This window comes from Stegodyphus dumicola, chromosome 8, assembly GCF_044657685.1.
Source record: "Stegodyphus dumicola isolate Sdum_Otavi_A_Nest chromosome 8, ASM4465768v1".
In the NCBI taxonomy this organism is placed as follows: domain Eukaryota; kingdom Metazoa; phylum Arthropoda; class Arachnida; order Araneae; family Eresidae; genus Stegodyphus; species Stegodyphus dumicola.
In genome coordinates this window covers 1,882,474-2,026,652 of record NC_140775.1, presented here as the reverse complement: position 1 = coordinate 2,026,652, position 144,179 = coordinate 1,882,474, and the positions used below count along the sequence as shown (strand labels likewise).

The 144,179-nt window shown below is 32.3% G+C and overlaps 1 long non-coding RNA gene across 14 annotated transcripts; it reads left to right on the top strand.

Moving 5' to 3' along the window:
- Positions 1-49,754: 49,754 nt before the first annotated feature.
- Positions 49,755-135,185, top strand: LOC118203571 (uncharacterized). 14 transcript variants are annotated; one of them, XR_015042450.1, is made up of 8 exons: positions 57,166-57,433; positions 57,537-57,636; positions 63,564-63,716; positions 74,182-74,350; positions 77,893-78,015; positions 96,024-96,251; positions 109,719-109,832; positions 134,787-135,185. It is a non-coding gene; the product is annotated as an uncharacterized LOC118203571 (long non-coding RNA). The 14 variants fall into 14 exon arrangements; XR_015042457.1 differs by lacking the exons at positions 57,166-57,433; positions 57,537-57,636; positions 96,024-96,251 and adding exons at positions 49,756-49,910; positions 51,036-51,212; XR_015042455.1 differs by lacking the exons at positions 57,166-57,433; positions 57,537-57,636; positions 96,024-96,251 and adding exons at positions 49,759-50,038; positions 51,036-51,212.
- Positions 135,186-144,179: the final 8,994 nt, after the last annotated feature.

The window sequence follows — 144,179 nt, the reverse complement described above, 5'->3', positions numbered from 1 at the left end:
TAATATCATATTAATTTATTTACTCCTTACATTTAGATTACCTTACATTACATCATCAAATGATTAAAAATACTAACTTACCTAATCTTCAGAATCTTCATTACGTGGCACGCACACTTCCACTATTTCACACAACACACAATGAAGCTTAATACAAAATAATATAGTACTACAGTTTTCCAATTTCCCCCTCTTTTCCGATTAAAGAACTGTAATTCGTCCATTAATGCCACATGACATATCAGTAGTAAGTGCAGGTACTCAGCCGACGGAAGTGACGTCACAGAAAAGGGGTCGTGGCCTCCGCCATTTTGAACTTCTCCGGAAGTGGAGACACCAGCGCCGTCTTGTATCACGTGATGGAATGACATCATCAAAGTTTCGTTTTTATTCTGTGGCAACGATTTTATGTTTCAAAGTTTTTATTTTTTGTGGCATCGAATATATATTTTTAGGTTTTGTGGCAACGAACTCTTGAACCACATGTTTGGAATGACATCTCTTTTAATTTATTATTTTTACTTTTTTGACACGTGATTATTATTAGTTTGATATTTGATTAATATTAATATTATTTTGTATGTCATTAATTTTACTTATTTACTCTTTTTATTAAGTATCTTAATTATTTAGTACGTCATTATTTATTTAATTATTACCTTTCATTAAATTTTATTGAATTTAGTATCATTTTCCCTGTATTTTAAAAATAACTCCATGGCTGAGATTTGAACTCGCTATCTCTGTTATTTTTCCGTTTGGAGCGAAAATCACCATGACGTCAATAGGCTGGGGAAAACAGGCAAACGTCATCTCTTTCACGTTGCAGCATGCCAAAACCGCTTCACGCTTTCTACATCTGGCCTGGCGAACGTATACAATCTTATCTTAACAACCAATCAGCATTTCGCTAACAATATCTATCTTATTTCAGCCAATGTTTTCATTTTTCATCTTATTCTTACTATTTTTTTAAGTTATTAGTTAATTTATTAATTTTTGATTTAATATGTCTTTCCTTTCCCAAACATAAATTTTATTTTTAACTTCCGCAAATTGACGCTTATTTCTACAAAAGTGAATTTACATTTTCTTTTTACTTTACAAAGGTTTTTTTTTTTTTTTTTTTTTTTTTTTTTTTTTTTTTTTCAAATTTATTCCTTATCGTATTTTTACTTTATTTTTTTTTATATTTAATTTCCTTTTTTTGGTTTTACAAAAGTAATATTTTATTTTTACGAATTTATTTTTTTCCTTTTCACTTTTTCATTTTGCAATTTTTTTTTTCAAATTTATTCCTTTTTTGTATTTTTATTTTATTTTTTTATTTACATTTAACTTTTTTACTTTAAAAAGGTTTTTTTTTATTGAAACTTTTTTTTTTTTTACAAAAGTAATATCTATTTTTACAAATTTAATTTTTCTTCCCGCTTTTTATTTTCAAAAAAGGTGTTACTACATTTTTAACTTTATTTTTTTACAAAAGTAATATTTAGTTTCATAAGTTTAATTTTTTTTTTGAGTTTTTTTGTTTACACAAATGCAGTTTTTTGTTTTTCCCTTATGCATTTTACTTCCAAAAATAAATTTTATTATTTTTTTTCCCTTTCCTTTAATTTTTTTTGTTACATTTTTATTTTACCCTTAACGTTTTTCCCTTGTTTTAAATACAACATCATACTACACTTTCATTTCTCCAAAAGTAAACTTACCTATATTTCTCCGTCTTTGAAATTTTAAGCTGGAATTTACATGCATATAACTTCAATAGATAATATTTTCTGTAACTTTAAACCAATATGCACAATGTTCATTCTATATAGTTTAACTGGAATGCTACATTTCTTACTTTTTTACTACTAAGTTGGAGATACTCAGAACTTTTCCTTCTACTGTATTGTACTAACTATTAATGAGTGTATTAACTTTTTGGCCAAGTATACAAAACTTTGTTGATTCCCTTTTACACGTCTTACTTTTATTCAAAGGATTCACCAAACTATGTCTGACAAATGTAATTTTTACACTTTCCATTTACACATTTACCCTTATATTTAACTTATAAAACATATTCATGCTGTATTTCTGATTCCTTTTCCCCATAATAAATACAGACTTACACATATTTCTTTATTGTAAGACCTACTGACTTTAAACAAATCTTATAAGGAGGAATAAATTTCCGTGGCATGAAGCCCACTCAAACCAATGCATGGAGCATTTCTACCCAGTTAAGTTTAGATACGCACCAATAGTAGTTCATTTCTTCTTATTTTACTCTACAGACATTTATACATATATATTCAGAACACTCCCTTTTATTCAGTAAGATTCATTTATACTACTAACACACATTTTGCTAACTCTTTGAAATATTTTACAAAAATATCTTGTATTTTCTTGCACACATCCTACTTAAATCACCAAACATACACTGAACCTTGACTTTTCCTTCATGTGAAAACGTCACTCGGATTCTTAATATGATTCCACCATTTACCGCAGAACTTTATAAACACTACTCTATTTGAACTTATTACAGTCGTACTCTCTTAACAAGGTACAGAAGATTGAATTATATTTTAACTACAGAGAAGAATATCCACATTGTAACGTATTATTTTAAATTTGAATTATAGTCACATTTTGTGAAGGAGAACTTAAAGTCTATAATACACATGGAATTAATATTCAGCCATGGCAATGAAACCTTATTGCCTTTTCCCCAACTTGGAATATTTTTAACGTATTCATTGAACCCTAACTGAAAAATACCCATATTTCACTTTGTCAATAATATTTAGCACTGAACTCTTACAGCCTTTCGAGAACGAAATTTAATTTACCATACCTGACAAATGACTCCTGGACAGTTGTGATACATTACACGAAATATTGAGCAGAGTTTCAAATAATGATCTAAATAGTAATTAACATAAAAGACCTAACACAAATAATTTTAAGATAGAAATTTCAAACTGACATTGCTTAATAATGAACTTTTACAGCTTTTTTGACATATAACTTCTCATAGATAGTAAATAAAATTACACACAAATAGTTATACAAAATAGGTAATAATGACAGAAAGTACATAAAAGGATCTACTATAGTCACCAACTTTAAAAATTTTAACGCATTTTTAATATGTCATTAAGAAAGACCACACATTTTTGAAAAGCATTATTTTAACTAAACATTGGAACCACACAGTCCTGCGCACATGTATAACATTTTTATTTATCATGAGCATGACACATAATAAGTAAATAAAATGTTCACAAAGTACGAAACACATTTCTCTTTTAACTGACTGTGTTCCTAAGAAAAAGGCAGTATGGAAAGCTTAGAACACTCAGTGCGACAGTTCCTCTTTTCCCCACGCATTGACCAAAATATACACGTACTTTAAAATCAGTTAAACAAATTCAAATGTTAGTATTCAAACAGGAATACTTCGCAAATTAGATAAAAGAGAGGTACACAATGAACTTGGGTGATAAATACAGAAAAGCATGTAAGGACCGAGAAAAAGATGTATTCGTGGAGAACTTTTTAAGATAAACTTGCTCTATTTTTGCATATGGGTTACATTTTGCATTTCAGATTAAGGAAACATTCAAAATAATTCCTGTATAACTAGGGATTTTATTCACACTTGTTAGTAATGTAATTTATTAGAACAGTCGCAGATATAGAGGACAAGGATGCCATTTCCAAGGAAAACAATTTTTCCAAGCCAGACTTGAACAGTGAAATATAAAATGGAATAAGAAAATCCCATATTTCCAACAAAATTAGTATCTGAGTATGCAAAAACATGAACGAGAAACGAATATTTTTTCTGGAAATGTTCCGAATGGGATAAGTCAGGACTAGTTTCATGAACAGAGCATGAAAAATAATGATGAATTTTTAATTTTATTTTGTCTGTAGTACATTTACTTATGCTAAAATCTTCCATTTGGTTGACTGTACTTTACATTTAGACGCAAGTTGATAAATCAGAGTGATCTTGTGTTTTAAAGCTTCAAATTCAGAAATATTACAACTTCAGAAATAATACAACTCAAAAGCAAAAAGATTAAAACGACAAGAAAATATACTGCAAGCAAGCGAAAGTGATAAATGACTTTATGGCTGATTTTCATGAATTCATAGATCGGGTGCAAAATTTTAATGCACTGTATATGAACTATTTTTCAAATGTATTAGTATCACTGTTTTTCAACTTTACATAGACTTGAAGTAAACATTTCATGTTAATTTACCATTTTTCTTGAGATTTATCTACGTATTTACTTAATTTTCGCATTTTGTTTATAATTTTAATACCAAAAGGACATAAGAGAACATTTGTTTCTTGAAAATGTCCATTACTAGTTCATTACTAACCTAGGAGCCTTTAACTATTTTTTTAATTCGGAAAAAACACACTCAGAAATTATCATCAAGATTTTCCATACAGATATATTGTACTACTTTTCATGCCATTACAATTAGAATGAAATTTGATTCATTGTCACATAGTTAAATGTTTGTTATTTTTTCGCATACGAATGCATTTCGTGTCTCACATACGCTCATTACATATTATTTAACAAAACTGCAAACAAGTTAAATGAATATTTCCTGAAATACTGTACATTTCATTCCGGAAAGTTAACATGAGTACCTTCATTTGAAACCCCTAATGTTTCTTTTCCTGCATTCAACAGTCAATTTTGAGTATAGAATTTTCAGTTTTGACAGAAGTTATTTGTGGGTGGCTGTGATGTGTTCGTGATTTCATAAACAGTTTTTTTGTGGAGTACCTTTGTAAGGATCTTAAGTTTTACTAACGTTTATTTTATTTTAAATCTTTACTATCACTTCTTATTTTCTACTTCCGGCCAGAATTAAAAGCTTTAACTTATTTATGCAAATTTGTCTTGCGAACGCCAAGTACTTAAGTTGTGGCTTTTTGCCAAACAAGAGAGAGGAAGGAGTGATTAGGAGCAGGCCGCTTGCCATAGCAGTTTTACTCGGTTGCTGGTTGCCTTCAAGGCCAGAGGTTTAATCCTCTTGATAATTTTAAACGTATCGTAGTGTTAACAGTTCTCTGTACTACATACGGCCTTTCTGTTAATATACGGCCAATCTTCAAGTAGACATTTGTTTATTAATCCAAAGTTAGTTTAGTTAGAATTAAGTTAATATTTTTATATTCTTACGTTCAGACCACAAGTGGTTGGTCTCTGTATTCCGAAGTCCGGAAATCATTGTAAAGAGAGAAAAATAAAGGGTTTCATATACCCTTCCTGTGTATCTTGTCTACTTCCCACATTTATTGAACATAGCTTTAGTAAGCTCCCTGTTCCGAGTCAGGTCATTTAATGTTCCCAAAGCAAGTAAGGAGGAACACTGAACCTGATACCTTTTCGATAACCTTTTAACACTTTGAAGGTTACCACTTTTACATTACTGCCACTGCAAATCATTGAGTTTTCAAATATTTTCCTATTTATCGTTTACAACGCTTCGTAAAGACTTCGGAACAAAGTTTTACTAAATAGTTATATTATTTGATTTAATAATTGTGTTATACATTCAGAAGATTTAACAACACTACCATGCTGAACCAGAAATTAAGAAAAGAAATGGAATTTTATCTTAGTATACTATAGGAATAGATTAATTTTCTCTGACTTGGATGTATTCGAATGTAGATAATGGAGACTTTTAACTCAGCTCATACAGACTTCGAATATTTTCTTTAAGTCACCCCGATCACTGACTTGCATTGTCTTAGATTTTTCTCGTAAAGACTATTTTTTAAAAGAAGTTTATATACTAATTTCATTAGAAACATGTCAAAAAATATCTCATTTTCTTAAGAAACATCAACGCTTTGATTTAAATTACTAGGAAAACAAGAACCATTGTTTTGTAAACATGGTTTCTCTCTGACTCGAAAAGTTTCTGCTTTGTCATATTCGAAATAAACAATTAACCGTACATACCTAATATATTGCATTGATGAGTTATATTTTAACTTACTGCATTACATTTCAAGCGAATATGTTTATTGCATCTTTTAATAAAATCTTAAAGGCTGAAATGAGTGTTTCATTACCAAATTTGTACTTTCTAACTTCATTCTACTGAAACGAAAACATTCATAACTTATTGCGAAGAAAAATGTTTACGTGTTATACTTTTTGATTAATTTTCATACCACAGTATCATCTTTGAAAATTTGTTTCCTAGTCCACTGCTAATATAATACTAATTTTCGCTATTTCAATACATTTCGTACGTGACAAAAAAACCTCAGTTTAGAATTTTTTTTTTATTTAACAACTTCTATTGCATTGCTGAACCGGAGCCATGCTTTCATTTTTATTACATATCATGTGAATATTTTAAAAAAGGGATTTTTTTCCCTTCTGTTAGCACAATTTTAACCCGCATTTTACTATTACAGAGACTTCTTTAGTAAAATCTCAAGGGTTAAATTGAACGTTTCATTACTAATTTTGAAGATTCTGGATATATCCTACATAAAAGTTCATAACCGATTAGCAAAATAATTTATATATGTACTTCGTTGTGCTCTTTGTTAATTTTTAAATAGTTGTTCATTTATAACACTTGATTTCTAGAGAAGTATCGAAATGATTATTTACTTTTCGCTTTTTCCAAAGAATTTCGTAGACACATATGTTCAGTATAGAAAATGTTCCTAACTTAAAAGTATTATTACCCAAATAGAAAACATGCAAAATTTTCCTAAAAATTTATATATATATATATATATATATATATATATATATATATTTACAAACATTTACACGAATACCCACATTTTATTATTTAATGTGTATTTTCCTATATATCAGAACTAAAATTTCGAACAAAAATTTTTAAATAATGTTATGTTCCGTAAAACTTTTGTATTTGTGATGTTGTCTTTTTTTTTTCGCAAACGTTTTGAGAGTGTGCTCTCGGTATTCTTTTAGACATTTTGAAACTGTTTTTTCTCTTTGCTATTGGAAACTATTTTATCTTTGCTGTTGGTATATGCCTATGAATTCTCGATACTTTCTCGGTTAATCTTCAACTTATGAAATATTTAAATACTTAAAAATATATTTGTAGATCGTCTATGTTGACACTTGTGATAGATTTCCTGGATAATTTTTTTTTTTTTTTTTTTTTTTTTGTAAAATGTATTTTATTTTATTCACGTGAATGAAACTGATGTTTTCTTAAAATTTTATTATTCAGAGTATTAGTCAATTATCACAAAATGCCTGATTTGTTCTCTTTTTAGTCAACATTCATATGAACTTCAGTATTCCAAATCTCTCACGTAACTGTAATTTTTCCTATCGGTAGTAGGAAGACGAATGGAATACATGCAGGTTATGCAGACATCTTCGCTCTTACGTTTGATCTTCGCTCTTACGTAGAATTTACAATTCTACTTAACTTTTGTAAGAGCAAAGATCGGGTGCTCACTTGGGGTTTCAGGAGATTGTGGGCATATTCCTTTCGCTGGAACCGCTTTTTGTGAAAAACTGCCATATAACTAGTTTTGCATAATTATCGTTCAGATTTTGCATAGTATTTGATTTTCATTATATCTCTTTTTATTAAATTTACACTTTATTTGCTATGTAATTCCAAAAATAAGCTTTAAATAGGATGAATATTTGCACATGCTACTGAATTGCCTAGATCTGAAGAATTTCTTTTACTTCCAGATTTTTACCTTATGTCTGCATAACCTGCATGTATTCCATTCGTCTTCCTACTACCGATAGGAAAAATTACAGTTACGTGAGAGATTTGGAATACTGAAGTTCATATGAATGTTGACTAAAAAGAGAACAAATCAGGCATTTTGTGATAATTGACTAATACTCTGAATAATAAAATTTTAAGAAAACATCAGTTTCATTCACGTGAATAAAATAAAATACATTTTACAAAAAAAAAAAAAAAAAAAAAAAATTCTCCAGGAAATCTATCACAAGTGTCAACATAGACGATCTACAAATATATTTTTAAGTATTTAAATATTTCATAAGTTGTAGATAAACCGAGAAAGTATCGAGAATTCATAGGCATATACCAACAGCAAAGATTAAATAGTTTCCAATAGCAAAGAGAAAACAGTTTCAAAATGTCTAAAAGACTACCGAGAGCACACTCTCAAAACGTTTGGGAAAAAAAAAGACGACATCACAAATACAAACATTTTACGGAACATAACATTATTTAAAAATATTTGTTCGAAATTTTAGTTCTTATATAGGAAAATACACATTAAATAATAAAATGTGGGTATTCGTGTAAATGTTTGTAAATATATATATATATATATATATATATATATATATATATAAATTTTTAGGAAAATTTTGCATGTTTTCTATTTGGGTAATAATACTTTTAAGTTAGGAACATTTTCTATACTGAACATATGTGTCTACGAAATTCTTTGGAAAAAGCGAAAAGTAAATAATCATTTCGATACTTTTCTAGAAATCAAGTGTTATAAATGAACAACGATTTAAAAATTAACCAAGACCACAACGAAGTACATATATAAAATATTTTGCAATCGATTATGAACTTTTAAGTAGGATATATCCAGAATTTTCAAAATTAGTAATGAAACGTTCAATTTAACCCTTGAGATTTTACTAAAGAAGTCTCTGTAATAGTAAAATGCTGGTTAAAATTGTGCTAACAGAAGGGAAAAAATCCCTTTTTTAAAATATTCAAATGATATGTAATAAAAATGAAAGCATGGTTCCGGTTCAGCAATGCAATACAAGTTGTTAAATAAAAAAAAAAATTTCTAAACTGAGGTTTTTTGTTACGTACGAAATGTATTGAAATAGCGAAAATTAGCATTATATTAGCAGTGGACTAGGAAACAAATTTTCAAAGATGATACTGTGGTATGAAATTAATCAAAAAGTATAACACGTAAACATTTTTCTTCGCAATAAGTTATGAATGTTTTCGTTTCAGTAGAATGAAGTTAGAAAGTACAAATTTGGTAATGAAACACTCATTTCAGCCTTTAAGATTTTATTAAAAGATGCAATAAACACATTCGCTTGAAATGTAATGCAGTAAGGTCAAATATAACTCATCAATGCAATATATTAGGTATGTACGGTTAATTGTTTATTTCGAATATGACAAAGCAGAAACTTTTTGAGTCAGAGAGAAACCATGTTTACAAAACAATGGTTCTTGTTTTCCTAGTAATTTAAATCAAAGCGTTGATGTTTCTTAAGAAAATGAGATATATTTTAGACATGTTTCTAATGAAATTAGTGTATAAACTTCTTTTAAGAAATAGTCTTTACGAGAAAAATCTAAGACAATGCAAGTCAGTGATCAGGGTGACTTAGAGAAAATATTCGAAGTCTGTATGAGCTGAGTTAAAAGTCTCCATTATCTACATTCGAATACATCCAAGTCAGAGAAAATTAATCTATTCTTATAGTATACTAAGATAAAAATTCCATTTCTTTTCTTAATTTCTGGTTCAGCATGGTAGTGTTGTTAAATCTTCTAAATGTGTAACACAATTATTAAATCAAATAACATAACTATTTAGTAAATTTTTGTTCTGAAGTGATTACGAAGCGTTGTAAACGATAAATAGGAAAATATTTGAAAACTCAATGATTTGCAGTGGCAGTAATGTAAAAGTGGTAACCTTCAAAGTGTTCAAAAAGTTATCGAAAAGGTACTCCACAAAAAAACTGTTTATGAAAACACGAACACATCACAGCCACCCACAAATAACTTCTGTCAAAACTGAAAATTCTATACTCAAAATTGACTGTTGAATGCAGGAAAAGAAACATTAGGGGTTTGAAATGAAGGTAGTCATGTAAACTTTCCGGAATGAAATGTACAGTATTTCAGGAAATATTCATTTAACTTGTTTGCAGTTTTGTTAAATAATATGTAATGAGCGTATGTGAGACACGAAATGCATTCGTGTGCGAAAAAATAACAAACATTTAACTATGTGACAATGAATCAAATTTCGTTGGAAATGTAATGGCATGAAAAGTAGTACAATATATCTGTATGAAAAATCTTGATGATAATTTCTGAGTGTGTTTTTTTCCGAATTAAAAAAATAGTTAAAGGCTCCTAGGTTAGTAATGAACTACTAAATTCGGTAAATTTTCATCAAAAACGCCGTAAGAAGTTCTCCGTACTGGTAAAATATTACTTAAATTCTCTAGCTTTGTGACTTCCCTCAAACATTAGCAAGACCAACGGTTGTCTGGTCAATACAAGATAACTATGTGTTTAATAGGTTACTTCAAAGCTATGAAAGAAATAACAGTTGGGTAAAAATATGGACATTTTCAAGAAACAAATGTTCTCTTATGTCCTTTTGGTTTTAAAATTATAAACAAAATGCAAAATTAAGTAAATACGTAGATAAATCTCAAGAAAAATGGTAAATTAACATGAAATGTTTACTTAAAGTCTATGTAAAGTTGAAAAACAGTGATACTAATACATTTGAAAAATAGCTCATATACAGTGCATTAAAATTTTGCACCCGATCTATGAATTCATGAAAATCAGCCCCAAAAGTCATTTATCACGTTCGCTTGCTTGCAGTATATTTTCGTGTCGTTTTAATCTTTTTGCTTTTGAGTTGTATTATTTCTGAAGTTGTAATATTTCTGAATCTGAAGCTTTAAAACACAAAATCACTCTGATTTATCAACTTGCGTCTAAATGTAAAGTACAGTCAACCAAATGGAAGATTTTAGCATAAGTAAATGTACTACAGACAAAATAAAATTAAAAATTCATCATTATTTTTCATGCTCAGTTCATGAAACTAGTTCTGACTTATCCCATTCGGAACATTTTCAGAAAAAATATTCGTTTCTTGTTCATGTTTTTGCATACTCAGATACTAATTTTGTTGGAAATATGGGATTTTCTTATTCCATTTTATATTTCACTGTTCAAGTCTGGCTTGGGAAAATTGTTTTCCTTGGAAATGGCTTCCTTGTCTTATATATCTGCGACTGTTCTAATAAATTACATTACTAACAAGTGTGAATAAAATCCCTAGTTATACAGGAATTATTTTGAATGTTTCCTTAATCTGAAATGCAAAATGTAACCCATATGCAAAAATAGAGCAAGTTTATCTTAAAAAGTTCTCCACGAATACATCTTTTTCTCGGTCCTTACATGCTTTTCTGTATTTATCACCCAAGTTCATTGTGTACCTCTCTTTTATCTAATTTGCGAAGTATTCCTGTTTTAATACTAACATTTGAATTTGTTTAACTGATTTTAATGTACGTGTATATTTTGGTCAATGCGTGGGGAAAAGAGGAACTGTCGCACTGAGTGTTCTAAGCATTCCATACTGCATTTTTCTTAGGTGTACAGTCAGTTAAAAGAGAAATGTGTTTCGTACTTTGTGAACATTTTATTTACTTATTATGTGTCATGCTCATGATAAATAAAAATGTTATACATGTGCGCAGGACTGTGTGGTTCCAATGTTTAGTTAAAATAATGCTTTTCATAAATGTGTGGTCTTTCTTAATGACATATTAAAATGCGTTAAAATTTTTTAAAGTTGGTGACTATAGTAGATCCTTTTAAGTACTTTCTGTCATTATTACCTATTTTGTATAACTATTTGTGTGTAATTTTATTTACTATCTATGAGAAGTTAAATGTCAAAAAAGCTGTAAAAGTTCATTATTAAGCAATGTCAGTTTGAAATTTCTATCTTAAAATTATTTGTGTTAGGTCTTTTATGTTAATTACTATTTAGATCATTATTTGGAACTCTGCTCAATATTTCGTGTAATGTATCACAACTATCTAGGAGTCATTTGTCAGGTATGATAAATTAAATTTCATTCTCAAAAGGCTGTAAGTGTTCAGTGCTAAATATATTATTGACAAAGTGAAATATGGGTATTTTTCAGTTAGGTTACAATGAATACGTTAAAAATATTCCAAGTTAACAAATTTTTATATTCCAATTAGGGCAAAAAGCGATAAAGTTTCATTTCCATGGCTGAATATTAATTTCATGTGTATTATGGACTCTAAGTTCTCCTACACAAAATGTGACTATAATTCAAATTTAAAATAATACGTTACAATGTGGATATTCTTCTCTGTAGTTAAAATATAATTCAATCTTCTGTACCTTGTTAAGAGAGTACAACTGTGATAAGTTCAAATAGAGTAGTGTTTATAAAGTTCTGCAGTAAATGGTGGAATCATATTAAGAATCCGAGTGACGTTTTCACATGAAGGAAAAGTCAAGGTTTAGTGTATGTTTGGTGATTTAAGTAGGATGTGTGCAAGAAAATACAAGATATTTTTATAAAATATTTCAAAGAGTTAGGAAAATGTGTGTTAGTAGTATAAATGAATCTTACTGTATGAAAGGGAGTGTTCTGAATATATATGTATAAATGTCTGTAGAACAAAATAAGAAGAAATGAACTACTATTGGTACGTATCTAAACTTAACTGGGTAGTAATGCTCCATGCATTGGTTTTTGGAAGATTTATTTTTGGAAGTAAAATGCATAAGGGAAAAACAAAAAACTGCATTTGTGTAAACAAAAAACTCAAAAAAAAAATTAAACTTATGAAACTAAATATTACTTTTGTAAAAAAATAAAGTTAAAAATGTAGTAACACCTTTTTTGAAAATAAAAAGCGGGAAGAAAAATTAAATTTGTAAAAATAGATATTACTTTTGTAAAAAAAAAAAAAGTTTCAATAAAAAAAAACCTTTTTAAAGTAAAAAAGTTAAATGTAAATAAAAAAATAAAATAAAAATACAAAAAAGGAATAAATTTGAAAAAAAAAATTGCAAAATGAAAAAGTGAAAAGGAAAAAAATAAATTCGTAAAAATAAAATATTACTTTTGTAAAACCAAAAAAAGGAAATTAAATATAAAAAAAAATAAAGTAAAAATACGATAAGGAATAAATTTGAAAAAAAAAAAAAAAAAAAAAAAAAACCTTTGTAAAGTAAAAAGAAAATGTAAATTCACTTTTGTAGAAATAAGCGTCAATTTGCGGAAGTTAAAAATAAAATTTATGTTTGGGAAAGGAAAGACATATTAAATCAAAAATTAATAAATTAACTAATAACTTAAAAAAATAGTAAGAATAAGATGAAAAATGAAAACATTGGCTGAAATAAGATAGATATTGTTAGCGAAATGCTGATTGGTTGTTAAGATAAGATTGTATACGTTCGCCAGGCCAGATGTAGAAAGCGGAAGCGGTTTTTGCATGCTGCAACGTGAAAGAGATGACGTTTGCCTGTTTCCCACAGCCTATTGACGTCATGGTGATTTTCGCTCCAAACGGGAAAATAACAGGTTTGGTAACTTGAAGGACTTAGCCGAGCGGTAAAGCACTAGACTCCCGACCCAGAGATAGCGAGTTCAAATCTCAGCCGTGGAGTTATTTTTAAAATACAGGGAAAATGATACTAAATTCAATAAAATTTAATGAAAGGTAATAATTAAATAATGACGTACTAAATACTTAAGATACTTAATAAAAAGAGTAAATAAGTAAAATTAATGACATACAAAATAATATTAATATTAATCAAATATCATATTAATAATAATCACGTGTCAAATAATTAAAAATAATAAATTAAAAGAGATGTCATTCCAAACACGTGGTTCAAGAGTTCGTTGCCACAAAACCTAAAAACATATATTTGATGCCACAAAAAATAAAAACTTTGAAACATAAAATCGTTGCCACAGAATAAAAACGAAACTTTGATGATGTCATTCCATCACGTGATACAAGATGGCGCTGGTGTCGCCACTTCCGGAGAAGTTCAAAATGGCGGAGGCCACGCCCCCTTTTCTGTGACGTCACTTCCGTCGGCTGAGTACCTGCACTTACTACTCATATCTCATGATCTCTCATTTCCCTCACACAAAATACTGCGTAATCGGAACTGAGTACTTCTCACATTATTACCAAACTCCTAGGTAGTAACCTTTATCGCCTCCAAAATGTCGCCAAACTACCAGTTACCATATTCCAAAGATCAGCCCAAAAACTCAACCCCAGGGCAGGATGAGTTCATAAGAAATGCCATTATGGTTTTAGATGAGGATAGAAAAAGGGGCCTTAATGGTAACTCGTGGTTCTCGGGACAGTTTCCTAAGAAATGGAAAGAGGCAGTTATGATTCCTTTTTTAAAACCTTGAAGTGACCGCTCCGAGATCTCAGCCTACAGGCCAATCTCTCTGACACAAGTTACTGCCAAGGTAATGAAAAAAATGGTACTAAACAGGATGCTCTCAAGGATTCAGGAAAGCCGACTCTCAGAGAAGCATTACGGGTTCCTCCCTAGAAGAAGTTGCATGATTTTGATAAACAAAACCTTTAGGATTATTTTGCATCACAAGAGACAAGGTAAAGTTATTCAACTGATAGCACTATCAATGCTCCATTCGACTCTGTCTGCTTTATAAAATCATGCAGTTCGGAGTTAAAAGGAACAGTATCTTATGGATTAAAAAATTCTTAAATCAGAAAACTGTGAGAGTGAAGTGGGTAGGATTTCTCTAGAAAAGTTATGAGACATCGTGCGAAGTCACACAGGATATAGTTATTTTATCTCCGATATTTTTCAGTATTTTTAAGCATGACTTATGTGATCTCATTCCAAATGATGTTCATTGCTTTGTATGTGCAGACGATATCTTTCTCTATTCTGCAGATAGCTCTCACTTCAGGGTATTTAGTAAATTGCAGCGTGCCTTGATCAAGGTGCAATTCTGGGTTAAAGTATAGATTTTTATGCTTGTCGTCAGATACAAGAAAATCCATCTTCTTCGGAGAAAGAAAGGTAAGAGAACCAGGTACTTTGAAGCTAAACGGTATCGATATCACAGGGCAAAATGATGTCAAAATCTTAGAAGCTGGGTCTAAGCTTGTCAGGACTTGTGTTTTTATTGATTTGCTTTGGAACATGGAATGCCCTGAATAAGAACAGGGAGCTTACTCAAGCTATGTTCAAGATTTGTGTATAACAGACGACACAAGCAGGAAGGGTATACGAAACCCTTTATTTTCAATACTTTACAGGCACTTCCGAACTTCGGAATACAGAGACAAACCACATGTGTTCTGAACGTAAGAATATAAAACTACTAACTAAAACTCTAACTAAAAGCTAACTTTGAATTAGTATACAAATGCCTAGCACTAAAACTGGCCTTTATTTAAAAAGGGTACGTATATAGTACGCCGAGCTGCTGAAACTACAATACGTTTGCAAATATCAACCGGGCTAAACCTCTGGCCTTACAGGCAACCAGCAACAGATTGAAAACTCGTAAAACTGCAGTGGCAAGCGGCTTGCTTCCTAAAACTCCTTCTGCCTCCCGTTTGGCAAAAAGCCACAACTTAAGTACTTGGGCGTTAGCAAGACAATTTGCATAAACAAGTTAAAGCATTTAATTCTGGCCGGAAGTAGAAAATAAGAAGTGATGGTACAGTTTTAAAATAAAATAAATAGTAAAACTTAGGATCCTTACAAGCTGAGCTGGAATATTTACGTAAATAAAATTGTTCCAAAATTAGTAAGGATGCTAAATGCATTTAAGTTCATTGCTTTTCCAAAGTTGGTGCGCGAGGAAAACGGATCTAATCAAAATCGCGAATGCTCCTACAAGAGGGAAGAATAAATCCGGCAGTTCTCTCATCATTTCCACTTCACAAAGCAACGTAAAAGAACTGAGCACAGTCTATGATCATGCTTTAAGGTTTGCTATTGCGGCTCCGATCAACACCCTCCTCTCACACATTTACTTAGAAGTTGGACTGTTCACACTACAAACTAGGATGCGGATAGCTGCTACAAAGTTCCTTATCAAGAATATTATGCTCTCCCTAAGGTTACACGCTCCTATAGCCAGTGCTTAAATTGCACCGGAGCCCACCGAAGCCGTTCTCAATTTTTAAGATAATTTACAATTCTAACCGGAACACATGGGAGCCCTAAAAATATAAGCTCCGGTGCTTCGTTTTATAAAACTGAACTACAGTTTCAAGGGAAAAGAATTTTTAATTCTTAACGTTTTAGTTTAACAATAAGCAGACCTTCCAATACTCTATTTCCCTAGAAATACGAACTCATGAGAACATGAGACCTTCAAGTAAAGTCCCCTCACTCACACGCGGAAACCTTTCCCTTTAAGAAGGGCAATAAATTTGGGGGAGTTTGTTTAGGAACGCGCAAATTTCTCGCCATGCCATCGTATTTAGTGTATTGTTATCGATGGTTAATTATCCTCGCAGGAAGGAAACTTTGTGTTCTTAAATGTGCGTTAAGTAACAGCGAGTACAATGTGAGTGAAATGCTGAGGTAAACTGCTGAAGCACATCCTATATATACATCGTCTTCCCACAGTATCCACTAATGTAAACAAATACGGGGGGCGAAAAATATAACCAGCAACTTTACATTCATTCTTAGGAGTCAGATTCAGTACTCATTTTACCTCTGACACACATCCGCTTGATGGCTATATAATTAGACCAGCAGAGAGCCGTAGTCAAAGAAAATGTTCTCTCTCACCAAGATTTCCTTCATTTTTTGTTTCCACCCACTCATACCCTCACGCCCTCATTCTGTTTCGCCCTGTTTTAGCATTATCCTAATTTTCATCAACTATACTTTAAGTATATTTAATTTTTGTGATAATTTTCCCCTACGATCAGAGTTTAAATTGGGCCGGAGCTCACCTCATCCAGGCTCCTATGCTCCTTAGTTTTTGGTAAGAAATCATAATTCTAGTCGAAGCGCACCGCAGCCCTAAATACGAAGGCTGCGGCACTTCATTTATATAACTGAATAACAAAATCAGTAGAAATTGTACCTCGAAAATTTTATTTTTAGCAGTAAAATTATATTTAAAATCGCTTATTAAATTTTAATTTATCTCTTTACATTTAATTTAATTTTAATTATTTAATTATTTCAATAAATAATAGTTAATTAATTATCTAATAATTATCAATTAAATTCGAATTAATTAATTTGATAATAAATCAACTATTTAATTTTAAAATTATTAATCAGTTTAATAGTCATTTGATTGATTTATTTACTCTTTGCTGACGGTCTTCCATAGGGCTCTGGTACTTCTAATTTTAGAAATTAAGCCCTGCCTATAGCTACCAGCTTGCAAAATTTTCTACAAAATTGGAAATATAAGATGGGCAGCTTACGGAAGCTCATTAGCCAGAATGTCAAAGACGAGCTCATCAAACTTAATTTGGATATCAACAGTATTATCACTTTCACTAATGAGCAGGACTTTTCTGATACTGATAATTTCAGTTTAAAAATAAATGAGTTCCAGAACAAATACATTACAAAGAGAGAGGTACAACAGTGTTTAAGTCTTATAATAGATGATTATATGAAGCGAGGTTGCAAATCATTCGCGGCAGACGCTTCCAAATCCAGAACCGGAATCGAAATAGCAGCAGTAGGTGAGGAGGCTGTGATTGCTAATCAGCGTATCGACAGCAGAAACTCTATTTTTTCCCGCCGAGGCTTCGGCCATCTGGGAGCTCTTGGATAACGGATGTCGGTAGCTAATGCTATTGACTGTGCTCATAGAAAGTAAAATTCTTTCATTCTTAAGCTTTATGGCTTGGTGAGAGGTTTTTTACTTTCTTGATATAATCTGGCCACAACGGTGTGGGGGCTGAACGAAAAAGTTGACAAGATGGCAAGAGGAAAACGTCCAAAAGGTTAATGATCTTAATTAATGGTAATTAATTAATGGATCTTAATTAATTGATAATTAATTGGGATTTCAAATACAATGGGGTTGCCATAAAAATGTTGCATCAGGTTCTTCTATTTACAATAAAATTAATGTAAAATTCCTTACCTGCTGCATCTTCAGTGTTCTCGACGCCAGGCTTCTAATAATCACGTTTTCAGTAAGAGTTGTAATAACTTACTTACATCTTCTTTATCGGTGGTTCTTGTGTTCTATTGGCCAAACAAAGACACTTTCCTTTAATTAAATCTATTTAATGAAGAGAAGACTATGTACAAATATTATATACAGATTACAGAGTATCTAGTTTATGTCACTCTCAACCACTCTCATCAACTTCTCAACCCTCTCTCCCGAAACTCTTGATTAGCTAAACATACGGGCGGCGCAGCGTCCTCTATCTCTTTTTTTCTACATCACTCCCCACCTGTACTCTTTAATAAGAGTACACAAACTTACATAACAATATCAACATTAATTAATAATGGATTAATACTAAATGGTATGACATATATAAATGAATAATATAAAAGAATAATCTATACTAGTATATCAAAGCCACAAATGAACATAATAATTAATAATATAATAAAACTCAATAATATCAAAAGTTCTAAATTAAATTTCGAAAGGATATAACATCTGGATCGATCTCCTGAATTGTCCTTTGGGCGTGCGAACAAAGCACGCTCGAACATGTCCATCTCTTCCTATAATCACGTTTTCAATTACACCCATGTCCCAAAGTAGTTTGGATTGTTTTGGTCCTTCTACCAACACAATGTCTCCAGTTTTAAGGTTCCGCTCAGTTTTAGGATTAGCAAAGTTATCCGCATTTCTAAGATGGAGTAAATATTGCTCTTTCCACTTGATCCATGTTAATTTTAAGAGCTTAGATTGGTAAAGCTTCCTCCTGGTTAAAGTCTCTTTGTCGGATACCTTGTTAAAAATTTCCAAGAAATGCTCGGGAAAGTTAAATGTACCACGTCCTGGTAATAAAAACTGTGAAGGTGTGAGCGGGCGAGGTTCACCCAGCTCGTTGCTCTCGTATGTTAGAGGTCTATTATTTAGCACACACTCGAGTTCAGTTAATATTGTAGAGAGCTCTTCGAAAGTCAGTAATGCTCTCCCTAAGATTTTCTTCAGAGGTTCCTTGATGCTTCTCATCAAACGCTCCCAGAACCCTTCCCACCATGGGGAACGCTCAGGTATGAATTTCCAGGTTACCTCTTTGGATGTCAAGAAATCACTCACACTTGGATCTGCTTTGATTCTTTTAAATCCTTTAATTATTTCACATGTGCTGCGGAAATTCTTGGCATTATCTGAATAAATCACTTTGCAGCTCCCTCTTCTTGCTAAAAAACGTCGTAATGAAAAAATGAAACTTTTTGCTGACATATCTGAAACCACTTCAATGTGTACAGCACGAGTGACGGCGCATGTAAATAAGGCTATGTACACCTTTTTGTGGTTATCCGCTTTTTCTCTAATAGTAACTGCTCCCGTTAAGTCGATGCCTACAACTGTGAAAGGATTACTTTGGACTACACGATCTCTGGGTAACTGACCCGTTAACTGTTTGGCGGGCTTCACTGCGAACGTTTTACACACCAGACAAGTGTTAATAACTTTCTTTACTACTTGTCTTCCTTTAGGTATCCAAAATTTATTCCTGACTTTATGGATAATGTTGCCATGACTCCTGAATGGAATACTTTTATGTGTTCACTAAATATCACTAGTTCGGTGAACTTCGTTTTGGGCAGAATAATGGGATGTTTTTCGTCATCTATTAATTCTGCTTGTTCCAAACGACCTCTGACACGCAAAATACCTCTACTGTCCAGATATGGTGCTAAACTGTAAAGCTTAGAATCTGGTGTTATTAGATTATTCCTCTCTAGTTGTTGAATATCCGAAAAGTAATTCGCTCTCTGTACTTGTTTTATCCAGTACTCCTCAGCTTCTTGGATCTCCAATACAGTAAGAGGACCTTCTTCACAGGCACGTTTTCTTAGCTTGGCGACAAACTGCTTTACCCAAGCTGTAACTCTCAACAATTTTTCGAGACTGCTGAATTTGGTAATGTCTAACGCATTTTCTTCTTCTGGAATAGTCACCTGAACATAAGTGCTTAAACGTTCCAAATTTTGAGTATCAGTTTCTACTTTAAACTTCTGCTCAGGCCATTGATCTTCAGAATCTTTCAACCATGATGGACCATGCCACCAGTTATTATCTTTCACCAATGCATTTGCTGTTTCACCACGAGTTAATTTATCTGCTGAGTTTTCCGACCCTGGATAATATTTCCACTTATCAGGCGATGTACAGTATTGTATTTCTGCAACTCTATTCGACACGAACTGCTTCTACTCACGCGCTGACCCCTTTATCCACCACAAGCAAATTTCGGAGTCCGTCCACAGAACTAACCTACCTACCAAATCCTGAAATATTTTCAATAAATATTTTCCTAACCTAGCTGCAACTACAGCCCCCATCAATTCCAACCTAGGGAGGGACAACTTTTTTAACGGAGCTATCCTACTCTTCGACATTATAAACGACGTACATACCTCTCCTCTCTCATTCTTATATCTAAAATATGCCACCGCTCCATATGCCACTACTGACGCATCACTGAAAATATGAATTTCAACCGACTGACCTTTACTTAGAACTTCTGTAAAGTAGTACCTCTCTATTTTCAACGCGTTTAATTCCTCAATTTCAGCGCACCACTTTATCCATTTGCACCGTAACTCCTTTGGCAACTCTGCATCCCACTCCAAACCTCTCTCCCATATTTCCTGCATCAGTCTCTTAACTCGCACCACAAATGGAGAAATAAATCCGACTGGGTCAAACACCTTAACTGCTGTGCTTAACACCGATCTTTTACTATTTCTCAACGATTCCAAACTACTCAACAATGATGTAACGTCTAATTTCAAACCATCCTCTTCTAAGTTCCATACCAAGCCTAACACTTTCAACTTACTATCTCTCTCAGACCTACTTTCTTCACACAACCCTTCCTGAACCCACAAGTCATACAGCTCTTTAGAATTAGTGTTTAGCTTTCTCAAATTAAAACTCGCGTCTCTCAAAATAGATACCGCCTCTGATGAAAGACTGAAAGCTGATTCTACACTTTCCCCTCCATAACACAAATCGTCTGCATACAGTGAGCTATTTAGCATCTCGACACAGTTTTTGTTTGTTTCCGTATATTTCTTTAAATGATGTTTGATCGTTGCACTCAATAAAAACGGTGAACAATTACATCCAAATAATACTCTGTTCATTTGCATAATTTTAAAGTCCTCACTGTCATTATCAGGATACCAGAGAAATTTTAAATATTGCCTATCTTCCCTTGCTATCCCAATCATCAAAAACGCCTTTTCTATGTCACCGCAGAATCCAATTTTAAATTTTCGAAAGGAAAGAATGATATCCAAAATATTCGGATTTAGGTTTGGGCCCTTTTCTAAGCAATCGTTTAACGATAGCTTTCCTCTTTCGCAACTGCTGCAATTAAATACCATTCGAACTTGAGTGCTTTTTTTATCTTTACGGACCACTGCTCGGAATGGCATAAAGTATCCCTCTCTCGTATCCTCACACTCTTGAATAATGTTGTTTTGTGTCTGAAATTTAATTATTTCCATAAACTGTTCCCTCACAAAGCTGTTACTTTTTAACTCTCGCTGCACCCTTTCGAACTGCCTTTTCGCTAAACCAAAATTATTTTCCAAATGCTCTGGACTCCTATTCCACAACAAGCGAGCCTCATACCTCCCGTCTACATATTTCAAATCCTCTTCAAATTGTTTAATTATTCGCTTATCGCCAGAACCCTTTCCGACGCGCAATCAGAGATTCCTAGACTTTCAATCTCCCAAAGCTGACGAATCTGATCCGATATTTTTAATTCCTCTTCCGAATCGATGTGTATAAACAAGCCGGTGGAGTCTGACCCTGAACTTAACTTCTTACTCTCTCCCCCCACTCTACCACTCTATGTCCAACCGAATATGCTTTCATGCAGTACTAAATATTCTGTTAACCGATGTGTTTTCCCCGTTAAGATGCAGTTCAAGTAATCATTCCCAATTAAAATCTGTACCTCTGCCACTTCACTATCGCAGCTGTCAGATAAGTGAAATCCTTGTTGGCGAAGATTGTTTATAATTTCTGCAGATGGCGTGGGTAATGCACTAGAACATATGGTTTTTACTTCGAGTGCTTCGATGATTAGAGTGAACCCTGTCTTAATTTTCAGAGAAAGTCTTTTTCTTTTAAATTCTTGCACTGGCGGATTCAAAGATGCAAATGTATGAATTCTTAATCTTTCTTTACCAATAGTTGGTAAACTTGCTTTTCTGGAAATAGACTGACAAACATAAGATCTTTCGGAAGCAGAATCGCATAACAACCTAACGTTAAATGTGGAATTATTTCCTACCAGTTGACCTCTCAATGTTTGATAATAAATCACGTCATTAGGAATTTGCTTGCTCAGTGTTTCGAGGAATAGTGAACTAACGTTTGTCTCTTTTGCTGCGCTCGCAGTATTTTTAATGGATTTATTTTCTTGCCCTTCTGCATCACACAGGCTCTCTAAATGCGACAAAGATTTGCAAATATTACATTTAACCCATTTTGCCTTACAAAATGGTTTTTTGTGACCCTTTTTTAAACAGCGCTTGCACTTAAATTGATCGTATAATGCTTTGTGCTTCTCTGAAATGCTTAAGTCGCAGTCTTTAGAAAGGTGAGATTTAAGACAAAAGTCGCACATATAATTTTCGACTGATGTATTAAGCGTCGCCGCTGATACCATTTTCTTTTTAATTGGAGCAACACTCTTACGATAGTTGTCGGTATTTCTTTCACTGGTTATCGAAAGTGTTTGTTGTTTAAGACCCAGAGTTAGTGACTTTTCGCGCGCTTCTACTTCTCTCTTTAGAAACAACAATAAATCTGACACTGTTGACTCTGTGTCGACCTTTTGTTCCCTAGGAATAGGGAAAATAGGAAGTAATAGATTGCCGTAAGAATTAAAATTAATATCTAATGTCTCTAAACTTCTTGTTTGAACTGTTATTTCATCATATAGTTTTCTTAAACTGGATACATCACTTGATCGGCGTACTGGCTCTAAAGCTAGGAGAACGTTCATATGCGCGCTAACTAATATTTCTTTTTTCCCAAATCTGTCAGTTAAGATTTCGATGGCCTTTATATAGTTTTCTCCTATTAATGGCAATCCGCTTATAGCTTTTGCAGCTGAACCGGTGAGTAAAGATCTTAAATAGTTAAACTTCTCAACATTTTGAAGCGTATTGTTTTCGTGAATGGCAGCTTTATACTGAGCCCAAAATTCAGTAAATTTACATAAATCGCCGCTGAAAGTTTCTAAGGTAATGCGAGGCAATTTAGTATTATAATTAGTTTTGATTTCCGAAACTTGTGAAGTTGTTCCGGTTTTACCCACATTTTGAATATATCTATTGACTTTAGATTTACATCTAATGATGGATTCGCTGTATTCTAAACAATGTTCTACTTCTGTCTCTAATTCCTGAACAGTGCTTTGAGCATTAATAACTTCATCATATTTTAACAAGCTACTTTCTCTCTCGATTAACACTGAAAGCGATTCCTGCAACACTTCTAGGTTCGGGTTCTCGCTTTGCAATTCCTCATCTAATTTCCTTATTAATTTTGTTACACTGGTACGAACCGAACCTCTAATTTTTCTATTTCTCTCGACAGTTTCTTCAAAACTCAAAGATAAATTGCATGCAGATAAAATGAAATGACTCACCTTCCCGGCCGATGCACCAAAAACTTAATGTATGTAATAACTTACTTACATCTTCTTTATCGGTGGTTCTTGTGTTCTATTGGCCAAACAAAGACACTTTCCTTTAACTAAATCTATTTAATGAAGAGAAGACTATGTACAAATATTATATACAGATTACAGAGTATCTAGTTTATGTCACTCTCAACCACTCTCATCAACTTCTCAACCCTCTCTCCCGAAACTCTTAATTAGCTAAACATACGGGCGGCGCAGCGCCCTCTATCTCTTTTTTTCTACAGAGTTTCTATTAGAATTAACAGGCCATCTTGTCTTTTTCTTATTTATTGAAATAAAACACTATTATACACTATTTACAAGGTAGGTGATAATTATTTTAAGACAGTACATTTTAATTTTCCGAAGTTTCTTCTTTACGCTCCTCAGAGCGGTTCCAATCTAGTCTTGTTCCCGGAACTCAATTACAGAAAAAGTAAAGGAAGAGATGCCCGCCATCTAGTGGCAAGAATGTGACAGGAGTTGTGGTCGGAAGACAGGGCTGAAATTACAGAGATATTGCATCTGTTAGTAATGTTATTTGAGATGAAGAAGTCAATTCTGGTGGCGCTATTGTACCCGTAATGGGTGGGCTCGTCTGGAGCATGAATGTTGTAATTATTTGATTGAATGAGTTTAAATATGTCATTTCCTTTTTTGTTAGCAGGTCCTCGGTTCCAACAGGGGTGTTTGGCGTTGAAGTTCCCTCCGACAATGGTAGAAGTATTAGAATTAAGGAGGTGAATCAATTCTTGTGCGCTGGGATAATTATTTGGTGGGATGTATATATTCGAAATGTTGAATTTTTTATGTTCTATTACAATTTCTATTGTGTTACTTTCGAAAGTGGTGCTGGGATTAGGAATTTGAGCGTGTTTTATGCTCCTTTTAACAAATGTGATGATGCCACCGCCTCTTCCTGTCTCATGATCCGTACGGTAGGTGTTATAATTAGCATAAAGTACTTTGAGTGCTGGTTTAAGGTGAGTCTCTTGTATGAGTATTACGTCAAGTTCAATTTCAATAATGAGGTTGGATAATTCATCTTTTTTATGGTAAAGACCGTTAGCGTTCCAAGAGAGGATTTTTATGTTGCATCTGTTCTTGAATTTATTAGCATTAAAGATGATTTCCTTTTTTTCAATGATTTCGACTACTGCGATTATTTTATCAAAAGGTGATTTCTTGGTTTTAATGTTTTTGAGTCCTTGTATCACTATTGTCCAGATTGTTTTTAGCGAAGAGAAGTCAAAGAGGTCTGACAGGGAGGATTCTGCGGTGCTGGTAGTTTCTTCTGTTAGAATTTCGTTTTGAATGGAGGTTTGAGCGATATTTTCGTTACTGTTTGATGTCAGCGGAGGAAAGTCTTGTCTTCTGTTAATCTAGGGATTGGTTGCTGGTGGAGGACTGGGTTGGAACTGAACTTGTTTGTTTTTTGGTCTGGCCGGGCAATTTGAGAAGTTGGCTGGGTGAGGACCTTTGCAGTGATAACATATGGCTGGTTGGTAGCGACTGCGGGTGCATTCTATAGGTTTGTGATTGCCTCCGGAACGGACGCATACCCAGTCTCTGGTGCAGAGCAGGGAGCTGTGAAAAAATCCCTGGCATCTATAGCATTGTGGAGGGCCAGGTTTCTTGCGCAATGATTCTATTGTTACGTTCATATAACCTATGCGTTTGATTTTGAATACTTCCTTTTTTTCTTCTGATTTTGGTATATGTACTAAGAAAAGCGGCATTGGTTTATTTTCTTTTCTGTTTCTTAATAGTGTAATAAAGTTAACCTTAAATCCCTTGTCAAGAAGTTCTTGAGTGATGGTTTGGGGATCTGTGGTGATGGGTAAGCCTCTTATTATGACTTTTAAAACTTTATCTTCGGGCAATAAGTAGGTGTAGGCTTTAAGCTTAGTTTCTTCGACTATTTTGCGAATGAATCGATGTGAGTCAGAGTCTGCAGGCTGTATTTCAAGGCGGCGTCCTTTTAAGGTGCCAGTTATCTCTTTTCCGGTTTGCTTGTCTAAGTTTTTTAAGAATTCATACGCTTTTGGTACGTCATCTACGACAATAATTGGCCCTTTATCAATTCTGCTTGTTTTGGGGCTGGAGTTTGGTTTTCTATTTGCGGGAATGGTGTCACTTTTGTTTGGTTGGTCTTTTGGGGTGGTAGTGAGCTGAGTGGCTGATTCATCTTCGTTGTTCAAATGCATGTCGTCTATTTGGTTCTCTAATTGTTTATATCGATTGCTGGTTTTGAGGGAAGGCTCCTCATCGGAGTCAGAATCCGTTTGTCTATGGCGCAATTTTCTTTTTCTTTGTTCTTTGAAACCACTAATGGATTGAAGTATGTCGCAGAAGTTTTTAATCTCTTCAAATTGTTTAGCGAGCTTTTCGTTAGAGGTTAGTAATTCGTTTATTTTTGCATTGGCCATCTCGTTTTCCTGCATACGCAGTTGATTAATGGCTTTTACAAGGAGAAAGTTTAGTTCTTTTTGATCACTAGCGGACATAATCACATTTGGGTCGTTACGGATATCTTGGATATCTTCCACCAAGGATCTAGTAGTTTCGACGTCAATGGATAAATAATTTTGTGACTTAATATTTGGAGAACGTTGGGTTCATCATTGAGATGTCCCATGTGAGGATTTTCTGAGTTTGGAGGTGAATTTTCCATGTTTATGTTATTATTAGTTACAGTTGTGTTTGTTGTGTCATATTGATTAATCATGTGAGGCAAATAAGTTGGAAAAAAGCCTAACTAGAGGCCGTACCCGAAGGTACCCTTATCAGCACGGTGAATAAAGAAAATCAGAAGAAAGAATAAAATACGACCTGTTTTATCCAGCGAAGGGTGCAGCAGTGGAGTTATGGCGACGCTTTTGCGAGGCGAAAACCAAGAAACAACCCAGTGCCCGTGAGGCGAGGTCGATGAACTCGGTACAGTAGAGGGGGTGGTAGCAACGCAAGGAAACGGAGAGTGAAGCGATAAGAGGTCTATCTCGAACGCTGTCCCACCTCGGAATGACGTCCATTTTCGAAACTCCTCCCTCAGTGGCTACGCTGTGTACTTGTGAAGTATGCCTCCGGTATAGATATCAAAGGTTGGACTCACCTTACTGCGTTAAGTGCTTTGCGACTGACAGCGCTGCACATGCAATAATTCTTTGTAAAAACTAAGATAAGTTTAGAGGCAAAATGCTAAAGAAGATGGAACTGGTAGATACTAATCTAACGGCTGATGTATTGGCTCACTGCAAAAAGAACCCCTGGAGGTACCAAATCCTGGGGAATATTATCACCAATTGCATTCAGTGTTTTTAAGAACTTAATTCACGAGATAGGGATTATTACAGGACTCACGTCCTCACTTTTATTTTTTGAGAGTTCACTAAGGCTACTATCACACATCGTTTGTTTCGGAAGGACAACTGTTTGGAAAAACTTGACAAAGCAGAAAAAGAAACTCATTTTCTGCTTTGTCACAACAGCCAATCACCACAGATCACGTAACTGGTTCTCCATTACAAAGTAGAAGAAGAAGAATTGAAGTTCTGTCCCTCTGAATTTGCTATATAATAGATTAAAGACTTCGCCAAAGTGTAAAAGCTTGGTTGCCATGCTCACCATTTATCGCTCATTTGGCTCAACATACACATTTTTTCCATTGGCTCACGTTTTCCCAAATTTGAATTAGCATTGGTTTACAGAAGCAACGAAAAGAGAAATTTATTAGTAAGAGTAGATTTAAAGTAGAACATCACAGTTTTGTACTGTGTGTTTAAAATCTTTGAAGAGTTTTTTTTTTTTCTAACTAGATATTCATATTTTCAGTTTTACAAATATATGAATTTTATTTAAATAATACAATTGCAAATTTCTAATAAGAAAAATATTAATTTATTTGTTTTTAAATAGTAGACATAAGAAGCACATTCTTAATTATTAAACAGCTGGTATTAAGCTTGTTTTTCTAAGCAAATCATGTAAATTAAATGTATATTTTATTTATAAATCCTATAGTCAATATACAATTAAAGGTATTTAAATGAGAAAAACTTACTTTTTGGTGTGAGAAATGCAGTATTTATAAAAGTGGTTTAGCAAAAAAGAAACTCATTTTTCCATTATTCTTGCACTTTTGCATGAACCTAATGTAATCTAGCAAAGAGAGTTAATGAGGGCTTTTGTTTCTGCCATATAGAAATAACTTTAGGAGAAATAAAAAAGTCAGGAATTAAATGGGGGAAAAAAGTAAAGAAATAAATTATTCAGGACATAGTGTACTAATTCAATTACTTTAAATGTATAATGTTTCAGAAATATTCTGCTTTTCTATGTCTTATAGATAGAATTATAGTCAGTAACAGAGTGCAGATTTCATAATATTTAGTATGTAAATCTAGATTTTGTTTTTAGCAACATAGGTCAATGTCATTTTTTTTTTTTTTTTTTTTTCTTGAAATGTATTTTTTTCCTGTAAAAGGAAGAAAAAGCTGTTGGAACCAAGCTTTTAATTTGGCTAAGACCAAATTAAGAATGCTTAAGTTTTGTGTGCTTTACTTTCATTTCACTTTTGTATGATTACCAGAATCTACTTTAACATTAGATTTAATTGTAAGATGTGTTTGCATAATCAAGCATATTTTGAGATCCTTTATATTCATTATGCACTGTCTGAGTTGAACAATTCTTATTTTTTATTGAAGTATAAAAGAAGTTATGAAAATTTCTGTAAGAACAATTTTTCAGCACATTTTTTTTATGTTAAAGTCTACACTACTATTTCTTTTGCATACTTATTAGATTTCACTGTTGTGCACTTGAATTTACAAAAAGGTAATTAAAATATTAAAGAAGAGGAAGCTATGGTATATGGTTAAGAAAACAGTGATAAAAATCAAAATTGCAAACTTAAATATCTATATGGATATGAAAATCCAATTTTGAATTTTGTATGGCTAGTAAATCTCTGAAAACAAATGAGAAGTCATATTAAAAAATGGATTTTACTATTCATTTAAATTACATTTTTAATCATAATTCATAAAATTCTTTTAAAAATTGAAAAAAAAACAATGAAAATACATTACAAATTATGCATTAGAATTTAAAATTTGCTTTAAACAGTTAAACTGCCCCAAAATATACTACTAATAAAAATATTTAAGTATATATATATATATATATATAAATATATATAAATAAATATTTTTAAGTATAGTACATTTAAAATTAAGTCCATGCTTTAAATACATAAAGAATTTCAGTGCATGCATTTTCACATTATCATACAGTACTAAATCAGAAGCACAATAATATACAATAAAAGACTGATCAGAAAGTAATGCATAGAAGTACACTAATATAAATTCTAGAAATTTTGCAGATTAATATTATTTTGATGTAAAGCACTTCTTATTTATTCTGATAAACTGTTTCAGTTCACAGATGGGAAAGAGATCTCATAGAAAGTATATAAAATGAAAATATTTAAATTAGTAATATAAGAATGCTACATATGAATAAAATATGCATATAATAACATAAATATGATCAGGGATTAGTTTCTCCCAATTTAGTAGACGAAATCTATTTCGTTCACCCAGCTTTTTTCTATGATCTATTCTACTGTGAAAGAGACTTGTACACTCTGACTATCAAATGTCCTTGATGGCATATTGAGAATCTATTATTTAAATCATTAGGTTGTATATTTTTATCACCTGCCAAACATTCTTCTTCTAAGAAATTGTACATACATCTTCTAAACTCAAAAGTATTCAGATTGCATGCTATATCAAGATTATTTCTAATTTTATAAGCATGAAAGCATACAAACAAACCACAGCTCCTATTGTCATTTTGGTTTACATGTAGTGGACTTGACATTATCCAGTCTTCTGTCATCTTAAAAAGATTCTTTAGCTCTTTTTCCCACAAACTGAGTATGTGTTTGTAATGTTTATTATTCTGTACATTTGTGACAACCTGAGGATCATAAAATTCAAGTTTTCTCTTTTTCACCTTTGCAACTATCGAGATCCAATGATCTTCAACATTAATAGGTATGAAAATTATTTCCACTGTAGTTAGCTGAACTTCACTCCATATATTCATTACTGAATTGCTCATCAATACATATTGTGTATGGTAACATTTAAAAGCCGATGATTTTGAATGTAAAATAATACCGAAAAAGGCATCTGTATTGTTATAATAAAGCCAGCCAGTTCTAAAATTGCAAGATATGGCACTTAAAATTTCAACTATTTCGGGTGGTCTCATACGATCGAAAGATTTTACTTCTAATAAATTTAAAGATATATCAACAAAATGTAGTATGCAACTCCTAACATAAAAAGCATAACATAGATTCGGAGTAAAGGAAAATGGATTGTTGTATGCACCAACTAGCCCCTTTTTGTATGAAGTTTTTCGTTTATATCTTCAGCATCAGAACTAGAGTCTTAACAAATTTTCGCTGTTGGAAATCGGGATAATTCAGTTCCTTACATTTAAGATTTTTACTTTTAGGTGGAGTATAGGCATTTGGCATTTAATATGTAACATCTTCAAGGTGAGTGGATTGCTTTACACCTTTGCAATCTGCTACCAGTTTCTATAATATTCTGGTAATATGTGGCAATAAAACTTTTTGAACTGTAGAATCTTTTATTAAAATCAGTATTTCTGACGTGTAATTTTTACACACTTCAAATTCATTATTGATAGAAGACAAAATATTTTGAATTTTAGCAAATCTGAGTGTAGAAGTTTGTGGAGTAGTCATCATATATGAAGAAGGATTCTAATTTTCTACATTTCATTGAATTAATTTTGTTTATATGTTTCCATAATAGATTTATATTTGGGCCATTGCAGTAATAGAGATGACTGCACATATTAAAACAAGATATTTCCATATATTTTGAAGAACAAAAATTATCTCAGCATTCATATTTAACTGTGCGACTGAATACAGATACAGCTGTGCAACTATATCTGTATTCGACTGACATGCTACCAATCATTTTCAAGCTCCAATTTGATTCTTATCATCTGGAATTTTCATCTGAAATGGGCTTTAACTGTCTGAATCACAAGAAGTATATAGAAAATAATGAGAACTAGCAAGTCTGCCCTAGGAACAGAATTAAAAACTTTTAAATGCTACTCTACAAGACATCCCAGCTAGCTGTTCAAAACAATAAAAGGAAAGCTGGTTTTTTTCGTGAATAAAACTCCAATTCAAAGAGAATATTTGAGAAAGAGATTACACATCATAGAACAGCCATAAAAATAACTCATTTAAATTTCTCATAAGCAAGATAAGACAATGAAGAAAGTAATGCAAAATTTAGGTGTTGTTGAAATGCCTAAAACAAGTTGGTGTAATAAGTGAATTAACGTGTGAGAAATGCCTATAACAGGCCTATTCTCACACGTTAATTCACTTATTACATCAATAAAAAATTGTAGGGAGATAAAAAGATTAAAACTTACGATCGGGTACTTCATAAAAACAATTAAAAAAATTCGAAACGAAATACAAATAATAGAAAAAGGTAAAACAAATTAAATATCAACTATATTTTGATAATAATAGATTAATTTTTACATAGTCAGTAAAACAAATACGCAATCGCAAAGAAACAGAGTAAAGAAACACAACTAAATATTTCACTAAGAAAAGGAAAAATTTGAATAATTCAACGAATTTTTATTGAATAAATTATATACAGATATGACGAAGATGAATTGAAAGAAATCAATAATCATCATTATATTGATTTATTATACTAAAAAATAAATCGAAAGAGTACAAAATTGAGTAAATTTAATTAATATAAAACAAAAGGCAATGGAATAGATAATCATGCGGTAAAGCGCAGAATAGGCTGCATCAACAAAGTTCAGTAGGAGGAGCTGCGTGACGTCCATAAATGGGTGGGACTAAGCTTATGACGTCACAATGCAGTCTCGCATTTACACTAGGTGTACTTTCTATGTTCTCTTAAAAATAACAATAATAAATTGTTTATTATTGTAAATTAATATCAAATTCTTTACTTTTAATTTACATTTATAACATTTAACCTTAGGCGTTACTGATAATAAGTATAATAAATTGTTTATGTTTAAAATTACCATGATACAGTGAGCGAATTCTACCAATTATTAAAACGATAAACAACGTCGCAGTCTCTAATACTTGTAGAGCTTCAATATTTTCAAAGATTTTTATTAAATTATTATTATTTTTTTTTATTAATTTTTTTATTTATACAAATAAAATATTTTTTTTAATTTAAATTTATATTGCGGAACGTTTCAATTTTATCATTTTTACAAATTACCTTCTTGCTACGTAACGACATAATTCCTTACATACCAATAATTAGACAGTTTTCATTATTTCTAAAAATTTTAAACTTTACATTAATAAAAAAGGAAGAATATTTTTTATTGCATATGAACATCATTACACAGCTTTCATATCAGTTTCTAAAATTCCTAAATCACGCCATATTCTGTATAGGCATGCTAGAAACCTACGCATTAATAAATAAAAAAATCTAATTTCTCAGAATGAAAGAAAATAATATAATAAAATAAATACTACAAACTTGGAACACTAAGCAATGCTTCACATACGCACGCGCACACATATTATCAATGAACTCATATTATCAAGTGCAATTACGATACCAAACACTACGTATTAAAATATGAGGTAAACGTTACTTCAAGAGTTAAAGTTAACAATTTTGCTACTGTTGAGTAGATCGTCGGGCTATCGATATATGTCGTAAGTCGGAAAGCGTTATAAACATATCAAAGCCAAAAAATTAAAAATACAATTTAAATGAAAAATGACGTCTTAAATATAATTCACAATTAAAACAACAATACAAATTTAAAATACATTAACGATATGTTAAACATTGCACATAAATAAAGTTACATTACTGCTCGGCATCACACACAACCTCGTTTTCTCTTCTACACAACGATCAGTATTCGCTCGAAAAACATCAAAGAATTCCACAAACTCGGTGTCCATGTGTTCATCCATCTATTTTCACTTAAAGAAAAATCAGAGAATTGCTCAAACTCAGCATTGCGCAACACATTGACTTTGACCATGTGCACATCGATCTGTTTTCACTTAAAAAAAACATCCCAGAATTGTACAACCTCGGCATTGCGCACCACACTGGCTTTGCCTATGTGCACATCGATCTATTTTCACTTAAAAAAACATCCCAGAATTGCACAAACTCGGGATCGCGCACCGCATTGGCTTTGCCCATGTGCACATCGATCTATTTTCACTTAAAAAACATCCCAGAATTGCACAAACTCAGCATTGTGCACCACTCAAAATCGCCTATACGTCTCAAAACCGTCTCTCTACTAGTTTCATATTTGTTCCACAAATTGGGCACTTATATGATATTGCAATCAAACTTTTCTCCATACACCACTCAATAGCACTCTTTTTGCCTCTTCGCTCCAACTGATTAAAAAAATCCAGATTCAGATACTCGTCCATTCTGCAGTAGGCACCGATTTAGACACACTCATCAATAACCAAAACATTCTTTAAGCAAAAAAGACAGACAGACCAAGGCCAACTTATACTCAAGGCCTGCCAGTGTGAAAATATTCTTTTGTGTTTTCGGTTGCCTGCGTGATATTCCTACTGACCGCAAGATGGCGCTACGATTCTGCTACACTTTGCCATGTTTACAAAAATCGGAAAAGTACCAAAAACGAATTCTGTCTTGTTATATGCAAAGTTTAAAAACGATTAATCCATAGTAGTCAAAAGTTGTTGATTTCTTATTAGTAAAAATATTTTAATTAGAAGGAAAACATGAAATTTTAAGCTATCTCACCTTTTTTTTTTTTTTTCACACATAAACAACAGCCATTTGATCTCGATTTTAATTCCTGCTTTCATCTAGACATGCGCTATTCTGAATTGTACGCATTACAACTATTTATTCTAATTTAAAGGTAATTCAAAGTATACACGTTATTTTTTAATTATTTATATAGTAAGAAGTTAACAGATAGCTTCAGATCATGTACTATTTCAGTGAAAATTTTTCAAAATATTTCTATCGGCTGTACTGGGCCAAAAAATAATTTAGTATCCCCTATCAATGATGTAATTAACATATTAATACACCTTGATCTAAAATTTGTATATCTGTTTCCACGGCATTGGAGAAAAAATATTACTTAAAGTGATTAAATTTTACATACTGAAGAATTTTTTTATTATTAAATAACTGTTTTTAGGAAATCTTAAACAATAAAAGTTTAAATAAAGCAGATTTTGATCTCTGTGCAGTATTTGCATTGCAGATATTCAAAGACATTTTAAAATTATTAAGAAAAAAAAAAAAAAAAGTCTTACTGTGGCATAGATTTTGAATGAAACTCAAACCCAAAGTTGCTTTTTTGACTAATTTTAATATTACACAGGTGTGTTTCTCTTCACTCTCATTTGTATTCTAAATTTCATTGATGTTAACATTAAGAAACTAGTATATGAATTAAGTGCATTGCAGCAATTTACATTTTCAGTGTTAGAGAAACTTCAATTTTTCAAATGAAAATAATGAAATTTTTTATAAAGCTTTTGATCAAATAAATCTGTTTGTTATAAATAAAAGAGACACAGACATCATAAAATATATTTTAACAGCACACAAAAAATAATAACTCTCATAATCACAATATATACTTAAGAAAACGTTCAGTTCTGTATCCGCGATTCAATTCACCTATAGATGGCGCTTTCACACATTAGTATGGCGGATAAAGCTCGGTATTTTGATTTGTGATCTGACTTCGTACATTCAAAAATGGAGTTACTTAGCTCTTCCGAAATGTTTGATTTTGTTCAAGGAGGCGTAAATTCTCGCTGTATTACTGAAGCAGAGAGCATTTTAAAAAGCTGATCATTTGGTAATGCACGGAATTTTACTTGAAATCCAATGTACAAGTTTTGGCTTTCTATTTAAGGATAAGTTCTATAGCATCCTGATCGCATGAAATCGAAGGACATTTCATTGTTCAAAAAGGACAAATAAAAATTAAAAAAAAAAAAAAAAAAAAAAACTCTTGTTCATGTAAAGGATGAACTGCTGGCTGTTGTAGGAAATTGTGTCGCTGTTTTATTGTATTGTGACAGGTAGCTGATTTTAACGTTCGCTGATTGTAAACAAGTGATTTCATATGTGTTTTACTTGGGATTTCTAGAAAATCTATGCAGTCAAAAGTGTCTTTTTTTCCCCATAAAAATGATATTGAATCATTATATGTATACTAAAAATATATTGGTCTATTATATGCATCTATTGTATTTATTATACACATGATAGCACTAATCATCAAATGCAATTTTGAGAATATCAACAAGCAAAGCACTTAAAAATGAAAAAAAGACACTTGTTATAGAACTATTAATATTCTGTATGTATTATAGAAAATACATGCAATGAATAATACCATGACCAAACATTTCAAAAGAAAAAAAAAAAAAAGCAGATTAAGTATTACCTACCTCAGTACTTGAGAAAGCAATTGTGGCATATAACATGCAGTTAACTTTTGATTACATGATATTACAAGCATTTTCTTTAGTTTTGTCCTACAAGTGGTTTAAACAACTCAATACTGGTAGTTTAATCTCAGCTCAAATCCTGGTGAACAAGCTGGCTGTGCAGTTTTTATTTTTTTGCATGTGTTTTGTGAATACGAACCAGTTTTCCCTATAAAGTTCTTCATAAAAGCATTCTTCTTCAGGCTGATAACCAATGTGCTTAGCCATATTCAAATAGCCTAATCTAATCTTACCTTTTTTTTTAGATTCTATATTCACATGTTATATCTTTATCTGTTAAGATTTGTTCATAACAGGATCACCAGGCTTCTACCAATCTGGCAGGAGCATACTCAAAATCTAACGTGTCAAAACCATGTGATTTATAACAAAATCGATCATGTTATCCTTGCAAACCTTTATAAATGTTCCAAATTTTCTTAATAATCTTATTATTTAGAAATGTGTTTATTGTTGTTTTTATATGAACAAAAGCATTTAAATATATCAATTTTAAAAATAATGGAAGTGTTCTTTTAATCAGTTTTGCTTTTCTAATGCTGTTTTTAATTAATAACTTTATATCTGAGCCAAAAATTCAAGAATAAGTCTATTAATTAATTACATTGTATGAACTTCAACATCTTTGAATATGAAACACCGAACTAACACTTTGAATGTCAAGCATTCTATATGAAAACACCGAGTCCATTCCAATCTAATAGAAGAATAAATTATACTTACGAATTCACAGTACGAGCTTCTCTGTATTATATTACACAAAGATTAGAAACCAAGTCTCCACATGGGAAATCTTACACTGATATGATGGTCTTGTATTGAAACAGAATTGTAGCAACATAGATGATATGAATTACATTATGCCAAAGAATTATTTCATCCTAAATAAATTATAACATTTAGTTTAACCAAAGACTCACAAAACAAAATTTCAGATTTGGGTTAATCTTTTGATTATGGTAACTTGGCGATTTTTTGGCTAAAATTTGGCGACCAATCCTGCTACAGCAACCTGCTAGTTTTTGTTCGGACGCCATTTTGTTTTCAAGAAGTAAAGGCATGTTTTTTTTTTACTCAACATTTCCAACAATCTTGTAGCCGAATTATGCTTATGCTAGAACTTTTATGGAATAAAAGTGCTTAATCATGACGAAGATTAGGTGCGAAATTGGGACAAAGGGCAGAATCGCCCACTGCTTGCCGCGTTTTTACGAATTGCACATACACGGTATCATCCATGTACACGTCGACCTATTTTCACTTAAAAAACATCCTAGAATTGCACAAAAATGGCATTGTGCACACTCTTGACTGTATCCATGTACACTGCTAAAGTCCTAGCTAGTAACCTTTATCGCCTTACCAAAATATCGCAAAACTACCTGTTACCATATTCCAAAGATTAGCCCACATTTGTTGTAAAATTGGTGTCATGTTTTTCCCTATGCTATAATAACTCCACACATTATCTACATATTTTCTTGTCAGTCAAGAAGATTGATGGAAATATAGTCCTTTCAAAAATTATTGTAACAGATATTTTAGTTACATGATCAACAGAAACTATAGAGATATAGCATATAAAAAAACCTTGAAAAATTATTTGTGGAAATTTGGGAGGAACAGATGCTATTTATTTGGTTAGATAATCAACAGATAAAAGTGGTTTATTAAGGATTTCTCAGTGTTATATGAAACCACCGAGAATTTATGAGTACGTTTTGATATCATGCTTATCCATTATTGGGGCTAATGTACATTGCTATCAGTTTTTGTTAGCCAAAAATGGCCGAAAGTAGAGTAAAAATATTAGGAGTTTGACGATAATCATCAATATACCATAATGTATTTGCATAGAAATATAATACCCAACAGCCAAAAATAAATTAAACTTATCAAATGAATTTTAGTATGCCATAATGGTTTCATGGGAAAAACAACTACAATCATTATATACAACAGCCATTTCATTATAAAAAAGGCATAAATTATATTAATCAGATAAAATTTTTTGTAAGAGCTTCACTATCTGGTTATAATTCTTAAGCAAACAAGAAGCCATTTCCAGTACCATAATATAATTTTCATAAGAACTATCCCATTCCATCGCAGAATATTAAAAGCGTTTTGGTAGAAACAAGAAATTTTATGGTAATTTTCCAACCATATTCTAATATTCAGATTGTAGATTTTAAAATTTTATCATTTAAAAAGTACAATTTCATAGAATGCAAATTTTGGTACTTTTCCGTTTCACCAGCGCAAATCTCGCCAAGCAGACTTTATTAGCGACAACACACAGTATACACATAAAAATATAGACAAATATTAGTTCTAAGAATTTTTTATTTTAAAGGTATAAACATTTAAATGTCATTTAAAATTTTGTAAAAAAGCCAATAAATTTTCAAAAAGACATTAAGAATTTACTATGCTTTCATGGTAAAACATCCTGATTCGCTGGTTCACATCACATGACCCAAAGTGATCTCATTTCACGTAAAGTACGCTACAAAAATTCAATTCTCTCAGTAATTATCTACATTAATTTCAAGTTAAATCTTAATTTGGAATACAAGTTTAAATGCAAGAATTATTTCAGTTTGTACGATTTCAATAGCTTAATCAGAAATTATGTAAAACCACAGTGCTTTACTTTGCTAGTGCATACTGATTAGAATTAATGAATTTAACCTTTGACTTTGCCTTTTCTATATTTTTGCCATCGGGTGAGCGGTATGATAGCATCCTAATTCACATAATTACCGCCAGCGAAGACCACCAGCGGCCGAGCGGTAACGCCGCTGAACACTGGTAGTTCGGTCCGAGGTTCGAATCCTGCAAACAGGCTGGCTGCATGGGTGTTTTCGTGGTTTTCCCCATGTGTAACTTGTATACGAGCCAGTTTCCCTTATAAAGTCCTCCACAAAGGCATCCCTCCCTTAAGGCATATAGTCTCCAATTAAGTTCTTAGAATGAAGATCTTCATTTTTTTGAGATAAAATGTTTGTCATTTTTTGATTATTAATTTCTTAAAAATAAAGTTTCACTACATTTAAAAAATATTTTATATAATTTTGTTACAAATAGATTATAGATCTTATTATTAAAGTCTCATTCAGAAAGTTTACTTTTAATTAATGGATAAGAGCCCTATTTCAATGAAAATCGTAAGTGTACGAACCCTTTGAGAAGCACTGTAGTTCTATTATTCACTGTAGCAACTCGAAATATATATTGTGATATATTCTAAAAGCAAAATCATGTAAAACATAATGATATAAATTAAATGTATATAACAAACATATAAAGCTCTATAATGAATAATGATCATAACCATATAATAAATGTGAACACACGTTATATCACGGTAAATAACACTGCTGTGAAATGAAGAATATTTCATTAGAAATTTACCTTTTATATATATTTGATAACAAAATGTTATGAAAACAGGTTATACAACTTAAGAAACAAGTTATATGAAATGCCTGTTAAGTTACTGCAATATCATGACACCGTAAATAAGCATATCATAAGACATATTACCAAGATAATATAATTAATTAATGATACCTTCTTTTACATCAATAATAAGTTTTTCTTTAAAAATTTTAGCACTAAATGCCAAAACAAATTTATTATCGGTGCCTTTGATGCAAGGTCACACGAAGATAAACTTGATTTAGCAAATTTCTGAAAACATTAAAATCAAAAGTGTTAAATTACAGCAACATCTATTAAACTATTTTTTTTAAGCAAGTGCCTGGTAAATTTTAACTTTTATATAAAAACTGAATTAAATTACAAATAAGTGACTAAGCTTGTACAGTATTCATGTTCATACATTGGAAATAAATTGCACTTAAATGAAAGAGCTGGAAATATAGTCTGCATGATGCATAAAATATGATCAAATCTATTTGTTAAATATTTGAATAAATGCTTACTTTCAGGGATGTAGCTAGAGAGGGACAGTTTTATATATCACTAGCGGGCAAGCCCGCTACATGAGGGAAGGGATGCTTTCGTGGAGCGCCCGCTTTATTCACGTTAGGTCACTTGATTTACGTATGCAATCACAAGATATACGCTAGCTAGCATGATTGCTAGCGGGTAAGCCCACCATTTGAGCGGCCTGAAGCCTGCTTTCATTGGCCTTTATTCGAAAGTTGGACCGAACTACCAGTGAAGCCCGCTTTCATTCGACGGGATTTAAAATTTGAAGCAAACTACCAGTGTTCAGCGAATTTTTCCTGGGCTGCGCCCGCTGTATTCACATATGCATCCACAATTTCTGGACAGTACACCGGGATTCGAAAGTTGGACCGAACTACCAGTATTCAGCGATTTTACCCGGGCTGCACCCGCTTTATTGACATTATGCATTCACAAGATACTGCCAACATGTTACACATGCGGAAAATCATGAAAACACCTATGCAGTCAGCCCGCTTGCTGGGATTCGAAAATGGACCGAACTACCAGAGTTAGCGCTTTATTCACGTATGCATACAGAAGATAGTGCTTAAACGATACACATGTGTAAAATCAAGAAAACACCCATGGAGTCAGCCTGTTCGCCGGGATCGAAAGTTGGACCGAACTACCAGTGTTCATCAGTTTTGCACGAATATGCATCCAGAAGACACTGCATACACGATTCACGATTATATATCATTCTAAAAAATAACTTAAGATTGATTTGCAACATTTTGTATAAATAAAGATATTTTTACCAAAGAATTAATATTATTATATTTCATCTAGCCTCTTCATTTAATGTATTTTTACTCCTCCGAAATATTTTAATGACAAATTTATTCATTCATTTACAATGTTTATCAGATAATATCAAATCAATATGTATATCTGGTGTCACCAAAGGTTTTATTATCTTAAGCATTTTTTATATATACTATAATTTTCTTAGTAAAAGTGCTGTATGCAAACAATTACATACTGGCAATGAAAATTTTGAGATTGTGCTAGTAAAAAAGAAAAAAAAAAATCACTAAATCTTCTTAGCATTGATGAGGCATCCAATATGCATATATTTTCGATGAGGCTTATAGTTACAGATATCAACACTGCATAGAATCGACACCAATTCTAGTTACGAACATATAAGCAACACGATGAAATCAAATTTTTATAATGACAAGAGGTAAGAGAATTAATGCATATTTGCCCCAGAAATACAATTAAGATAGAATATGTTTGAGATAATAAATATGGTTGCATCTTTAAATAACTATGCAAAATCTTATTTCTTGCAACTAAAAGGCTGTGTATTCATGTATTATTCTTATTCTACTAAATGTTCTACACATTCTTATTCTACTAAATAAAAGCTTGTTATAAATAAAACAATCTAATAAATTACTGAACTGATCCAAATCCACTGTCCTTGCTTTTATTTGCTAACCTGTATATCTGTATACACATGTCTGTGTACGCTGTTTAATTTACTCCAAAGTTATTTAGTTATATGCAATCATATTTTGAATAATGGCTGAGAAATGAAATTACTCTCCCCCTATCAATATTTATCACTGAACAAATACTTGGGTTTTTACATTACAGAACAACAGATTTTTCTCGAAAAAGATACATGTGGCCGTTTGATACTTCAAGTGAGAAAAAATACTTTCATCATTAGCTAATTTTCACCATGGATAAATTTTTTCAAGCTACTTTAAAAACTTTTTATTACTAATACTTACTTCAAAACGAACACTGTTATAAAAGATAAGAAAAAACATTTAACTGTGCTCAGCGAGTAACAATGGTATGTATATCATTTTATAAGAAATTGTTTGGTGCATGCTATTCTATAGTGGAAAAGATTTGATATCTGTAATACTTTTTATACTATTACTCATACTAGATCATCATACCTATTTTCTGAACAGGAAATTTTTTATGCTAACTATCCTGAACCACTGTAAACAGTTCTAAATAGTTTAACAGGAAATGACTCACACACAGAAATTTCAACATTACTAGAATATGAAATTCAAAGTTCATCATTAACGTTAAAATAATTAACTTTTACTTTTACATGTGTCATTCTATAAATTTTCATTTAAATCATTGCTAACATAAACTGAAACACAATTTAAATTTCTGCAAGTAAAATATGCATGAAAGCATAATTGTATATGTATATGTATATTAATAATATTTAAGAGATTAATGAGCTATAATGATTTATACTTCAATACACTAATATGCATGTTTACTTTCGAAGAATACACATACACGTTTATATGTATGATACACGAGAAAGAAATTTTGCATATATAAAAAAAACTTTTCTTACAAGAAAAAATGCAATCAGTTTTTTTTTTTTTAAAGGCTTAGGACGCACGTTCATATAATGTCCCACTTTCTTTCCAATTCGAAATACGCGAATCCACCCTCTTCGTTTTGCTATCTCGTTCGATATTTTTCGAACCAAGAATGCGATTGAAGCATAACTCAGGTTCCTTGCAAGATCGTGATTTACACTGATGTACACAACAAAACATGTGGTCTGTACTTCTTTTTAAGTTATACATATGCCCACAACAATAAAAAATAAAACGTTTAATTACTTTTCGATCACAACACGCTTCACAAACTAGGTAGCATTGTCAAACGTAAATACCGAGCTTTAATGTTTCCACCTTTTAGCCACTAGATGGCGTATCAGAGCGCTGGAATCGCGGATAGCAAGGATAAAATTTGAATACTTGCAATGGCTGAATATAAATAATATATCCATGCCCACAATGCTAAGTAGAATGAGGTATATACGCAATTTTAGATATATATGCATTTAAAGTTAGGCAAAAAAACAAACTTATTAAATGCATCACTTAAATATACAGCATGTATACACTTTTACGCACATACAACATTTATCAGAATGACATGTGTACAAAATTTTGTGGCTGGCAGCGTAAGATACTGATATCGTTCATTATCAAGAATAATGTATACATGAAATAAAATTACTGAATTTTACAAAACAATATTATCACTATTAAGCACACATACACATGAGTGCCATCTTGATACATTACCTACATGACATAAATCCATATGTAGCATTCCTATTCCAGATTAATCAGAAGAAAGTTCCACACAAAGTTTTGAAAGTAACAGCATTAGATGCACAAAGATTTCAGAAGTAAATAAGCAGAATGAAGAATTTCAGAACTGAGTTCAATGAGGTATATACACAATTTTAAACCTATATGCATATAAAGTTACGCAAAAAAACCAAGTTTGATAAGTATATCCCTTAAATATACAGCAGCTAGACATAAAATACACTTTTTGTTAATAACGAGCCACGTTACAAATAATGAGCGTATAGCAAAATTGTAGCAGAATGCGAGCGCCACCTAGTGATGAATTTCGCGAAAGCCACTGAAAAGTGGGAACCGGAATTTCGTTCAGTCTGGCAGGCCTTAAGTATAAGTTGGCCTTGGACAGACAGACAAAGTAGACAGATGTCTTGTTTTGCACCCGCTAAGTCTTTCTGCACCGATGGGCGAAAAATCAAGCATAGGTGTGAAGGAAAGGTATATAGAAAGGGGGCAATTTCGTATTTGAGGAGAGTAAAAAGGGAACTTCGTACATCTTGCACGAGTTCAAAAGGTCAGGAAGAAAAGATGGGACAAAATAAAATTTAAAATAAATGGCCCAAAAATAATAGAGAGGGGGAAAAAAAGGGAGCCTATAGAAAGAAAAGGAAAAGATGTAGAAAATATCCTAAAATACGATTGTGTCCATGAGTGTAGTTAAAAGGAGGAAAATTTGTCTTCATTTACAATAAATAGTGTCTCACAAGTGTGTGTGTGTGTGTGAGTGTGTGTGTGTGTGGTGAGTGTGTTTGGTAATGATGAATAGATGTGTTACTGGGGGAGAAAAAAAATATTGACGGTGTTAAATTGCTTCGTATCAAGGTATTTAGAATGAAATACAAAGTAATATGTATGCTGAGTATATGCAAAGTAATATGTATTGCATCCTGAGATATCAACAAAAGTCATCATACAAAGTATATATTAATTTAACTAAAGTAACTTGTGCTATTTTTGTTCCCAACATTTTCATACATTTTTCAAAAAACAGCAGCAGACAAACAAGATAGAACCATATACAATACAAGACCACAACCGTACACACACACACACACACACACAAAAAAAAAAAAAAGATATATACGTATATATATATATGTGTGTGTATATGTAAATTACTGAGTATATGTATTAAAAACACAACTTAAACATAGTATTTATTAATTTATATATCATAATTTATTACAAGATTTATTATTTTGCTATCATAATTTATTACAAGATTTATTATTTTGCTATCATAATTTATTACAAGATTTATTATTTTGCTATCATAATTTATTACTACTTAATTAATTAATTACACAATTAATTACTTAATTAATTACACAATGAGGGACACTGTTGTTTATATAAGCTCATAGTTCTAAGAATTTATTTAAGGCAGTGACGAATTTTCCATCCGTTACATATGGACATTTAACAGATAGCAAGGAACAGTATGAGAAAAAATCGGTGAGGTATAATATTATTTAAAGGCAAAAAATATTTAAGCGATCTAAAAAAAAAAAAGAATCCAGAGGATCCGAGAGGAAATAGCTCGATGCCGTGAGTCCCCTATTTTCCTTCTCACGAGATTCCTCAAAGCAAGATAAGGGGGCTTTGTAAGTGACGACAGACGTGAACTGATAACGTTGGCGTCTGTTCTGCTTAACAAAGGAAGCCACAGGCAATGAGCAATTTCAAGTATTTTTAATGCTAAAAACTGATTAAAATTTAAAATTTATTGATTTAAAGGCACATATTTATAGAAATTTGATTGAGTTTATATGAAAGAAGGGTACTTATCTTAAAATTCCAGCCTTTCGTAGTACTTCCTCACATTGTCCGCTGTTTCATTCTCATCAACATTGCAACTGAAAAACTTTTGAAAACGTGTAGGTATTGTAGAAAAATCAGTATTTCAAAGTAATTTAGTTAATAATCCCCAAGGGGAAAGGAATTTTTTTTCACTTTTTTTACGGAGCGATGCGAAAGTCCAGCCGCTTGCCTCGGTGATCGCAGCGCCCTCCCTCTTTAAGCAAAAGAATGCTTTACTGTATTTTCAGAAGTTACGGTTATAATTTTTAATTCATGCATTCAATATTTTTAATCGTTTGCTAAGGATCGTTTGGTAAATAATACATTTGTGAGAGATAATTCGTTGCATAAATGCTAACACTACCACACAACACACAAAAGTAGATTTATAATTTAAAAAATCTCGCGCAGAACATTATAAACCTACCATTTCAACTCAGTTAAAATATAATTTAAGTTTTCTTTAAATACGAAGCTATAGCATACTTATAACTTGTTTTTAAGAGAAAATCTCTCTGGTTTACCCGAGGAGATATGCGCGTTTGCAGACAAGGTGTTAGGAAAAGGTTGGAGTCAGCTATTAAACAAGGATTGTTACGATGCGGAGGATTATCAACTCGCGCTTCAGCAAGTTCTGCTTCTGAATGTTGCAGTTCATGTAAATGAGCAGTTAACGGAAGATGATCTCAATACATTATCCAGTGAGGAGGATAAGCAAAAACGTCTGCATGTACACCAAAAAAGGAGTGGAATAGCCAAAAGACTGGCTTTGTTATTTCAGGGTAAGTGCGACGTTTTTAGTGCCCAAAATCCTAGTATTGTAAATTTATCTTGTGATAAGTTGAATGTGAATGTTGTTAAGCATGTCCCTAAGATGCAGGTTATATCTACTGTTAATTCTGTTAACTGTAATGATACTATATCAAGTGTAAAAAATGTTAGTGATAAATCTGGTGCAATTGCACAAATTCCTAGCGGAGAAAAAACAAAAATTTTGCTTAAACGGCCTTCGAAAAAAGGAAAAAGATGCGTGAGCGAAATTCAGGATTCAGAAGGCTTTACACAGCCGCGTAATACGGCTCGGCCTGCTAAATTAGTCAAAGCTAATGCAGAAATTAATGTTAGCAATAAATTTGATAAGCTAGGTGAAAATGCTAATGCAGATAATACTGCCACTAATAATGATATGGAAGTTAGTGAAGAGAATGAGGTTATTGAAATGCAACAACCGAAGGTGAAACCGATAATGGTGAAGCCTCCAATTAAATTTTCGGATTTCTCTAAAAAACTGAGGGCTGAAACTAATTTAGACTTTGCAGCTAAAGTTACTGGTGAGTTTTTAAAAGTTTTTCCGAAAACGGAAAATGATCACCGTCAGATAACAAAATATTTGGATGAAAAAAGTGTAGATCATTATTTAATTACCAGAAAGATGGATAGGCCCATCAAAATAGTTATAAGAGGTTTACCTATCGATTGCCCCTTAGATGACATTTTTGAGGAGCTGGTTAATTTAAAGTATAAACCTCGAAAAGTTACCCAAATGCACAGAACCAAATCTAAGGCTCCTATGCCTTTGTTTCAGGTTCATTTAGAGAATGTACCAGGGGTGCAATCTATTTATGATGTTAAAAAACTGCTATGTTTCTTTGTTGAAATACATCCTTATAAAGTGCGTGGAAATGTTGTGCAGTGTCACAACTGCCAACACTTCCATCACAGTAGTGAAAATTGCAAACTACAACCAAGATGTGTGAAATGTGCAGGTGCACATCGTACTGATAAATGTAATGTTAAAAAATTAGACTCTCCTATTTGTTGTAATTGTCTGCAAGAAGGACACACCGCCAATTATCGCGGATGTCCGAAATTCCCCCGACGCATAGTCGGAAATAAAACTGTGAATAAGAGTGCAAACTCAGAAAATGTAAATAATGGTGTTAAAATGCCTAGTACTTCTAATGCAAATTTGAGTTATTCTGCTGTTGCCTCCGGGCGCAGTTATGCTAGTGTAGCCAAGGGTGACGTTCAAAGATCTGTAAATACTGTTAATAATTTTAATGTTGATATGCATAAACAGACTGTCAGCAGTGGTAATGCTGCTAGTGCTACTGTTGGTTCGGGTATGTTTATGGACTTTCTCAAAATAATCAAAGAGGTGTGTGATGTTTTTAAAGGCACCACAGTTATGAATGTTTTTCAAAAAATCTCGGCAGCCATGCCTGAACTGCGGGCTGCGGAGCATTCAATCGATAAGTTGTTTATATTATTTAATGTTTTTGACAGTGTGTTTTCCAATGTTGAATAATTATGTATAGTGTAAACAATAGGTACGTAAGTATTATTACTTGGAACGCAAATGGTTTGTTCCGTAAGATTAATGAATTGCGGGATTTTGCAAGTGAGCACAGTCCCGACTTATTTTTCCTACAAGAACACAAGCTTGACCCTAAAATACCATTGTGTGTGGCAAATTACTATACCTACAAGTCGCACAGAAGTACTACCGCTCCTCGCCCACGTGGAGGTGGCACTGCACTTCTTGTCAAACGCTGCATTCCCCATTATCACGTGAACATTCCACAGCTCTCAGCCGTAGAGGCCACAGCTATCTGCATCACAACAGACACTAACACTCCATACATTTTTGTCTCCACCTACATTCCTCCCATGAGACCTGTGGCTGTCGTTCAGACAGACCTTGAAATTCTACTCACACTTGGTACACATGTTATTATTGGTGGAGACTTGAACGCAAGACACCGCGCATGGAACTGCTACACTTCTAATGCAACAGGCAGACTGATTTATTCCTTGGCCGCGTCGGCACGGTTTAAATTGGCAGTTCCAAGTACCCCAACACGGTATGCTGCTGGGTCCACCGCAATTATTGATTTTTTCTTGTTGCGGAACACCAGTTCTCCACTGGATATTTCCGTACTGGACGAACTTTCAAGTGATCACAATCCTGTTAGGATTATTCTGGACCTCAGCAGATATACTACATCAGACACCAGGGCCTTTCGTACAGACTGGCAGGTCTTTGCCAAAGCCCTCTCCAACACCCAGTACACTTTACCCACGATACACAAGGGGAGTGAAATTGATAGTTTGGTCAAGGACCTCACTGAAAATATACAAAATGCTTATGCGAAAGCACAAGTTGAAGTTAAACCTGGTATGAAACACAAGCCTCAAGAGCTCAGATTATTGATTAAAGAGAGAAATGCTGCAAGACGAGCGTATCAACGCACCAGACACCGTGATGATAAAAGGAACTTCAATCGCCTGTGCGAAGCGGTCAAGTTTCTCACAAATAAACTCTCACAAGATCGCTGGACTAACTACCTCAGATCTCTTTCTGCAGAGGATAACTCCTTATGGAAAGCAGTGAAGAGGTACAAAAAATGCTATAACGCCATTCCGCCCCTTCACGGCCCTCAACGGATCCATTACACCGGAACTGAGAAAGCAGAACTTTTAGCTCAGCATCTGGAATCTCAGTTCTGCATTAACAACATTTCAGACTCAGACACTGAACAGCTTATTGCTGACTTCCACTCCAATTTTACAACACAGCCATGCACAGACAACATTATCTCAGCCATGCCATCGGAGGTCTGTCTCTATATCATGCGAATTGCGAAAAGGAAGAGCCCTGGAGTAGACGGTGTCACAAATGAGATGATCAAGCACTTCCCTGTCAAGATAATACTCTACTTCCCCAAGTTAGTGAATATCATACTACGATGGCAATACTTCCCAACTTGTTGGAAAACTGCCAAGATTGTCCCTCTGCTAAAGCCCAACAAGCCTGCGACTGCTCCTGAGAGTTACCGACCAATCAGTTTGCTAAGCTCAATTAGCAAAATCGTGGAAGCAGTTATTCTACATAGACTAAACATCTTCCTGGATGAGCAGAAGATCCTCATACCCTATCAGTTTGGGTTCAGGCGTAAGCACTCGACAACGCATCAACTCTACAGAGTTGTTGAGTTAATAAGCAGTGGGATGCAACAACATCGTGTCACTGGTGGACTTTTCTTAGATGTCGCCAAAGCCTTCGATAGAGTATGGCTGGATGCCCTCATATACAAATTACACAACCTGGGACTCCCAGGCTACATCACAAACATAATTAAATCCTACCTAACCGGTAGACACTTTGTCGTTCATGTTTCTGGTTCATTATCCACAAACCGGCCTATACGGGATGGTGTTCCACAGGGATCCCTTCTGGGCCCTACCCTATTCAATATTTACGTGAACGACATCCCCACTACACACAACACAACACTAGCCATGTATGCAGACGACACAGCGATCCTTACGCAAAGTGCATTTGTTAGTTCAGCAATACAACAGCTACAACACCACATCCACTCGCTAGAGACTTGGCTGACCAAATGGAAAGTCAAAGTGAATGTCGACAAGACACATGCCATACTGTTTACTACTAAGAAGAATTTCCCGACTCACCTGCAAATGTATGGTGTGGACATTCCCTGGGTCAAGCAGGTCCCTTATCTTGGGGTGATCCTCAGTAAATCTCTTACATGGAATCCACACATTACACATATTCTCAGGAAGTTTCGAGCTAGTAAAGCTTCACTCTTCCCCTTAATTGCTCGAAACAGTGTTCTATCTATTGATAATAAGTTGCTCATTTACAAAACCATGTTGCGTCCAATTCTTAGTTATGCATGCCCCGTCTGGGCATACTCGTGCAAAAGTTTGAGAAGGCAGTTACAAGCTGCCCAAAACGGGGTATTGCGTATGATATGTAATGCCCCCTGGTACATTCGGAATAGCCAAATTCGTAAAGAGTTAAGAATAGAGGATCTTTGTGATTTTTATTGCCGCCTATCTAGGGCATTTTATGATAAACAGGAACTTCTGGACAATCCTGTGGTTGTTAACTATTGTTATGATACTAGGGACCCCAATTTCAGTAAGCGCCCAAAGGCGATCCTAAATGTTAGTAATGTGTAATTTTGTATATGTGTTATGCAAATTGTTGCTCAAATTCTTTATTGTATATTGTTCTTTTTTCCTCCTGATTGCTTTTTGTTTTTACTAGTGGCACTGAGGCGTCGCACTTCGTATTTTGTTTCTCTTGTGTGTACATGTATTCTTCTGTGAAATTGTTGTTTAAAAATAGTTAATTATGTATGGATTAGTAATTAGGTACTTAAGGAAAAAATATGTATTTAACTATTAGAAATTATGAATTTAAACTCTTGCTCATTTAATTATTTAGCACATTCAGTTACATTTCTCATAATTCGAAACTTTTATTATGTTATTCGATGAGGGGTAGGGCTATGGCGCCCAGGCACCCTGGTGGTTAAGCACCGCAGTTCAACAAGTATAAGAAGAGGCGTAACCAATATTACGTCATAAAAAGGCGCGTCCAAGCATAAGAGAAGTAAACACAGCATCGACTGATGCAGCCTATTCTGCGATTTAGCCAATCAGGCCAATATGACTTTCAGTTTTTTATATCAAACAATATTTGAGTAAAAAATTAGAAATATAATTAAATTCTCGAAACTGACACTGACGCTCTAACGCAACAGGTAGAACTTTGCAAACAGCTATGGAACTTTGTTGTTAAGCAATTGATTCAAACGACGCCAAATTTGGCTAAGTAACAGGGTTGCCATTCACATTTCCTTTATCTATTGTGTGCAAAGCTAATTTCGCGGTAAATTTAATAAAAGTACTTTTCTTATTCTTGTTATTTATCGCGAAAGTTTTTATCATGCGTATTTATTGGGGTGATTTTTGGTAGTGGTAGTAAACGATTTAGCATCTTTTGTGAACAGAACGTGTTGTTTCGTTAATATGTTTTCAGAATTCTGATAATTTTGTGTTACATTTTACGCTTATGAAATATTTTACACGATATTCGAAAGTTGATTTTAGGTATCGTTAATTAAAATCGTAGTTTTGATATGAGCGATTCTGTTTTGTGACATTGTTAACAAAGGTAGTTTGAAATATATAATGTTGCTGTTTTGAAATAACCCTTGTTCAGTTTTTTGAGACTTTTTTTTTTTTTTTTTTTTTTTTTATGAATGGCTGTAAAAGTTCTTCCGTTCTTCTAAAAAATTCTTGCAATAAATAGGCTGACAGTCAATATGTGCTTTAATTCATCCATTAAAGGGAAAATCATACTTTCTTATTGCAAAGCAAACTTTTCATATTTCAAGGGTACTTAGTAGAATTTGTTGGCAAGGAATGGTTAACAGTTTTATACAAAATATTAAAATAAAAAATATTTATGCAAAAATTTCCATGAATGATAACTTTAGATTTATGAAGCCTTGGAGACAATGCAATAGAAGTTAATGTAAATTAATACATTACTTGAAGCATTAACTGTGAGGCAAGTACACTTGCCTCAAGTCTCAGGTGAAAAGCGAGGCAGAGAGGGAACCTGCAAAATTTTAGAAATTAAACTATGAAATAATACTGAGAAGCATGATTTAAAAATATTGCATTTAAAGTACTAAAAATAGTGCTATGTTCTTGAGCACGCCCACGTGCTTTTCTTTAATTAATCAAAATCAAATTGAAAAATTAGTGTTAAAGATTTTATATTTTACATGAGATAGAAAAATCAGTATTACTTTATATTCTCTACAATCTAAACACAAAATTGTTGCTTTATATTTATATTTAGTTTTATTTAATTGCAGCAAAGGTCTCCAGGGCTATCTGCCTAAGGTGAAAATGCCTTCGTGAAGCAATTTCTAAGGGAAATTGGGTGGAATTGGAAAACAACAAAACTCCCTGCTGCCAGCCCATTCTCTAGAACTGAATTATCAGCGTTAAGTAACTTCACTGCTCTGCCACTGGTGGTCTGTTATATTTAGGTAAGTACATTGGATTTATACACATCCTATTAGTAAATCACTTATAGGATATATTCAGTTTTTTATGCATGTATGTTTGTAGAGTTTAATAATGCAAGAAAAGAGAAAAGAAATTTTATTTATCTTTCTTGCATTATTAAAGTTTAATAATGCAAGAAAGATAAATAAAGCACTGCAGTCAGAAAACTTTTTAAGCTGCATTCTTAATAGAGTGATTAATTTAATCTTGAATCCTAGCAAATGGGTTTGTTGTAGGGGGGTTTTCATGGTTTTCCCGAAGTGCAATGTCAATTTACTCCAAAAATTTCTTCACAAAGAAATCCCTTTTCTTAAATAGCCCTGGTATTTTCCATATTGAATTAACCAAAAGAGTAATTGGTGGATTTTCTCAATTCTCTCAGAAAATATTCTTGAAAAACGTGAAAATTTAGCTTTAAAGTTGAGTAAATCCATAGGAAGAAAAGTGAAAAAAAGGTTTGTAAGTCAGATTGCTAAGCATCAACTAATAATAGAACTAATTTTTCAAAAGAAAACTTTTTTATAATGGGAGTGATAGATGGATGTTTCAGTCTCGTAACTAAAATGGAGATAATTGAAAATTATACAAGATAGTTTTTGATTTAAAATTTCTAATCTGTGAAAAATTAATGTCATTGAACTCAGGCCTGATGAATGGAACAGTTTAGCACCTAAAAATGATATTATTTTAATAATTCTAGTAGCTACAGCAGAATTATTTTTTTGAAGATAATTTAGAAGTAATATTTAATGCAGTCAAAATTCAGTTGTGGAATTATGAAAACATTTTGATGCTGCAATTGTTATTGTGTAATAAAGCTTATAAAAACTTTCATAATAATAAAAGTTATGCAAAATTTTCTCAGTGTTATTAAAAAAAAAAAGAAAAAAAACTTTGTCAAATATTACTATTTTCTCTACTGAGCATAATTTAAATAATCAAGTAGATTTTACAAGAAATTATTGTAGATTTTACTCCAGCTTAAAGGCATTTAAAAGAGCTTTAAAATTAATTCAATATTTTTATATCAATTATATTGCTGCTTATATTACTTCAGAGATATTTATTTGCTATTTATCAAAATGGTACTTTTTAATTTCAAAATTATAAATAATTTAAATGGATTAGATTTCTGAATATTTAAATTTACATAAAAATATTATAAAAGAAAAGCATGATTTAGTGTAATTACCTTTATTGAATATGAAAGTGTCACTTAATTTGATTACACGGTGGTGCACATTGGCCTCTGTGGCTCAGGCGAAAAAACGTGGGCAGGGCTTTTCATTGAAGAAATGTTGCAACCTTCTTTTTTAAATTTTTTTTTTATTGTTTTACTTTAGTATTATTTAGCATATTGCAACTTTAACAAAGCACACACATGCAAAAAAAAAAAAAAAAAAAAATATATATATATATAAAAATATTATAAAAAATATAATAAAAAGCGAGAGAGAGAAAAAGAAAAAAATTCTGTGCCTTTTTGTTAATCATAAGTAATTTGATTTTTAGAACCAGTTTTAAGGATGCAAAGTTATGTTCCTTCTTAAATGATTAAATAAAGCTTTAATTTTAATTTTATCAAGTTTCTGCACAAGATTTTGTGATGAATATTGCATTTTATATTAAAAGCAAGTATAGATCCTTCTGTTTTAAAGTGTATTTCCGTATTATTTACATTTCTGCTTAAAATATTTTTATTTAATTTCATTACTCATACATCGGCACTTTTTTGGTATTTGTGTAGAACTGACTTAACCCCTTTGTGACGGGCATCTCAGTCACCAAACTGCTTTCTTGGGACGGCATGCTAAAAGGTCTTGTTGGGAGGAGCAATCTGCACTGCTAAGCCTAACTTTGGAAAACAAATTTGCATAAATTTAATTTATGGCTCAGTTGTTCCAATTTTTGCCACATTATCAGAGGGACACCCAGGTAGTTGTCAATGTTGAATGTTCAAATTTGGTGAGGATGGGCGATTTTTGGCGGTACATGGACACCGAGTTTGTGCAATTCTTTGACTTGTTATTTTGGTTTTGTGTAGCAGTGATTTTTGCACCAAAAATTTTTGCTATTCAAATCCAAAATCCAACCCATAAATAAGCCCTTACAAATATTTTCCCATCAGGCAAATTCACTGCAATCAAGCAACCAATCATGTCATAATAGGGTTTCCATAACATTCAACTACTCAGGTTACTATAAATGAAACAACAACTTGGTGATAATCCAAGGGGTATGCTAAAATATAAATTAACCCCGCTTCGTTTCTGAAAGAAAATAATAAAAATTAAAAAAATACTGCAACGAATGAAGGTTAAGAGTCTCCAGTCTCGATAAACCCCACTACACTGGTGTGCAAAAATTAAGGACGAGACGGTTTTTTCAATATAACTTTGTACAAAAGCTTTCCAAATCAACACATTTAATACCGTAAGATCCCCAATACGCAAGGACATGAGTAATGTAAGCAACACTTACTAAAAGAGAAATCAGAGGGATAAAAAGAAGCTTTATTGAAAAAGTAGCATGGAGCGCAATGCGACTGAAGGCCGAAACATCCCTGTGATGGGTGTCTAGCAAGAAACATCCGGTCTTTAACAGGGGATATGATCTCCCCTGACTGCTAGGCAGGTTTCACAGCGTCTGCCCGTGCTGAGAATGAGGGTGTCAATGAGTTGTTGAGGCATTGCTGCCCATTCGTCTTGCAGCGCCAATCGAAGCTCTGGAATCGTTACTGGTGGTAAGGTACGAGTTCCCAAGCGTCTGCCTAGAAAATCCTATACATGCTCGATGGGATTGCGATCTGGAGATCGTGCCGGCCAATCCATGCGTTCAATATCCTCACTCTGTAAGAGCTGTTCGGCAGCTACTGTGCGATGACATGGTGCATTGTCGTCCATGAAAAGGAACTGCGGACCCATAGCGCCTCTAAAAAGACGCACATATGGAAGAAGAATCTCGTTACAATAATGGGTCCCGTTGACTGAACCTGCGTCGAAGATGTGAAGATCTGTACGACTACCAAGCATATGCCTCCCCAAACGAGAACACTGCCTCCTCCATACCTGTCCCCTTCAATGATGTTCGAGGGATGATTGCGGCTTCCCCGCTCTCTCCAGATGAGTATGCGATGAGAATTGCTACTCAGACTGAATCTGCTCTCGTCTGTAAAGAGGACTCGTCCCCATTCATTGTCTCTCCAATTCCGGTTTCCCGGCACCACAGAGAACGCCTTCTCCGATGGGCAGGCGTTAGAGGTACTCACCGTACAGGGTGTCGTGCAAACAGACCACCACCGTGCAGTCTTCTGGCCACGGTAAAACGCGATATCAGTCGTCCAGTCGCCTGTCTTGTGTGTCTAGCGATTTCTCCCACTGTCTGCTGCCTGTTTCTTCTGGCCTGTAAGGCAATATACCGGTCATCTGCGGGTGTGGTTCCTCGTGGGCGACCACTACTAAACCCTCGGGTAGCTGTTCCTGTAGTTTGAAATTGTTTCCAAAGTCGTGAAACGATGCTGTGAGCAATTCCGAACTCTGCAGCCACACTTGTCACACTGCGACCTTCCTCCAACTTCCCAATGATTCGACCTCAGGTAAAAGCATCCAGATGTCATCTAACAGATTGATTATTTGCCATTTCTCGCTGAGGCAGCAACTCGGTGTGATTTTAACTGCTATACGGCGTGCAATCTCTTTGCCAGAAATACTGATCTTACACTGATAATATGCTTTATACTACTCAGACACTCCCCCATCACGTCTACCTGCATATCTGCGCATGTGCTACCGTACATCACCTTACTTAATCTCCTGATTGGTCTTTCTGTCCGCTCTGCCTCTTCGTTCAGCTGACATGCTAATTTTTCGACTTCATCCTTAATTTTTGCACACCAGTGTATAACAGACATATGGCTACATCTAGTGTCAAAAACTAATAATTAAATGTTCTGTATAAAAATTCATATGTTGTACACCCATCCTAAGAGTAAGTTTAAACAATTCATATATGAACACCTGGCTCTTAGATACAGTTGCTGCCAACACATATGTGACACACTCATCCTGGAAGGGCTAAAACAAGGCTAAAATTCAGCTACAGCTTGCCAAAGTCCACTTCTTGCATTTTCCCATTCTTCGACCGTAAAACCTTTACAAATCATTAATGTTGACATCCTTCTTTTAAGCAGACAAAAGTAAAGTACTTTTGCTTAATAATTCAATCCAAAAACATTGAAACTGACATGCTTTTGGGTACACATGAGTGACAGCCAATACAAACATATGCATACCACATTTGTGAGTTTACTTATTTAAAAAGAGAGACTGTTTTGAAGAAATTTTAAAAGTCATGGCTGAATAGTATCCACCAGTTGTAAAATATATAAATATCAGCAGTATAGACATTTGATTTTATTTATGAACAGAGCAATATTTATGAGTCATAAAGATAGCCAAATAAATTATTTGGGCTAATTTACATAATCAGTAATAAAGTAGAGATTTACTGAGAGGGAGAGATGTGGATTATCAGGATGTACCCAAAACTGTCTTATCACTCCTCCTTCAAATCATTCATCACTGCTGTAATGTAGATTACGCAAATGTTGTTCCAGTGTTTGGGGGGGGGAATCGGTTGATCTTTGGATTGTGGTAACTTGGTGATTTTTTTGGCGAAAATTTGGCAACCAACTCTGCTACAGCAACCCTCTATTTTTTTTTCGCCGCCAAGACATGTTTCTTTTATTTTTATTTACTCAACACTTTTTCCAACAATCTACTAGCCGAATTACACTTATGCTAGAAATTTTATGTAACAAAACTGCTTAATTATGACAAATATTAACTGCAAAATTGGGAAAAAATGCAGAATCGCAAACTCCTTGCGCGTTTTTTAGAATAGCACATACACATAAACCATTTACACGTCGACTTATTTTTACTTAAAAAAACATCCCAGAATTGCACAAAAATGGCATTGCACACACTCTTAACTTTATCCATCTACACTGCTATTTTCTCATAAATTACAAAAATTTGCACGAAAATGCAGGAAAATTTTGGGAGTCTTTAAACTCGGTAAAAAGCACATATATGAAATTACCTGATCGCAAAATGTATATACTCTTTCCAAGAATGAACATTTACACGTATAAAATAAATAAAATATTCAAAAAATTTACCTCTAAATTATCTATTATATTATAAACATCACCAACCAATTTATACCGCAAACATTAAAAATGGTTACAAATACTTAGTGTCAAATATTTAAATTATTTCCATGCACGTTTACTTCAACTGAAACGTATAGCAAATTGCTACAAACATAAAATTCACAAAATAATTATTATTTAATTAAAATATAACTAAACCATGTACACGTCGACTTATTTTTACTTAAAAAAACATCCCAGAATTGCACAAAAATGGCATTGCACACACTCTTAACTTTATCCATCTACACTGCTATTTTCTCATAAATTACAAAAATTTGCACGAAAATGCAGGAAAATTTTGGGAGTCTTTAAACTCGGTAAAAAGCACATATATGAAATTACCTGATCGCAAAATGTATATACTCTTTCCAAGAATGAACATTTACACGTATAAAATAAATAAAATATCCAAAAAATTTACCTCTAAATTATCTATTATGTTATAAACGTCACCAACCAATTTATACCGCAAACATTAAAAATGGTTACAAATACTTAGTGTCAAATATTTAAATTATTTCCATGCACGTTTACTTCAACTGAAACGTATAGCAAATTGCTACGAACATAAAATTCACAAAATAACTATCATTTAATTAAAATATAACTAAACCATGTACACGTCGACTTATTTTTACTTAAAAAAACATCCCAGAATTGCACAAAAATGGCATTGCACACACTCTTCACTATATCCATGTACACTGCTTTTTTCGGTACAACTCTGATATACGGCCTAATTTCACCAAATGTAGCATATGTGTTCTGCGCTGGTTTTTAGCGCGATTGCGTGTTGTATGGCAACCCTGTTGACATTGAAAAGTCTTTCGCTGGAGTTCGTTGGTGCCCATCATTCTTTGTGTCTGAGAAGCTAGGGGGGAAAGATTTAATGGTGAATGTTGTTGAATTGAAGTTCGGCATAAGGAAATATCGTCGTGGTCGTCCTGTTGAGGGGCAATGGGTATTTGGAGGTGTGGAAAGAAGGTATGGGAGATTATTTTTAGTGGTTGTGCGTGATAGAAGTAGGGATTTGTGATTATTTGTTATTTTATTTATTTGTGAACCATAGTATGAATTTTCTGGATAGTGTGTCTGGCTGTCATATAAATACGATACTAGTGATTACGTGGCGGCATGTTAAAGGCGGTATGAAATTGGTATATCTGCTCTTCGAAAAAGCATTAATGGTAAGTGCATTTTATTTTATTCTTGTTCTTATTTTGTAGAATGTAATGTTCATTGTTTTTTTTTTTAGTATGAATTTCTGTCATTATTGTTGTTTTTTTGAATTGTTTGAAATTTATTTTAGTTATTTTGTTGATTAGTGCATACCATCTGAATTCTGCAATTCGTAGATGTTTTTAAAGTTGAAACAGAACGCTGTGTACATGGTATTCTTTGAAATTTATTGTTGTTATGTTAATTTATTAAAGTGAGGTGCGCATAGTTCGTAAATTCGATTGTTGCCTAAATTGTGCAATTCGCAGATGTTTTTTTAAGTTGAAACAGGATGCTGTGTACATGGTATTCTTTGAAATTTATTGTTATGTTAATTTATTAAAGCGAGGTGTGCGTAGTTCGTAAATTCGTTCGTTGCCTAGATTGTGCCATTCGTAGATGTTTTTTTAAATTAAAACATATCACTGTGTACATGGACTCTTGTAAAATAATTTTGGTTAGAAACTTCACGGTTTTGCTATCTAAATTTTTTGTTTTTGTTTCGGATTTTTAGCTTAAATTGTGTGTTCAAAACGTGGTTTTTGCATTCGCGAAAACCATGTTTTTGGAGACATTTTAGGCTTAAAGTTCGAAATGTAGACAAAAAATTTAGATAGCAATATGGCAGCGTGGAAGAAATTTGGCGCCTTGAGGGCGCATATCAGAGTAGTTCCTTTTTTTCTCATAAATTAGAAAAATTTCACGAAAATGCATGAAAATTTTGTGAATCTTTAAATCCGGTAAAAAGAACATATATATGAAATTACCTCATAGCGAAAAAGTATATACCCTTTCCAAGAATAAACATTTCCACGTATAAAATAAATAAAATATCCGAAAACTTTTACCTCTAAATTATCTATTATATTATACATGTCACCAACGAATTTATACCGCAAACATTAAAAATGGTTACAAATACTTAGTGTCAAATATTTAAATTATTTCCATGCACGTTTACTTCAACTGAAACGTATACCAAATTGCGACAAATATAAAATTCACAAAATAACTATCATTTAATTAAAATATAATTAAATTAAAAAACACTACTTAAAATATAAATAAGCACATACATTAAATTAATAAAAATTAGCTTACAATCCTAATTACTTTAAACTAAATCATTGCTAATAACAATTTTCCAATAATACCATATTACTTTATTTACTCCTTACATTTAGAACAATACATAAAAATAATATCCTGAAATAATTAAAAATACTAACTTACCTAATCTTCTACAGAATCTTGAGTGCATGGTGGATCACAAAAGTTCCATTTTCACCAGATTTCTTGCACCGCCATTCAAACTCATCTGTAATATCCTTCCTTTCACACAATCTCATTTCATTCCCACATGTTGGACATTCATACTTATCCGCAATTAAACCTACACTCATACACCATTCAACCAATTCTTTTGAATTATCAGATAAACGCATTAAAAATTTAGAATTGACTTTAGATAGCGCCATGCAATCCAAAAATTAATCAACACTATTTCATACAACACACAATGAAGCTTAATACAAAATAATATAGTACTACAGATATTTTTCCAAATTTACCCCCTTTTCCGATTAAAGAACTGTAATTCATCCACTAATGTCACATGACATATCTCATGATCTCTCATTTCCCTCACACAAAATAATGCGTAATCGGAACTGAGTACTTCTCACATTATTACCAAAGTCCTAGGTTACCATATTCCAAAGATCAGCCAAAAAATCAATTAATACCATGTCTGGTGAATACTGTGGATGAAGAATAGGCTAAAAATCTACATTCCTTAATAGCAGTCTGAAAAATCTGAATCTTTTGTTCTGGAGCATTGTCACCGGTGAAACAACATTTTTCTGTATCTTTTATAGTTTCCTGGAGTTGAGTCAACAAGTTAACATAATGAAGATGTGTTATTGTTATATTATATAACTTATAAGCAATTGTCACCTCCAACTGTAAACTGAACATAATTTTTTATGATCTGTTGATGATTGATAGAGGTGTAACACGGTCTTAACTAATGTTATGGTTATATTAGGGGAAAAAAAAAAAAATTCCCATAAAGAAAATGCTCCCCTCTCCACAAAAAAATGTTATACCAAGGGAAAACAATTTTTTGTACTTTCCGATTATTGGCACACCCGCCGTAAAGTCAAATATATTTATGAGGTAAAGCAGTATGTTGCCAAAATAGTTAATGTGGCAACATGCGATGTCGTCATAAAGTATTTATGTGACAACACAACAATGCATATAGCACATGTCTGTTTTCGCCAGTGTGCAATGCAGAAGTTGTGTGGAACAGAGTTTTGCTATGCTCTGATATTTTTTTAAAGTGATGTCATATCACTGTGTTTATGGAGAACAACAGCACCAACACCCCCCCCTCAAAAAAAAAAATCTCGAAAAAGGAAAAAAAAATTGATTTTTTTTGCGCGGGGAGGGGTTATTTTAGTAATTTATTGCTCTCGTGGGGTATTGTTAGTGCACCATCATGCTGAAAATAGCTGTTGCTTTTTGCACGTTAGCTTGGCAAAAAATTAGTTGCTGACAAGTTTGCGAATGAATACTCCCCAAAATGAACAAAAATTTCATGACTTTTGGGTGGAGGATGTGAATAATTGGAAAGTACCCAATTTCCTAATTTGCATTCTCTATCAAATTCTCATAAATGTTCTCTTCAGTGACTGCTCTGCAAGTGGTTCTATACTGTAAAAAAAAAAAAAAAAAAAAAAAAAAAAAAAATGTTATTTAGCAAACGAAGGCATTTATAATATTCTTCCATTCAAAGAAATGCCACACTACATGCTTTTCAGCAAACTGAAACAACAAATAATAGATTGAAATTCATATAATGTTGATTATACTTATTAAAACCTTAACTACCATGAAAAACTTACAAGATTCACTCCCCAGTGCCACCGTTTTTACACATGCACGCGTAGTTATGCATTGTATTAGGGGGAAAATAAGTGTAAGTTTTGTTGTCTAAAACCTGTATACTTTCACAAGATAAAGATTAAAAGAAAAAATGAAAATACAAAATCTAAAATCTCATGTTTGCAGTAAAAATATAGTAAAAAAGATGTAAATATAATAAGAATGATGTTTGTATAATAAAAAAGATCCCCAAAAATGGAGTTTCGATCAATTTATTTTTGGACCAGTAAAGTGTTATAGCAGGTTTCAGTGTTATACCTTGTATAATCAGTATACCTAAATGGAAAGTGTGGAGGTGGCAGAAGCAAGTTCTTCATTTCAAGTCATACCCAACGTTGAGCATCTTTCGGAGAATAGTTGCAATTCTCTTCATCTGATGTAATATTGTATTCTGAGGTGTTCGATCCTGAAGATGATGGAAAGTAATAATCTATTTCACTGTCATACATATTTGTAAAGAATGCACCTACTACAAGCAGTAAACGAAAATGGAAGACACAGAACAAAAAAAGTATGTTTTACTCAAACAGAAACACAAGCAATAACTGCACAGTCATTAGTCATCACTGTCAGACATATTCCTAAAAAAATCACCTACTACAAACAGTAGTAATGAAGTAAACGAAACAGAAGACACAGAATTAAAAAAAAATCCGTTTTGCTCAAACAAAAACATTGCCTCGGCAATTAAGGGGTTAAGGTACAAATTATGATATGTCTCAATAAAAGTTAGTGACTGATATTACAGTTTTTACTTTTTCATTTTGTTTTCATTGCTGTAATTACCTTACAATGCATAAAAAAAGTGCTTAAATAGGCACACACTTTTCAGTGGTTTCCTGTGAGTATGTGTTTGGAGGACAGAGACTAGTAAACATCGAAGGGAGAAGAAATCAGGCTTCTGAAGAGTGACTGTATTTTTAAAGCAGTATCAAAGAATTTGCTGACCTCCAGTCTTTGTCCTAATTCATAGCACCACTGCAATGTTTTAACATAGGTGTACTGAGGTCACATGTGGGAAAGTTTACATTCAATTATTAGATGCTGTTATATTTATGTAAAATTAACATATACAGTTAGTAATGAAGTAAACGGTCCAGACATCCATAATCCGAATCTCAAAGCTATAAACTTTCTGCGCACGTGCGTAATACCTTTACGCATGTGCATAATACATTTATGCATGCGCGTTTAATGTATAATGGACGGTATAAGCTAAGCTAAAATTATCTAATTATCTATTTCAGTTAATGTTGCAGATTGCGTTGTTCCTCAATCTTCTAATTGAATCTGGCTCATTATATTTTCCAGACTGTTAGAGCAATTTTATAAAATTAAGCTTGAACTTTCGATTATGTAAAAAAGATATTCCGATTCTGGAGCTGCCAAAGGATCTACAAAGCGAAAGCATGTTTCGATGTCCATCAAACAAAAAGTGAAATTGCTGCAAAAAATGAATAAAGGCATATCCGTTGTTTCTCTAACCATTCCGAAATCTGTTTATCAATTTCACGCTGCTCTGTGGGGGTGAGGACGTCACAGTGCACAATGAACAGGAAGTTGGTCTGTCAGCACTATCCTCATCTTCAGGGCAGATGTTTTAATTTATTCGGCTTATAATTCCTTACTAAATGTACTACAGTCAAAAGTCGTTAATCCGGACTCGTCGGGACTTCGGCGATTCCGGATTATCGATTTTTCCAGATTATAGATCATCACTTTAAATCTCGTAAGATGGCATGCAGAAATTCTAAAATTAAAAATATGAAACCGTAATTTATGAAATAAAGAACAATTATGATCTAAAGGGTATCAAAATTTACAAAAAAAAAGCTTAATATTTATTTGTTTACTTTATTAAACATTTCTCTCAATGTAAGTTGTTTAAGTTGCTTCATTTTATGTGATATTACTTTCTCTTTAATTCTATAAAAAGACATAATTTCTTGTTCAGTTACAAAGTTCCTCTGTTCAAGTCCCGTTAATTGCTGTGCCGAGAATACCGACTAACTTGTCAATCGAAATTTTTTCGTTTTCACTAACCTCTATGTCACATTCTTCACGTCTTTATCCATTTTTTGCAGCAATTCCACTTTTTGTTTGTTGGACATCGAAACATACTTTCGTTTTGTAGATCCTTTGGAAGTTCCAGCATCGGAAATTCTATTTGACATAATCGAAAGTTAAAGTTTACTTTTATAAAATTGCTCTTACAGTCTGCAAAAAATAATAAGCGGGATCCAATTCGAAGATTAAGGAACAACGCAATCATTAACATTAACTGAAATAGATAATTAGATAATGTTAGCTTACACCGTCCGTTATACATTAAATGCGCAGGCGAAAACGTATTCTGCACTTCCGCACACGCATATGCGCAGTAGTCAAGGTCTTACGCGCACGCGTAAAACGCCTGTGCGCATGTGCCAACGCGGCGCATGCGCAGAAAGTTTTTAGCTTTGAGTTCCGGATTATAGATCATTCCGGATTATGGGTGTCCGAATTAATGACTTTTGACTGTATTTCATCTTGATGTACTCCATCTTTGATATGATTTAAATCTAATTCCTCGTCATTATAACTATCACAAATACACATCAAGCAGTTTTTTGGTTGCAATTTTCTAATTTCGACTATGCGTAATGTATGCTTTATGCATGCGTGCGTTGAAAGAAATGTTTAATAAAGTAAACAAATAAATATTAAACTTTTTTTTTTGTGAATTTTGATACTCTTTAGATCATAATTGCTCTTTATTTCATAAATTACGGTTTCTTATTTTTAATTTTATAATTTCTGCATGCCATCTTACCAGATTTAAATTGATTATCTATAATCCGGAAAAACCGATAATCCAGAATCGCCGAAGTCCCAACGAGTCCGGATTAAAGACTTTTGACTGTATTTGTGTGTGTGTGTGGAGTTTAACTGTTTTATTATCTTCCAGGACTGAAATGGATTAGTTAGAAGGGAGTAATAAGTAATTTTCTTCAATGTATGGCTGAAAGATATAACTTCTGGTTTGAGCAGACAATTTACAATCAAAGTCTTCACATTATGTGTTAGAGAGCAAATTACTTTAAAAATGCATCCTATGCTGGTAAGAAATTTTAGAAATGATTATACAAGTTTAGCATTTCCTAAGCCTAGCTATAATATTATTTCAATTTTTAGTGCTACTGTATGAAAAATTCTTGGAACAATTCTATCTAAAGTCAATTTAACATTATTGAACTATTTGCATTAATAATGCAATATTATTAATTTATATTATTTAAAAAATATATTACTACTTAATCAATTACTGTTATATGTGTTAAAATTGCTCTTCAGAATGATTTTCTTATTTATTTGAGTGATGTGGTACTACTTTTAAATCTTTCTTTTTTTAACCTGGATTATATTGCAATTAAAACAGATGGTATAATATCCACCATCTCTCACAGTGTTGCATTCTTAGTGATTAAATAGTTAAATGACCAATGAATTAAATATTAACTTCCTGCAGAGACCTAATCCTAACTTGCCTGCTAGTTGAAAATTTGTGTTAATATTTTAGTTCCTGAATGAATTTTTTTATTAATTCTTTTACTGAATATTGAATCATTCAATTGTAAATGGACATTCCACAATATTTATCAATATTAAGTAAGTAAATGTGTATGCTTAAACTATTAATGGCATATTGTAAAGAAAAATGACCTAATATGAAATGGCATGCATATTTTAGAATTTTAATTCAGAAAATATTTCTTTCTCGTGACCATTTTGTGCACAAACCCTTGACTAGTTGGAGGATGTCAAGTCAACGTTTTCTGTTGCTTAAAAAACTACTGCAAAATATTTTAAAGTTTGCAAACAGAAACATGAGTTTCTGTTTGTAAGTCAAAAATAAGAATAGAATACCCTAATTATTAATTTAGTGCATTGTATTTTTTGTATATAAAATAAAGAGACAGGTAAGGTAAAATAATAACTTTAATTGGAAACTGTCCTTTAATTCTCCATTTTAATTTATTTCTCCTTTTCATCTTAAAATTATCAACTGCTTGTAATAAATCGCTCTAATTGCATCATGAGAGTTATGCAAGAATCATGCGATATGGATTATATTTTAGTAAATGTGATCATTTATAAATTGATGGTATGAACAAAAAGTAACATTGATGCATAGAGATAATAGCAATCATTGAGGTTAATTATATTTTATTTCTTCAGAATCACATTCTTTGAATTCCAGAATGTAATGGATGCAATCTGCTTCTTTTTGATTACATTTAGGCCTTTTTACTTCCTTGTACGAAGTAAAAAGAAAGTATCGTAATCGTGAAAAGTTTCAGGCAGCATATTTCAATGAAGACCGCTATCAAATGAAATTTAACTATGTTTTTGCGTGATATCTGTACGTAAGGACAGAATAAAAGACTCGTTTCCTCCAAAAAAATTATAAAACTGCTTTAAAATTAATTCTGAATAGAATTTTTCGTGGTGTCTGTGCGAACGTATGTACATACGTACGTACGTATCTCGCATAACTCAAAAACGAGTAGCCTCAGAACTTTGAAATTTTGTATATAGACTGCTATAACATAGATGTAGATGTGCACCTCGTATTTTGGTTGCAATCGGCCGCACCAAACATATATAAATATATTTATATATATATCCACTCTGTTACCCGGCTCAGTGATCTGAGTCTCTACTCTTATATGTTTGTAAATTGTACATTTTTTGCTTTAAAAATGATTGAATTATGTTGTTTTTATCTTCCGGTTAAGGTTTTTATGCCTTTAATAAATCTGTATGCAATATTTTTAGAATTATCAACAATTTTAAAGTTGTTTAAGTGTTGCTAAGTCTTTTTTTTTTGACGGCGGCCATTGATTGTTTACATTTGAAACAGCAGACTAGTGGATTTGATACTAATGTAGAGAAACTTAGCTTCGCAACAACAAAGATAACGCCTTCATTTATTATTGCCAATTAAATCATGCGTAATCCTTTCTGAAATTTTTTCAAGGAAATACGTGTTTAAGATTTACTTCGTAATTTTTAATATAGATATTTTGAGTTTTTATGTATTTTTGCCTTCTCGCGAAGTGAGAACTGAATTAATTGAATGAGAAATACTCAATCATCTGTGAAAAACTGTTTCTTTTTTGTTTTGGTTGCTTAATTTCTTTTATACATCATTCTAGCTTTATTATAGTATTTGAAAGGAACCTGTGGCAACGATTAGATAATTCTATTCTTTAAATGATATAAATTTTGTGCATTATGAGTTATAATATGAACAAAATATAATACTGTTAAGTGAATTTAGCGCCAGAGTGTCGCTATGGTAAGCAAATACTAGAGTGAATTTTAAAGAATGCATTTATTCTATTGTGGTTTATGCGCTGTCGGCGAAGTAGATTTAATTCAATCCAATAAGTTTAAATGAAATGCAAGTAAAAATGCGTATAATTTAATATTCCATACAAGGAAGTCATGTGGTGTACACATCAGATTTTTTTATATCATTATGATGTGGTGTTAGTAGTGTCCAGCATTTATGATGACTTGTGCCTGCCGTTTGGAGGGGGAAAAATCATAATTATGCACTTTATGAAAGAGATGTAAGCGGCAGCGTGTTATCAAGGGCAGTAAGGAATATCTGTGGATCTGTTGTTCAAGGTTCGTACGGTCCTTAAAAGTCCTTAAAAGTCCTTAAAAGTCCTTAATTTTTTTAAAAATGATTTTTGGTCCTTAAAAATCCTTAATTTTGGCCAAAATGAATAAATGGTCCTTAATTTTGCTCATTTGACATTTCTTATCATTTCTAATGATTGCCATTCTAAGTGTGAATTACGATTTCTCGTGAATATGGAATTAAAATTATACGGCTCTTAACCAATCTGTTGGTGGATTTGCGTTGCAAACGATAAAAAAAAAAACAATTAGCTACCCGAACGAAAGTATCGGTGTCTGATTGGCTATTCACCCAATCTTTCGAAACAGGTGTTATCCATAAATTTAGGCAGATTGTGACGAAAGCATGAAGCCGGAAGTTCTTTAAGAGGCGAAAGTGATGATGAAGGTGCTCGAGAAAAAAAAAGGGGAGGATTCTGAAAATAGTTGCCAAAATTAGAGCAATCCCAACCTGGAAGCCCACAACCCTTCCGATGCCAATAGGAAAGAGATGCCTGGAAAGTGCATTTTCGATAAACTGTGGCTTCATCAAGCTGACTACAAAGACTGGATATTGATGGATGGCAATCCTTAAATGTGGTCTTTGTCTGAAACAAATTGAAATTTCTAGAATGGGAGAGCCAGCGCTGAAAATTCACATGAAAATTAAGTTTCGTTTTATCATTTCAATTGTTTTTACATGGTTTTGCTTAGCTCAATTTCTGTGTTTGTTTCAGTTAAGCCATAAATTAATTTTTTATCACCTTTTACGGAGTTTATTCTCTTTTGCACATACTATATGTATGGGATATCGGGATTATGAGTTTATTTCTGCAGAGGGTCTGTTATCGATTTCGCGGGAAATCTGTTGGCTCCATTTTGATTTTAGGTCGCAAAGGGCAAATTCGGTAACGCTAGCCGAGAAAAAGTGAAGTTCGGAAATACGTTTTGAAGCTTCAATAGACAATTAAGTATTTGGTTTAAACCTATGTTGTTGATAGTAATGCATAATTTTTGCTAATGGCGATACAATTATTAGTTGAAAATAACTAACTAATTAAAAATATTTTAATAAAGCTGAAAACAACTAATTGAAACTAATTTTTCTGAATTAACTAGACGCAAAATTAACTTTCATGAATTACTAAAGTTATTGGGTAGAAGTTTAACTGAAAATATACATTCCGTAATATATATATATATATATATGTAAGATAAAAATATATGAATCAAAATTATAGATTAAACTATAAACATTAATTCTTCCTCTCTATTCTAAAATCGTAATAACTTATCTGCATTGCGTCATTCAAATTAATCATGCGATCTTACGTAACCGTTAATATCAGATGCCTCTTGACAACCAATCACCGAATTGTAAACCAAAACTTTTCTCTTCGCGTGCTTCCATCTTTCATAACTACGCACTTCAGCTTTTGCTCTGTTAACAGCATTCTTTGAGGCTCAGGCAGTCCTTCCGTAAGTGCTGTTGGGATAGAAAGCAAGCCAGCGAAATTACATCTTAGCACAGCACAGAGCAAAAGCTGAAGTGCGTAGTTATGAAAGATGGAAGCACGCGAAGAGAAAAGTTTTGGTTTACAATTCGGTGATTGGTTGTCAAGAGGCATCTGGTATTAACAGTTACGTAAGTTCGCATGATTAATTTGAATGACGCAATGCAGATAAGTTATTACGATTTTAGAATAGAGAGGAAGAATTAATGTTTATAGTTTAATCTATAATTTTGATTCATATATTTTTATCTTACATATATATATGAGAATAGTAGTACGTAGGAACATTGCAGCTACCTTGCTCAAAAGTTACCAGGAGCTGTAGCTGCACAAAATGTTGTAACATAGTACTACATAAACAATAAGAAATTTGCCTGGTAAAACTGGAAAAACGGTATAAGTGCGATAAAACTGCCAAATTTTTTTGAGACCAGATAGGTCTTTCGTCTAATTACCAGTTCACTGTACATTTTTTTTTTCAATTATATATATATATATATATATATACAGTACAAAGTCCGAGGTCTGGACTCGTCGGGACTTCGGCGATGCCAGATTTGAGATTTTTTCGGATATTAGATCATTTTAAATCTACTAAGATGGTACATAGAAATTATAAAATTGAAAATATGAAATCGTGATTTATGAAATAATGTAGCATTTATGATTTAAAGGGTATCAAAATTTACAAAAGAAAAGAGCTTAATATTTATATGTTTACTTTATTAAACATTTCTTTCAATGTGATTTGTTTGATTTGTTTTCTCTGCTAATACTTTAGACTAATACTATAGACATAATTTCTTGTTCAGTTATTAAGTTCCATTGTTCAAGACCTGTAATTGCTGTGTCGAGAATTCCGAATAACTTGTCAATCAAATTTTTTTCTCGTTCAGTAACCTCTCTGTTACTTTTTTCACTATCGGTAGCTGTATTTTCTGGATTTAGAACCATACTACAGATTTCGCCCTCCGTTAATTGATTGATGATTGGGCATTGTCATTGCAATGAAAAACTTCTGTTTAACTTCGCTAAATTCTGCCGCCTGGTGCAGCCATGTGAGCTCTGGTGCTGGTTCTGGCTTTATGTGAATAACAAATTAGTTATTCTTAATTCAAATAGCACTAAATATAATGGTTTGTCCTATGAGTATCATTAACAAAATCTATTTTTAGCATAAAGAAATTTCTGCTGAATCTCCCCTTGTCAACATTTTAGTGCATTAAACTTAAATCTGTAATTGGATAATACTCTGTTATTTGGCGTCGCTGCATGATTCATCACTCAAGTTGTCATCCGTTGATAAACATGCAGTGATGAAAGCAAAATACAATAAATAATGATTCGTGATTTTGGCATCAAGGATATAAAATATTTAGCGCCAAACTGAGATTAAGAATCAGGATTTCTGGCATGTTTTTTTATGATGAGGAAAAAAATCTAATGCGCGTGCATAAAGCATACCCCTTCCTTCAAAAAAGCCCTAAAAATTGGTTGGTGGTGGCTTTGAGGTCCGGATTTTAGATCATTCCAGATATTGAATGTCCGGATCTCGGACTTTGTACTGTATATATATATATATACATCTTTCAAAATATAACTTATCAATATGGATGGATTCACTCTTTTAAAATAATTCTACTTTAATTAAACTTAGGAGATAATATAATCAATTAATCAATATTGTTTAGGAAATAAATTATATATATATATAGTAAAAAATGTATATTTTCACTATTCAAGTATTGACTGTGACAAGTATTCTCATTTTGTCACATGAACAGTCGTCTGTGGAAAGGGGCTTCTCTGTAAGTAAAGCAATTGAAATTGAAAATTTAAGTGACTCATCATACATTTTTCAACGCACAGTATTTGATTACATAAAATTTTCTGGAGGTGTTCTTAATATCAAAATTAATAAAGAAATGAGATCAGCAGCAGCTTCTGCAAGAAGTGAAGTTCGTTATTTAGAAGTTCAGTATTTAGAAGAACAAAAATCTTTAACTAAATCTGAAAATTCAAAGAGGAAAAGAAATATTATTGAGGAAGAAATTGATTATATGAAGCAGAAGAAAAAAATTCTTCAAAGGTACATTAAAGATATTAATGAAGAAGTAGATGCTTTAGCAGATGAAGCTGAGACCAGCAGGAACATTGATTTGTTTAGCAAAGCAAATAAACTTAGAAGAATAGTTAAAGAAAAGGAAATAGACATAAATAAATTAGATGTTAAAATAGCTGAAAAGATTTCAGATTTAAAAAAAGCACAAATGTTTTGTATCTTTTATTGTACAGTTTAGTATTCTAGTATCTTTCAAAAAACCAAGGAAATAAATTGTATGTTTACAAATCAGTTATTTTAATCTGCAAAATATTCTTACATTGTGATTATAATAGTAGTTGACTGTGTTTAAATAAATATCAAATAAGTTAAATAATAATCATGTAAATCTCTAAAATAGTGACTGTTATTAGTGTAAAATACACTTATACATGTTTTTCAAGAAATTATGTTCCTAATTTAATGTTATCTACTTCATAACTTGTAGGGAGTTAGTTTAATTTTCAAAATTGTTTTATGGTAAGTATTAAATTGAATTTAATAATAGTGCATAATACACACTTCTGTTAGTTTCTTAAAGTGAAATTACAAGCATGAAGTTGGTTGTATGGATAATTGCTTTATTCTATTTTTTTTTTTTTTTTTTTTTTTTGTTTGCTGATAGGTCCTTAATTTTTTCTTTGATGGTCCTTAAAAGCCCTTAAAAGTTCTTAATTTTCATGTAAGGAAATGTGTACGAACCCTGGTTGTTAAAATCATGCTTTATTCTTCACTCAAAGAAAAATATTTTACATTATTATACTCACAAAGACAATTACAATTCCTTCTTTTGATTTTAGTATACTTCAGTTAAGGTCATTCAACAATTATAAACAAGGGGAGGAGTGAAGGAAACCAGAAGAAACTGCTTGATCTTCTGTCTGAAATGTTCAGTTGTGTTGTACAATAGTTTCAGATCTGTACATCATAGAAACAAATTTTGCTGAATATACAAGAGAAATAAAAGTTCTTATTTATATTTATATCCAACCATATTAATTCCACTAAAATGCAAAATTCTCATTAATTTACTTTAAAAGTTCCTTTTCATGCAAATCTGTTTTATTATTTTTTAAATTAATTAAATAAGTAATTGTGACTTTAAGAAAATCCAATTGTGGCTTTCAAAGTTTCCTGAATTCTAACATGCAGCTCCTCGTGGCCTGAAGTTTGGTCACTCTTAGCATATTTCATTCAATTCCATTGTCAGTCCGGATGGAAAATCGTTTTTTCATTTTCCGATTCTTATTGCTTCTGGAACAGGTAATTTTTGTTGGAAAAATCATTGTGGCTGCAGTTGGTGATGCTATGATTTCCTTTTCTTCTTTATTTTTATTTTTTTTTTAAGAACTGTGTATATTATTGAAGCAGACAAATTTAATAATAATTTTTTGTGCGAATATCAGATTGCCATCGACCTTCATCTAATCATCTGTACAGCTGCATTTTAGTTTCTAGTGAAATGTTTTTCTCCACTTTACTTTCATTTTGTTTGCAATCACTCATTGTAAAAGCTAAAAATTTTGGAATTTATTACAATAAATAAAATACTATGTTCATACCTTTTTACACACAGTAACATTGATGACTGATCATAAATCCAGCAAACATGCATTAACATTGTAATGATATTGTTGCTTCTACCTCAATGTGCTCACCTTGAGACCAACAAGCCACATACACTGTGAAACAAAGATTGGTGCAGAATGGCCAGAAAGGGTGCACGTTGTGACAAACTAACTTAGCAATACTGATTTTGAAGAATCCCATTACAGTACAAAGTCTGTAATCCAGACTCGTCGGGACTTTGCCGATTCCGGATTAGGGGATTTTCCAGATTATAGATCATCAATTTAAATCTGGTAAGATAGCATGCAGCAATTATACAATTAAAAATATGAAACCGTAATTTATGAAATAAAGAGCAATTATGATCTAAATGGTATCAAAATTTACAAAAAAAAAAAAAAAAAAAAAAAAAAAAAGCGTAATATTTATTTGCTTATTTTATTAAACATTTCTTTCAATGTAAGTTGTTTAAATTTGTTTGTTGTTTTGTAAGTTGTATTTGTTGTTTTGTAAGTTGTATTATTTGCTGTAAGTTTGTAGTTTGTAAGTTGTTTTGTGGTAATACTTTCTCTTTAATTCTATAAACAGACATAATTTCTTGTTCAGTTACAAAGTTCCACTGTTCAAGTCCTGTAATTGCTGTGTCGAGAATAACGACTAACTTGTCAATCGAAATTTTTTCATTTTCAGTAACCTCTCTGTCACTTTCTTCACTATTGGAAGTGTGCATTGGTAAACACTTTACGCGCATACGTGCGAATTAAAAGCGCATGCATAAATACTTTACGTACATGCGTAAGTTTGTGGCTTTGAGGTCCAGATTATTGATCATTCTGGAATATGGACTTTGTACTGTACTGCCGCATGTTACTGAAACAGCACTAGAGTTCTACTGTAATGAGGCAATTTTACTTTTCTTTATTTCATTATATTTAGCAACTTTAAAAGTGAAGGATTTTGCGGGAAAGAGGTAAAAGGAGTCAAAAATGTGTGTCAACTAATAGCAGTCTGTTTGCAGTTCTGAAATAGGTTATTCTAGGACTTCCCTGGGTTCTTTGCTTATTATGATTTAAGTTTCTGTGAAGTACAAAAATTCATACAACCATATGGCTAAAAATAGGTAGTGCTCTCAAATACTATGTTCTTTCTTTTCCTTCTTGTTTGGAACATTTATTGGAATACAAATTTTATTGGAATTCAACAAAATATCCTGTGTTGTAAAAATTTCTGTCCTGGGCAGGCAGATTCTGTCAACAGGATTTTTTGCTGCTGGTGGCTCTTTTTTTTTTTCATTTTCTTCTCTCAGAAGCAATTAACTTTAGTCTTCTCACAGCAATTTCTTTATCAGTTTTACTTTTGAAAATCCTATAGTGTTGTAAAATGTGTTAAAACTTTCATTTTTATCTTTAATGAGAAATGTCTTCTGTTTTCTCTCCACTTTTGCAGTAAGCAAGATTTAAACAAGAAAACAAAAAACAAAAATTAATTAATGTATTTATCAAATGACTGGGAAGTGAATCTTTTCATCTGCAAATTGTCTGATAAGTAAACTTCCACTGTTCTCCTTAGTGACCTCCTTTCCCACCAGGAGTAGGACTTGAAATCTAATGCTGAAGAAAAGAAATAGCTTAAGGAAAATATATATATATATATATATATTTAAAAATAAATCAGGAGGAAAATAACATGTAATCAAAGTTATGAATTGTATAAATTAAACATTTTGTTATTATCGTGAACAAAAATATGTCACCACAAAAGTAAACTAACATATAAATGCAAGAAACCTATAAGAATTTCCACCATGGCTTTTTTTATTTTTTATCTTCAATGAAACGTTATTCTTTCACATTGAACTTTGATTAACTACTTTCTCTCTAACAACATACCCTTGATCAACTTAAACAGCATTTTGTTTTAAGAATTTAAATTGGTATATGTTTTGCAATCCAAACATGTCACTTCCTATTTGGTAAATAATTGTACAAGATTTGCACTATGCACTGAGTCTAAATATTGTGTTATCTGTTATTATGTACTTGTGATTCTACCCCAAACACGCTTTTCATCCAGTGTCGAAAGATATTAACTCATATACATGTGTTTAATTCCACACGTTTCTTCGCTAAATTGTAATTACATTTTGCTGATACACAGTTAATGCTCAATTTAATGTCCACACATGTCGTAGTGAAACTAGATTTAGTATTCTTTTATTAGTTTCATGAAAGGAATTCTGTACATGGGAATCGATAGCAAAATTTTGTTCATGCTATTATCAACTAAGTATTTCTAATAAAAATAATCTATTGAATTTAAGAGAGTATGACTTAATTCTAGAATAAAAGTTTAAGGTTACTATAAATGAAATCCCCCTCCCACCTCCCAAAAATTTGGTTATGCAACATTTGTATCACTCAAAAAAGCAATCAAATATTGTTTTGGGGGTAATTTTTTTTTAAACATGCTTTTCTAGCACAGTTAAAGCTAAGTAATTTTTTATTTTACCTTTTCTTTCAAATATTATTTAAAATGGCAGGAGCATTTGCAACTATTTCTCTGTCAGCTATTGGCACTAACAGTGCATTTACATTTGTCTGCTGTATCTAATCCTTTTGTTTATAAATCCTTACAATGAAAAGTTTGCTGCAAGATTTTTACCCAGTTTTGTATGCCAGGATTTTTAACAAAAATTGTTTTGCCTCCTAAAGTAAAGGGACCTGTTTCCGCTCTGCACCGGTTCACTCCTGCTTAAAGGTGGTTAGTGCGGAGACCTGATCGACTTAGGGAGACTTTGAGGACAGAACTTCCCAACCTCGTGCCGTCCAGCAGCCCAGACCTCCAAAGCAGCTGGATTACAGCACCACGCCACCATTGCTGGTCAGTAAAGGGCCTGTATCTGATCACTTTGACTTTTGAAAAAAAAATGGCATGTAATTTAATTTAATATTGACAGAATTTTAATGAAAATCTCTGTGAAACTAAGGTTGCTTTTTTTATGAGATTTAAAATTTTACACTGCTTCCATTTGATGGTGTTAATCACAAACCTACTATGACTACTGTTTGATTTTTCAAGGTAACTGAATTTGAGTCAGTCAGTCGTAATGTCAGTCACGTCCTGTCACTTCCCCTGGAACCTTGACATAACTCACTCATTCATTTAAACATAGCCAACAATCATATAATGTAAACATTTATTAAGGAAAAAAAAGCTGGATAGGTTTCAAATCCATCTTATGATACTAGCTTGCCATCTTTCTGAGTTCCAGAGAGAAATCATGGTGACGTATCATTTTGCTTGTAGTTGTTAGGCACGTACAAAGTATGTAATAAAGGTAGTTATGTATTATGGCAACCACCTTAATATGATGTATAATTTTGATTGTAGCTGCTAGGCATGAACATTGCACAAAAAAAAAAAAAAAAAAAAAAAAAAAAAAATCAAAGAAAGAAAAAAGGGACATTTCTATATCTCTCGTTCTATTGGGCCGATTGACGAAATTCAACTTGTGTTTTTTATATCTCGAAAGCACGAATTAGTATATACATTAGATTTATATATAGCATTGTTCTAGTATAGGTATTTTGACACAAAATCAGACTTTTTCTGAAATGACATGCTAATGTTTTTCCATATTTCGATTGTACGACTTAAATTATGTCAAACTGCCAAGTTTTGTAAAAATCGCACAAGTAATTTTTAAAAAATTAGGTCTCAAAATTTTAGGTCTTCCATGTTAATTGGTGTATATTTATTAATATCTTATTTTTTTATTAAACTTACTTGACTTCCTTTTTTTTCACATTTCGAAATTTAGGTTTATTCCAAATATAATTAGCTCATTTTTTATGAATTATTAAAATTTGTATTTTTAAATAATTTTTGTAAATTTTTTGAAAAAATTTTGAATTATAATCTATAAAATGTTTACCTATGTTGATTGTCTTTGGTAGTAGTATTTCTAAGCATACATGCAAAAAATTAGAGTTTTTATTCAAAATTTCCTAAGATATATGTGAATTTACATTTTGGCATGTTTTGAAATTTGCTGTATTTACTATAAGCAATAATAACAAAAATGTGATTTACGCACTTTGTTAAAATTATTTGAAAGGATGAACAATAGACTTTTTTCCTCTAGTGCATCAATGAGAAAAAGGAAAGTAAGTAGGTTACTATAAATTAAGATTTCCACCAAGTGAATTATTCTTGGCAGAAATTGAAAAAATTGCTCCAAGATAAATGCTTGAATTTCTCTGTAAGTTTTGCACCAGATTTTACAAAATTTAATTTTTGGGCATAATTTGAGTCATACAATTGAAATATTGAAAAAAAAAATGGCATGTAATTTCTGAAAAAGTCCGATTTTATATAAAAATACCCATGTTAGAACAATGCTGTGTATAAATCTAATATATATTCGAAGTCATGCTTTCGAGACATGAAAAACGCAGTTTGAATTTCATCAATTGGCCCAGTAGAACTGTCCCAATTTTTTTTGTGCAGTGTACAAGGGTACCTAATAAAGGTAGATGCATATTGTCACATCCACCTTAATACATTTTGTTTGCAGCTGTTAAGCATGTACAAGGTACCTATTAAAGGAACAAAATTCTGTTGAAATTTCATCAGGAATATTTTATTTTGCCACAAATTTACTCAAGGGAACAATAATAAGATGCGTTTGGTATATAATTGGTTTGCAACACCGACTTTGTGAAATTCTGTGATTTTTTTCAATGCAAAAATCCATCGCTGGGTAAATGGGGAGAAGAACAAGCGGCATTAACAAATAAAGGAAGATTTTGCAACACACGTGTTATATTCTTTAAATATATCATGTAATCCTTATTAAGTAATTAAAATTTGTATTTAAAAAACTTTATGTATGTTTTCTTTTAATATGTTGATAATGTCTGCCAGTTTATGGTAAATATCTATAGTTTGGGAATAATTTAAAAAAAAAGTCATGAAATTCGCGAACTGGCACCCCATAAGTAATTTTTACCCTTTCATCTATAAAAAATAGAGAAACTGCTCCAAGGTGGTTGTATTGATACGTAAGTACCCTTATAAATTACCCAATACTGGCATCTAGGTCAAAGCATACGACTTCCTGGACACAAGATCTTTTTAAAGAGCTGCAAGGCTTATTATAAACTACAATACATATACAGTCAAAAGTCGTTAATTCGGACACCCATAATCCGGAATGATCTATAATCTGGACCTCAAAGCTAAAAACTTTCTGCGTATGCGCCGCGTTGACACATGCGCATAGGCGTTTACGCGTGTACGTAAGACTTTTTACCACTGCGCATATGCGTTTGCGCAAGCGCAAAATACGTTTTCGCGTTCGCGTTTTATGTATAACGGACGGTATAATCTAAAATTATCTAATTATCTATTTCAGTTAATGTTGATGATTGCATTGTTACTTAATCTTCGAATTGGATCCGGTTTATTATTTTTTGCAGACTGTAAGAGCAATTTTATAAAAGTAAACTTGAACTTTCGATTATGTCAAATAGAATTTCCGTTTCTGGAGCTCCCAAAGGATCGTACAAAACGAAAGTCTGTTTCAATGTCCATCACACAAAAAGTGGAATTGCTGCAATATATGGATAAAGACATGAAGAATGTGACAGAGAGGTTAGTGAAAACGAAAAAATTTTGATTGACAAGTTAGTCGGTATTCTCGGCACAGCAATTAACGGGACTTGAACAGCGGAACTTTGTAACTGAACAAGGAATCGTGTCTGTTTATAGAATTAAAGAGAAAGTATTATCACATAAAACGAAGCAACTTTAAACAACTTACATTGAAAGAAATGTTTAATAAAGTAAACACATTAATATTGAGGTTCTTTTTTTGTAAATTTTGATACCCTTTAGATCATAATTGTTCTTTATTTCATAAATTCAGGTTTCATATTTTTAATTTTAGAATTTCTGCATGCCATCTTACGAGATTTAAACTGATGATCTATAATCCGGAAAAATCGATAATCCGGAATCGCCGAAGTCCCGACAAGTCCGGATCAACAACTTTTGACTGTAATAACAACATTAGCCAAATGGCAAAAATTTTATGTATTTTCAGAACCAATATAGTTTGCATAATTATCTCTGTTTAAATAATAGTCATTAATTAATTTTAATGTCACCTAGTTACTTGCATAGGGCCATTTTTTAAGTTTACTTCATGATAGTTTAGTAAATGGAACTATTAACTGAAATGTTTTGAAGACATTAAAAAAAGAATGTGAATGATCAATATGAAAATTTTCAGAGTGGATTTTTATGTATAGTTATTTCTAAAGTTATATTAAACTAATTGAAATAAATCATTAGACTATAATGCAGTAAAGAGTTACTTTAATGTATTTTCTTATGTTATATCTTGTTTATTTTTGTAGGTTTCATATTATTCATATTATTCCCAAATGAAGTTGGATCTTCCAGATCATATGCTTTCATTCCAAACTTTGTATTGAACTCAGCTTAACTCAGTTATTGATTTTGTGTCTTTAGGATTTCTAGTAAGTTTACTTCTTTTGTTTGTTGCTTAATTAGTTGGATTAACCAAATAAATGTTTTGTCACTAATATTTTGACAAGAAAAGAAATTTATCAGTATGCAAATGTAATAGATTGCATTTTGAAAGAAAGATGTAATTAAATTGTCAGGTATGAAAAGGTATCATGGTAAAAATGTTATATTTTACAGGAACAACCAAAAACTATTCTCTCCCCTCAAGAATACCAGAAGTCAAAAACAAATAATTATGAGATTGGTATAGGATCTAAGTGATCCAGCATCATTTAAACAATTTAGTTGTTCATGGACTGCCCTTCCATAAAATTAAAAAATAAATAAATAAAATAAAAAATAAACATATCTCCTTTTTACAAATTGCAATGTTTTTTCTTTCCAGATTGGTCACAAAATAGAAAATTATGAAAAATTTGTTACTCTTTCTCAAAACCCAATGTTAGGTTAAAAAATATAGATTTAGAAATACATTGTTATAAAAACTAGGTATAATCTGTCTGTTGTAAATTATAAAATAATAAATAATAATAGCTTTAAAATTTAAATTGTATTTTGTTAATTAAACAGACCTAAAACTAGTAAGGAGCTGTTAAAAATATAATAAAGAGTAAGTAGGAAAAAAAAAAAAAAAAAAAAAACAGGAGTGTTCCCAATTATAATGAAATATTTATAATCTCTTTTGCCATACTTCTAGTTGCTTTCTATTCCTGTTGTCAGCCAATGCATGCTGAAGTTTTGAATGTCTGTATGTTGATTCGGTCTGTGAATCCTCTTTTGAACATTCATGATCTTTTTTCCATTAATGAAATCCTTTCCTTCACTAAATGCTGTTTTGTTTGACAGGGTCATGGGAATGCTGCAAGATTATCTGAGGGTAAACATATGTTGTCTCTAACCGCGTATGAAAAGAGATTCCTTGACTTTATATGGATCACAGATGACGAAATGCGATATTAACGATATTGTGAAGGCTACTTTAGCTTCATTTCTGATATGCCTGCTGTAGCTTTCATCTCATACCCTTGACATTTTATAGACAGCAGTCCCTGACTTCTTGGAACTTCTTGATTTGATCAGGGTCTGCTTGTATTACCTTAAATTTTGCTTAACATCTTTATCAGTTCTTCATGTTCTTTTAACTGATAGATAATATTGCACTTGACTGTTCTGAAATATATATCCCATGGGAGAACCCAGTGACCTTTTATCGACCATTTTGTGTTTGACATTTTACCAGTTTTTACAAAGAAACTTTTTTGTGGTTCACTTTTAAGCCCTTCATAATGAGACTTAATGAGAAAGCAAAAAACACTGAGGAGAACGTTTGAATGTGGGAGTTATGGGTGGGGGCAACACCAGCAGTTGGATACCTTTATTTGCAAAATATATTAATCCACTTTACAACAAAAGCAACTCGGTTAAAAAATTACAACAAATCCATGCTTAGATTTTGCCTTATTCTGATTGTCTTAAAAAAAAGCTTTCAATTGTGATTTATTGATATTCAAGGTCTACACAGTCAAACCCATAATTTCAGCGCCCGGGGACAATTAAAGATTTTGCACCCCCTTCTGGATGCCAAGAATTGAAAACATTCTATTCTAAAATTTCTTAACTTCAGTTTGTCAATATAACACTTTTAAAAGTTTGTTTTTATGTTTGATTTGGTATTCTTAAAGACATGTTAAACTAACTGAAATAAATCATTAGATTTCTGCTGTCTAAGAGTTTGGTAATCAAGTTAAAAAGGAAATCTGTATTTGTATGGTATGTTCCTTCTGGTATGTAAAGTTGGCTTGAAATTTCTTTAAAGCAAAATTCCATCTTTGTAACCTGGCATTTTTGAGCATTGCTAGGTTAAAAATTCTATAGACTTTGACCTCTCTAATTTCTGAAAAAGTGTTGAAGTAGCATCACATGCTTTTATTTATATCATGGTATAATTTTCTTGTGATATAGAGAACTTTCTCCTTGTAATTCACTAGAGTTTTCTTTATTATAAGGAGTGTTCAAATGGAAAGATATGAAACGACGTTATGAGTAGAATCAAAGTCTTTTATTTGCAAATAATCGCCGCAAGCATGAGCACAATTATCCCACTGTTTCACGAACCAAAGGATTCACTGTACCCTGAATTCCTTTGGCTGTGCAGGAGCCAGACTTCCTCTACATCCTTTAGTTTGTCATCTGAGTTGAAGCACTTTCTTTTGAGATGTGTTTTTAGTAGAATAAACACATAGAAATCACAGGGCAACATGTCCAAGGAGATGCTCAAGCTTCTCCCACTTGAACTTGGCCATTACATTTTGTGTGACTGTGAAGATGTGTCAAGGCACTTTACTGTGGAGTAGAGTCACTCCCACCAGGAGCAGCAAGGCTGTTTGCTCTTCGTAGACTTACATAGCTTACAGAGTGTCTCACAGTACACATCACTGTTAATGTTTTTTCTGTGCTTGAGGAATTCGATAATTAAGACACAATAACACGCCGAATAAATACTAATTCAGAAGTCAAACAACAGCGTTATATTTACAAAATTTTCACAGGACTAGTTTCGATGGTTTTACCGAACCACCATCTCAGCTGCAAAACCGCAAATGAACAAGATAGGAAATAATGATTAGATAAGATAAGAAAGCCTGGACAAGAATAAGCAAGTGGCGCCATCTGTTGGTGAAACCAGAACTAAAACATAATTTCTTTAAAGGGCGAAGGCAAATTTGGATTGGAATTAGGATCGTTAACCAGAACAGAAAGATTTTTATGAATGTGAAATGCCTCTAGAAAATCCAGTTCTCCAATGGAAGATGTTTTTTGAATAATTTTGGCAGCAGAAAAATTGAAAGTGTGGTTTTCGGACCAACAATGTTGAGCAACAGAAGACTTCTGTGTTTCCTTTTTTCTAACATATGCCTCATGTTCCTTGACGCGAAATTTTATGGCTCTCTTAGTTTGGCCAATGTAAATTAAACCACACTGGCAAGGAATCCTATAAATACCCCAGGAATTCATATCCGGAATGGGGTCCTTGAGTATGGAACTCGGAATTTTATTGATGGGAGAATAAACAACCCGAAAGTTAAATTTCTGCAAAATATGTGCAACTTTATAGCTAATTGATGGAAAGAAGGGAATGACAACAGACGCTACATAGACGATACTTTTACTCTGTTTGAAGGTAATAAAGATGATTTAAATAAAGTTCTTTCAACAATGAATTCTATTGATCCTGCTATTCAGTTCACTTTTGAACTTGAGACTTGCAATTCTCTTCCGTTTCTTGACATTCTGGTTACACGTAACACATCCAACTTCAGTACTACGGTTTACCGTAAACCTTCATCGGTTTGCCTTCCACCACACTTTAAATCATGTCATCCGACTAAACAAAAGTTAGCTTCATTTTATTCCTATGTTTTCCGTGCTCTTCAAGTTTGCTCCTCCAAACTAGCCCTTGATGAAGAACTAAATTATTTAAAAGCAATAGCTATTGACAGGGGCTTTCCACCCAACATTATTAATCAAGCAGTTAAAAAATTCTCATCTCAACACACTAAAAGGCACACTCTTGTTTTAAGAGATTATGAAAATTCTGTTGTCATTCGCTTCTTTCCATCAATTAGCTATAAAGTTGCACATATTTTGCAGAAATTTAGCTTTCGGGTTGTTTATTCTCCCATCAATAAAATTCCGAGTTCCATACTCAAGGACCCCATTCCAGATATGAATTCCTGGGGTATTTATAGGATTCCTTGCCAGTGTGGTTTAATTTACATTGGCCAAACTAAGAGAGCCTTAAAATTTCGCGTCAAGGAACATGAGGCATATGTTAGAAAAAAGGAAACACAGAAGTCTTCTGTTGCTCAACATTGTTGGTCCGAAAACCACACTTTCAATTTTTCTGCTGCCAAAATTATTCAAAAAACATCTTCCATTGGAGAACTGGATTTTCTAGAGGCATTTCACATTCATAAAAATCTTTCTGTTCTGGTTAACAATCCTAATTCCAAATTTGCCTTTGCCCTTTAAAGAAATTATGTTTTAGTTCTGGTTTCACTAACAGATGGTGCCACTTGCTTATTCTTGTCCAGGCTTTCTTATCTTATCTAATCATTATTTCCTATCTTGTTCATTTGCGGTTTTGCAGCTGAGGATGGTGGTTCGGTAAAACTATCGAAACTAGTCCTGTGAAAATTTTGTAAATATAACGCTGATTTTTGTTGTTTGACTTTTGAATTAGAATTCGATAATATCAGACATTGGACGTCGAAGAAGATGGTGAGCATTACCTCACCTTGCCAAGGGCATAGCTTTGAATTTTTAGGGGGAGGTTATGATGCATGCTATCCTGCTTTGGCTGAAAGTGAAGACACGAGCTCTCGTCTCCAGCGACGATCCGCTTGAGGAAAGTGGGGTCTTCATGATATTGGAACAGACATTACAGTGCTAGCCTCATACTCAGTTTCTTTTTCAGTTCACTGAGCTTCTTCGGAACCCACTGACCATCCAGTGTCACAAACTATCATGCACAATTGTCCACACTGTTCCAGCACTGGCCCCCACCAACACCATCTCATAGAATAAGGCCTGAGCACAAGTGTCTGACTGGTTAGTAACATCACGAGCAAAAGACCTATGCGAAGAGGCCGAAAACTTCTCTCACAATCATCCAGCGATGATGCATGTTTTTACTATACTCTTTCTTTCTAAATTCATATTCTATCTTGCATTCAGAGTCTAATTTTAAATTAAAAATTTTTTATCTCTGGAAAGTTGTTCAGAAATTATGAACAACTAGAACTATAAGTACTGTGTGTAATTTTCCCCCTAAATCCCCAGACACTTGCTTATCAAGCAATGTATGAATAATTAAACTAAAATATAAAAATAAATTCTAAATAATAATAAATTAATTTTAATTAATGATAACTATATATATAATTTAAATAATTATAAATAATGATAATATGCTCCGAAAATTAACGAAGAAATAAACAGTAAGTGAGAAAATTACTGATATTCAGAAATGATACTACAAATAACTAGGATGAAAGAACCGTAAATACTTTGGGCAGCATTTCCTTTCCCTGACATATATTTTTCATTCACATATTTTGGAGAAAATAGATAAAAGAATTTTATCACTGAAGCATTAAATCAAACACTAAAATTTTTTAATTCATTAAATACAAAGAGGCTTGAACAGTATGTATGTTAAAAAGTCTATTCAAATTTGAACTTTTAACTGAAAATGTTTTAAGGAATTTTTTTAAGAATTAATAAAACTATCACTTCAACTGGAAGGCAAAATAAATTGAAACTTGCACTGTAAAGAATTTGTACACGCAAAATGAAAAAATAAAGTTTAAGACATAAAAAGTAATCAACATTGCATAAAGATTTTATTTTTGTTGTCGCACTTTTATAAATAAATTTTTACTTCTGTAGATTAAGTTTAGAATTTCAATGAATTCCAAGTTTCCAGTTTATTTCTTCTGCAGTTTTAAATTTGTTAATTTCTACTAAGATTTTATTTGTTGCAAATTTTTTTTTTTTATAGCTTATAGTGATTGTGCCATATTGATTTCTTATCCTGTATGTAGGAAGTGATCAATAATATATTTACATTATAAATATCTTTATTACTTTATATGGATTATTAGGGTATAAAATACTGCAGATAATTTTATAGTATTCACTTAATAAACATATTTGAGAAAAATACCTTTCAGAAAGAACATTGTTCAATTTTTTTTTAATGAATGATGATGATTTTTTGATGAATCGGTTAAAGCACATTATCGGAATCGACATCAGTTTTAAGTTTTAGATCTTTTCATGCATTTCTTGAATAAAAGCTTCATTTCTTTCGTATCCTTTTTAATTAACTTCTTTATTTGTCTGAATTTTTATTTCCTCTTGTTAACTTCTGATAACTTTTAATAATAATTTTATTTCATTTAACAATTATTTTAAAAATATTTAATTGATTTTCTGACAAAAACTGTTTACAGTTCATTACACTTATTTATCTCTCCTTCGTCATGTGTGGCTGCCCCACGCATGTACATAACCGTGCTGGACACTACATTAGCTTCCCTAGATGTCCCAGTTCCCAAAGTGGCATATTCAAATTTCAACTGGTTTGGTTGTAACAAAGTTTTTTACCTTTTCATTTGAACACCTCTTATATTTCCATTTTTTCTTATGTTAAACTTGCAACTGCTGCATAAGATCAGGTTTGGGTATTTATCCAATATATAACATACGGATCTTCACAGATTCTTTCTTCAGGTCCCTGATAGAATTTTCATGTTCATCTTGCCAGTTTTATTACATTCATTGCATTTCTGCTTGTTGATTTCATTATCAGTGTTGGCTAAGTCAGTAGAAAAAGGAACATATTAGAATAATCCTTAAATGCCTGAAACTTTCATATTTGTTTTAAGAGGTTCCAAATATTGAATGGACTGAACTTTCTGCAAATCTTCAGCATGTTGAAGAAACAAAAGGTACATGCAGTTAAAAAATTTTAAAAAATTACAAAATAACATACATTAAATATACTAAAACTATATTTAAACATTTGTAAGGTAAGAACTAAAGAAGAATCTGCATTACAACATGGTCTTGTTGCAATTTCTGAACCTGCTCTTATTTTAAAACTTTTTTTTTTTCCCTAAGATTTGTTGATGATTTTAGTTTTGTCTTGTTTAGTTATCAAGTTTTGATTTTTCAAGGCTATTACCTCTCAGTATTAGTCATCAGAGAGTAAAAAAAAAATTGAGTTATCAGAGAGTAAAATTAGTATTAATTATCAGAGAGTAAAGTAAAGATACATGTAAAATTGGCTATTAATGAGCACTCACCGTCTCATGCATGACAGCCTTAACATGTTCCCGCACAAAATCCAGACTCACCAACCTCTCAGTCCAAATGCCATTAATGCACACTATAATTTTACAAATGCCATGCTGCAATTTGTGGATGATGGTGAACTCGATGTTGGCAACATATGATTCTCAGACGAAGCGTATTTTCACCTCGATGGCTATGTCAACAAGCAGAACTTGCGAATTTGAGGAAGCGAAAATCCTCATATTGCTGAACCTTCATCTCCACATTCATCAAAAATAATGGTAAGGGCAACGGTGTCTTACAAAGGAATAATAGAGCCATTTTGGCAGAGCAGACTTGCAATCTCAACAGCACGCACTATCAGCTTGACGACGAACTATGGAATGGCGAGCTGAAATACTTCGTTTTAACTATATCTGTTACAGATTGCCTGCGGCGTGACCTGTGGGTGAAAATGTTAACTAAATTTGAAATTCGGTAGGATAAAATTCCCTGATTTCCTAAGCATAAGGCTGCAAATGATACATATCTATCGCATGCCGTCTTTTTTTATTGATTTGCAAAATCCATCAGTCATTTTTGGGACACCCGGTATGGTTAACAATAGGCACTTTTCTAATGAGAAGTAGATTGCACCCCATCCACATGCTAATTTGCACTTTATATGTTACATATTTTGTTTTTCAACATAAGAAGTAAAAGTACTTGGCAAATTAACACACACACACATAAAAATTGCTCAGCAGTTAACATGCATTGCTTAAAAGGAAGTTCGTATATAAACAATATTTGTCAGTGGTTATTCTTTTGTATATGGGTTGAAAGAGAAGTTGGAAAAACATATGTTTGTTATATTATGCATTTAGATGTTGAATCTGTTCCATGATGTATTTTTTCCTGTGATATTCGTGTTTGCAGTTTACATATGCTGAATTACCTTTTATTTTTCATTTTACGTTTTTAATCTTTTTCTGATCTGAAACTGAAAATACTAAAAAGGCAAAAAGATATACCTTAGCTTTCTTAAAACCATCAGCAGTTTTCATTTTCCTTGATTTAGTTGCATGCATTCTGTTCTGTACTTTCTTTTCAATAATTTTAGCAATTTCCTGCACAAATACTTTAGAAGCCAATTCTTTTGCAGAGGCAGTTTCATCTTTAATTTTTATTTTGTTGAAATGATTGCTCCTTTTCTACAATCTATCTATAAATTTTTAGTGCTGTATATTTAATAGCATTTCTGTCTATTGGTTCTCTTTTTTATGACTTATCTTCTATCTATATTACCAGATTCTTTTTGGTTTTATTCCTTGACAATACCTTTTGTAAAAGGCAATGAATTAACACTTACTTTTTTTCCAGAACATACCGATTTGCTAATTGCAGCTTCATTTTTCTTTTTAGTTCTTATTGTAGTGTCAAGTACTACAAAATGTTTCACTATAGACATAACATCTTGTCCTATTGCAAGACTATCTAAAATTTGGATTTTAAGTTCCGAAGAAATCACTTTTCAGTTTGTTAATAAGAGAATTATGTGATGTTGGGTTACAGAAAAATATCACAATTATTATGTTTAAAAAAAAAAAAATATGAAAAATTTGTAAACTCAACAATTTATTGATTTGAGGCAAAATTAATAAATTTATATAAACACAAATTTCACTAAAGATTCTTTGAAATGGAGCTATATGTTAAATATCACTTTAAAATGTAGCTGTATGCTAATATCTTCTGAAGATATAAAGTACTGGTTCCAATTCCAAATTTTAATCACATACAGTTTAGAAACAAAAGAAAAAAACTAATGAATTTAGGAACGTGACTGACTGCTCGGCATGGATAAGTTCCTCATTGTCCTCCATTAGCTATTATGTAATCTGTTCACATGTATGGATACTACTAAGCCACAAATAAAAATTGCTTTTTGTAGGGGGGGAACTGAAGGCCTTCAGATTTTGTATTATGCCCAAAGGAGCCCCCCTTTTTTTGTTTGTTTTCATTTATGCTTACATGCACATTTTGAGAGCATTTGGGTAAAAAATATTAAAAATTTCTTTAGAATTTCTGATAGACAGTCTCGCACACTGGAGATAAAAATGTTTTATTCCATACAGTGTTACCTGCTTTCTTTGAAATCATTGAGTTTGTTAATAAAAAATTCACTAAAGTTTTACAAAATATGAAATAGGTAATAAAACAAATTAAAAATTTGGGCTTCCGGGTGACCGTGTTTGGGTTGAGGACTACATTACTCAGACTTTGATGGGTCTACGTGCCGTTGTTTTTTCACAATGCGAGAAACATACATACATTCATGCAGATTCTTCATTGCTTAATTTCTCTGACTAAAATACAGGGTGATAATATTTGTTGGCAACTATTTCAAAAGTGGTTCAGCTCATTTAGTGATTTGATGAAAAATGTCATTTCGAGAGTGATACTCCTTTGGGCTAAAGCAAACTATTACAATTTTTCTTTCCCAGTTCATGTTAAGTCAAAATGATATGTGTAAAAAGATATGAAATATTTATTTTGAATTCATATTAAATCAAATTTACAAAAGAATTTTATGTAAAAACAAACAGCACTGTAGTTTCTTTTTTACAATCCACCATGTTTCTCCAAAACTGTTTGAGAATATCATTTATATGCCAATTTCAAGCCAGCACAGTTTGCTTCATAAACCTTCTCTTTTATTTGAGTTTTCTAATCATAATTTCCACATGCATATAAACAGGGTTTATAAACATACAGGCATATAAACATAGTTTTAAAGTAACCTCTAAATTATCTCAGCATTTCAGAAAAAAGTGCTTTAAAAAATTCAGTGTTAGAAACCTTTCTTTTCCTAAATGTGTGAAATTTGGGTGAAAGAGTTATTAAATCAACAATTTTTGCTTAATGTTTTGACAATATGGCAATAGACTATAAAGATTCTTTCAATTAGGGTTCAATTGTGTATGCTTTTGCATTTGTTTACTATGCTGCAATTGGAATAGACCATCTTGACTAACCTCTAATATTTTGAAAGATTGTTGTACTTTACAATGTCAGCTGCAAAACATAATGTTTTGTAAATGATAGGTTTACTTCTGAATTATTTCATCTTGTATGCAATCTATGTAGTTATTCTTAAAACATATATTGATACACTTTTTCAAATCAAGGATATATGAGTTGTTGAACACTGCAGAATCAGTTGATGTTACTTCATTTACAGTCCTGACTATTCTTATCCAACTTCTTTGATGTTATGGATACCTTTCATATCTAGCTTTATTGGTCTTAGGTTAAGGATTTTCGTCTTTATTTGACCAATGAAGTATTTTCCAAAGATGGCTGTGTTGATTTTCAAAGAACAAATGTGCTTTCTTCGTTTAAAAAGTCTACAGTATATTCTGATTTTGAAGAATAATACTAATATGTCAAACTTGTCTTCATCTGCAGCTTTTACCGCTCTCTTTATTAAAATAGAAAGGACTTTAAATACTTTCACTTATTTGGATTATTTCAGATTCAGTGCAAAATGAGAATATACATAATTATTCCAATAATAGCTCTAAACTCTCTGTCCTAAAATTTTCTCTATGAATGTAGTTATTCAAGGATTAATTCTTGGTATCGCTGCATCATCTTGTAGCTTGCATGTGTTAAGCAGTGCAACTCAATGCTTTCTCTTTTGAATCTTTATATTATTATATTAATAAATGGATGTTTTGATACTCAAATGTAATATAAAAAATACATTCAAACATAATTTTTTGCATATTTTTTCTGAGTTTACTCCTTTTCATACAGTGGTGTTTATCTCAGTCAAATTAAAAATGTCCACCTAATTACCTAACCACCTCAAACCTTTCAGTTGGGTTTTGGAATTGAATATTTTGAATATTGATTTACTTATCCACCAAAAGGGGGATGCCTATTAAATAATAAACTTCTTTTTTAACATATATACTGTTCTTTTTCAAAACTTCTTTGTTGTTAAAAAAATAATAAATAAAGTACGCATCTTAAAATAATATATCTTATTCCAGAAATGCTGCAAATGAATCCGCATAAGAAGCCAAATACTTAGAAGGTCAATTAATATTCAATAAAATTATGAAAATAACAGAACATTTTATATTTTCTTTCACTTTAATGACATTTAGCTAAAATTATACTTTTCATTCCCTTTGGTATAAATTCAACTGTTTTTCATGTAGAAATATTTGTTGTTTTCGCATAGCTGAAAATAGCTTTTATAATTCATTAGTTAATTGCTACTCTCTTAAACAGTTCTCTGATTACTTGAGCTTTGAGAATATTATTTTAGTTGGCAATTCTTAAGCTATGCAAATCTTCTGTTTAGCAGTATGAATAAGATAATTGTGTATCATAGTACTTAGAATAATCTGAGTTTGAACTTCTGTATGAAGTGTGCTCCTTCAAAATTGTTCCACATTTTAAATAAATACATTTAATTACATTATATTACATAGTACAGTTACATAGCAAATACGCGTTACACAGCTCTTCACACTACATTCTCAAAACCCACACCAACTCTCTCTCAAATCGAAACTTTTCTCACACAGTTGAGGGGTGCTACAACACCCTCTATGGGAGATCTCAACATACTCCCCACGGATGACTGTTCAGGACATCAAACTACCTCTTACATGAAATTATTACTTAACATTATTCTTAGTAAACATATAATTTCTAGATTAAATAGTTCTTGCTTGTAAATGAGTAATACTAAGCCTAAACAACATATAAATGTAAACAATGAATTACATAAAATTAATAACATAAATATGTACAATAACATTAAAACTTAGAGAATTCAAATGAATATAGATGAATATTAAGTTAAAGTTCAAAATTTTTCACGATACTTAACTGTCCATTGGTAACACACACAGTTTGTGAATGGGTCTCTTGAATTCACCATCAGCAGTTTTTACTTTACAACACGAACTCTATAATCCTTACCTGGGTAAATTTCGGTGATACGTGCCAGTTTCCATTTTAAGGAAGGTGTGTTATCTTCCTTAATGATTACTAAGTCATTTACTTTAATATTTGCTGAAGCACGATACCATTTTGTGCGAACTTGCAGTTGAGTCAAATAGTCCTTAGACCATTTCCTCCAGAAGGACTGTAACATTTGCTGAACTAGTTTCCAACAATTGTGAAGTGTTAGTGTCTCGTTGCACACATTTGGTTCCGGAATAGCCTTTAATGATGTTCCTATTAAAAAATGACCCGGTGTAATCACAGAAAAATCATCTGTATCACTTGAAGTCGCTACTAATGGTCTTGAGTTCAGACATGCCTCGACTTCTGCTAGATAAGTAGCAAATTCTTCAAAAGTTAGAACTTGAGAACCAATTGCTCTTCTCATATGATATTTCATAGCCTTTACCGCGGCTTCCCATAGTCCACCAAAGTGCGGCGCAGAAGGCGGATTGAAATTCCACTTAATTTCTTCCTCTATTAAGTATCTAGCTACCTTTTGGTCCGAATGATATGATTTTAGTTGTCTGTTGGCACCTATAAAATTAGTGCCGCAATCACTATACATTTCCTCCGGTCTTCCATGTCTAACAATGAATCGTTTTAGAGCTGCTATGAAGGAATCTGTCGTCATGTCTCCAATTTGTTCTAAATGCACTTAGTACTAAAACATACGAAAACCCAAACATAGATCTTCACTGTCCGAACACCGCGCCCTTTCCTCGGTTTAACTTGGAAATGACCCAAAAAATCCACACCACATTTCGAAAAAGCTCTTGCGGGATTCACTCTGGATGCTGGAAGATCACCCATTGCTTGATATGACAGCTCACTTCTGTGTCGACGGCATGTTACACATTTACGAATGATCTTTCGAATAGTTGCTCGTGCATTATCTCTGCTTGATTTCTGAATGGAGCATTTGTGCTCCTCCATGAAGATATTTATAGTGATAATATCGTATTATCAGTTCTGTAATATAGTGTGATTTAGGCAGAATGACTGGATATTTTACATTCTGTGCGATGCTAGCATTTCTTAGTCTTCCTCCCACTCTTAGAATACCCTCATCATCTAAGAATGGATTCAACATATTGAGTTTACTGCGGGGACTCACTAGTTTTCTCTTTTTCAAATGATTGATTTCTTCACTAAATTCTTGCATTTGCACTGACTTGATTACCCAAGAATGTGCTACGGCTAGCTCTCCAGTCTGGAGAAAATTTAATTTTGTCCTTGTTATTGATGACCGTTTCACATTGGCAATAAATCTGAGACACCAAGCTATAACACGTAAAAGTTTTGTCTAAGAAGAATATTTATCAAGCAGTTCATCAATCACAAAATTCTTAATCACAGTAGTATGCACAACGCATCCCTTTCTCTCAGTTTGTACTACTTCCAGTGGGATATCCTTCAGTGGATGCTTAGAGAAAAAATTATCTTTTCTTTTTAGCCAATATGGACCACACCACCAATGATCACCTTCCAACAAACATTGAGCTGGCACACCCATACTAACTAAATCAGCAGGATTTTCCCTTCCACTGCAGTGATTCCAAGACCTGGGATCTGATTTTTCCTGCACTTCAACCACTCTATTACCGACAAACTGTTTCCATTGCTTCGCAGAACCCTTTATCCAAAACAAGACAATTAAGGAATTAGTCCAATACACAAATTTATCAATAAGATCCTTGAAAACCGCTCCCAGATACTTTCCTATTCTAGCTCCTATGATTGCTGCCATTAGTTCCAATCTTTGTAACGTCAATTTCTTCAAAGGAGCTACTCTGCTTTTCGACATGACAAACGACACGGAAATGTCACCCTTATCATTTAAGTAACGATAATACGCTACAGAACCATAAGCTATAGGAGACGCATCGCAAAATATGTGTATTTCCATTTTTGAATTTAAGTTATCACAACACATAAATAAATTTCTCGGAACTGAAATATCCTTCAGATATTTAACCTCAGAACACCAGCTAGTCCACTTGATTTTAAGGTCATCTGGAAATTTCTCATCCTAACCAATACCACGTTCCCAAATTTCCTGTAGCAAACACTTAATCCTAACTACAAATGGAGCTGCAAAACCAATTGGATCAAAAATCATTGCTGCAACATGCAAGACATAACGCTTTGTGCTCTTCAAACTCTTTAAACTATCCATTAATCTTGCTATATCTTAAAGAAAATTGATCATTTACTGGGTTCCAGTTCAAGCCTAAAACCTTCAACTGACAATCAGAAGTACAAGTATCATTGCTAAGTCCATTCTGCATCGACAAAGACCTCAGTTTCTCAGAATTAGTTTTTAATTTTCGCAAAATCATACTTGCATCCTTTAAAATCGACACAGCTTCAGAAGACAGCTTAAATGCCTCTTCAACACTATTTCCCCCAAAATATAAATCATCTACATACAATGAAGAGTTCAACATTTCAACACATTCGGGTTTATTATTCCTGTACTGCTTTAAGTGCTTTTTTATTGTTGCACTTAAAATAAATGGCGATGACTTACAATCAAACGGCAAACGTGTTATACGCATTATTTTGTAGTCTTCATTTGTATTTTTTGATAACCACAAGAATTTAAATTTCCTATCCTCCTTTGAAATTCCAATCATCAAAAATGCTTTCTCTATATCAGCACAAAATGCAATTTTGAATTTCCTAAAATTTAAAATAACATCCAGTACCTTGGGATTCAAATTCGGCCCAGTCTCTAAATAATCATTCAAAGAGAGATTTAGTTTTGCTTTCGAACTACAATTGAAAACCATGCGAACTTTAGTAGTATCCTTATCGTTTCTCACAACTGCTCTATGTGGCATGAAATATTCCTTCGCATCCCTAGAACATTCTTCAATTATTTATTCCTTTACTCTGTTGATCTTTAATTATGTCCTTGTATTCATTCGCCAACCACTCATTATTTTTGAAATTGTTTTTTAAGTCCTTAAGTCTTTTTTTAGCAAGACAAAAGTTATTTTTTAAATCCATTGGCTTTATTCCCCATAACAAACAAGTTTCGTATCTTCCATCTACAAACCTCAAATTATCTTCAAATTGTTTTATCAAATTCTCATCTGCAATTGATAACTTATTAGAATCTGTAATTCTTAACGATTCTAAATTCCATAGCATGTGCATATCAATGCCAATGCAAAAATTTGTCGATACTATGTTCCCCAAATTTCATCCTCGGAATTATTTTGTATGCCCTGGAGTGTAAGGCCCAAAATAGTTTGTATGCAGTTTAGCTTTTTGGTTATTTTTTCTGCTTTTGACTCTTTAATGACGTCCCAAAAATAATCTGCTCCTATTAAAATGTGAATACCTTCATCTGAATCCATGCATGCCTCAGCTAAATTTAAACCCTTTTGCTCAAATATATTTTGAATATTTATATTGGGAAATGCAATGGGTGCGGCAGTAATCATTTCAGTAACTAATGCTTCTATCTCAATATATTTCTTAGGATCGTTCCTATTTCTCAGTGTTAATTTTACTACACTGTAGGTTTTATTTATGGCTTTCGTGGACCCAAAAGCATAAACTGACAATCTTTCCTTTCGAATGGTTTTAAGGCTAAGGGCATCTGCCGGAGATTTTGTTATCCAAGATCTTTCACTCCTGTTATCCATTAACACCCGACATAGTTTAAAATTTCCTTTCGAACAAGCCAATACAGTACAAGTTTGCAGTAAAGCACTGCAATTTGACCCCCGCTGAGAGGAGCTGCACTGAGTCACCGCGTTTGAACTCTCCTTCCTTCTTTCGACTTCATCTGATTTATTACTTTTTTCGCATAGTAAAGAGTGGTGAGCTACACTGTTGCAGTTCTTGCATGGGTTGAGTTTATTTTTATAGAATCGCGCTAAATGGAATTTTGAGAAACAGCGAAAACATCGATTATTTCTTCGTAATCTATTTTTCCTTTCTGCGACACTTTCAAATTCGCAAAATTCATGTTGTTTGCTATTACAAAATATGCAGTTTCTTTTAACATTTGTAGTATAACTAGCATTATCTTTTTTATTTTCAAATTTCCTAGAATTACTTTTATATTTATTACCCAAATTATGATAATTTTCAGTTTTGCAACTAAATAAATATGTCCTTTCCCTAGACCGTATCTCTTTGTCTAGAAAGGTAAATAAATCCTTAAAATTCCACTCACTATCTGGATACGCTCTATTGAATTCTAAAACGAGTTCCCTTGGAATTCTTTCTAACAAAATGGGAATCAATAAAGTGCTGAAAGATTTTGTTTCAACGCCTAACGACTCTGAACTTCTAATTTGAGTATCAACTTTGTCAAACAACCTTCTCAATCCAGCTAAATCATTTATACTTCTAATAATAGGAATTTTAAGTAACTCATTCAAATGTGTCTGTATAAGGGTATTCTTATTACCAAATCTACCTTTTAATATATCCAAAGCAGCATCATAATTTTCTTCTGTTAACGCAAAACCACTTATACAATTAGATGCTGTACCCCCTAAATATGACCTTAAATAATTAAATTTATCTATCTTTGTAAGATTACTGTTATTATGAATAGCGCTTTCAAACTGGTTGTAAAATTCTAACCAAGAAGCTGGATCACCATAATATTTACTGATTATCAATTTAGGAAGTTTAACTGTTTTGGTTTCTCTAAAGGTTTGGTTTTCTAGTGTACCTTGAGCAGTTGCGGGAATAGAAAAGGATACGTTACTAATATTCATTTCATCTTTCATTAATCTATCAATTACATTAGTTATCTTTTGTTTCCAGAGGATAATTTTTTCTGAATTTTCCTCTGACACAATAATTTCCTCTTCTATATCATCACAATTACAAAGATTTTTCACTTCATCGTTTAACCGTTTTAAATTAGTTTCCTTATCTATTATTTGGGCTCGAAATTCCTTTAAAGTATCTACCTTATTTGTAACATTTATCTCGGTAGAATCCTCCTTAATAAAAGCTTTAATTTTGTTAATTAACTTAGTTAACATAGACCTAACCGCGCTACGCTTCTTTCTCAACTTAGGTAATTCCGACATTTTACAACAATTCAAATTTCAAACAAAACATCAAAACAAAGCCTACCTTCACTTCCTGCAAAATTCCCAAACAAAGCTTGCAACTAAACCACTAGAATCCACAGCTTCCAAGACCGACTCTAGTCCTCACTGGTGTCTCCAAAAAAAAAAAAAAAAAAAAAAAAAAAAAAAAAAAAAAAAATGTGATGTGTGCTCCTTCAAAATTGCTCCACATTTTAAATAAATACATTTAATTACATTATATTACATAGCACAGTTACATAGCAAATACGCGTTACACAGCTCTTCACACTACATTCTCAAAACCCACGCCAACTCTCTCTCAAATCGAAACTTTTCTCACACAGTTGAGTGGTGCTACAATGCCCTCTATGGGAGATCTCAACATTCTGTATTTTTTAGAATAAAATTAAATTTCTTCTTATTATAATTTATCTTTTATAACAATTCTTGCTGACTTCCAATGATTTGCATTTTCACCCTAATTAAAATCTGGTTTTTCCTTGGCTTGTTTACTCTGATAAAATTTAACTGTGTCCTTTCTAACCTCTATTTGTATCTTAAAATATTTTATTACTTTTCATTTTAAGACAGAGTAGCTGGTAATTTTACTGAGTTATGAGGCTGTGTACAGGTTAGACTTCCATTCTAGAATGGTTTCTTTTATTTCATTTACCCCTGTGTACACTTTTATTTCATTTACCCCTGTGTTCCTGTTTTACAAATAATATTTTTAGTCGTTTTAACCATTTTCTTTGCATTCAGTGTGGGATATTGGGACTAATGTGTAAAATTTCCTAAGATTGTAAATTGCATTTTTGTGTTTGTAAAAGGCATGCTATCACAAATAACTTCTCTGGTTATAACATGAGTGAATAAAAACTGCTTTAAGTTTTGATATTATTTTTTAAGGTTTCATCTATAGTTTTATTAAATCTAACCACTTTGTTAGGTAAAATCCATTTAAAAATACTACTTTTCCCTGAACATTTATTTTGAAACACATTTTGAAATTTAAAATACTTTGAGTTTCAATATTTTTTTTTTTTTTTTTTTTAAAGGTCATTCCTTAAACTCAAATTTGTTGATTTAAGCAAGAGATAGTGTTGCTTCCTTAAGCTCCTGGACATGCTGGCATCAAAGGCAATGAACTTGCCGATGTCGCTGCAAAATCTGCTGATGTTACCTCTGAAAATGATGTCCCTTTTACAGACATACGGAAGTACATCAGAACAAAGATCGTGTCCAGGTGGCAAGAACTCTGGGAATGCCAGATTGAACAAATTAAGGCAGGTAAAACCCAATTTGGAGTATTGGGAGACGAGAGGGAATCGAAAGGAGGATGTACTGCTGACTCGTATACCTACAAATTGGTCACTGCAGACTGACACATTAGTATCTCTTGAAAGGAGATGAGCCTATTTGTGGCACTTGCAACACTCCCATTTCAGTCAATCACATTTTAACCTGCTGTCCTGCTTTTAGTCAGAAACGTGAATATCATTTTAACTCTATGAATGTTAACTTAACAGATGACATTGGAAGAAACCCTCACATCAGCTTCATAAGATTTTAAAAGACATCTCTTTTTATCATATGATTTGAAGTTTTTTTTTCTTTTATTCTACTCTACCTGTTGCTAGAGCATTTCTCAAAGTCATTTTTCCATGCCTTCATCAGCATTACATGTTCATTTCAACAATTCATCTGATGTAGTGTGTTTGTAAATTTTGGATTTTATTAACCATTCATCTGGCACATAATAACCTTCAAGGTTTTGTGCCATTAAAAGTCAAACAACCAAACCAGCCTTGAGCTTCTTTTGCCTATTTGCATTCATCTGTAAATGTTTCATTAAAATGTGCACATTTTCTATTCTTTGTGGTTTGTACTGAATGGCAATTATTAACACATTTTTAATATTAAATTGCTATCAAATTACTTTTTACTTCTTCACCTTTTCTGCCTTGATTCTAGTACTGTCACAGTGTGTTCTTTAAAATTTTTATTATATTCAAAGAATTCCAAAGAACTGTGCTTCTTTGGACTATGACAATACTCGAGGAAAATCGTATTGCAACTTTTAAAAGAAAATTGAAGGTATAAATGAAAAAATTTTCAATAATTAATTTAATTTGAGGAAATAAAGTTTTGTGCTAAATAAAAACATATTAAAAATTAATAGAATAAATTGGATGGATCGCATGATCTGAGTGTGAATGAGGATGTTATATAAAAAAATTACTACTTGTTAACCAACTAGAACACCAAAGTTGAAAAGACTGCAGCTGCGATGGGCTGATTCAGGGGTTGAATTTTCGAGGAATTAATGACAGGAACTGGAGATGGAAGGTAACCAAAGTCATCATGGAGAAATCTCGAAGGAGCGAATTTGCCCACAATGGACTGTCTGGCTATCTATGATGTTGATGATGAAGAATATATAAATGAAAATGATTCTAGTAATTAAGTTAATTGCACTAAATTCAAATTCCTTCCAATTTTATTAAACAAAATTGTGAATGGCCATTAAAAGGGCTGTTCCTCCGAGTCGTTCAGCCATACACATTATGACTGCAGTCAAAAGTCGTTAATCCGGACTTGTCGGAACTTCGGCGATTTCGGATTATCTATTTTTCCGGATTATAGATCATCAGTTTAAATCTGGTATAATGGCATGCAGAAATTATAAAATTAAAAATATGAAACCATAATTTATGAAATAAAGAATAATTATGATCTAAAGGGTATTAAAATTTACAAAAAAAAAAAAAAAAAGCTTTAATATTTATTTGTTTACTTTATTAAACATTTCTTTCAATGTAAGTTGTTTAAGTTGCTTCGTTTTTTATGTGATAATACATTCTCTTTAATTCTATAAACAGACATAATTTCTTGTTCAGTTACAAAGTTCCGCTGTTCAAGTCCTATAATTACTGTGTCAAGAATACCAACTAATTTGTCAATTGAAATTTTTTCGTTTTCAATAACCTCTGTCACTTTGTTCGCTATCAAAAGCGAATTATAATGACGAGGAATTTGATTTAAATCATATCAAAGACGGAGTACGTTGAGATTACTACATTTAGTAAGGAATTATAAGCCAAATAAAATAAAAACATCTGCCCTGAAGATAAGGATAGTGCTGACAGATCAACTTCCAATTCATTGCGTGCGCGCCACGGCGTTAAAGATAAACAAAGTTTAGATAAACAAAGGATATGCCTTTATCCATTTTTTGCAGCAATTCCACTTTTTGTTTAATGGACTTCGAAATATACTTTCGCTCTGTAGATCCTTTACATATTAGTAAATATATATCAGAAATTCTATTTGACATAATCGAAAGTTCAAGCTTACTTTTATAAAATTGCTCTAACAGTCTGCAAAAAATAATAAGCCAAATCCAATTCGAAGATTAAGGAACAACGCAATCTGCAACATTAACTGAATTAGGTAATTTTAGCTTAGCTTATATCGTCCGTTATACACTAAATGCGCATTCGTAAACGTATTTTGTGCACACGCACATGCATAATCGCAGCCGTAAAGGTTTTACGCACATGCGTCAATACGCATGCGCAGAAATTTTGTAGCTTTGAGGTCCGAATTAACGACTTTTGACTGTATAATGCATAATGACCCAAAATGATGACTATCATCACGTTTATTAACAGATCTACCCTATGCTTCTGTTAGATAATGTTGAAGCAACTAACTAAAAATGTTAGATTCCATACTACACCATAACTCGGGTTTGATTCCAGTTGCATCTAACTTCCATAAGGGTTTCATTTGCTTGGAAATGCATTCTTGTTTAATCATAATATTACTTACATGCAGACAAGTAATATTACTTAACACTATAAAAAAGCTTGACTCATAAAATATTCTTATTTCAACTACGAAGCAGAAAGTGCTGTTGATATTAATTAATCTCCTGCCCAGCCTTACTGATTTAGCATATAAAAAACTCATATAAATACCATATTTCTTTGTATATTTTCCCCCCTTTAGCTTTTTAGCACTATGATATGAAAATTTAAAAGATATTCATGCTATTTTCCCTTTCCTTTGTGCATTGAAAGAAGAGCTCCCCTGCACATTAAAATGAATTTTTACACATTGTGATTTTTTTCATCTTACTAACAAAGCCAACCCTCATAAACTACCACCTGTGAAAGGTCATATCTATATCTTCACTAACTGCTGATCTTTATGCCAACCTAATATAAGAACCGACCCAATCACAGCAAAACAAACATGAACCGATATTCAATCCATGATTTCACCAAGTTGGCTGCATATTCACCTTCCTTAATTACTTATGGATGAATTGAGGCTTGAGGAGTAGCAGGAACAACAATAAGGATGTGTGAAATTTAAGTTATGGGGAAATGGAAATGAAACAGATATTGCAATGTTAATATTACTGAGTATTTTAATGAAAATGTTTATTTCTTTTAAAGAAACAATATTGTGATGGTGATTTTTCTCAAAGAAAGGTCAAAGGCTAAATAGTTTTTCAATTACATCTGTCATCCCACTTTCCATTTCATTTTTAACCATTCTTGAAATCTTTTTAGAAAACGTTAATTTTTAAAACAGTGTCTTATGGCAAATCAAAGAAGCCCAGAAATGAAAAATTAACCAGATTTAAATCGAATGTTCCCTGTACTTAAATTATAAATAATAAACTTTATATATATATATGTAGGTATTATGAGTGGTGTTTTGCACAGGCCCTACACTATAATTCAATAAACTCAGGAACAATGGACTGTATTATATCTTGTTTTAATTCTCATTAATTTACATCGTTCATGGCCACTCGAAGCCACGAATTCTCTCACACGCTCTTAGCTCACAATCTCATGTCACAAACTCTAAGAGCTCAAGACACATGCGCCGGCGTTAGTAATGAAATGCGCGCGCAAGCGCAACATACCGCCCGCCTTGACATGATGTAATCATTCAAAATTAAATCTTACAATAAAAAATTACACAGAGTGACAATACGAAATACAGGTAAATAATGGTAAACATCAAATGATAACATCAACAAATCAAACTACTATAATAAGAAAATACAATAATTAATTACAAACATACTTTTTGTTTAATTTGGCATAGGTAAAAGACAAATTTTATTAATTGATCTCTTAAAAATACCTCCTTTCGTTTTCACTGAAACTACTCTAACCTTATTGTCTTTACCTAACAATATCTCTGCGATTCTGCCAAGAGGCCAGTTACATACAGGAACATTATCAGTCTTTAAAATTACCATAGTCCCAACCTTGACATTGTCTTTTTCAAAGAACCATTTAGTTCTTCCTTGCATTGCACTCAAATAGTTATTTCTCCAATACTTCCAAATTGTTTGTACTATTTTAGTCAATTCTTGCCAGCTCTTTAATCTATTATCGTTAACATTTAAAATATTAGGTTCTGCAATAGCCGTGATAGGTCTGCCTATCAAGAAGTGGCCTGGTGTCAAGATATCAAAATCCTCTGGTTCGGATGATAAAGGTTGCAAGGGCCTAGAATTCAAAATGCCTTGAATTTGAGCAATTACTGTAAGAAACTCCTCATAGGTTAGTTTCAAATTGCCTACTACGCGTTTCAAATGAAACTTAACAGATTTGACACCTGCCTCCCAAAGACCTCCATGATTGGGAGCTCTAGGGGGAATGAACGACCAATCAATACTCTCACTCGATAAATAATTACCTAATTCATCATCTGGTTTGCTGACTAGCCTATTCAATTTCCTTAATTCTGCGTTACTACCAACAAAATTGGTTGCGTTATCTGAAAATATGCGTGCACACTTGCCTCTCCTGCTGAAAAAACGCTTTAAGGTTGCAATAAATGCTTGACTAGACAGGTCTGTTACCAACTCAAGATGGCAAGCTTTGGTAACAAAACAAACGAAAATGCACACATACACCTTGTTAAGGCGACCTTTTCTCTGATGTGGGTATTTTATAAAATAAGGACAAAAAAAATCAACTCCAACACAATTGAATGGAAAATTCGGGCTAACTCTTTCTTGAGGGAGTTGACCCGTAAGTTGTTGACAGGGCACTGGTTTTGCTTTGAAATATACGACACACTCATGTACTATTTTTCTACAAGTGTTGCACCCGTTTAAGGGCCAAAACCCTTGTCTAACAATAGACAGTAAGCCTTGTGGACCAATATGCATGTATTTCTTATGAAACATCACAATAATTAGATTAGTCAACTTATGATTCTTTGGTAAGATTATAGGAAATTTTCTATCAAAATTCAACTTACAATTAGCTAATCTGCCTCCAACTCTTAAAATTCCATATTGATCTAAAAATGGAAAAACACTTCTTACCTTGCTATCTGGAGGTACCTTACCCTCCTTTTCAAGGCTTGAGATTTCTTTTTTAAATTCACTATCTTGAATTAGCTTAATCAGTTTAAGTTCAGCTAATTTTAGTTCCGAGCTCTGAAGAGGACCTGAAACCTTATCCTTCCCCTTGCAGTTGTTTACAAACCTAAAAATAAAACTTAAAACACGAATAATTTTAGTGTAATTGTTACTTAAATTTAAGAAATCCTCAATGAAAGGGTTAGCTTTCACATTAAGAAAAATATTAGAGTCACTAAGGATTTTAAGTTCGTCTGGAAAGTCCTTCACAATGACTTCCACCGGAATCTCTCTATTTGGGTAGTCGTTGTGTCTCAGGAACAGAGCGCCTTTCCACCACATATCATTTTGTAGAAGTTTACTGGGATCCAAGCCTCGGGATATAAGGTCACTTGGATTCTCCTTTGATGACACATGACGCCATTGATGATCATTAGTCAACTCTTGAATTGTTGCCACTCGATTTGCAACAAATGTCTTCAACTGGTAAGGCTCCTTTTGTATCCATGAAAGCACGATCATGGAGTCACTCCATAGATAAACATTGTTCACAGAAATCTCTAATGCAGATATTACTCCAACCATCAACCTTGCAAGTAGGACTGCCGCACAAAGCTCCAGTCTCGGAATAGTAACTCGTTTAATAGGCGAGACTCTGGATTTACTCGTCACTAGCCTTGTCTTCACTTCTCCATCTCTCGAACGGCACTTGCAATATATGGTTGCTCCGTATGCTACCTCAGAGGCATCTGCAAATCCATGAAGTTCCCATAGTCGACTTCTGCAATAAGAATAAACCTTTCAATTTCTATTTTACTTAAATCTTCCAGTTCAGTAGAGAACTTCTTCCACTCATCAGCTTCCTTTTTTGGTAGTGATTCATCCCAATTCAGCTTTAACAACCACAACCGTTGGAGGAATAGTTTGGCTTTACTTATGGTTGGTCCTAGTAAACCAATCGGGTCAAACAATCTTGCAATTGTGGACAATATTTGTCGTTTGGTAACAACTATGTCATTATCGAGTTTCACTCTAAAACAGAAACAGTTTCTTCTAGACCTCCAAGACACTCCAAGTGTTGTAGATTCTGCTTCATTAGGAAAGGAATAGGAGTGATCTTCTGCAAGTTCAGCATGATTACTGCACCACTTGTGCAGTGTCATTCCTGCACTCTTCAGTATTGCAGTTAACTGAGATTTAAGCTCTTTAGCTGTACTCAAAGATTCCGCTCCACTAAGCACATCATCCATATAAAAGTTTTTAAGTAAGACTGGCGCAGCTAATGGAAATTTTGGACCTTCATCAATCGACAATTGTTTAAGAGTTCTCATAGCTAAGTATGGCGCACTAACTGTACAGTAAGTCACAGTATTAAGCTCGTAGATTTTCACAGGTGCATCATTTTCTTTTTTCCACAGGATTCGCTGCAAGCATCTCTGTTCAGGGTTAATTTTAATCATTCTATACATTCTTCTAATATCCGCTGTAAATGCGAATGGGTACTTTCTAAATCTAAGCATGATTGAAAAGAGATCATCTTGAATAACCCCTCCATTACGTTGTAAAGAATTTAGCGAAATTCCATTTGATGTTAAACATGATGCATTAAACACTGTTCTCAATTTAGTTGTTGTTTTTTGAGGTTGGTATATCACATGATGTGGTATATAGTGCACTACCCTAGGCTCATTTTTCTCTTCAACCTCAGTCATATGCCCTAGCTCTTCATATTCCTTTAAAAATCCTGATACAGACTCAAATATTCAGGGTCTTTAACTAATCTTTTCCATAGGGAATTTAATCTCTCAAGGGCAACATCCTTTGAATTTCCTAAGCAAATAGGATCTTCCTTTAGTGGCATTGTTACAATGTGTCTCCCTTCTTCATCCCGCTTATGAGTTTGCACATAATGTTCTTCACATATTGCTGTTTCTTTATTTTTTGGAATGGCTATTTCAACATTCTCTATTTCCCAAAATTTTCTCATTGTTTGTTCTAAGTCATTAGATGTTTTCATTAACCCACAATGTATGCGGCTCTGTTCTGATATAACGCTTCCCGACACTATAAACCCGAACACGCTGTTTTGTAAAATAAGACTCGAGTTTTCATAGCGAATTTGTTCAGATTTTAATATCTCAAAGAAAACCTCAGCTCCTAAAAGCATCTCTATACGTTCTGGAACATTAAAATTCTCATCAGCTAATTTTATATTACAAAAATCCTGCATTTTAATAGCAATTTTCCTTGAAGGAATCAAGTCTTGAGTGATTTTTGGTACTACTAATAAGTCTAAATTTCTCATGTAACTTTTATCTTTATTGCTAATCCATGCCGAAACTCTTTTCCGAATTGTAAACAAGAAATCATTTAATCCGGAAATCGCAATGTTTACCTTCTCATAATCAAAGTTGAATTTATTCGCACAGTCTCTGCTTATAAACGATGAAGTACTGCCGCCATCAAGTAATGTTTTGACTGGATGTAGCTTACCCATACCATCACTAATAAAGAAAATAGCCGTGCTCAGAAGAACACTTTTTTTGGATCTGTTTACACTAGTCGCTGTAAGTAGAGTATTACCGTTGTTAGGCAGAAAGTCTGGCGCTAGGGGGGAAAGCACACTGGAACTACTCGCTGTTTCGTTTTTATTTTTTTTTCTTCTCTTTCGATGGTTTATTTTCTACCGGAAAATGCAGTGTCATGTGGTGTCTTTTCCCACAAACGGAACACAAAAACTTTGATTTGCATTTTTTGACGGAATGGTTTAATGCTAGGCAATTGAAGCATAATTTATGACTTTTGATGATTTCAACCCGATCATTCACCGGTTGTTTCAAGAAATTTGGACATTTTGCCAAAAAATGATTTTCCTCACAAAGAACACACTTTAAACCTTTTGCATAGGCAAGGAATACCTTTGAAACATTTTTCGATGTTTTGCAATTGCTGCGAGATTTTTGAAAACTGTCCACACTTGCGGCAAGGGACTTTCCGCGAGATGTGAAAAATAAATCTGCTTCCTTTGCCATTTGTTGAGGCGGAAACCAACTTTCAGCTTGCCTTATAGAAATATGGGCTGACGTTTCTCGATCTAATGTTTCAAACAATTTGTCTGATATTACTAACTGCTTCAGAGTTTCAAAATCAGACGCTTTCCTCAATTTTAAGTAATATTCGAAATTTGTGGTTAATCGCTACACGAACTGCACATGGGACTCATTTAGGCATTGAGCCTTTTTAAAATTTTCTAAAACAATTTGTGGTGTAGGTTCGAATTCTTTTAAAATAATAGCTTTTACTTTTTCATAGTCACTTAGCTCCTCATCTCTAATATACACGATAATGTTCGAAGCCCGTTCCCCTAACAAGTTTAACAATATTTCCGCTTTAGATTTCTCAGGCACATTTTTTGTGGCGAAAGCTCTTTCTAAAGATGAGAAAAAATAACTCCAGTTTTCAGGTTTACTCAGAACCTTCAATGTTAATGTTCTTATACTTTTAATAAGAGAATCTAAGGAATCGGAACTTTCTCCTTTAGTTTTGTTTTGATCGTTATTAACACTTTTGGTTTCAGCTCGCAATCGAGCAATTTCCAGTTCTGTTTTACATCTCTCTAATTTAATTTGTTCTAACTGTAATACTTTAGCTTCTTCAGATTTACGATGCTCTACTATGGAATTACCCAACTCTATTACCGAATTTGGATCGGATTTAAAAGCTTCACTACTTTTAATCGCTAAATTTAAATCTGTAACAGTTATCTTTTCACTTAATTCTATATTCAGTTCTAAAGCCAATAGCTTTAAATCCTCTTTATGTGCACCTTTTATCAACATTGTACCCTTAATGAAATAACACAAGATAATAAGTAATTCTTCTCAATTACTTAAACACAGTAACACAGTATATAAATACTATAAATTTTCTCAAAACTCTTACACAGTATCTCAAAATAACAAAATGGCACTTTATTCTTAAATCGAAACTGCTGACTTACTTGTTACTTGTAAATAACTCTTAATCCATAGATCTCCGGCTCGATGGACCATGATGTTTTGCACAGGCACTACACTATAATTCAATAAACTCAAGAACAATGGACTGTATTATATCTCACTTTAATTCTCATTAATTTACATTGTTCATGGCCACTCGAAGCCACGAATTCTCTCACACGCTCTTAGCTCACAATCTCATGTCACAAACTCTAAGAGCTCAAGACGCATGCGCCGACGTTAGTGATGAAATGCGCGCGCAGGCGCAACATATTATCGAGTTTCACTCTAAAACAGAAACAGTCTCTTCTAGACCTCCAAGACACTTAGTGACGAGTAAATCCAGAGTCTCGTCTATTAAACGAGTTACTATTCCGAGACTGGAGTTTTGTGCGGCAGTCCTACTTGCAAGGTTGATGGTTAGAGTAATATCTGCATTAGAGATTTCTGTGAACAACGTTTATCTGTGGAGTGACTCCATGATCATGCTTTCATGGATACAAAAGGAGCCTTACCAGTTGAAGACATTTGTTGCAAAGTGGCAACATTTCAAGAGTTGACTAATGGTCATCAATGGCGTCATGTGTCTTCAAAGGAGAATGCGAGTGACCTTATATCCCGAGGCTTGGATCCTAGTAAACTTCTACAAAATGATATGTGGTGGAAAGGCGCTCTGTTCCTGAGACACAACGACTACCCAAATAGAGAGATTCCGGTGGAAGTCATTGTGAAGGACTTTCCAGACGAACTTAAAATCCTTAGTGACTCTAATATTTTTCTTAATGTGAAAGCTAACCCTTTCATTGAGGATTTCTTAAATTTAAGTAACAATTACACTAAAATTATTCGTGTTTTAAGTTTTATTTTTAGGTTTGTAAACAACTGCAAGGGGAAGGATAAGGTTTCAGGTCCTCTTCAGAGCTCGGAACTAAAATTAGCTGAACTTAAACTGATTAAGCTAATTCAAGATAGTGAATTTAAAAAAGAAATCTCAAGCCTTGAAAAGGAGGGTAAGGTACCTCCAGATAGCAAGGTAAGAAGTGTTTTTCCATTTTTAGATCAATATGGAATTTTAAGAGTTGGAGGCAGATTAGCTAATTGTAAGTTGAATTTTGATAGAAAATTTCCTATAATCTTACCAAAGAATCATAAGTTGACTAATCTAATTATTGTGATGTTTCATAAGAAATACATGCATATTGGTCCACAAGGCTTACTGTCTATTGTTAGACAAGGGTTTTGGCCCTTAAACGGGCGCAACACTTGTAGAAAAATAGTACATGAGTGTATCGTATGTTTCAAAGCAAAACCAGTGCCCTGTCAACAACTTATGGGTCAACTCCCTCAAGAAAGAGTCAGCCTGAATTTTCCATTCAATTGTGTTGGAGTTGATTTTTTGGTCCTTACTTTATAAAATACCCACATCAGAGAAAAGGTCGCCTTAACAAGGTGTATGTGTGCATTTTCGTTTGTTTTGTTACCAAAGCTTGTCATCTTGAGTTGGTAACAGACCTATCTAGTCAAGCATTTATTGCAACCTTAAAGCGTTTTTTCAGCAGGAGAGGCAAGTGTGCATGCATATTTTCAGATAACGCAACCAATTTTGTTGGTAGTAATGCAGAATTAAAGAAATTGAATAGGCTAGTCAGCAAACCAGATGATGAATTAGGTAATTATTTATCGAGTGATAGTATTGATTGGTCGTTCATTCCCCCTAGAGCTCCCAATCATGGAGGTCTTTGGGAGGCAGGTGTCAAATCTGTTAAGTTTCATTTGAAACGCGTAGTAGGCAATTTGAAACTAACCTATGAGGAGTTTCTTACAGTAATTGCTCAAATTGAAGGCATTTTGAATTCTAGGCCCTTGCAACCTTTATCATCCGAACCAGAGGATTTTGATATCTTGACACCAGGCCACTTCTTGATAGGCAGACCTATCACGGCTATTGCAGAACCTAATATTTTAAATGTTAACTATAAGAGATTAAAGAGCTGGCAAAAATTGACTAAAATAGTACAAACAATTTGGAAGTATTGGAGAAATAACTATTTGAGTGCAATTCAAGGAAGAACTAAATGGTTCTTTGAAAAAGACAATGTCAAGGTTGGAACTAGGGTAATTTTAAAGACTGATAATGTTCCTGTATGTAACTGGCCTCTTGGCTTAATCGTAGAGATATTCTTAGGTAAAGACAATAAGGTTAGAGTAGTTTCAGTGAAAACGAAAAGAGGTATTTTTAAAAGATCAATTAATAAATAATGTCTTTTACCTATGTCAGATTAAACAAAAAGTATGTTTGTAATTAATTATTGTATTTTCTTATTATAGTAGTTTGATTTGTTGATGTTATTATTTGATGTTTACAATTATTTACCTGTATTTCGTATTGTCACTCTGTGTAATTTTTTATTGTAAGATTTAATTTCAGGAATATGTTATTTTGCCACAAATATACTTAAGAAAACAAAAATAAGATGCATTTGGTAGATAATTGGTTTGCAGTACCAAGTTTGTGGAATTCTGTGATTTTTTTTTTATGCAAAAATCAATCGCTGTGTATATGCGTAAAAGAACAGCATTAAAAAATAAAGGAAGATTTTGCAAAAAATGTGTTTTATTCCTTAAATGTATCATGTAATCCTTATTAAACAATCACAAATTGTATTTACAAATTTTAAAATATGTTTTCTTGTGATTTTATGATAAATATTTGGGAATTTAGAAATAATTAAAAAAAAAAATCTTCAAAAATCACCAGCTTGCACCCCATTTTAACCATACATACCTATTTTACCATAAAGTAATTTTTACCTTTTCATCTGTAAAAAAATTGTGAAACTACTCCAGGGTGGTTGTGTTGATAAATAAGTACCTCTATAAATTAACCAGTACTGGCATCTCTGTCAATGTATGAGACTTCCTGGACACAAGATCTTTTCAAAGAACTGCAAGGCTTATTATAAAATGCAATACATATATTAATAAACATTAGCCAAATGACAAAAAATGTTATGTATCTTCAGAACCAATATAGTTCTCATAATTATCTCTGTTTAAATAATAGTCATTAATTAATTTTAATCTCACTTAGTTACTTGAATAGTGCCATTTTTTAAGTTTGATTTATGATAGCTCCTTAAATATAACGCATTAACTGAAATGTTCTGAAGACATATTTAAAAAAAAATGTGAATGATCGATATGAAAATTTTCAGAGTGGATTTTTATGTATAGTTATTTCTAAAGTCATATTAAACTAATTGAAATAAATCATTAGACTATAATTCAGTAAACTGAGTTAGTTTAATGTATTTTCTTATGTTATATCTTGTTTACTTTACCTAATAAAGGTAGATGCATATTATCACAACCATCTTAATAGTATGTATCATTTTTTTTGCAGCTGTTAAGCATGTACAAGATACCTAATAAAAGAACAAAATTCTGTTGAAATTTCATCAGGAATATTTTATTTTGCCACAAATTTACTCAAGGGAACAATAATAAGATGCATTTGGTATATAATTGGTTTGCAATACCGACTTTGTGAAATTCTGTGATTTTTTTCAATGCAAAAATCCATCGCTGGGTAAATGGGGAGAAGAACAAACAGCATTAACAAATAAAGGAAGATTTTGCAACACACGTGTTATATTCTTTAAATGTATCATGTAATCCTTATTAAGTAATTAAAATTTGTATTTAAAAAACTTTATGTATGTTTTCTTTTAATATGTTGATAATGTCTGCCAGTTTATGGTAAATATCTATAGTTTGGGAATAATTTAAAAAAAAGTCACGAAATTCACGAACTGGCACCCCATAAGTAATTTTTTCCCTTTCATCTGTAAAAAATTGAGAAACTGCTCCAAGGTGGTTGTGTTGATACGTAAGTACCCTTATAAATTACCCAATACTGGCATCTAGGTCAATGCATACTACTTCCTGGACACAAGATCTTTTTAAAGAGCTGCAAGGCTTATTATAAACTACAATACATATAATAACAACATTAGCCAAATGGCAAAAATGTTATGTATCTTCAGAACCAATATAGTTCACATAATTATCTCTGTTTAAATAATAGTCATTAATTAATTTTAATGTCACCTAGAGGGCCATTTTTTAAGTTTACTTCATGATAGTTTAGTAAATGGAACTATTAACTGAAATGTTTTGAAGACATTAAAAAAAGAATGTGAATGATCAATATGAAAATTTTCAGAGTGGATTTTTATGTATAGTTATTTCTAAAGTTATATTAAACTAATTGAAATAAATCATTAGACTATAATGCAGTAAAGAGTTAGTTTAATGTATTTTCTTATGTTATATCTTGTTTACTTTTGTAGGTTTCATATTATTCCCAAATGAAGTTTGATCTTCCAGATCATATGCTTTCATTCCAAACTTTATATTGAACTCAGCTTAACTCAGTTATTGATTTTGTGTCTTTAGGATTTCTAGTAAGTTTACTTCTTTTGTTTGTTGCTTAATTAGTTGGATTAATCAAATAAATGTTTTGTCACTGATATTATGACAAGAAAAGAAATTTACCAGTATGTAAATGTAATACATTTCATTTTGAAAGAAAGATGTAATTAAATTGTTAGGAGTGAAAAGTTATGTTAAAAATGTTAGTTTTTATGTGACTAATCCAAGTGATCCATTGTCATTTAAACAATTCTGTTCATTGACCTGTCCCACCCATAAAATTAAAATTAAAGAAGTAATAATAAATAAACTTATCTCCTTTTTACAAATTGCAATATTTTTTCTTCTCCGATTGGTTCACGAAATAGAAAAACACTCAATATTATGAAAAATTTGTTGTTGTTTCTAAAACCCAATGTTACATTAAGATAATATAGCTATAGGAAAACATTGCTAAGAAAATTAGGTATAATCTGTTGTGAAATTATAAAATAATAAAAAATAATAGCATTAAAATTTAAATTGTATTTTGTTAGATAAACAGACTGGAAAGTAGTGAAATCTGTTAAAAATGTAATAATAAACAATAAGTAGAAAAAAACAAGAGTGTGCCCAATTATAATGAAACTTTAATCCTCTTTTTCGCTATTCTCCTTGTTGCTTTCTATTCCTGTTATCGGCTTGTGCATGATGAAATTTTGAAAGTCTGTATGCTCAGTCGGTATGTATTGAATGCTCTTTTTAACATCCATGATCTTCTTTACATTAATCAAATTCTTTCCTTCACTAAATGCTGTTTGGTTTGACAGGGTCAAGGGAGTGATGCAAAATTTTCTGAAGGTAAACATATCTTGTCTCAAACTGCATATGAAAAGAGATGTCTTGACTTTACATGGGTCACAGATGATTAAATGCCCTATTAACGATATTGTGAAGGCTACTTTAACTTCATTTCTGATATGCCTGCTGTAGCTTTCATCTGATACTAGATTTTCATAGAAACTAGTCCCCGACTTCTTGAAAATCTTTAACTTGATTTGATCAGTGCTAGTTCGTATTACCTTAAATTTTGCTTTTTTGCTTGACATCTTTATCCATTCTTCATATTCTTCTGACTTGTAGATAAGATCAATTCTGATGATATTGCACTTGACTGTTCTGAAATACTAATCCGATGCGATAAACCCGCGACCCTTTATTGACCATTTTTCCTTTCTTAATTTGGCCATATTTACAGAGAAATTCATTTGTGTTTCACTTTTAAGCTCTTCCTAAATGAGAAATAATCAATATACTCACTGGTTCAAAAAGTACTGACAAGTACGTTCGAATGTGGAAGTTATGGGGGCAACACCAGGGCTTGGATACCTTTATTTGCAAAATATATTAAAGCACTTTACAATAGAAGCAATTCAGTTAAAAAAATGACAACAAATCCATACTTAAATTTTTCCTTATTGTCTTTATAAAAAACGCTTTTAGGTATTGTTTATTGATACCCAAGGTCTGTCTACACAATCAAAGCTGTAGCTAGGGTTTCCAGCACCCGGTGACAACTAAAGTTTTTGCACCCATTTAGGATGGCAAGAATGGAAAACATTTTATTTTAAAATTTCTTAAAATGAATTTGTAATCCCCCAGATGCAGCACCCAGAGACAGATGTCCCCTTTTTGCCTCACCCTAGCTGCACCTTTGTGTTCAGCTAGGCCTTGATCTATAGGTAGATCTCAGGTATAGACCTTGATCTATACCTGCCATCTGGGCCAGCTGTATGAAAAAAGAAAGAAGATGACAACTCCTGAGTGATCCTCAGAAAAAAAAAAAGTATATAAGTTTATAAAAAGTAAAGTAAAAAAAGTATACCCCTAGAATGGCTGAATTCTTGGGGTATGATTTGAATTCACATATTTCAAATTTGACCATTCTAAGGAGTTATTAATTTTGTGGAAATTCTGTAGAAAACAAGTGTCTTACCCACATTATGATTATTCTTGTAATAAAGATTTTTACTAGCATTCATTTACTACATAACTGTGATAGTCCGTCCTCTCTTTATCATATTCCTCTTGTAAAGGTCTTAAATATTTTGCGGCTTTTGCACTTGCTTGTTTTCTCCGATTCAGAAGAATTATAAAAGTGAAGCAACAACATGTTTTAGGCATATATTTTTAGCATAGAAACTCTATCAATTTGGAGGCTGAACAAAGTCTCTCTTCATCAGGAGCAAAGAAATCTGTAACTGAAAAACCAAGTTACAAACATATTCATACCCTGAGGAAGTCGAGAGAGACTGAAGAGTAGCGCTAGCTATTAGTAGAAATAACAACAAAAATTTAAAAAATTAGGATAATAGAGATTTAAAAGCATTAGGTGGGATTGGATTAAAATCATTAACTCTGAGGAAATTACTTTGTATTACTTATTTTAAATTTTATCTATATTGTTTCATTTTTGTACTGTTTCACTTTCTTCAGTTATTTTGTTTGTAACATTGTTCTTTAGATATTTTTATTGATTTGCCTTATTTATTTCTCGGCTTTTCATAATTTTTATGTTCACCACTTTTTCGTGCTTATTTTGCCTTTCAAAATGTGTCAACAGGCAGGAACTGATTTTGTAAGTTACATCTTAAGTATATGAAATTCTTGTACTGTCTCCATTTTTTGCTTAAATGCAAACATCATAATGTTATTCCCAAATTTGTGAAAGTGAAATGTAGTCTTAAATCCTCGCTTAGTGTTTAAAAAATTATTCATAAATTTAAATTGTCTCTTCTTCATCACATTATAAGAAACATGCACAAACACTTGTCTAAAATTGAATATGAATTATATTACCTTCATTTAAAAGTTGCTAATTCTAATTTAAATTTTTCCTCGTTTCAACATTAATCTTGGTCTTGAACTGAAATTGCTTGTGTGTGCCTTAAAAGGTCCTAGATAGTAAATTCCAAAAGCTCGCACCTCATTTGGCTAACCCTGCCCATCCTAATTATCTTCCCACAGCTAATGCTAATCCGATTGTGAATATCTCAAATGTTAATCTTTCAGAGGATCAGATGAAAGTATTCAAATATAACTTCAATATTTTTAAGACATCTAAACCTTCAGTTTCTCAAATCATCGCCCCTATCAAAAAAGCATTTAAATTTTTCAAAATTTCAGAAACCCAGAAAGGTACATTTTGCCACTTAATTACTCATAATGTAAATTTTAATAACAAATCGTTAATAACCTTGTCGTGCTTTGGGGGGACTTGGGAAATTTTATAGCGTATCTTGTAAATTCTTGAGAAATTTTATAGCATATCTTATCTTGTCAGTGTGGGTCAATATATATCAGCCAAAACAAAAGAGCATTAAGGTTTCGCATTAAGGAACATAAATCTTATGTCCAAAAGAAGGAATTTACAAATCTTTGATTGCTAATCTTAGTTGGAAATTTAATCACAATTATTTCGACTTTGGGTCTGCAAAAATTATCCAGAAAGCTTCTTTCCCTGGATAATTAAATTTTCTTGAAGCTTTTCACATTCACAAAAGTTTACGGTGTTTAGTTAATGATTTTAATTCAATCCTACCTAACGCTTTTAAATTTCTATTATCCTAGGTTTTCAATTTTTGTCATTATTTCTACTAACAGATGGTGCTACTCTCTCATCTCTCTCGACCTCCTTAGGGTATAAATATGTTCATAATTTGTTTTTTCAGTTGCAGATTTCTTTGCTCCTGATGAAGAGGGACTTTGTTCGCCCTTCAAATTGATAGATTTTCTGTGCTAAAAATATATGCCTAACACAGGTTGTTGCTTCACTTTTATGATTGATTTGAGATGTGTTTCTCTTCTGTCTCCATTAAAAGTTGCTAGGAATAGTAATTACAGCAGTTCCACTAATTAGCTAGAAATGGGTACTTGCGATATAAACAACTGACCAGTGAGAACACAGATTATAGACAAACAAACAAGTCTATGAGATGAAGGGGCTCTGATGACTTCCAAACTACCGTGTAAATACGGGTTATGTGAATGAGCACATGTTCTCTTTTAACAACTTCTGCTAATTTAGAAAGTTTTCCCCCTAGCATCTGCTAATTATCCCAAGGCCATAGATTTTCTGATGACTTATTTATGTCAAAATGAGTGTTTCATGAGAGGATTGTTAAAATATTTTCTGAGAAATGCAAATTCTAGTAATTCCTCTAATAACTTATGTGCATTGTATGATAGTTTGGAACAACAAATTTGGGCTGTGGAAACTTTGGCGTCACTACAGATAAAAGTGCTATACTTCATTATCCTTTAGTTGGGTATTGTTTACCTGAGGAATTAAGAGCCTATCAAAGAAGTGTAAATGTAGCCCAGATGCAAAATGTAGATTTAACAATTTATTAAAATTTTTTAAATCAGAAATAGATTTCGAAGACTGCATAAATTTAGCTGTGGCTGGTTTTGGTTTGAAGAATGAAATGTCCCATGGAATTAAATTTATTAAAATTATTCATGAACATGTTCAATGGCATCAAGTTTATGGAGTGCTGATTCTCCTGCTTAGAAGTTTTGCAATGGAAAACACATGTCATTTAAAGCTAAAAAAAAAAGCCATTTTCATAAAGGCAAAAGCTTTTAAAAGATAAAGGGCACTTTTTTCACTGTTTAAAGCAGGGGTGGGCAACCTGTGGCCAACGGCCCAAATGTGGCCCGCGAGCGGTCAACTTGTGGCTCGCGAAAACCTTTTCAAACTTTTGTTGCGATTTGATCCATTGGTTGTCTCTAGAAGGGGTTGCAAGCCCCAATGAAGGGAGGAGTTCGCCACTTCCCCCTTCATTACTCATTTTACTGTGTCCCCTCGAAGTGAGATCGAAGGCGCCAACCAAAGCACGCATCCGCTGCCTGAACACGAAAATTTCTTCTAGCCTGTAGGACCAACACCTGTATAAGATTGAGAAAGAGCCTGTGGTATGACGTAGCATGAGTGTGTTTGCACGCATGCATTAGTAAAGTGGAAGAAAAAACTATATACTCGGATCCGAAGTGGTGCATTAATTTGCTTGCCTTTATTGCACTTTTGGCTTCGTGACTATACATTGTTTTATCACACATGTGTTTATTTTTCCTTTCGAGACCATTAAGAAGTTTCATGTTTTGAATATTTCACTTTTTGTTTAAATGTTATTTTGAAAGTGGAATCAACGTAGAATTTTTTGCAATTTTTTTTCCACATGGTTTCGATAGTTGCCATGATGAATGGATGCAAAACGAAAAAAAAAACTTAGCGGATACTAACTGAAAATTTTCAGAGGCCTGGACTTTTAAAATACTTTTTTGTGGACCAATTTAATAGAATTACATTCTTGATATGTAATTTTATGATTAGTGTTTGCAAGGAGCATTTGCACCTAACATTTGTTTGCACCTAACATTGACATAATAATGTTTGCACCTAACATTAAGCAAACACTACAACACGAAACACTGAACGTTTTCAAAGCTTGAAGGAGAGGATCAAAATCATAAAATCAAATCTCTTCGCCGTTCTCTCATTGCTCATAGGAATGTATTTACAAAGGCATCTTCACAGTTAGATAACTGTGTTGAAGTTAGTTTGAGAATAGCATCCTTAATTGCTAAAAGTGGCTGCTCATTTACTGATGGCGATTTTGCAAAGGAATGTATATTGGTAGCTTCTAAGATAGTATGCCCTGAAGCTACGCAGAAATTTAAAAATGTGAGTCTCAACAGAATGACAATTCAAAGAAGAATTGAAAATTTATCTGATGATGTTACTGAACAATTACAGAATGCTGCCACCAAATTTAAGTACTTTTCTCTAGCAGCTGAAGAGTCAACAGATGTTACTTCAACAGCTCAACTTCTTTTATTTGTCAGAGGAATTTCTGAAAATTTTGACGTAACTGAAGAACTTGTTGGAATGAGTTCAATGAAGGGCGAACAACTGGAACTGATATTTTATCCTCAGTTTTAAATTTGTGTTGTGCGCATAATTTTGATATTAACAAAGTTGTTAGTATCACTACTGATGGCGCTCCAGCCATGATTGGAATTCAGAATGGCATGGTGAGTCTACTGAGAAACCATTTGGATGATAAAGGAAAAGATTTGTTTAGATATCATTGTATCATACATCAAGAACAGCTACGTGCGAAAGAACTAGGATTTGACCGCCTAATGAAAGTAGTGAGCAATAAAATCAATTTTATTCTCTCACATAGTTTAATCCACAGGCAAGTCAAGGAAATCATAGAACAGACAGATGCACCACATAGTGATCTCATATATTACTCTGAAGTACGATGGTTGAGCTGTGGAGAGGCTTTGAAAAGGTTTGCTGATTTGATTGATGAAATAATACCATTCCTTAAAAAAAATAACAAGCAAACTAGGATGTTAAAGGAACCATCTTTCAAGTGTGACTTAGCATTTTTAGTTGACAGCCCATCTGAATGACCTAAACAAAAAATTGATAGGAAAAAAACCAATTCATTAATCACTTGGCCAATGCAGTGCAGTCAAAAGTCTTTAATCCGGACTCGTCGGAACTTCCGGATTATAGATTATCAGTTTAAATCTGGTAAGATGGCATGCAGAAATTATAAAATTAAAAATATGAAACCGTAATTTATGAAATAAAGAGCAATTATGATCTAAAGAGTATCAAAATTTACATAAAAAAGGGGAAAAAAAGCTTAATACTTATTTGTTTACTTTATTAAACATTTCTTTCAACGCACGCATGCATAAAGCATACATTATGCATATTCGAAATTAGAAAATTGCAACCAGAAAACTATTTGATGTGTATTCGTGATATTTATAATGATGAGGAATTTGATTTAAATCATATTAAAGATGGAGTGCATCGAGATGAAATACTACGTTTAGTAAGGAATTATAAGCCGAATAAAATAAAAACATCTGCCCTGAAGATAAAGATAGTGCTGATAGATCAACTTCCAGTTCATTGTCCCCCTCAGAGCAGCGTGAAATTGATAAAAAAATTTCGGAATGGTTAGATAAACAAAGGATATGCCTTTATCCATTTTTTGCAGCAATTACACTTTTTGTTTGATGGACATCGAAACATGCTCTCGCTTTGTAGATCCTTTGGCAGCTCCAGAATCGGAATATCTTTTTTACATAATCGAAAGTTCAAGCTTAATTTTATAAAATTGCTCTAACAGCCTGGAAAATATAATGAGCCAGATTCAATTAGAAGATTGAGGAACAACGCAATCTGCAATATTAACTGAAATAGATAATTAAATAATTTTAGCTTAGCTTATACCCTCCGTTATACATTAAATGCGCATGCGTAATCACATTATGCATTTACGCATGCGCAGAAAGTTCGTAGCTTTGACGTCCAGAATGTAGATCATTCCGGATTATGGACGTCCAGATTAAAGACTTTTGACTGTATATGCTTTCAAACTAAAACTGCAGCTGTTCTCAAAGCAGCTTGGCTGTCAAAATTTTGTCAGTTTCCCTTACCTGAAGAAACTCAAAGAAAACCTGATAAACAACTGGATTATTCAGATCAAATAAAGAGGCTGCCTATTTCTTTTGAAAAGCGATTTGCAGACTTTGAATTGCATCAGGTTAAATTTAAACTGTTCGGGGATCTATTTTCTGTTGTAGTCGAAGAAGCTGAACAAGATATTCAAATGGAACTTAACAATTACAAACTTCTGACATGTAAATCCAGATTCCGGGATTTAGATATTCTGAACTTTTATAGAACTCTACCTGCTGAATTTTTTCTCTTTAAAAATAATGCAAGCAGATGTGCTACCATGTTTGGTAGTACTTATATATGTGAACAAACATTTTCTCTCATGAATCTAAATAAGTCAAAATTAAGAAATAAAGTGACAGATCAGCACTTGCATTTTGTCTTAAGAATATAAACAACTAACTTTTAACTAAATATATAAAATATTAATGATAAAATTCAGTCTCAACCATCACACTAATGTATTTAACTATGGCTAACTTGTACACATTTTTATTATAATATGTGCATACAAGTATTAAATTATCATGCACAAGCATAAACTTAATTAAGCGACTTATTGCATTTAACCCCCATTTTTTTCATACGCTATTGGCCCTCGGCAACCAAGTCATTTCTGTTAGTGGCCCTTCTGCTAAAAAGGTTGTGCATCCCTTGTTTAAAGGCAAATAAATGCAAGAGTTCTATTAAATGTGCAATTTGCCATAAGAATCGCAGTGTAGTTATGTTTTTTGAACTACCTAAAAATAAAACAAATGTTAAGAAGCCTGTGTTAAATAGCAGTGAGAAAAACTAGCAAAGAAGAGTATTCTCCAAATGTTGCTAGTGTTAACATCTCATCACAAAACCCTGAAAGTAAAATTAACTGGAAGTGTAATCTTTGTGTTCGAGCTTTATCTGACACAACATCACAAAAATCATATTTAAGGAAGGACTTAATTTCTGCTCTAGGCCTAATGCCTCCTAGATGACAGATTTTAAGCCGTTCCCTTTTTGGAAGAAAACAAAAGCTTGGAAATTTGCATAATGTCTACAAAATTAAACAATAGAGCCTAGACAATAATTTTGTTTGTACCTCTGATATTTATGAGCAAGATGCAATTTGTGATACAGTACCTTTGTGAAGCACCATTTGCACTTCCAAGCAGGTTAGTCTGATAATTCTTAACACACAAGAATGGTTCAATAAAGTCACCTCAATATGTGAATAAATAACACACAAACTAAAATTATATACAAAATTTATTTACAACATGTTAGCTATCCTAAATTACTCTCAGAACGACAGTTCAAAATCATAATTACTGAGTCGGTTTTTGCAACAATTATCTTAGAACAGAGTGCAACCAGGGTGCCACAAAAGTATTCAAAATCAAGTTATGCACTTCAGCACTGCCTAACAGTCAAATTGGCAGTCACAACACACTGCCCCCAGATGAACAATAATAATTAATTCAAAATACAAAACTAAATTAATGGTTAGGTATTCAACACTTTTAAAGTAGTCATTCCAAATCGTTTGATAAAAATAAAATATACTAAATTATATGTACATACGGTAGGCAAAGAACATTCAAATTCAAAATACAATATAAGGCTGGAATCTAGAATGATAAAAATAATAAATGAATTATATGAATAAATGAAAAACATGCAAATAATTTTATGACTGTTCATTCAAATATTTCTCCATTAAGTCCAGTTCAAATTTATATAGTAATTGACTGGGTCTCTTTATAATTTCTGTTGGTGTTTGAAGCATACAGGATCTGACCTTTGAAACACGTCCTAAACACAGCTCTTTAAATACATTCGTACTCCCAAAGATGCTTCGGTAACCTTTCATCATGGATCAGCACTACGTCACCAACTTTAAATGCTGAGGATTCTGATAGAGTGACTCGATACACAGAAGAGTTCTAACTGGTATTCTTTCTTCCAGCATTTCCAAAAATGGTTAATGACTTCCTGTCGATATTTTAATTTTTTTGTAAGCATTCTTCTGTTGTATTCAGATCCAGTTATTATTGGCAATCCATGAGGCAATGATGTTAGCCATTTTCCCACAAAAAAATGGGCTGGAGTTCCAGTAATCGTATCTCTAGGTAGTGGTGCTATTACTTATCTGGAAAAGTATTACATCTTTTACCAATTATGTAAGTTTTTAGAACAGATTTCACACATCTTCTTCCTTTGATGGTAAAATATTTCTCTCGAAGATGTGATAATGTGGTAGCTACTCCAAAATGATATAATCTCTAATGTGTATCCATAATCAACAGCTTAGTAAAGTTTGATTTGTATGGAAGTACCCAGTTTAGGTGTTTTTCTCATTCTTGGAATTCTGAGAATCGCAGTCTACCTTTCAGCACAAGCAATCCAATTTCATGTAATTCAGGGATTCCTTACTGATAGATTTTCCACATTTTAATTGGTCTATTTCAATGTTAAATGCCGATTCTTGAATACATTTAATCCAATACATTTCTGCCTAACCCATTTCTGAAGCTATCAATTAACCGTTTGAATTATGTTTAAATCGCATCATCCATGACATGTTATGATAAACTCTTTTGAGACTACTAAATTTCTCAGCATTTAGAATATGTTTCTGGTATTACGGTGCAATATAATTGAGTAATTTGAGGTGTCATCTTTCTTTCAATTAACACGTCTTTGCTTATTTCAGTTACTTATTTTGATGGCCATGAATGTTCTTGAAGAGATAACCAAACTGGGCCTTGCCACCAGACGTTATTTTCTATAAGTGTTATCACCTTTTCACCTTACATCATTAAGTCAGCTGGATTTTCTTTTCCACTACAATAGTTCCAATTTTCAGGATTTTTAAGGGATTGAATTTCTCTGACTCTGTTGGAAACAAAGGGCTTCCAATTCATAGCAGATCCTTTTATCCAATGAAGTGTTATTGTTGAGTCTGTCCAAAACCAGTTTTGTTGGTTGCTCGGTTCTTTTGCCGGGACTGATTACGTGTTTCTCTATTGTGTAGTATATGTCGGCTTGTGGATTAGTAATGTATAAAGAAGGATAGTTGCATTGAAAAAAAAGTAAAATAATGGCGATGCTGCAATATAGCGAAAGTGATGATTTTTCAGATAGGGATTATGAAGAGGTGGGGGAAAAAATCAAATCTCACAGTATACTCTGTACTCCCGTAAAAGAGAGTCAAGTGGTAAGCCAGTAAGAAAAGAGACCAGATACCAGTGTGCAGAATGCCAGGTGTCACTTTGTGTTGTCCCTTGTTTCAAAAACTATCATACAAAGACTAATATTTAACTTTTTTTATTTGCTCGAGATAACTCGGGATAGTAAACTAGTATTAAAACTAAATGCTTTTACAGCTGTAAAAAATTAAAAATTCAACTTAAAACATACATATTTTGTTTTGTTGTATTTAATAATAAAATAAAAAAATAAGATATTTTGCAATATTTTCAAAAAAAAAAAATTGTAAGGGAAGCGGTTAAAATATCTCTGCTAATAATTAGGTCATACAGCTGTGCCTCGTCATTTATGATAAACAAATTCGTAGTTGTTTCGATTTTTGTCGATTAAAAGCAAAACCTGGGCATTACCGAAGGTCACTGCAGATGCATGATTTACATTTCTGATTCCAAACATATTTTTTCTTGCTGTATTGGCAGTCACAATTTCGAAGCTACTGAAGACTTAATTAGACTAATACTGCTTCCTGTATCTATTAAAACATTTAACCGGTTCACTGTTGTTAATCACTGCTTTCTTCAAATACATTGAAATGTCAGAAAATTCAACATGATTCATCGCAAGACTACTTCGATCTTTTTTTTTTTAAATCATTCATCAGTTCTTCCCGACTCTCTGTCTGGCGTGGGAGGCATTTGATGTGACAAATCAAAGTAGAATGTTTACGCTTATATGTCAAGCAGTGCTCTTTTAATTTACATGACCAAACTCTATTATGTTTTTGCAGGCATAAATAATCTTCCATTTTGTCTTAAACTTTCTACTTTCTGCTGACGTTCTTAAACACATCTTTTGGAACTGTGCTCAGAATTATTGCAAAAAATGCAAATTTTCTGAAGCGTTCTCAGTGCAGTTGCATTAGAAATCAAATCTTGGTTCTTCCCTTTAAATTTCTGGATCTATTTCCCTTTTACAAAAAAATATTAAATGACTGTTTATGTTCCATGCTTGTAACTGAATCATTATTGTCCCTTGTTTGTTGAAACAAAAGTGTTCTATTTCCCTCTTAAGAAGTCTTAATAATTCTGTTACATTCCAAGAATTATCCTTTTCATGCTGTCTATAAAACTCTAACACAATAGAATGTAAAATACATTCAGTAAGTAATGTTGAAAACAAACTTCTATATGAAGTCAGTTGAACACCAAGAGTTTGCAAACCTTGGTGTTGAACTTTGTACTGGGATTTCTGTTGTATCGTATAACTCATGTAACCCTTTTCAAACATGGGACCGATTTTATAGCATTTAAATTTGACAAATGGTTAATATGAGATCTTGCAATAATTTCTTCTTTTCCATACATTTCTTTAAGAAATTCTATTTCTAAATCAAAATTATTTTACGATACCAGTAATCTTTGAATACTAATTAAGGCTGGTCCTTTTAAGAAAGCTTTAAGGTAATTGTATTTATCTACTTTAGATAAGTGTTTGTACTGTGAATTGCAGTATCAAACTGTGACCAAAATTTTCTGAAACTTCTTGAAATTACCCTCAAACGATTGCACATGAAATTTCGGAAAATTTATTGTATGTTTTTGTAGTTCACTATTCGAAATAAGTGAAGAATTACTCAACAACAAAATACCTCTAAATCCTATATTCTGTTAGAATTATTTCAATATAATTATTCTACAGTTTGCATTCATTCAAATTTTTAAAATCGAAACTTAACCCTCCTTCGATGCTTGTGGTACGACAGTAATCTGATGGGCATTTGGCATCAATAATCTACATCATATCCCACTTCTGAAATGTTAAGGTTGTTTTCTTTCACTCTAACTTGATTCAACAGAAAAACTCATAGTATTAAAAAATTTCATTTATTCATGCATTGATTATATGCACGTAGCTGTAAGCTGGGGAATCCAGCTCACATCGCTCATGTTCTCCAGACTACTTTTTCCTATCCTGTGCCCTCTAACTTTTTTTTTTTTTTTACAATGCCATCTATCAGCAGATTACGCATACAAGGACGAAGAAAGATTTATTAGACTGAAAGTGTAAATTACATTTTGGAAAGATACAGAATACTTTAGTCAGTTATTTTTACCGGGAGAGCACCAGCATGCTATTGTATATTCAAATGTTATTGAATTTTAAGTACAAAGTCAAAAGATCTCCTTTAATTCATATGTGTTACTTGTTTAAAATATGCAAAAAGAAATTTAACAGCGACTATTTCTGCCTTACCAGAAAAACACGTATGGGATGCATCCATTTTTGAAATCATCGGAATTGATATTTTTGGACCTGTATATTTAAAAGGAGAAGCAAGAGGTTGGATTTGCTACATACACTAGGAAAATTCAATGGTTTTTCAATCCCCCAGCTGCTTCTTGGTGGGGTAGTTTTTAGGAACAGTTAGTTGACATGATGAAACAAATTCTTAGAATAGTTTGGGGGGTAATCTCTACTCTCTGTTGAGGAAATAACAATGATATTGTGTGATATGGAATCTGTGATTAACTGTTGCTCACTTACCCGTGTTTCAAAAACACACAAACACACACACACACACACACACAAAAAAAAGATTCTGAATATATTCCTTTGTCTCCCAACTCATTTTTACAAGAGTTTTGAAAATCAAGTGCTCCTGATTTGGTTGAGACTGATATATCCACCTGATCCTCCACCTCAACAAGAGATTAAAATATCATCAACAACTAATCACTGATTAAGGTTTAGATCTGGCTATCTAGGGCTTTTGATTCCAAGGCATGATTCGAAGAAGCACGAACAATTAAGTTCTTACTAGAAGTGAAAATGTTAAATGCACTGAGTTGTCATTAGCTATTGTCACTGAATTATTACCTGGAAAGGACAACGTCATTAGACTGATACAATTGAAAATTACAAATAGGCAACTTTTATGTCCTATTCAAAGAATTTTTCCACTGTAACTTTCATGCAAATGATGTGAAGGTTTAAAAAATCTGATGTGTACACCACATGACTTCCTTGTACGGAATATTAAATTATACGCATTTTTTCTTGCATTTCATGTAAACTTATTAGATTTGAATTAAACCTACTTCGCCGACAGCACATAAACCACAATACAATAAATGCATTCTTTAAAATTCACTTTGTTTACCATAGCGACACTCTGGCGCTAAGTTTACTTAACAGTATTGTATTTCGTTCATATTATAACTCAGAATGCACAAAATTTATATCATTTAAAGAATTATCTAATCGTTGCCACATGTTCTATTCAAATACTGTAATAAAGCTAGAACGATGTGTAAAAGAAATTAAGAAAACAAAACAAAAAAGAAACAGTTTTTCACAGACGATTGAGTATTTCTCATTCAATTAATTCAGTTTTCACTTCGCGACAAGGCAAAAATACATGAAAACTCAAAATATCTGTATTAAAAATTACGAAGTAAATCTTAAACGCTTATTTCCTCGAAAAAATTCCAGAAAGGATTAAGCATGATTTAAATAATAAACGAAGGTGTTATCTTTGTTGTTGCGAAGCTAAGTTTCTCTAGATCGGCAACAAATCCGCTATCCTGTTGTTTCAAATGTAAACAAGAGCAATGGCCGCCATCAAAAACAGTATTAGGTTTAGCAACACTTAAACAATTTTAAAATTGTTGATAATTCTAAAAATATTGCATACAGATTTACTAAAAGCATAAAAAAACTTAACCGGAAGATAAGAACAACATCACAATTCAATGATTTTTTAAGCAAAAAATGTACAATTTACAAACATATAAGAGTAAAGCAACTGAGATCACTGAGCCGGGTAACATAGTGGATATAAATATATTTATATACGTTTGGTGCGGCCAATTGCAACCAAAATATGAGGTGCACGTCTACATGTTATAGCAGTCCTATATACAAAATTTCAACGTTCTGTGGCTACTCGTCTTTTAGTTATGCGTGATACGTACGTACGCACGCACATATGTACATACGTTCGTACAGATGCCACGAAAAATTCTCTTCAGAATTCATTTTAAAGCAGTTTTATAATTTTTTTGGAGGAAAAGAGTGTTTTATTCTGTCCTTACATACAGATATCACGGAAATACATCGTTAAATTGCATTTGAAAGAGGTCAAAATGGGATATTTTCGTTGAAATATGCTGCCTGAAACTTTTTGCGATTACAATACTTCCTTTTTACTTCGTACAAGGAAGTAAAAATGATAGAGGTGAACAAGCTAGATTTGAAGAGTGTTCAGTGGAAAATAGCCAACAAGATGTAAAACCTGTAAAAATCGAGTAGAAGAGATATCAGGCCTATCCAAAGATTAGGCTAATAGACTTTTGATATTTGAACTTTAATAATATTTGAACTTTAGTTCTTTTATCATTTCCTTTTAATTTTAAAATTTTGTGGGTTCCACCTCCCCCCGAAAAGTTTTATTCTTTAAAATTTCTAGCAACTTAAGATGGCCATGTGTGCATAGTAAGTAGGCTTATTAAAAGACTATTTATTTATTTACATGAATGATGTATTTATTTAAGATCCAAACTTATTTTCAACGGTAATACTTTAGAATATGTTAATTATGCCTTAGAGTCTAAAACAGTGATAGCATAATAATTTATTTTTACATGTAAGCGAACATGATTGACTCTCCCTTCATACCAAATGATATTTTTTACTGAGAATATTCTTTTGACTGGTATCGATATGCTTCGCATGCTGAAAACGTATTCTATGATTTGAACGAGATTGAGCTATGATTTTTTACCCTTTGAAATGACTGAAAAGTTGTATGAATTTTCTTCACAATTTTTATTTCCAACTTTTGTAATTTACTGACCAAAATCATTTGCAGTCACTACTTCAGGAAAAGCTGATCCATGTTAATTGTATTATTTGGCACAGTTTCATTAAATTTTTCACCAGAAGCTTCAGTTTTAGACCATGTTAAATCGCTTTCGTATATAAAAATAAAATATTCTATTCCATCAAAACTGTTTTCCCATACTTCAAATATAGACGTCTATGATAAAATGCTGTAAACTCTTGTACAATTGTATTTATATTAATAGTTCCATTTTTTTAGCACAAGAGATTTTTTTTTTTCTTGAGTCTTAAATTTATAATCGCACCTTTGCTTTTAATTTTCCAATTTAACTGGCAATATCAGTTGCACATGCTTTTGTACTTTTTATAGTCAAGATAGCTTTATTAAATAATCTGAGTTGCCCTAGAAAGAAACCACAAGTACATTTCACCTCAATCATTGTAAAAAAACAAACTATTTTATCTTCGGTATTTATATATATATATGTAATAATAAAAGTCCATAATCAAGAATACACTTAAAATTCTAACTGTATGTTCTTTTCATTTTTAATGGTGACCTTCTCTTATTTGAAAGTACGTAAAATTAATTCCACAGCCCCGTAGTCAAGTTGTTTTTCCCGCCTTTTCTACGCGTACAGTTTTAGAATGTTCTGGAGATATTTAAAGCAAACTGGATTGGCTGACGTCATTTCTTGGAAGCTCCGCCTTTCCAGAGGCTATAAAAGGACTCGCAATTATGTTCCCACAAATTATGTTCGAGAATAAACATACTCATGAAACACAAACACCAAGCTTTAATGGACTGTAGCTTTATTTCTTTTAACTTCTGTTTGGATGGACACTCTTGCCATCGCATAGGTGCACCTCCCAGCACGCAATCAAACACAATAATAATGGCCGCTAGCTAACCACGTTGTCGTTTTCTCCCATCGTGGTTGCCAGATCACTTCTGCCTTAACAGATATTGTCCATGTTTCCAGACTACGACACTACCAAGACCCAGAAAATTTTAAACTACATCACCAATAGATAGACACAGCTTCCTTTTGGTAAACGCTCATCTGGGGTTGCTACTAAAGGTAGTTAGAGCACCTCTAATTATTTAATGTCTAATTTTCTGTGTTGTAAATTTTCGGTGTGTAGTTTTGTATCTTTGTATTTATTTTGTATTTATGTGTCAATTTTTTTTGGCAACGACATTAATGGTAATTATAAAATACTATCGAAGTTGAAAGTTGTGTTGAACGACATAATTGTGACATAATTGTCATTGTCGATAGTAAAAGGTAAAATACGAGTAAAATTATTGTGTAAAATGATTATTACTAAAATAAGTGTTTTATATGAATAAGAAGTCCAAATGAAATACTGTAAACAAACTAAAAGTCAAAAGGAAATGTTAAGAAATTAGTCAAGTATTGCAATTGTCAATGATATGAAGAAAAAAAATAGAGTAATACCTCACCTCAAATAGAAATTTTTAGTATTAAAGCCACGGCGAACTGGAAATGGAATATTTGTAAAATACGAACTGCTCTAATGTTTTGCAGTAATCTCAAAAGACCTGGATCCAGAACTGAAACTGTTCTCGAGGAATGTTTTCCCAATACTGCATGCATAATGTTACTTTTCTTTATTTTCTACAAAAAATTTCAATATATTAAGATATATTATTTACAATTTATATATTGATATTGTTATTGACTGTGTTATAGTGAGAGTGTCTATTTAAGATTAATATTATTGTAACTCGAATTCTGGATGCGAGTTCTTCAAACAAATTAAGCAATTATTTGAAATATTTTTTCTATCTGGAATGTCTTGTGGTCGAGGCACCCGGCTTCAAGCCTTTTCAGATGGGGAGAATATTTGTAATAATAAAATTCCATAATCAAGAATACACTTAAAATTCTAACTGTATGTTCTTTTCATTTTTAATGGCGACGTTCTCTTATTTGAAAGTACGTGGAATTAATTCCACAGCCCCGTAGTCAAGTTGTTTTTCCCGCCTTTTCTATGTGTACAGTTTTAGAATGTTCTGGAGATATTTAAAGCGAACTGGATTGGCTGACGTCATTTCTTGGAAGCTTCGCCTTTCCAGAGGCTATAAAAGGACTCGCAAAAGGAATATTGGTGCTTTTTCTTAAATGTCACGATGCAGTAAACTTCATACAAAAAGTTATTAGTAATTCTTTATATTTACTCCTGATATCTGATTTTTGTAACTGCTATTTATCCTGAATAATAATAAATGGATCCTGTTTTTTAAACTTATCATCTGATTATTTAAGCTACGACTTAAGCTGATACATCACATATATATATATAAAATAAGATTTTATTCTTTCTTAAATTTCAAGTGTTCTGTCAATAACTGGAAATAATGAATTAAAATTGAAGGGCATTTTTACAATTGACACCATTTAATATGATTGCATTTAATTGACACCAGTTAATATGGTTGCATTTAATGTTATTATTTGGTTACTGTTATTGAATGGCCGAAATCCCACCCATTTGTATATGAAAATATAGAAAATTCATCTCTCGTCGTGACCAACATTTCAGTAAATGTTATCAAAATGTTATAGAATGAATTTTTCGGATTGAAGTAAACTCTTTGAATAAGGTCAAAATAAATTTAGAAACTGCCAAATGACTGGAAAATGTCACCAAGTAAGGGATTAAGTTAACAAACTGCTTAGTTTTTATTTTAGTCAACCATTTGAAATTAGATAACAAAAGCAATGTTTTATTTCATTTGTCACGTATTTATAATATAACTGTAGGTTTTGAGAACAATCAGACACAGATTTCTTTTCATTAGACAGAAGAAGATGGCAGAAGATCTTTGTCAGGGGCTTTTTGAATAAATCCAAGCACATTAAGTAATAAACTTTCGGAAGAATTCCTCATTTTCATATAAGGAATTCCCTCTAGTGTCATAAGATTAGGGGTACAACATAGGTCAAATAATATCTAGAAACATTAGGCACAGTTCATACATGAAGTCTTGCAGAACATGTGCAGATAATCATCTAGTAATGATCTCTTTCCCATCTAAAATGTCATTCGTGCCTCAAACCATATAAATGGGGAAATATTTATAAATTTTGACCCATAAGGCTTCTGTGTCAATAGGTACAATAGCAGCTGCAGTTTGAAAGCAATAATGTATGATCTGAGTGTCGCAACCAGGGCCAACAAAATTTCTTCCTAGTTCGTTTTTCAATCCACTATATTTTTTTCTTCTCTATGTTTAACACCCCCAGAGTTAGCATTATGATTATCTCCACAAAGTCCAGTAACTTTTTTTGCTATATTATAAGTTTTTATAGCTGACATTAAATGGTTTGTCAGTATTTCTGAAGTTTCACCAGCGACTGATTGGAAGGTCTACCTTTTATGCCATTGTCTGTTAGAAAATGACACAACAATTTATAGTTTTAATTTCTTTCTTTGTAGAAGAGTCCAATGATACCATCATAAAATTTGTTTAATTTAAATCTTCATATAGCGCTGAAACAACAGTGGCTCAATCACATTAATAATGACAGCTTCACATTTTATTCTAGCTAGTTTAAACTTTATTTCAATAAACCTCGAAATTAATTTAGATGAACAGTCGGCTGAGATTGTGAATACCAACACGAAATGCAAAAATTACTTCTTTAGTTGCTAATAAGAATTCATTGTCACTTAAATTGGTACTTTTAAAATATGATAATATATTTGAAAAAGTTCGTGCTTCTGCTACTGGACTAGCCTTATGTTTCACACATTTAAAGTGATTTATAATGTTCGCATGCCCACTATAAGCTACTGAAAATGGATAATCCTTTTTTAATTCTTCAATAATGCACTGTTTCTATTTGGAATTTAGAAGATTTAATTAATTTGATGTACAGTGCTAAAATCACAAATGACGACTCGCAGTTGGAACTGAAATAGGATAGGAAATGCACAACACCGACATGGCTAGTATATGTGGCAACTCTAACTGCAACAAAATACTTTAAAAAGGAATTAAAAATATCTGGATTACATGGACTATTTGGTATTATAAATTCTGCAAAAAAATATTTGGATGGAAAAACTAATCATCTAATTTGGCTGCATGTTATAATTTTATGGGAAAACGTGAACAGCATTAAAAGTATTTAGATGCACAGTATTTAGATTGAATGAGTGACTTTAACAGATAGCTTATTTAAATTGCAAAATTGTTGTTTTACTGAAGCTGCACTATTTTTACTTCTTGTATATTTGACACTTATAAAATTTTACCAAATAACCTTGACAAAATGTCCAGGATGCAGGCACCATATCATCAAATGAGGACAGTTCTGCTCAAACTGGCACGCATGGTTAGCCTATCTATTATACTCTCAATTGAATTCTTTGGACAATTTTTATAAAATTAAGGGCCATGATGCAGTTCCATAAACACCTACTGTGATATTAAGAGACTTTAAATTTCATGACTGTACTAGAAACTCGTCTTGCAGCTTTCGTAAATACTTTTGAATTATGACAATAATTTTTTTTTTTTAAATCTTTGTCAAGGTTTCTGTTTTGTTTGTCTGTATTGAATAAATGACATCTTGGTAGAAGAACTTTTTATTTCCATTTGTTAAATAGTTTGGTTTTCAATTGTCCGATTGTTTCTACTGCACTGACATTGTGCAATGGCAATGCTGAGTGATTCAGTGGAATGCGGTCACAGACCAAAATAGTACATTAAAAACAAAATCTAAAAAGTAGCAGAAGATACAAGAACATTAATAACTTAAAAATTTTGTATGCGTAAAGTGCATGGTCGCATTATGTGAAATTGGCAATTTACATAAATATTTCATTTCATGCTCTTTCAGCACAAAGAAGCAATCTGTTTAAAATGTTTCACAAATACATCAGCCTTTATTGGAAATGTTTTTTCACCATCCTTATGCTTGACCTTTCTGTAATTTCTTTTTGTATCGAAATATTTTCCATGATTAGAAATTATATCTCGCTTTTTCCACATCGTAAGCTGTCTTCTTGGCAGATATCGGTGTGGCTACATCTATTTTGTATTTTTCGAGTACTGCTCATCTTATATTCAATACGGAATGCTCTGTGTTTACAGATCTGCATATGCATGAATTTGTAACACATTTATTTAATTTTTCTGCTGAAAATCACAGAAGTTGTGAAAAAATATGAGAAATATAGTAAAAAGAAGATTCAGCTCAACATATTCACAAAGTTTATTATACAGTCAAAAGTCGTTAATCCGCGATTCCGGATTATTGATTTTTCCATATTATAGATCATCAGTTTAAATCTCGTAAGATGGCATGCAGAAATTCTAAAATTAAAAATATGAAACCGTAATTTATGAAATAAAGAACAATTATGATCTAAAGGGTATCAAAATTTGCAAAAAGAAAAAGCTTAATATTTATTTGTTTACTTTATTAAATATTTCTTTCAATGTAAGTTGTTTAAGTTTTGCTTCGTTTCATGTGATAATACTTTCTCTTTAATTCTATTAAACAGACATAATTTCTTGTTCAGTTACAAAGTTCCGCTGTTCAAGTCCTATAATTGCTGTGTCGAGAACACCGACTAATTTGTCAATCGAAATTTTTTCGTTTTCAATAACCTCTGTCACTTTCTTCGCTATTGGAAGCGAATTATAATGACGAGGAACTTGTTTTAAATCGTATCAAAGACGGAGCATGTCGAGATGAAATACTACATTTGGTAAGGAATTATAAGCCAAATAAAATAAAAACATCTGCGCTGAAGATAAGGATAGTGCTGACAGATCAACTTCCAATTCATTACGCGCCCGCTGCGCGGCGTTCCCCCCCGCCGAGCAGCGTGAAATTGATAAACAGATTTCGGATTTCAAAACATACTTTCGCTTTAGATCCTTTACATATTAACAAATATATATCGAAAATTCTATTTGATATAATCGAAAGTTTAAGCTTACTTTTATAAAATTGCTCTTACAGTCTGCAAGAAATAATAAGCCGGATCCAATTCGAAAATTAAGGAACAGCGCAATCATCAACATTAACTGAAATAGATAATTAGATAATTTTAGCTTATACGTCCATTATACATAAAACGCGCACCCGAAAACATATTCTGCACTTGCGCACACTCATATGCGCAGTCGTAAAAGGTCTTACGCACACGCATAAACGCCTATGCGCATGTGTCAACGCGGCGCATGCGCAGAAAGATTTTAGTTTTGAGGTCCGGATTATAGATCATTCCGAATTATGGGTGTCCGAATTAATGACTTTTGACTGTATTCAATTTTTATCCATTTGGAAATTCGTTATAGATGTTGAAATAACATTTCAGTGTAGAGGAAATTGAATGGAACCAAAAAGTTTGTTCATTATATCTGGTGTCTGTTATAAACAGTGTCTGCTATGCCAGGGTTTGACTGCATTACTCAATGAAATAATAGTAGCACCAGGCAGGAATATAGGTGAAAGAGGTGCCAGATTACCTATGCGCAAAACCATCTAATGCCTAACTGTTAGACTTTACTTCTTAATTTGTGTATCATTAATTGTTCTGAAATTAATATAATATTCCACTTTGGATTGATTATAGGATTGGTATAGTATTTTGTTGTTAAAAAAAATCAGAATACACATCTTACATTTATCTTCTGTGATTATTTCTTATTTCTTTTAAAAATATGTTTTCCAAAAACACGTCGTGAGACCAGCAATTTGAGATCACAGGATTATGATTATGGTAGCTGATCTGTGCACTGACATAAAGTATCTTCATTTGCATGTTTCTTATGATGTCATGTGTTAGGATTTTACTTAATACGTTGTGTAATTTTATACTTTGTGTACAAGTAATTTTTGTGTGATTTTACTTAACCCTTTCTGACACGTTACCTTTTAAAGTTGGAATTTGGACCAAAAAAAAAAAAAAAAAAAAAAAAAAAAAGAGGTAGGTAGTCTAATCAGGCCTAGAGGAGTACACTGGTAAAATTTTGTGAAGATAGCACTTATTGTTTTAATTCTGTGGATGTGCCCAAAGCGAGCACACTGAATGAATGGAGCTTCGAAAAGAGTGCTGAAACGAGCATTGGTGGGAAGCAATGCTCGTAAGTAAAAGATTTTGCCTGCGATTAAAAAACACTAAATTCTGAATACCTTAGTAGATTTAGCATTACCCAGGTGTGCCATGGGAAGGCCTGCTACTCTACAACCCCTACTGCTACTCTGCTACCCCTAAAAAAGCTCTTTTTGGTTATATGTTGATTACATTCGTATGAATGAAAAAAAAAAGTAACTTATATGATATTTACATTATTTACATTTCATATTTACACTTTTGTCTAATTTTTTTCATGGTGGTACTTTTCGAAGAAAGTGACACCACCTTCGAAAAAGCATAACCCAGTACTGCATGTTTCGCACATGTTATATCCGTATCAGATTCACTATCTGAAAGCAATTCGTGTAGCACTTTCAATGCTTCAGAAGTAGTCAGCCCTCTCCAATCCATTTGGAAAATAATTAAAAATCCGGAAAAAAGAAACTAATATTATATTTACAAATTGAAATTATAAACTATAAAATAAAATTAAATGAACGTCTACCACTCAAAACTATTAAATGTAGCGCTAACAAAACTTCTTTGAACGAAAGCGAAAAAAAAGAAAAAAAAAAAAAAAAGAGAACTGCTGTAGTAGAAAACAAAACAGCTAAGTGATAAAATTGCCCCTGACCTTCAAAAAATCACCCCAACAATTTCTTAGTTGATAACCAAACTTCCTCCCCCCCAGGGAGAAAAAAAACGGCGAAGACAAAAGAAGAAAGAGAAAAACAGGAAATGAAACACAGATGTGAACCCAGCATGGAAAATCCGTTGGAGAAAGATCAATAATTCACGGCTATAAATGCAGAGAAATCTCATAAATATGCCCTTCTGCTTGTTTATTCTAGAATGTTTTGTGTGATACTTCATGTCATCTGAAATAAATTAATGGAATAACGGACCCTCGGTGCCAAAACCCGGTAAATGAGTCGTTTGTTTATAGATGAAAGGGAAAGGAAGTGGAAACCAAATACTGACAGGCAAAACTGCTTATCATTCGGCGGGGGGGGGGGAAAAGCCGTTAACAGTTTTTTTTTGGGGGGGGACAATAAAAATACTACTTATTTCATACTAAATTATTGAATAAAGACAAAATGGAGTTTTTTTATTAATATGTATATGCATTATTTCTGATTTTTTCTTTATTTTTACAATGTTAATTTATGAGCTAATTTCCTAGGGAAAAAAAAAAAAAAAAAAAAAAAGTGGAAACATTGATAAGTTGTTATTCAGGATCTTTTTGGTTCCAGAAAATTGTCTTGGCAATATTTTATCAGTATGACTGTGTCAAGTATTGATTAATAATAGCATTTGCATCCTTTAATTTATCTAAATGATAGAATGATTAATAAATATCTGTAACACCAGTTTGTCTTTCTAAATTACTTGAATGTTTGCTTTATTTTGTGTTGAGGATTTGTATTTTTAAATAAGTTCATATAAATTTATAAATGCAAATAAATTTGTGTACAACAATATGAGAGAAATATTATAGCCGTCTAGAGCTATTTACAGTTTTCTGAAGCATAGTTAATTTTATTTTTAAATATATTAAATAACAGGTCGTTTTCATAATTTCACTAATTCTTCATTTAAATGGTTGTAAGTAAAAAACTATGAGTTCAAAATAAAACTTATGAGCATGTTATCTTATTTACTTTAGCATGTGATAAAATACAATGTAGGACAGAGAAAATACCACACTATGAATAAGTTATTTGATAAAGCCCAGACTTTGTGCATAATTAAATAGTCAAGCACTTAACAAATAGTTTAATTTTCAAAAATGTACAAAGAATAGACAGACAATATTAATTTCATGCATCATTATTGCATCTAATCAGTGAGTCCCTGAATAATAATATCCTGCAGTATCTATGGAAACACATTATTGATAACTCCACAGTTCATCTCTCATTTCAGGGAGGAGCGGAGGTATTCAATATTCCATGAATGTTTGTTTAGTGAGACATCCGATGAAAGTCCTTGCTAAGGTATTATTTGTATACCTATAAATGTATTTATGGTCTGTCGAGCAATTTGTGGTCAGATGTTATCTTGTTGAAATATGGTCTTGGGATCCCTTGACGATATAGTATTTCTCTCACATTCACTTGATCTGTCACAAAATGAACATTTGTGGAATATAACTCCCACAGATAATTAGATGTCAGTGATTTTGCTTCTTCATAATGTTTTTTTCCCGTGTCAAGTACTTGAAACAAATAAATTGCTTGTTTTCTGTTTATGTGAATTTCTGTTTGATGCACTGATTGATTTGTTTAACTGATTTTAGTTAAACATGCAAAGGCTGTCTTCCCAAGAAGAAAGATGCTTCTGTGTGGGACTGTGTAATGAAAAATGACTTGTATTCACTCTGTACATGAGAACAGGGAGAAAAAATGAATTGGGACCTTTCTAAAATATAACAGGAGACATTCTATAGATTGCTATATTTTCATAGTTCAGTACACCACAAGGAGACATCAAGTGAACTTTCTTCGATAAAGATTCTAAATGAACTTCTAGAAAAGTTTCATTTAGAACTAATTGTTTGTTATGTGAATTCACCTGCTTTCATTTTGTAACTGCTAACTTACTTCTACTGTAGCATTATACTTTTGTAATAATGTATGCTATTGTCTGTCTTTGTAGCGTATAATAGGTTTTTAAAAATAATTTTTTTTTAATGAGATTGTGTATTTCAGTTAATTTTTTGTATTAATAATTTCTCTTTTTTTCTAAACTGAATGATAAATTCTTTTTCATATCCACACTGTAATATACACACAAAATACAGTTCATGACATTAGTAACACACCACTGTACATGTGTATGATTTTGGAAAGAAGAAAAAATTTTCAAAGTGAAGTTAGTTTGAGCTTTATATTTTTTATTCCCGCACATCAAAAATAAATTACGTGGTCAGTGATTTCCGACACCCAAAGAAGCGGTTGATGCATTCAAAACGCATGTTTTGGAGTTACCTCAATCGAAGTAGAAAAAGTGCTTCGAAAATTGGTTCAAACTCATACAAAAGTGTATTGATCGGAGAATATTTTGAAAAACAATAAGACCAGTTTCCATCATACAGATTTGTTTTTTCGTTTAGGCTAGAAATAAAAATAGGATTACTCGTATAGTATTTTTCAATTAAAAGTAAGACACTCTTGTCAAAACATGCTGCTTTCTTTTCTTTTTCAAAACATTTCTTGTCATTTTTCTATTTTAGCTTGCAGGTAAATTGCCTTTTTTTTTTTTTTTTTTTTATTATTATTTAAAAAAGGTTAAAACTGAAGTTGTATTGAATTTATAATTTCGGAGTAGACAAATGAACTTTCTGCAGCCGTATTTTTTATTCTAAATTAATTTTATTTAGTTTTCCATTATCGTGTTTTTGTTAATAATTCATTAAAATTGTTGGATTAATTACGTTATTTAAAATACATATTCTCAAAGTAAAGGGTATAGGATTCATTTTTCTTTTGTAGTTTAAAAGAAAATAAAATATTATATGACATGAATCCTAACTTAACGGATCTCGGTGATAGAAATTCTGTTACGAAAAATAAATAAATTACCGAAAAACTAGAGTTGGAACATTTATAAATGCCAAAAGTAAGAGGAGAATTGTAATCAACACTCGTTTTAAAATATAAATAATATTGCATCTGCAAAAGAGTGTATTTACTGAGCTGTCTTAATATCTCTGCTGAAATGGCTAATAAATTTCATCGTGTATCCGGATTCCGCCCCCCTTTTTTTGTAAGGATTGAAGGTTAACGATAAAAAAATGTGTTCTTGAAGCAAGCGCTGAAAATTTCATGTTGCGTAATTTGAAATGTATCCAATAAAATAAACTCTTGGGCAATTGACTTTTTTAATTTTTTATGAGGTTCTCAAAGGAACGTTTTGAATATCTAACGAAAATAACAATCCAGATTAGATGACGAAGTCACTTGGGCAGGTTCCTGGGCATCGGCCTACCGTGTGTGCAGTGAGCTAGATGAGCATATCTTGAGAAAGCGCAGCGTAGCAGGGAGAAAAAAGCAATTCTTATGTAGTCATTTCTTATGTATATGACATTTGTGGATAGCAGTTATAGGCAGTAGTAGCTGAAGAATTCTAGGTAAATAAAACTTAATACTGATAGCAGTTCAAAGAATACGGTTATTATCTAGTTACTTGAGAGTCATGAAACGAACACCTTCATTCCTGAGTTAATATACTCCCCGAGTTAGTACCGTTGCTGTCTGCTATAGTCTTAAAATAGCAGTTTGTGTAATGCAAACGCGCGACATTCGAATTATTATTTGATATTCTTGAATTTCCTTAAAAAAATTTACTGCTTATAATCTTGTTATACCACAACATCCAAGTTAGTTTAGCATTTTCCTCGACGTTGTGGATATTTTTCCAAGTAGGTATTTTATTTAGATATATATATATATGTAGCATTTTCTATTTCGGGATTTTTACATTCTTACTAACTTCTGTTTAAGTAATTAGATAATTGGTATGATTTATGTGTAATAATACTTTCTTTTTCATCAACTTTTTTTTTTTTTTCCACCAATCTAAAAATCGAATTCATAGAAATAGAAATATTCCTAACACTTTGTGTTTCAGAAACTCGTAAACGTTGTTTAATATGTTTTTTTGGAGCCTGAAATACAAGAAACGGGATGGTATTTGACTATTATATGATGGGTATAATATTATTTTTACTGGAAATTCTGTGCAAAGAATGTATAATTTGAAGTTTACAATTCTGCTGTAGACTTATTTATTTATACACACACACACAAGCAAGCACGTATTAGTGAAATGCGTTATTGCTCAAAGTAGTGTTTAAAAAATGTGTCAAGAGAATTTTTGTTAATTAATAATATGTCGAATACCCATTCTCATATCTTTCTTTTACTTACTGTGTGCGACTGAACAAGAAATATTATGGAGCATTTTTAAGTGCAAAATATATTGCTCGAGTTAGTGATAATCAGTTTTAGCAGTGTAGTATGTATTTAATTCCAAGGAGTACAAATAAAAGGTATAGTTGATGTGTACCTGACATAAATGCTAGTTATTTGAAAAATATGTAAAGTACTTTATTTGCGTTACTTGATCATCTTTCATAACTTACTGAACTGAAACAAGTTTCTTGTGAATCGGTTAAGAAACTAGAAAGATTTCTACTATTTTTTGGTGTGATGTGATATTATATGCGCTTTTAGTATATGCATATAAGAAGTGCATTACAGAAAATTTTTGTATGATGCATATTATAAAATTGATTCAATTTATGTGTTTGTGAGTGTTCAAAACAACTTGCGTTTGTTCCTAGTGAACTTGAAATTTATAGTATTTTTGGGTGTGATAAGGTCATATGCACTTTTAGAATGTGTGTGTAAGAAGCGTATTTCTTCTTATCATGCATACACATTATATAGTTTTCAATTTAATTCATGTAATGAATGAAAAATTTGGGAAGAATTTGCATTTGTTCTTTGCGAAATTAATGTATTTTTGGGTTTTCGGAGATTTGAGTATTTTTATTCTTTTAGTCATTTTATTTATATATATAAAGAATTTTCTCTTTCTACCATGCCTAGGATTTTAGTGTAGAAATGTAAATTGTATAGATGTAATTCTATATTTAATTCTTAATATTTTTTCCTTTAAGAATTTATATTTTCTATGTATAATTAATTAGGTTACTTTTTTCTGATTTATATTACTTTTCTAAAATGTGTTTGATGCTTTTTTATTGGACACTCACATTTATAATGCAGTTTTGTTTTAACATGGTCCTCATTTTGATTTTTGAATAGAATTTCAGCTTTTTTTTTTATTATTTAATTGATTTATTTTAATTTACAACATTATTTATTTTCAGGTATTAATTACGATTTTTTTTTTATTTAGAAAAAACCTTTGAAAATTCAGACTTCTGTCTTAATTTAAATACAGATTATCTTTCTCTTTTGGATTGTTTCAAAAATCTGAGAGTATTAAATTTATGTTTTGCCTAAATTGTAATTATTTCTCTGGTTTTAACTTGTAAATTATGATCATGTCTGTTGTTAAGCTGGATTTCTTTGACAAATAGTTAAATGAATTCTTTTACAGGTATTGATAATTGTTAGCCCAAAGGGCTGTTAATTTAGTTTCGCCATTTTGTATTGAAAACTTTAAAAGATTGTATCACATTTCAAATTGTTGCCACCAAATAGTATTCCCTGTTTTATATTTAAAGAAGTTAAATAATGAAAAATCTGCATAAATGTATCGATGTTCATCGCGTTGTGATAAAACAACGGTATTTAGAGCCATCAAATATTGAATAACGTAGTCTTCCACTCGAATATGGGCATCTGGAAGCCCTAATTTGGAATTTGTTTTAATCTATTTCATATTTTGTAAAACTTTAAAGAATTTGTGGGGTAAAGGGTAGAGGCAATACATTAATTCGAGAATATTTTGAGAGCTCCTTACTTTTATTAATTTTTCTTTGCATAAATTTTTACAGGTACTCTTGATGGGCACCAGTGATATTAGTATTGTTGAAAATGTGAATGAAATGCATGTTGAAGTATGCTGAATATTCTGAAAGATTTTTTGCCATGTTGCCTACTTTAGGAAAGGAAGCTGTTTTAGAATAGTGTATGAAAGAGGGGTTGACTAGATCATCGTATGCACGTCCGAAATGTGGGAAAAGCATGAAATTGAGAGAAAGAAAGGGTCAAAAGGCAATAAATGGTGGTTTTGTAGGAATCAGTTTAGTGTGAAAGAGGAAAGGCATGATATGTGTAGGAGTGTAAGTAAAGGGTCTTGGTTTGGTTTCAGTAATTTGGATTGCCTGCTTGCTTGATAAAATTAGTGAATGGGTGTTGCTGAGCACCACAATCATTTCCGACTGTTGGGCTGCTTATATAAATGTCTGCAAGACGAAGGTATTGATTGATTGATTTCGGCATTTAGAGGTAAACCACAGTTTGACATACCCGTGTGCCTGGTAACAGGTGTGCATACTAATACCATGGAGGGTGTGTAAACGATTTCTTGGAAGTTCTACAAATCGAACTGAAGAAATGTTTGATTCATATCTGTACGAATTTATGTGGAGAAAACGTGGTTTAATCCTTTTATCCGGTGCACACGAGATTTGGCGACTTTGTGATGAGCAGTAAAAATGGGACATATACGATGAGTAGGAAACGGGTCATTCAAATAATATATATAGTATATATTATGTGTATACACACATAGTATATAGAAATTCTTTGGATCATTTTTTATGTTGGCGATAATTTTCAAAATCGCGCCAAGGCTGCACAGTATACTAGGATATTACTAAAAACGTCATAAGCACTCCGTTAAAAATGACGTTTTTTTTAAGTCATTTCTTGCCGATATCGCAAGAATATATCCCCTCACTTTACGAGATCCGACGCCCGAAGTAGAATTTTATGAAACACCTTTTGAGGACGATGTTTCAGTCATCTATATTCCTGGGACACACTAATAATAATTTAAACAATAAGTGCAGCGATTTGGAGATACAACCTTTTTTTTACATTCAGGTAAGTGAAAGTATTTTAATTTTTCAGTGTTTTCTAACGATTTTAAGTGTTTGAAACTTACTATGTTTGTGAAACGATTATATGTTCTTAAAATTATTTGTTTGGAAGATTATATTTTCATTTTTTAATACTTTTTCCAAGTTTTTTATTTTTCACTCTTTTGTAACGATTTTATGTGTTTGAAACTTACTATGTTTTTGAAACGATTTTTAGTTCTTAAAATTATGTTTTTGAAAGGACTGGTTTTTTATTTCTAAAATTTTTTTTGATATTGAAAGTATTAATTTTCTAGGGTTTTGTAAGGATTTTGTTCTTTATACTTGCTTTGTTTTTGAAACGATTTTAGATTTTAAAGTTATTAGATTTTTTGAAAGGTTTCCACTTTTTAAAAATTTTTTATAGGTGAATGTAATTTAATTCTTCAGGGTTTTGTAACAATTTTAAGTTTTTCGAGATTACTATGTTTTCTTAATCATGTTTGGTTTTTAGAATTAATATGCTGTTTTTAAAGGTTTTTCAGTTTTCAAAATTTTGCTTCAACTTTATATTTTGTAATTATTTTACCTGTTCGCCATTTTAAATGTCGTGCCTTCCGTAGTGTCTTCTGGAGGAGTTGCGAATCCAGGAGACATGACGCGAGAGCACCCCAAGCAGGGGGCGATTCTGCATTTTCCCCGATTATTTTATTAAACTCAACCGTACGAAAGAAATTAAACCCTAAACTAATAAGTAATTTTCTCTTCCATAATTTAGTAAGAAATATTTTCACTGACTAGTCATCCATGCAGGAAGCATAAAAGTATATTTTGTCTATATGTTACTTTAAATATTTTATCTAAATTCTTTATGTTGCAGATATACTCATATTTAACATTCTTACTGAAGTATAACTGATTTTTTTTTTTTTTTTGGAAGGGGAGAATGTTGTCTACTTTTTTAAATATATATAATCCCCCCATGCAATTTATTTTATCGAATCTTTCAAAGACTACTGAGACGCTAGACAGAGAAAATAAATATGATGTTGGCAAATATGGATCACCAGAAACAGAAAAGGAAATTTTTTTCTCTTCTCTGCCGCCTGTTCTGCATCTCCATCTTCTTCGTTTTCAGTATGATCTTTTCGCAGTTCAGAACCTAAAGATTAGTGGCAGGTATGAGTATTAATTTTTATCTTTGTTTAATGGAAGTTTAATTTCAGAATACATTTTTTATAAAATTAATTTTTCTATTTCTCAGATTTCCTGCAAGTATTACTTAAATATATTGTCCTTTTATTTTATCCCAAACATATTGTGTTTATGAGCCTGCATATATCAGCATAACTCCTAAATGCTTCAGAATAATAATTCCATATCTTAATCTCTGATCATGGAAAGTGATTTTAAAATACGTTTAGTAAAGTGATTTTTTAACGAATCAAATTTTACGTAACTAAACTTAAATCTCTTTCAAAGGCAATTGAGCTACTGAGACGTTAGACAGCGATAATAAATGTAAGGTTGACGAATAAGGGTCATAAGAAGCAGATTTTTTTCTCTTCTGTACCGCCTGGTCTGCATCCCGATCTTCTGAGTTTTCAGTATGATCCTTTAACTGATCAGAATATAAAAACTAGTGAAAAGTATGGGTATTAATTTTTATCTTTGTTTAATGGAAGTTTAATTTGAGAATACATTTTTTGTAAAATTAATTTTTGTACTTCTCAGGTTTCCTGCAAGTATTACTTTATGAATAATGTATTGTCCTTTTATCCCAAGTATATAGTGTTTCTAACCCTGTATATATAACCATAACTCCTAAATGCTTTAGAATAATCATTCCATGTATTAAATTCCGATCATTTAAAGTTATTTTAAAATATGTTTAGTAAAGTCATTTTGTGATAAATGCAATTTTAGGTAATTAAACTGAAGTCTCGTTCAAAGACCATTGAGCTACTGAGATGGTAGATGGAGAAAGTGAATACAATGTTGATGAATATGGATCACACAGAAGCAGAAATAAGAATTTTTTTCCTTTCTCTGCAGCGTGTTTTGTATCTCCGCGTTTTAAGTATGTTTCTTTAACAGATCAGAATGTACATGTTAGTGATAGGTATGTGTATTAATTTTTATCTTTGTTTAATGAAAGCTAAATTTGAGAATAAGTTTTTGGTGAAATTAATGTGTTTTCTTCGCAGATTTCCTGCAAGCATTACTTGAATGTATTGTGCTTTTATTTTATCCCAAATATATTGTGTTTATAAGCCTGCATATATCACCATAGCTCCTAAATGCTTTAGATTAATAATTCCATATATTAAACTCTGATCATTTAAAGTGATTTCAAAATATGTTTAGTAAAGTGATTTTTTTTATGAATGCAATTTTAGGTAATTAAAGTGAAGTCTCTTTCAAAGACTATTGCGCTACTGAGATGTTAGATGGATAAAATGAATATGATGACGAATATGGATCAGACAGAAACAGAAATAAGAATTTTTTCCTTTTCTCTGCGGCTTGTTTCGCATCTCCATCTTCTGCCTTTTAAGTATGTTCCTTTAACAGATCAGAATGTACACATTAGTAATAGGTATGGGTATTAATTTTTATCTTTCTTTAATGGAAGTTAAATTTGAGAATAAGTTTTTGGTGAAAGTAATTTTTGTTCTTCTCAGATTTCCTGCAAGTATTACTTGAATATATTGCCCTTTTATTTTATCCCAAATATATTGTGTTTATAAGCTTGCATATATCACCATAACTCATAATTGCTTTAAAATAATAAATCCATGTATTAAACTCATTTAAAGTAATTTTAAAATATGTTTAGTAAAGTTATTTTTTGATGAATGCAATTTTAGGTAATTAAACTAAAGTCTCTTTCAAAGACTATTTATTGAGCTACTGAGATGTGATGTTGGCGAATAAGGATCACGCAGAAACAGAAATATAAACGTTTTTCCTTTCTCTGCATCCTGTTTTGTATCTCCATCTTCTGCGTTTTAAGTATGTTCTTTTAACAGATCAGAATGTACACATTAGTGATAGGTATGGGTATTAATTTTTATCTTTCTTTAATGAAAGTTAGATTTGAGAATAAGTTTTTGATGAAATTAATTTTTATTCTTCGCAGATTTCCTGCAAGTATTGCTTGAATATATTGTGCTTTTATTTTATCCCAAATATATTGTGTTTATGACCATGCATATATGACCATAACTCCTAAATGCTTTAGAATAATAATTCCATATATTAAACTCATTTAAAGTAATTTTAAAATATGTTTAGTAAAGTTATTTTATGATGAATGCAATTTTAGGTAATTAAAGTGAAGTCTTTCAAAGACATTGAGCTACTGAGATGTTAGATGGAGAAAATGAATATGATGTTGGCGAATATGGATCATGCAGAAACAGAAATATGAATGTTTTTCCTTGCTCTGCAGCCTGTTTTGGATCTCCATCTTCTGCGTTTTAAGTATGTTCTTTTAACAGATCAGAATGTACACATTAGTGATAGGTACAGGTATTAATTTTTATCTTTCTTTAATGGAAGTTAAATTTGAGAATAAATTTTTGGTGAAATTAATTTTTGTTCTTCGCAGATTTCCTGCAAGTATTACTTGAATGTATTGTCCTTTTATTTTATCCCAAATATATTGTGTTTATAAGCCTGCATATATAACCATAACTCCTAAATTCTTTAGATTAATAATTCCATATATTAAACTCATCATTTAAAGTGATTTTAAAATATGTTTAGTAAAGTGATTTTTTTGATGAATGCAATTTTATGTAATTAAAGTGAAGTGTCTTTCAAAGACTTTTGAGCTACTGAGATGTTAGATGGAGAAGATAAATATGATATTGGTGAATATGGATCAATTGAAGCAGATTTTCTTCTCTGCAGCATGTTCTGCATCTTGATCTTCTAGAGTTTTCAGTATGATCCTTTAACAGATCAGAATGTAAATATTAGTGACAGGTATGGGTATTAATTTTTATCTTTGTTTAATGAAAGTTTAATGTGAGAATAAATTTTTTGTAAACTTAATTTTTGTACCTCTCAGGTTTCCTGCAAATATTACTTGGATATATTGTCCTTTTATTTTATCCTAAATAT